This window comes from Phoenix dactylifera, chromosome 16 (assembly GCF_009389715.1).
Source record: "Phoenix dactylifera cultivar Barhee BC4 chromosome 16, palm_55x_up_171113_PBpolish2nd_filt_p, whole genome shotgun sequence".
In the NCBI taxonomy this organism is placed as follows: domain Eukaryota; kingdom Viridiplantae; phylum Streptophyta; class Magnoliopsida; order Arecales; family Arecaceae; genus Phoenix; species Phoenix dactylifera.
Window position 1 is genome coordinate 5,443,087 of NC_052407.1, and position 144,179 is coordinate 5,587,265.

The 144,179-nt window shown below is 41.3% G+C and overlaps 5 protein-coding genes and 1 long non-coding RNA gene across 8 annotated transcripts; 5 read left to right on the plus strand and 1 right to left on the minus strand.

Annotated features, from left to right (window-relative positions):
• Positions 1–6,799: 6,799 nt before the first annotated feature.
• LOC103723080 lies at positions 6,800–9,669 on the minus strand. The gene is made up of 2 exons (XR_005506441.1): positions 8,438–9,669; positions 6,800–7,197 (listed from the first exon to the last, which is right to left on the minus strand). It is a non-coding gene; the product is annotated as an uncharacterized LOC103723080 (long non-coding RNA).
• Positions 9,670–55,182: 45,513 nt separating this feature from the next.
• LOC103723082 (glycosyltransferase BC10-like) lies at positions 55,183–60,507 on the plus strand. Of its 2 annotated transcripts, none has more exons than XM_008813890.3 (3): positions 55,183–55,579; positions 55,650–56,286; positions 59,395–60,507. In XM_008813890.3, the coding sequence occupies exons 2-3, from the start codon at positions 55,774–55,776 to the stop codon at positions 60,034–60,036; spliced, it is 1,155 nt and encodes a 384-aa protein (XP_008812112.2). In that variant the 5' UTR covers positions 55,183–55,579; positions 55,650–55,773; the 3' UTR covers positions 60,037–60,507. The 2 variants fall into 2 exon arrangements, with proteins under 2 accessions (XP_008812112.2, XP_008812113.2); XM_008813891.3 differs by having other exon boundaries at positions 55,671–56,286.
• Positions 60,508–75,060: 14,553 nt separating this feature from the next.
• Positions 75,061–109,561, plus strand: LOC103721263 (phospholipase A-2-activating protein). Of its 2 annotated transcripts, none has more exons than XM_039114325.1 (11): positions 75,061–75,189; positions 75,404–75,738; positions 76,324–76,427; positions 77,922–77,990; positions 81,534–81,594; positions 83,090–83,229; positions 94,072–94,261; positions 94,659–94,720; positions 105,706–105,794; positions 109,022–109,094; positions 109,188–109,561. In XM_039114325.1, exons 1-11 carry the CDS (start codon positions 75,130–75,132, stop codon positions 109,277–109,279), a joined length of 1,275 nt encoding a protein of 424 aa, XP_038970253.1. In that variant the 5' UTR covers positions 75,061–75,129; the 3' UTR covers positions 109,280–109,561. The 2 variants fall into 2 exon arrangements, with proteins under 2 accessions (XP_038970253.1, XP_038970254.1); XM_039114326.1 differs by having other exon boundaries at positions 105,706–105,784; positions 109,188–109,345.
• A 23,959-nt stretch (positions 109,562–133,520) lies between these two features.
• LOC120104131 lies at positions 133,521–134,484 on the plus strand. The gene is made up of 3 exons (XM_039114666.1): positions 133,521–133,743; positions 133,909–134,364; positions 134,450–134,484. Exons 1-3 carry the CDS (start codon positions 133,521–133,523, stop codon positions 134,482–134,484), a joined length of 714 nt encoding a protein of 237 aa, XP_038970594.1.
• On the plus strand, positions 133,737–139,055 carry LOC120104041. Its single transcript, XM_039114327.1, has 3 exons — positions 133,737–134,364; positions 134,488–134,855; positions 138,103–139,055. Exons 2-3 carry the CDS (start codon positions 134,598–134,600, stop codon positions 138,745–138,747), a joined length of 903 nt encoding a protein of 300 aa, XP_038970255.1. The 5' UTR covers positions 133,737–134,364; positions 134,488–134,597; the 3' UTR covers positions 138,748–139,055.
• LOC120104040 lies at positions 138,727–143,318 on the plus strand. Its single transcript, XM_039114324.1, has 6 exons — positions 138,727–139,316; positions 139,410–139,589; positions 139,742–140,081; positions 140,160–140,230; positions 140,320–140,442; positions 142,883–143,318. Exons 1-6 carry the CDS (start codon positions 138,828–138,830, stop codon positions 143,243–143,245), a joined length of 1,566 nt encoding a protein of 521 aa, XP_038970252.1. The 5' UTR covers positions 138,727–138,827; the 3' UTR covers positions 143,246–143,318.
• The last annotated feature ends 861 nt before the right edge of the window (positions 143,319–144,179 follow it).

The window sequence follows — 144,179 nt, forward strand, 5'->3', positions numbered from 1 at the left end:
TTGGCGAAGACAGAGGTCAAGGAGTCGGATCAACCTGAGGTCAAGATGGCCAATATTTTCTTCATCAAACTAAACTTAGGTCTCTTGGTTTGGTGCTTCTCGTTGGAATCTTCTTAAATGTGCTTGTTTGAGTCCATTTCATCAAAGATAGGACCTCAAGACCAGGCAGCTGCAATGGTGGTGGGAGATGCTCCATCGTCTGCAGCATCCTAGATGGATACTGCATATCACATGTGCCTTGTGATCAGAATCGCAATCGTCATCAATGGCAAGGCAAACCATTCTCAATCATAAGACTATAAATATTTGCATCATGCCGTGCCGGATTCGTCTCAAGTCGCTGCCGCATGGCACTGCTCGAGTAGATCCCTCTGATATCCTGTTTTAGAGTCTTTTTGGATTCTCTCTCCCTACCTTCATCGACGCCGGCACCTATGACTAAGGTCCTGTTTGGAGAAGCTTTTAGATGAAAAATGATGTTTAGTAAAAAATTTCAAGAAGCTGTTTTAACTTTTTTAGAAAGCTAAAAACAACTTTCTATGAGAAGCTTCATTTTGGAGATTTCCAAAAAAGCTATTTTGAGCTTTGTCGAAAAGATATTTTTTTTTGACCAAAATACCCATAATAAAATGTAATAATTACATACTTTGTCCCTTTATAAACCTAAAAATATGTTGGAGCCCTAACAAAAAATTCTAGCCGTGGATCAGACTCCCTTCTATGCAAGAAAAAGTATCTTGTTTCCTATTATTATTAATAACTTTATTATTGTATTATACTATAAATATCATATTATACTATATTATTTATAGTACATTAATATGTATATTAAATAATTTAATATTATGTTATATTATGAAAAATAATTTATGCTAATAATTATAATATTTTATACATTTATTATTGTATTATACTATAATATAATATAATATTATATTATTATAATACATTAATATGTTATGTTAAATAATTTAATATTATGTTATATAATGGAAAATTAATGTACTCTAATAATTATAACAATTTGTACCTTTATTATTGTATTATAATATAAATATAATATTATATGACATTATATCATAATACATTGATATGTTATGTTAAATAATTTAATATTATATTAAATTATTATGCTATAGTATACAATATTATATTACTAAATTATAATAATATTATATTACATTACAGTAATATTATACTAATTATATATTTATATATTAATATATGTTATATTTAATTATGCTCTGTTGTATAATACTATGCAATGTCTTTATGGTAATTTTGTCATACAAAAATACTTTCTCAGTTTGTTTACCAAATATATATTAAAGTGTCACAACACTTTAAAAATTTAGCTACCAAACAGCAAACAACTTTTTATAAAAGCTCTGCTTCCAAAAGCTCTACTATCAATATCTCTCCCAAACGGGGCCTAAGCCTCGCCGGTACCCATGATGGAGCCGCCAACTGAAGACCTACCGCCTCTCTGTTTCAAAGGTGACTCGCCAGATCCCATCCCTTCTCCAACCTATTTGGTTCATATCTCATCAAATATAACCTATTTGAACGCTTGTTGCTCTCATTCTATGGCTTTTCATCTTCGGGTTTTGGGCACCTGAGGCTTAGTAGGCTGTTTTCATCTGGATCATTTTTTTGCCAGCCAAATATTTGATAGCATGCGTCAACGGGTTGTCTCAAATCTCAGCAATTGCTGGTTTATTTTCAAAAAAAAAAAAAAGTAAAAAGGAAAAAAAAAATGAATTGCATCACTTGCTTTATTCCTTCTCTCTTTTCTATCTAGAACGTTGATCTGCCAGTGCTGATTGGACCCTACTTCTAGATCGGCAGCCCAAACCCATTAGATCCTCCTTTCGACCTTCTCGGCTCTTAATTTGATCCATCGTGAACCTAGCCGCTTTCCTCGAGCCACCTGAGTTCTAGGGCACTGCCACAACTGACCGCCCGAGTACTAAGGCCCCACCGCTTGTGACCCTTGACTTCATCTCCACCACTGTGTCTCCTTCGATACCACCTTCTCTTCCTCGATTACCTACGTCCATCTCTCTCTTTCACTCTCCTTCCTAATGCCTCTCCACTGCACGATCTTAGATCTTCTCTGAACCCTCATAGTTTGGTATTCGTTTGGATTTGTAGGCATTACTAGATTGGTGGCCGGCTTGGGTAAGAATTTCCCTTACATTTCTCCTGCTAGCTGAAATTATGCATATATATAAGTATATTTATATAATTTTTAAAGTGCATTTGAGTTTCATGCATGATATGATCATTGTTGATGGCGTCATTGTTAAATGGATTGGAAATCTAGCATGAAAAAAGGGTATCAGACCAGCCACATTGGTTCTGGATAGCGAGCCATGGGCCTGGAACGTAGTACAATCACGGGCAGGAGTGTGGCGTGGCTAGTCCAATAACATCCATGGATTGTCATTGAGTCTTACTTGGAATCGTTGATGAAAGGACACTTCATTGAAAATACAACTTAGATAATTACTACTATTAGCAATTTTGGTGCATATTTGGATTATCGGATGACATCTATATTTGATTATTGCTGATTTTATGATACTGACAAGTCTTGACATTATGCTCAATACTTTCCAAGGCTATGTTATTTATTTTACATATATCATTGCATTATACATTTTGGTGCACTTCCACAAGGATTTTACTGAGCTAGCTAGCAAGCTCATATCAATTTCTTGCTTTTCTTTTCAGAGCTGCAAGATGCATAATACTTGGTTGTTGTTGTGTCCGCTAGTAAAAGAAGGAAGAAGATATAAATTAATATGATACAACTGGATAATCATAAGTTGTACTTGGATTAATGTTACTATCGAGTAAGCTTGTTATCTTGAAAATATAATCTTATATTGTGAAATTGTCCCACGGGCCTTGAATATTCTCTTGGCATTGTCTTACGAGTGTGCGGTCATGTCATATGGTAGACGTAAGTGACAGATTCAGGGCCCATAGGAACCTTTTCCCTGGATGAGATGAGCTTGGTACTGGCTTGGCTAATTGGATTGCAAGATCTAGCATCACACAATTCGTGTAATAGTAAATTGAGAAGATCATAGTTTGCCTCTCTTGATTTTGCTCGAGTTCACGCAGCCCGCTTGATTCAAAAAGTTTTAGTTCCATCCCTAATGTTATACTATAAATGCAAAGTGATCCTTTCCCATATGACATCGCTGACTGTCATCAGCAAATGACAAAATTATTCCATCTGCACCTCTCCTTCCATTATCTCTGTCAAGGTTGCCGGCCTGTCACTGTGCCAACATTGCTCGTGATGCTGCTCATGGAAGCTAACATCCTTCTTACCTAGGTCTATATCCTTCTACCCACAAGACTTCCCTTCGTCCCAGTACTCACCCTCTTATGCAACCACAGAGTGACAAAATGTGAAGAAAACCAAGATCGGAGGAAAGATGCTCTGTGCCCCTTATTTTGCATTGTTGTATGCTTTGTCCATGTATACAAGAGTTTGAAATCATCAATGGCTACAATTAAGGACTAAAGAACAAAATGAGCAAAAAAAGAAAGAGCCAACTAAGATAAACAGCTAGCTATATTGCTAGCCTGTCATACGTTAAGACGAAGCTTCTTACGATGCCTAAAGCTACTGAATCTGCCATTAACTATTATATGAGGGGCAAATTGAAGGATAGAATTATATCTAGATTCAAATATGCAAGGCAAACAATAAATAGCATGAAACTAACTGGTGATATTATTACGATTGCAAGAATATAGCAACGCAACTTTGCTAAGGCATGTAGAGTTGAACACACCAAATATGAAGCCCCAAAGCATTAAGACATGGAAACATAACCCCTTGTCCAAATATTCATATTGAGTGAAAACTTGAAGCAAGAAGCAAAAGAAGTAAGGAAAAGTTTCTATTCAGAATTGAAAAACCATCTAAATTTTTATGTTAAAACTAAAAGCATTAAAAGAAAAAGGAAAACATCAACCATGTCCATATAACTCCCAACATCTGAACATCAAAAAGCGTGTAGATATGCTCATAAAGAAAACTAACCTCAAGCTATTGAGAGCTCCTCTGCAGAAGGACAAATATATACATAGAAAAAGCAAACCCAAGTGCAGATGAAGCCTAACAAAGCCGGACGCATCTTTAATTCCAAGCTTGTTACTCTTTACCTGGGAAGAGAGTTGAGAATGATCAGCCACAGAGGAGCTTTTTGTACTATTTGAATGCCTTGTCGCTTTCTCATATACTGTGTGCTAGATAAACCCACATACCTTTTTAATATTTCGAATGTGTTGATTGTAAGCTCGTCGGATGGTGCTTTATGCAATTTCCTTAGGGGAGCCCGGAGATCTGTCTTCTTTTCTTTCTTTTTTTTTTTTGTTTGTTTGTTCTTTGGTCTGGCTTCCCTTGCTCAGGCTCTATTCTATTATGCGTATCATTTCATACTTGAATGGAATGGACGTTACTGCTGCCACCCTCAAGTTAAAGATTAGAAAATTATGCACTTCTCCTGCAAGCTTCTCCACCTTCTTTGAATGGGCAATATGAGCTCCCCATAACTGGGATGTCTGCAGTTTTATATCTGCCTCCAGGGTCCTCCATCATGGGTCCTTGACGGCTGCAGCATCTGGAGGACCCTAGCTTGGGATCCACCCATCCCTCACAAAATCCATGGCATCGCTTGGCTCGGAACACGAGGATATGAGTTGCAGCCCTAGGAAGAAAAAAAAAATCTCGGCTCCGGGTCGAATCCTATAAAAAGAAAAAAAAATCTATTTTTATTTATGGAATTCCGGTCGGTTAACTCCAAAACTACTTCAAATATTTATTAGTATCGACCTAACCCATCCTGTAATCTTATGATTTGCCAGTTCTATTGGTGCAACCTACAATTTTTTCAGCCTAATCACCTAAACAGACCCTTGTTTATCTCATGCGCTTATGCTGGTAATCTTTGGAATCTACTTTGCTCTATTCTTCTGCGCCTTCTCCAGGTGGTAACCTCGCGGGACTTTGTACAAATTGGAAACACAGCAACTTGTCCAAGGAAATACACCCAGCTATCATCATGCTTATTGCTGCCCTGGTATGGTGCTGATGGAAGAAAAAAACTCCCAATGTTCCTCAACAGAAGCTCTTCATCTCCAGAATGACTGGTCTAGCTTTGGAAGGTCTGGATGAAATTAAAAAATTATTTCAGCTGCAGCCAAGGGGTGACCCAAAATCTGAAGCTACCTTGGCTGTTGATCCTCTGCTTCCTCTGTGCACCTAAGGCTGATCTCTCTCGCTTTGATTTTCCTGCCCGTTGAAAGTGATTTATCCGCCTACTGTGATTTCTTGCTACTAAAAAATGGTGAGATCTATCCTATTTTTACAGTGGATGCTTTGAACTACTGTATCTCCTGACTCTCTAGTCTCCACTACTCCTTTACTTCTTGTACATTCACTTATCCTATGCAAACTCTGATGTAAATTTTATTTCAGTCAAAAATTCTGGAAAGAAGATTTTCCTCCTTAGCCTCCATTTCATTAAAAATCAAATAACTTAATACAGATGGATGAAGGATCGCATGACATTTAAAGTTTACTTCAGGATCAAACTAAATTTTTTGAACTTGATGGTTACCTGAAACTCGGGCAAAGTTGAGGAGGCCAATTTATATTTCCCAGTAAATCTTTTCAAGCTTAGTTTTTGTGATCAAGGGTTGGCGCGTAATCAATTATAGTTTTTTCGGAAGAAGTAAGAAAGGAAGATTCTTGGAAACCACCTCTTAAGGTAATCAAAGGATGCAAATAGCAGAGCATCTAAACAAACTGCTCGATCTTAGTTTGAACCTGAGTAGAGAGCTCAATATAATCTACTCAAGCACGGCTTGACTAAGATTCAAGCCAAATTTAGTTGAGTTGAGCCAAGCTTTCTGGCGATATTCGAACAACATTGCTGTTCAAGCTTCGCTCATTCATGCCGAGCTCTGAAATACCTTTGAGCTTAAACGAGCTGCTCGTAAGCAGATCATTTGCAACCCTACTAAAACCTGAAACACCAAATTTAATGAGGAACCACCTCCTATTAGAAGCAGCAAGGCAGGCTATGGCCTGGTATGTTTGGTCTATTTTAGTCAAACAATATTACCAATGATTGATTAGGAAAACGAGACAGCATTCACCGATAAAATAGACTCAAATCAGATCACCCACCACTTGCTCCAGGATAGGCGACTTATAATCCAGTCAGATTGGAAACTTTTTGTTGTCATTTGAGTAACATTGAAAGCTTTCATGAAACAAGAATTCAAAAGAATTTTTCTAAGTCTACAGCCATGAGAAAAACAAGAGAAGTAGGAAAAACCTGAAATGCACCATAGTTCAACATAGTTGGATGAATGCCGAAAGTTTCATTCTTAGGAATAGATCTCCCATTAGGATTTCTTCTCTCTTTATCCAGATACCCTCCTAGGAATATTGAATAGCATTGCTGTTATGCGAATGCACATGATGCTTTCATTTGGTAGTTCAATGGTATTAGAAGAAGAAACATATATAAAACTGCTTAGTTACTCTCTTTTAATTAAATGTACACCTAATTACCAAAAAAATGTGCACCTATATCACCATGTCCTCTACCCTTCAAACGAGATAGAAATATATGGTACATTTAACAAATCGCGAGTGTTCCATTGGTTCTGTAACACACAGGATTCTTCTGCTTCTAGATTTTTAGACCAAGTTAAAAATTTAAGCTGTTCTCCATGACAAAACCACACAAACAAGCTGGGCTTCTTATCAATTCATTACCTTCCACCATATGAGTACTACTGCTTCTCCTTTTTATTTTCCAATTCAAATTCCAATACAGGGCTAATCTTGAATTCATGTCGAATACTACTGCAGAAGAAAACCTAACAGAGTAACTTATCTTCAAGAAGAAGCTATCCAGTAGCAACCTAGTACAGTTCAAAGGAAAATTTTTGAAGAGAAATATATTAATACTTCACCTTGTCATCCAGATTATTCACAAATAACCTACTAAATAACCTACTTCTCCTTGTCATCCAACATTTTGACCCCAACTGAACGGCACAAGAATGACTCGGTGAGTTAGCTTCAAGGGGAGATATGCTTCATGTCACTTCTATAGAGCAGGAGGTGGCATCTAAGGTAGCCATCATACACAATCTCTGCTACATAACAAAGAACAAGCAAGCGTTTAGCTAAGTTATTATATATATATATAATATATATAAACATAAACATAATGGGTCTAAAGAAAGAAAATGCCCCTTCTAGGTTTTATGACATAATTTTAGCTACCCAGCAATCTAAATATATGTCCCCAACATCATCCTGCTACTTCCATTGCCGATTTTTGATGATTTCCTCAAATTTTAAGAGCCATCAAATTAAATTTCAATTAGTCGATGACTCTTGTGGCAAGACTATTTCAGAACCTTCTTAGCCTGCACCATTTTGTTCTTGTACTATTAACCTTCTTATTTGTCTCGTACATTAACTCTTACTTCGTAGATCTCCCCTGTTACATTCAGTAAACTGACTAGGTCTTCGGCGACAGAATGTTGTCACTTTATAGACATCCAACATCTTGTCTAGCTTGTTTCTCCTCTGCTGATTTGGACTTCCGATTAAACTAAATAGGACGTGTTACTAATTTAATCATATTGGCCACTAAATTGGTGCTTCTTTGCAATGATTGGATATTCATATATGTCTGCTTTTCTACCTTTTTGAGATGTTTCTGTCTTGGTTATGCTGAAGATCTGTGGTTTCTTCCCTAGGCCTTTCTCTGAAAGTTCTTGTTCTTTTGTTAAGACCACAATCAGATGTTCAAACCTTATCCCTAATAACCCTTTAGAAATGACATAGCTGATATGCTAGTTGAGATAAAAGTCCAAATAGTTGAAAAATGGCAAAGAACAAGTATTATCACTTGTTTACAAGAACGGGGAAACATATATTCTGCCGTGAACATATAAAGATATATAAGAACAACTCAATTCTACACAACAAGGGAGAAGACAGCTAACGCTTCCTAGTATGAAGAAATAAATAGGAACGAAGTCAATTTTCATTGACTATAAGCATGAACTGGTGTTACTCTGATCAGCTATGTAGTAGAGAATACTTCACAAGTTAAATATGATTAGATGATCCTAAATTATTAAAATTGAATATTCTCTAGAAATAATGTTACACAAGAAACTTTGATATTCATGTAATAGTGCAAAACAATCAGCAAAAAAGTAATTATTTTTAGGCAAAAATTTGCTATGGATTCTCATGTATTTGAAATACATGGAAAAAGATTTACATTATCTGGCAGACTTGTAACTCACAACAACAATCAAGAAGGCTAAATTTTAAAATAACAAAAATGACAACCACCAAACATCAGAATCTCACCTTCTTATTGAGGATAATTTTTGCGCATGGCACAATGCATTAAATCCACAGCTGAGTTTCGCCCAAGAAAATCACCATCTGGATACTTCTTGGCAAAGAAAATCACTAGAAGAGAGATTTCAAGTATCGAAAGTGGTATGCACAAGGCAGCAGGTTTTAGTCTATATCTCATTGCTCGCTGCACAACATCTTCACCCTTGCCAATATCTTAAAGCTTCATTCTCTCTGAATAGTGATGATCTACTCCAAGGGCTCCCCAAATTCTTAGACTCTCTGGTCCTAGTCAAATGGATATGATAATTAGAGCAACAATCTCCAATAGTAATCATCCAATGGTTACTGTATTGTCCTCGTAAGCTGCACTTGGAAATAAATACTTGCTGAAAATTGACACTGCAGATCTTCAGATCGGCCGACCGCTGTTTACCATCGATCACAACGCTCTGAATTATAAGCAGCAGCCTTGCAGCCAAACCCATTTCCACTGCAAGTGGAAGCACATCTTCAGGTGCAAAGTGCAGATCGCCCACAAAATAGACAATGCATGCCGAGTACAAGCCTCCGAAACCCTCACCGTATCCTCACTGCATTGGGTATAGTCTGCTGGCAATCCTTCAGACTTCTTCCTTCTGGATCACTGAAAATCATCTAAAATCTGCAATGCAGCTTCCAGAGACTCTGGATTCAAGATGCGGCAAGAGCTCAACAAGCTGCGAGACGGCCCCGACACTCACAATCAAGATCCAACCTGCCTGAGAGAGCATATCATCCTCAAGAGCCCAAGCCCAGCTGAAATCCCATTCGGTGCCTCTTATCCTTTGCCAGCTCAGCAATCCACCAGAAGGCTGAAGCTTGAACATTCTCCGATCTGAAATCCTTCTCCTCCATCAGCAGCTCGATGAATTTCGTGCAATGATCCTCGTCTCGATCGTTCCCTCATCAGCATGTCACGACGAGCGAGACCTTGCAGGCTGCATCAAATTAGCTTCGAATCCGAACAGAGGTCAAGATTAACAAGGAACCAATTGCTTCAGTGCCAACAGCATGAGAAGTGAATGGGCCCAGAAGAGAAGAGACCAAGCCAACGCCGCCGACTCCCGCCACCGTCTTTCTTGTGGAGGGTGCGGTACCAGTGGTGGAGCTCCTTCAGGGCCTGGACCCTGGCTTGGCCCTTGGCCTTCCGAAGAGTCGATGACTCCGCCGCCCGACCCTGAACGTCTCGGCCCGCTTCTTAGCGCAGTACCGCCTGCGAGAACCATGTGATCAGCTGTAGAAGGTGCGGTTTCGGCGTGACGGCGTCGTCCAGAGCTCTTGCATTGTGGTGGCAGGTGAGGTGGCCCATGGAGAGCCATTTGAGTATTGCCCGCGCTCGTAGGTCTGGCGGTGCACAGAGTCACCGGATCCGTCATCGATCGAGGGAGATGGGCAGATAAAGACGGCCGGATGTCGTCGAGGGGATCGAGCTCGTCATCATCTTCTTCAGCTCCAGCTTCTCCCCGGCGCGCCGGCGAGAGCTCCGCCGCCTGCGTGGCCAAATCCCGTCTTAACGCGGTCTCCACGTGTCAGCACCTGCCCCACCCTCCACGCCCAGGGCGCGGCTGCTGTATTTGCGGCATCCTCCCAATCCACTCGCCAGATCCGATCTTTTGCGAGGAAACGGAATCCAAGAGGACAAAAGGCAGTAGAAGACTGAAACGGCGAAAGGATGAAACAAAAAAAAAATTAATCGGGGAGAGATTTGGAGGTGGAATGGAGCTGGGAGCTCTTTTCCTTTTCTTTAGACTGAGGTGGGATGCACTGATATCCCCAGTGAAAAGGATAGAAGCCATCATCATGGCAAGCATAATGGACTTATGATCCCTTCCAAACGCTCTCTCACTCAATAAAGCTCAGAAAAGGCAAATCATCAAAAGGGAGCCCCAGATCAGAACAGAAAGAGAAAAAAGATGAGCAAAATATGCAACACTAATAACAGAGACGGAAAAAGATCAAAACTTTAGAATTTTTAGGACAAGCAGATAACACAAGAAGAAATCCAGGTCAGGATATATCGAAGGCTAAAGGGGAAAAAATTCCAGACTTTTCGTAAAATTTTTGGAAGAAATAGATAATGAGATCCAGAAGAACTGCAGAAAAGAGATCTAAATCCACCGAAGAAGGGAGTGGAGAAGGCAGAGAAGAGAAGGATCGTTTTTGAGAGTGAGATCAGATCGATGATGGGGTCCTCCACTGCCTCTCTCTTTCTCTCTCCCTCTCTTTCTATCTTTCTCTGAGTGGGAGCGGAAAAGGACGAGAGGGTCTTGGTCTTTTTGACTCGAAGGAGGACGGGGGAAGTGACCGGAAGTAGCCGGTGGAAGGCTGCCTCGACCAGAGGGATCCACGTGCAGCACTGACACGTGTGGGCCAGCAAATTTTTCCGGTCTCCCCCCGGTCACCTTTCTTTTTCCTTTTTTTTTGTTTTTTCTTACTGCGAGCCAGGCATCGACCCTCCTTGAGTGACGTGTGGTCTACGACTACAACCCATATACCGTCCAGAAATTTTGTGCAATGCCAATTGAGTCCACTTCGCAAATCGTTACCAACAAGTCGCGGCAAAATGTATTATTGCACCCGCCACGTTACGCAGGAGTCATCAATTCAAGCGTTTGTTTGGAAACATTTGGATTTTGTTCCTCATGATATCATACATATCGTGCTGTCATGACTCATGACACATGTCCATCAACGCACAGTGTAGGTCTTGTAGCCATGCACTTGGTGTGAGCGAGCAATACTGTTTGAATAGTATATGATTAGGCTAGGTTGGTATCCAAGCATTCAACCTTGCTCCAAGTTGTGCCTGAGATGCAACATTACTTTTACAACAGCAGCTCACACGACAGATGTAGATGCGGAAAATAAAAGACTACATAAAGGCTCCGCTATGAAGCCACGATCCATCCGGACGAAACGTGCAAAGTGGTGAGCCGCATAGAAAGCAATTCAGTCGGCAGCACCGTTTGCCATCTATAGACGTGTATGGTCTGATGGGAGCCACACTCTTTCAGTAAATTACGAATATCGTGGAGCAGCGGCCGGTTCTCGCTTGTGCGTCTCCGACTCCGAATCTACTCGATTATTGTAGTCGAATCTTCTTTAAGGAGAAAACGGTCTGTGCCTAATATCTATCTGGTATAGGAGAGGCCCATCCAAACAGCAGATTCAACGTATCTAAAGAGGCTGTGTCAAACCAATTTATGCGGAACTTGTTGAGTGTACAGCTAATTCCCTGTAGGTGACATCGCAAAAGATGGTATCATTCTGAGAACGAGATTACGAAGCGATGTGTTGTTCATGCTAGGGGGCGTGGTGAGTAGTTTGGGTCTGTATGAATATGAAAATAATTCAGAACAATCTTGCATGAAAACAATCAGAAATTAATGTGAAACTTCCTTTCTGCTCCTCATGGCAGCTGTATGGTGCAAATCCCCGCTAAATTGTGTTTTGATCTATGAGATCTGGAGCACTGAACTATGATCTAACATGCAAATAAATATCTGGTCAACCAAATCGATATATCACATACTATATACTGCAAGAATTACGACATGGATATTTGTTTTTGCAATTTGACAAGGACTAAAAATAAAAAAATAAAAAAAAGAAAGAAAGAAGGGAAAGGAGGGCATGCTGGTATCAGGAAATACTTTTCACACCCATTTCCTCCTGAATGCCACAATCTTTCATGGGACGTAGTCATATTATATTTTACATCCCTTTTTAAGTTTTTTTTTTTTCTCAAACGATTCACACCATTTTAATATAAATACATTCAAAAACATCGAAAAGTAAAATATTCGCAAACATTCTCAATATCAATGCCAAGTCAATTCATAATCCATCACTAAAATGCTTCATTATATAGAGGCCATTCAATTTACAGCCCTATTTACCTTATGGTAGATGCGCTTCGAAACACCTCTTTCTTCTCTCTCCGTGCCTGCAAAGATGGATTTGGTTCTTGTTAACCGGTCTATTTAGTTAATAAATTAAACAATATCATTCTAAGTTCGATATTATAAATTTGAACATCACGTGCCAAGTCATAGCTATTGGCTCGACTTCTGGATGGGCTCGTGAGGCAGCGGACCAACTCGCAGAAAACTCGTGCGACCGGTCAGAGACAGACAGTATCTTGATGCTGCCAACTTGCTTTGGTTGGCTGCTTTGACCGTGATCTCGTGCCTCCCGTATTAAAGAAGAAAAGCAACCATCTTGATTAAATAACCCCAATATTTTACGTTGTTCATGGCTGTTTTGTGGCTCCCACCACCTGAGTTCCATTCCTGGATCCCTCCCTCCATGGATCCGTTTTAAAAACACCCCAAAGTTGGGAGCCTCAGATGCCGTTCCTTGGTTTGAAGTAAATATTTTATTAGTTATATAGTTTGATGATTCATCTCGATTCTGGAGAAAAGACTTGCTCGATTTCTATTCCAACAAAATGAGCTTTTCTTATAACAATGATTTATTTCTCATTTATTGGATCCCTACCTTATAACAAAATTAATTTACAGATTCAGCTCAGTGACGCATGCATGTTGATAGCTTAATACAGTCACAATGATATATAGGAGTGTAAAGATCAGGTATGTTTCAAAAGAAACTTTTTTGAAAGGAAAAAGTAGATCACCTTTGTGAAAATAAGAAAAAAAGTCATGGTAGGAAAGGAGAGAATAGGAATTGAGGAAGTGAAATTTTTAAAGATTGCAGTATCTAACGGGACAATATAAGTGAAGAGTGGTTGATGAAGGTGGAGTCTAAAGGAGTTTGCTTTATAGCATAATCAGATGTGTTTGCAAAAGTCAAAAAAATAAAGCACACTCGCACAATAATTAACAACCTAACAAATCAACTTAGGGCATAGGTTACTCATTCTTGGGTGAATGGATGCTATCTACATTGCTTTCATATTCCATTTCTTTCTCTCTCTCTCTCTCTTTTTTCCTCTCTTTGAGCAAAACGGTGGTTATCTACCACGCTTTTTATCAATTAATGACAAGGAAAAGGCTGGAACAGCCCAAAACAGAGGAAGAGGGAAGTGGAATCATACATGTATGACCACTAGGCCTCTGCCAACTTTCAGCTTTTTCCTTTAATTTCACAGATAACATGTCACATTATATGTAACACATTGCAGTGATACATTAGGGGATCTGAAGTGTTATTCTGCTTCTTGATGACATATGTAGAGCCCCTTTTGTGATTCAGATATTGCTGCTGCTTACATACGAACCATTGAAGATGGTCCTCGCGGCGAAGAGCTTGAACCAAATAATAATCTGCAAGCTTCTGTTATGTGATCCCTAAAATCACTCTAACAAGATCATACTAATAAAGAAAAATAATATAAGTTGATACAGAATCACGCTAATAAAAAAAATATTATGGGCGATGCAGGTTGTTACGTGATCTCTAAAATTATGCTAACAATATCGATGGTACCAAGTCATGTGTTTGACGGGCTGGAGCAAGAGGGTGCCAATGATGCTGATATCGTTGAGCTGAAATGCTTTTGCTTTCTACAAAAGAATAGAGAAAAAGAAAGAAAGAGGATGATCTAGAGTAGATTATGATGTGGTGGTGGTAGTTTAACTATTTACCGATGATCGTTAATGATGTCGTAGAGGAGGTAGATAGAAAGATTAGATTGCAACAAAAATTAAGTCGATTGATCTAATTAAACATTTTTAAACTATATGAGATATATGATCAAGAAGGCAAAGTTGAGAGGGTAGGAGATAATTTTCTCTAGAATTAAAATGATATATAAATTCAAAGGTTGCACAAAGAAAAAAAAATGAAGCAGTGAAGTTTACACTTAAGATATCGATTGTTAAAAAAATAAAAAAGATAGTGGAGGTCCATTCTAGTGTCATATAATTTTTTCAAAAAAAAATAAAAAAAATTTTATGTTCTTTTCCCACCTCAATTTCATTTAGATTTCAACTCGCTCATTTTGCATTAGCATTCATGTATATTGAAGCAAGGAAAATATCTTCTCTCCATGTCTTTGAAGGAACTTCATCATGAGCATTCTCTGCATAAAACGCTTTGAAAATAGAAATAATTATTTAAAACCTATTTGGCACCATCCTCATTTTTTTGTTTTTATTTTTGTATAAATTAGTGAAATTTCATGTGGAGCTTGATGTGGAAGGCTGCATTTTCAAGGAATATGAAAATAATTCTCTTTATATTAAATAATTCCTTCCTCCATTTTTTTAGCTGTCCCAGCTCTTAACACCGAGGGGAATGCACTTAATTGCCGCATATTCTGTCTTTGGTTCCAAAATAAATCCTTGCAATGCTGCAACGGAACTCATACGTTGAACCATGTTACCATCCTCGTTATTTGCACCCTGATGCAGAGAATCTCAGTACTTTAGGAAGAAACTCATTTATTAGTCATAGGAACCACCAAACCATAAAAAAATGTAGACTTCCCAAATAATTTGGGCTCCTCTTGGTAGTTTTGATCAGAGTGGATTTATGCTGAAACCACAACCTACTTCAGACAATCAGAAAGCTCAATTTAGTTGGCACCCATGAGTTATCATTAATCATTGAAATCAATTTGGATCTAACACTCCAAATAAGGGACTCATATGTTGGATAGGTCATTACTGTTCCAACTGGTTCATCAATTTGGTTGGATCCAAAACCACAATTATTGAATATAGCATGGGAGGCCTAGTTTTATTACAAATCTTGCCAGGAAAGCACAAATCTGAAACCACAGGGGGCAGTCCTAGCTCTTGGATCCAAATGAATTTAGATAAGATCAGAACATTGTGGAGGTTGCCAATCCTAATCAATCTGCAAGGCTACTTCAAAATGCTTAACTTCCAATCTGTCAAGTTTTGTATGGTATGATCTTTTGAATTGTTTGTGAGGATTTATTTTAACAATTTTGTCTTAGTTAGACATATATGGGTTTAAAGTTTAGATTTGGGTTAGAGATAATTGCCTCAACATGATCAAATCGAGCTCGTGATGCGTGCTAGCCGCAGTTGCTAGCCTATAATTCTCAGCTCCTTCCCATCAATTCCAATTTTACAAATCTAAATAATTTTTAATTTTAATAATTTAATTTTTATTTTATTTATTTTATTTTTATTAGTAACATGTCTATCCTTTTGTACTTGTCAAATTTATTGTTTTTCTCATTATATTTCTTGTCTTTAATTTTTATTATGTCTTTTTAGTTTTATTAATTTATATTTTTTTTACCATTTGTGTATTTTAAAATTAATTTATTCCATTTTTGTTATATATTCCATTATTTCATTTTATAATTTTATAGAAGATTTAATTTATTAGATTTATTTCATTGCTCATATTTAGGTATTTATTTTTATTTCCATTTTATTATTTATCCTATAAATATATCAATTTAATACTTTAATATTTGAAGCAAAAAATAATTTGATATTTTATTTATTTCTGTCATGTTTAGATGAATTTTAATTTCATTCCACTTGTGCAATTTCTAAAATTTTAATTTTCATCTTTAGTTAGTTTTATTTTATTTTTATCATATTATCCTTTTTCTTGGTTTTTTAATTTATTTTATGTGTTCCGACTCTTTTGTGTTTTCGATTTTACCATATGATATCATAGTTCTAATTTTTTTGATTTTAGTTAATCTATATTTTATATTTTTGTTTTTATTGTTCATCTCAATTTTACAACTAGTTCCTTTTGCTCTCTCTTATGAGAAGGTCCACGTATGGGGTTTGTCATGGGAGAAATTTTTGGCTGGATCCAATCTACTGTTGAATTGGTGGATTAAAATTCAATTGGAGAGCAAGGGGGACAAAATTTTCTTTTTCTCTCTTTCTTTTTTTCTCCGCATTTGTCCATCGCATTCTGATTGAACTAGTCCACCCGCTCAATGGTGGACCTAGTCCAACCAATAATTATTTGTGTCTTGGTGGAATCCCCCACAATGCAGCTGCGTTAATTGGCTAAGAGATAAGGTTAAAACGGTTAAATCTGCGGTCGACCCATGATTGACTCGGATCAACCCGTTAACCCGTGATCCAAATAACAAAACACCTTGGAGCCTCGACTAGGTTTCAAGACATTGGTGTATACAGGCATTTTGATAATTTTAGACATCTTAAGAATTGGAAGTAGCTTTTGGAACTACTGTAAATGCTGAGCAATAATTCAGGCCTAAATTATTAAGATGCAGTCTATTGTAGCTGTCAATCACCCATCTCTTTCTCAGCCGTATTTATGTTTCCTCCTTTGATAGTAACAGGTTCATAAACTATGAGCCGAAATAATTTGATTCTCATTTCAGTGTTCTCTTTAAAGGAAGAGTCAAGCCATCACGGGTCTAGACGGTTGAAAACAATGCCCCACGCCAAAATGAAAACGAGAAAACCCGGAGTTCAAATATCCCGGCGGCCGTTCAAAATTGGCAAGCTCCCTATTGTAACCATAAACAACCGAGATTCCGGAGGGCTGTTATGTTTCTCTCCCACCCTAGCCGCAGTCTAGTGGTCACAATGACCGTTGCAATGACTCACAAATCTAGTCTTATCGTGTTAGAAACCATCACCATCAAACTAAATAGTTACCTGAGAGGTGGAACAATGATATATGAACCATCACTCGCGTAGCAGCTTCCACTGGGCCTCCTTCCATCAGAAAATGTTCGATGCAGGTCGCAAGTTTCTGCATACCCTTCTCAACCCGTGGAAAACCTCACTGGGCCATCCACGTATGAGTACGTCATCCCAGTGTCACCTCAGTACTGATGGAAGGAAAGCATATCTACACAGAACCATCTGAGCGTAAGACATCCGGCTCCCTGATTGAATCGACGTCCGCGCGTTTCGAACCCGAACAACTGAGGTGGAGTCCAAGCCCCCTTATTACCAGGCTACCACCTTGGTGGCAGCTCACGTCTTTGATTCATAGCTCTGCCTGCTCACTAGAAGGACTCGGTCGTCCTTGCCAATTTCTGACATAATTCCTCGGCAATGCCACAATAAGAACCCAGTGCCAGTATTTGTCCTTGATTTTTTCTACTTTATCGATAGGGGTACAAATAGGTTAGATTGACTCATAATCTACTTCCGAACTAAGTTACTTTAAAGGACAGTGGGGCAAGTTGAATTTTAAAATTATACCCATTTTATTTTCGAGGTCAGATGTGGATTTTTTAAATACTGGCCCAATCTTATTAAAATTTAAATTATTTTAATTTTCAATTCTACAAACTGTCCAGATCCGACTCGCGAGTTTTGCACAGCGAAACAGATTAGCTGGAGCTGGGTTCGGCCCATAGCTCTGTGACTGCTAACTCTTTAGAGTCCAACGGGCCTTCTGAAGCTATCTTTTTAGCTTCCAACCACTCCCTCTTGAACCCCCTTCGAATTATTTGGCAACCTCGCACCACCCGAACCCCACGATGGAAAAAATAAAAAGAAAACAGAGGAGAGCACTACCCATGGACTTCTCCTCCGCCTTCCCCTTCTCCTCTCCTCCTCCCTTGGAGAACCCCCCATCCCACTCCAAGCGCCAAATCCCATCCTCCGCCGCACGGCCTTCCTTCCTCCACGAGACCCCCCCGGGCGCCCTCTCCGCGTCCTCCTCTTCTTGCACGATCTACAGCAACCGCTTCATCCCCAGCCGCACCGGATCCAACTTGCTCTCTTCGACCTCTACTCCCCGTCACCGACGCCCAACCCTAGCCCCCTGCCTCCGGCGTTAGCAGCCGTGAGGACGGTTCCGGCGCCTACTCCGCCCTCCTCAGGACTGTGCTTCTCGGGTCGGATCATGGCGTCGCGCCCCCGCCACCCCCGTCCGCTCTTCGCCCTCGGAAGGGCGGAGCGGCTCGTCGTCCTCTTCGCCGTCTTCATCGTCCTCGCTGTTTTCGACTCCTAGCTGGAATATTTTTCGGTTCAAGGCAGAGGTGCCGCGGTACTCGCTTTCGGATGGGTTTGAGGATGCCCTTCCTGGGGTTGTGCCAAGCCCGCCCAAGATGCTAAGGCCCTGAGATCTCTGTACGCTGAGGAAGGCCATCTTGTGGGTTGGCTCTAATTTCGTTTTATTTTTCTCTTATGAGACTACGTCTTTGTTATGTTAATATAAATAAAAACAAGGTCTATACATGTGTATTTTTTTCAAAATGCAATGATTCATCTGCAACCCAATCATATTTTTCTACAAATGCAATGTTGTATCAATGTCCGACCTTCTGAATACATAAAGAGAGTCAGATTGTTGATGAGTATTTCTTCTTCTTTTTTTTTCTATTTTCATGATAGTCTTTTGGTAAACCGGATCCGAACAAACTAATATGACGCATACCCAAACCGAACTTGAATTTTTTGGTTTGGACCGGATTATATATGGATCCGATCTAGTCCGAATGATCTGTTGGGTTAAAAATTATAGCCGTGGATCCGATCCAATTTTCTATTAGATTGGATCTAGGTCCAAAATTAGGATCCGAACAAAAATCGAGTTGGGTCGGATCACTCATGAGCCATTTGCACCCTACTGACCAAGTAATAAATAAAAACCTTCTTACACAAGCAATAGATACAGTTTAAGTAGTTATCTTCAATTTAGATGTGTTATTGATAGGCACTTTCTTAAATATCAAGTTGAAGCATATACAAAATTGGTTCACTTTAATTTCCAATGTCATATACGGATATAAGGATTATTAATCATGCCAATAAATATTTGATATGGATATTATATAAATTATAAACTGAAGCCACATAATGTACCATCAAAATAGGATCGTGCCATCTACAACTAAAACATTGACATAAAGTTTAAAGTGACCATTAAAATAGAGTCCAAAAAGAGACTTCCAACGAATGATAATTGAGGTCACATAAAAAGAAAAAGTTCCAACATATTGGTGTGTTAAGATTGCCCTTTTGGGGATTAGTGACCAAGAGAAGCCATATGCTAGCCAAGAAAGGGGAAGAGGCAATTAATGTTCTGGACTTTAGTTTGTTAATTAGTTCAAAGGTGAGAATCGTTAAACACGAGCAAGAAACACATCATGTCACATCGATGGTAATAGGATACATATTATTTCACACGCATGGTAGATAGAGCCATCTTCTTTTGCTAAGAAAATTAATCTCATAGGATTGAATAAGCTCAAGAACACGTATTTGATCAAAAGCACAGGACAAATGATCAAAAATGCTATCTGGCAGGTGCTACTCTGTAGCAAGTGGTTGGTCAACTCTATGTAATAATCGCGGCAGTGTTGGCACTTGGTGATTTCAACTTTGATTGAATGATCAGTGATAGGTCTCGGAACCGGCCACAACTCATAGGAAGGGCCAGTCAATCAAAGCTTACTACAAAACCTCTAGATCACCAACTAAAGCTCGCTATATGGCAAGCTCATAAGCGCGCGACTGACTTCAAATTTTAAAGACTTTCCACAGTTGGTAACACCTCGGCCAAATTTTTGAGCAGCTTCTGAGATCATGCCAGCCCAATGGACAGGATGCTATCGACGTGCAAAACATCCGCTCCTGAATCTCGAAGCATGCGGACGTCTGCCAATCTCGACCGACCCACGTGCCCAAATTTTTAGGCGACAAGCTCGCACCTCTGCCTATATAATCTACTCATGAGAGACCACCAAATAAGTGCTAGAGAGGTTATGGAAAGCGACTATGACAATCACCCGGCTTCGTAAGTAAACTTCGCTGATCGGCCCCACCGAGGAGACTGCTTCTACAACCCGATCCAGCTAGCTCATCTAAGATAAGGAAGTTGGAGGCAAGTAATGGGTTTTAGAACCGACCACACCTCATATAAAGAGTCTAAATCACCAACTAAAGCATGCCATGTGGCATGCCCAGAAACATGCGGCTGACTTCCAATTTTAAAGACTCCCCACAACTAGCGATATCTCGGCCGAAATCTCAAGTGGCCTCTGAGATCACGCCAGCCAAATGGGCAGGACGCGATCCGTGTACAAAATGTCCACACCTAATTCAATCTTAGAACGTGCAGAGGCTTGCCAATCCTAACCGATCCATGTGCCTAAATTCTGGGGTGATAAGCTTGCGCCTTCGCTCGTACAATCCACTCATAAGGAACCTTCCAAGAAAGTACTTGTGTGTCATGACAGACCACTGAAAATCTTCTCTGTTCCCTGTGCATCATCCTAACTTAAGCATCGGAGGGTTGCCCACTAGATACACTCCAGTAATAGGATTTCTTTGTATTTGTTGTTTCTGGTCGGAGCTTGACCGCAAGCCGAAACCCTACAGCAGCTCTCTATTTCAAATTGCGGCCTTGCATAACCAGAATAGCTCTCGAAGCCTGGGACAAGCCAATTCCCAGTGGCAACAATCGGTATTAATAACCATTTTAGAAATATATAACCGCTTGCCTATTCGACACATGTAACTTCTTTACCCTATAGAATTATAAAAATCAAGACGATGGTCATCAATTCAAAAATCACGGTCAAAGCCAACCATCTAAGAAGTATGCTGTCATAACAATCTTTGACACATTCACCCAAATTTGAGAGGCTAATAAAAAATTGTGGCATTATCCTAAGGGTACATATACTCAAGCGCACATATATATTTGGCTGCACTGTACCAAGGGACTTGTACCAAGTAGTATTAAGTACTCTACGGTATGGTTGGTCAACCACAAGTCCGCTCCAAACTTGCACTTCATAGAGTCACCTAGAATTTCCATATTCATATTTGATCAAAAAGCTACCACAGTGGTTTGATCCATCAAAATAATATATGCATGCTTTTTAGCTTGTGTAGATTTTTAGATAATATAAAATAACACATGGCACGCAACGTTACCTTATTTTTAAAGACATCAAAAATCTAGATGGTTGAAACATATTTCTGCCCACACCCACACCCACACCCACACCCCTCTCCCTATATCCATAACTAATCTCATCTACATATAGTTAAACACCATAACTACTTTTTTGTTTTCTCTTCTCTAAATTAATGAGGGAAATACTAGACATGTATATCACAAGAATTAGAAAAAGTTTATGAATTATTTAAATGATAAAAAGTATAATCAATCTAGTGAATCAACAGCTATACATCTTGATGAGTAAGTCCTGCAAGGCAATTTGTAAATAAAGTATTTAAAAAATTAAGATATAGACAAGTCTTCCATTCTATTCTAAAGTAGTCTACTACTTTGATCTCTCCAGATTCTCGCAAAATAGCATAAAATATGTTCCTCATCATTAATATATTATAAAAAAATCATGTAAATCATTAGTTATTTATAAATAAGAGTGTCCAAGCAACAATGGTGACCACTCCGGCAAATTAGTCATCCTACCACAAGGTCTGCTGCGGAGACCTATTTTGAAAATGACTCATTGAAAATAACAAAGTAAATAAAAAAAAAGTAACGAAGTAAAAAATTGACTCCTAATCCTCTCTTTGACCGACTGCCATTTTATATTGAACAACAATTATTAGGTCTACCCATCTCATTTTTCTTTGGATCCTCATCTTCTGCAACGGAAGAAATCTCTACCGTTAGACTTGTCATAATACAATGCAATAGGATAGTCATTTATTATCTAAGTAAAAGCGAGATGAATAGACCAAACTTCCCGTCTACACTCCATTTTCTCTTCTACATTGGACCCATGGATTATTCTCCCCCACTACACCTCTCAACGTTGAACATGTGGTATCCATTTCGCCACTGAATCAACTTTAAACCATCAACCATGAAACCCTTTAAACCATGACAACCCGTGGGCGATGAATTGCCGTGTTTTCAGAACATCCAATCCCTTAAATCAGGCCATCACCTTCCCTCATCCTTATCCTAATCCCTTAAACCAGCAGTCCAAAGCATCGCATAACAAAAGTAAAAGAAGAAAGAAAGGTCGACGTTAGACTCCATTGTCCCCAAGCCGTCACCTTTTTTCCCACCTTCGCCGTCTCCTTCCTGTAAATATTATTCCGCCAAAGTCGTTTCCTTCCACAATCCCATCCACCGATCCCTTAAATACAGCCCTCTCCTCCCTTCTCTTACCTTCCTTATTTCCTATCTTATTCCATTTATTCAACGATAAGCCTTGGAACTATGAGCAAGAGGAGCGGCGTCGCGAGCCTTTTCGGGCGGGTCCAGTACGGCGCAGCGATCGGCTACCCGACCTTCGCCTCGGTGCCGAGGAGCTACAGCCTCGGCTCGGCGAGGACGAGCGCGAGCGACGAGGATCTGAGGGAGCTCATCCGCGCCGCGTCGCAGGGCCGCGCCGGCTCGCTCAACGCACGAGCCGGCATCTTCGTGCCCAGGAGCCAGAGCGTGGCGATCGGCCGCATCGACGAGGACAAGCCTGCGATTTCGACGACGACGTCCGGGTCGGATCCGATTTGCTGTTCCCCCGGAGCCGGAGCTGCGCTGTTGGGGCCAAGCGGCGGCGCCCACGGTGGTTCGCTTGATCAATTACCGATTCGGATTAACGTGTGCTTTTTTCTTTTTTTTTTGCTTTTTTTTTTTACGTTTTGTGAATAGGAACGTGTCATCATGGAAATTTGGAGCTTTTGCGTCCGCCATTAATGGTCGGTGTGTCTTGGGATGGTATTAGTTGCATCTTTTGGTAGGATTAATTAATGTGGCCGAAAGGCCCAACGGCCTGAACGAATAGATTCCCTACTTCATCTTTTCTAGGCGATGCTGTGCTTCATAAACTTGCATTGCATTCCGATGATGAGACTTTTTCCTAATGGCTCTATCAAAGATAGGACAGCGGACCTGCTTCCTGTGAAAGATATGCGGCGGGTTCAATTTGCGGTACCGTTACGTAGGAAAGGCATATCCTGTTAGGAAAGAAAAATCTTGTACTTAAATCACTATCTTTGATTTTGTTTTTGTGTGGGAGTCGGAGTGAATTGCAATACGGATTAAAAGTTACTACAATTATTTTTTTAAAAAAATATAGGATTTACAATTGATTAAAAGTTGCACGAAATTAGTTTTCCCCGCCATTTCTCAAGTTTTGTTGTTAAGTAGAATTGCTCATTTTTCTGATACTCGCTAACAAGCATAACGAGCAGTCACTTGAATCTCCTATAGAGAGGGTTTGGCATGGTGTGATATACTACGATCAAGATGAAGGATGACGCCGGAGAATCTCATATAGAGAGCGTTTGGCATCGGGTGCCATACTAAGATCGAGGATGAATGAAGGATGAAGGTGGAGATGACAAAATTGTATCATGATAATCTTATATAACAATAATCCCAAATCACTCTCACTCCTAAATCACCATCCAACTTGATGATAAAAAATCCATCCTTGAAGATGAGTATCTAAGATCATCCTAAGGCAGTGATCTTGGATTGAAATTTGGTGATAAAAATATCTCTCTTTTCAAAAAAAAAATAGTATATCAATATACCATTAATTTATTATATCGATATTATATATATATATATATATATATATATATATATATATATTATATATATATATGTATGTATGTATGTATGTATGTATGTATGTATGTATGATATTATTTGTCATTTCTCCATCCTATCCGGGTGCATCGCGAAACTCATTGGTAGAGAGGATTAGTGACATGTCGGATGACGGGGATAGATGTGTGTGTGGATGTGCTACTTGCATTGGATCAGCGGGAAAGATGGCGATCAAATGAATGATAGAGTAGAGTAACTTGATTTTCAAGGACCTTAGCTATCATTGCATCACAATTTGAAGGAGATTAATTTGGATAGGGATTGTGGTCCAGCACCGGGCTACGGTAATAGAAATTCTAAGTTACAGTCACTTCTAAAGCAAAAACTACTAATAGATTAAAGAGATAAGACAAAATGCATCAATTTGGATTGTTAAAGGGGTCACTACAAAGCATAATTTTTATTTATTTATACTAAATAATAATAAGTGCCCATTTGACGGTTGCCATCTATGTCATATTTCACTCTTGGTAGTTCTAATAATTGATACTAATTATACTCCCACTATACATATTTATCGGAGCAACCTAATTTTGTACTGCCTGTCAGATCAACAATCACACTTAGTCGGCCGAAAGCTTTGCCGAAATCCTTGTGTCATGTTCATTCGACCTACTTTATATTAGTACCCATTTGGCCCTTTTCTATAAATATTTGGCCTCTAGTGTAATTAATTGTTAACTTTGATAGGATGCCTATTTAGCCTCTGCTCTTGAGATATTTTTGAAACCTATTATATCTATTCCCAATTCATCATCCGGCCAATTTGGTATGTACCCCTCTCACATCTATTTGAGCATGGAAGTAGTATAAACATGGCTGAGCACGGATGTGTTATAAATAAACTCTTTTGATCGTAGCTAGTTTATATGCGGTGAAAACAAATATATATTATATTACAATATATTGTTTTATTATATTACTATTATTATTTTTATATATATATATATATATATTATATATATTATATTATTATATTTTATTATGAAATTATTTATATGTTACTTCTATTTACCCTATTTTTAATCAAAATAAATATTATTATTAAAATAATTATTTGCTATAAATATAAATGAAAATACTAATTCTATAATAAGAATTAATACATTTTATGGATTAATAATTTATAGGATTATAATAAATTTATAAATAATTAGTACATTAATAAATATATTACTAATTTATAATATATTTTTGTATGATTGATAAATATATCTTTATAGAATTTACTAATGTTAGCAGTTTTAATATTATATAGTCATTAATCATGGATTCTCACTCATGGATGCTCAAAAATTTTTAATTTTTGGAATATAGTGTATCAAATATAATAATTTTAGATTATCTTTCATCAAATTACCTCATGATAACAATCATCAAGTTTCCTAAGATTATTTTAGTGATCTCATTTAGGTCACCAATCGCTGCCATGAGAAGTTGAGGGCTATGAATATGACACCAACCATCATTATGAATGGCCAACAAATTCAACGAGAAACATAGAATCTCTCCCGTCTACATTTAAGTAACTAGCAGCTGCAAAAAGATCTTTCAATCACGAGTACGAGTAACGTTTCAAACATTTCTGCTGCTAAGTCCACAATTCTTTGTTGAAACCCCTCCTCTGCTGACATTTTTATGTATGAACTCCCCGTGGCTCCTTCGATCGAAGTTCCAAATGATTCTCCCAAGCTTTATTCTTTAAACTGTAACAAAGGCGTCAATTATTTTCTTCAAAGTCCAATCCACATGCCTAATACTAATCTTCATCATGGAAACTTCTCCATCGCAAGAGGTCAAAGTCGGTTGCGGAAGAGAGCACAGTAGCATAATGTCAAAGGTTGGTTACCAGAGAGTTAACGTCTGAGTGAGGATTATAGCAATGCTAGGTTGCTGTCTGATTTAAGGCCAATTAATGGCATAACCGACTTTACGAACCCATAAAATAGATCCCTGACTTTGGGTTTAGCTAAGGACATCATACTTTTAGAGGGCTTGTTCAGGGTATTTTAATGTGGGACCTTATCTCATACTACGTACTAGGATGAAATGAAATCAGAGACTTCTCCAAAGTGTTTGGCATGACCCTTACCCTAAAAGAGAAGAAAACAAGTATTTTGCATGTGTGCCTATCGTGGTTTAGGCGCACGCCTAACGACTAGGTGAAGTGCCTGATCAGAGTTCTCACCGTAGTAGCAACCTTAATTGTGCATTTGTCTTGATGTAAATACAAAAAAAAAAATTCAACGGAACAACGTATCTTCCGATGGGAAAATATTGGACACCTCAACCTTAAATAAGACTAATATCGACCTCAGACGATTTTAGCCCTGACCGAAGAGCCAACCGTCCGAGGTGCCGACTGCTCGAGGTGAATGACTTCGGGCCCAACCGAAGATCCGCCACCTGAGGTGAGCGACTTCAGCCCAACTGAGGATCCCATCAGCACGTGTCGACAAAGACTGACAATTCTAACAACCAACAACCCTGGCAGCCCGCAGTCATAGCGACAACACAATTTGCGCCCGACCAGCACTGCACGCTGCCCATGCAAGGCTGACTCTATATCGCAACCGTACCATCGACCATTACCAGGACATCAGTGCACGCCACATCAGCCCAGATAATGACAAATCCAGCTTCCCCATATAAAGAGGCGGCTTTGGGGACCTTAAGAAGGATATGCATTTGACACAAAGCACTACACTTTGCAGAATTTTTTTTTCCCTTCCACATTGTTGCCTCTCTAGTCTGACTTAGGCATCAGAGGTCTCCCGCTGAAAACTCTCCAAAAAGTGGACTTTTTACATACCATCCTCGAAGGAGATTGATGCCTGACACGACACCACGACCGACCACCAGCACTGCTCAGCTTGTCTCCAGCTAATCTTAAGGTTGTCCAACCTGAACACTGATTTCGGTCTGAACTCGGCGACAACAGATTGGCGCTAGAGGAAAGGCCCTAGCCCACATATATCAACATCTAACAAAGGGAGAGACAACCAACATGAGGTCATGAGGAGCCTGCGGTGCATCGCATGCATGCAATGCTGCGCTCCAACCTCCCAAGGCTCATTGCAGAGTCTGGAACTGCCCCGCTGGAATAGCATGTAGCCTGCTCATTCAATAGGTCCAGGTGCTGACTGCGGCGGTCTAGGGCTTGCAGCAGGCAACGGCACAACCGAAGCTGATCCAATTGGAATCTGACCAGCCCAGCAACCACTCTTAATCAATGACATACCACATGCGCCTAGTCAGCCACCACTCTTAACACCAAGACTCATAATGATCTTGCCAAAGCTGGCGTACCCGATAGAACAGTCTCCATCGAGATAGAAAACAATGTACTCCATGCGTCAATTTCAATAGGACTCCGTCCAAAGCCTCTCGCCTATTTGCCTCATAGAGCTCCCTTCCCAGGGGCACACCGACCTTGATAGAAGAATCGAGGAGATTAGCCAACAGATTCAGATCCTCAAAGGATAGGCCTAAGGACGAACAACGACATCGACTTTCTGAGAGCCCCCATTCACCAAGGCAGATTATGAAGGAATCAATCCCGCCTCGATTCAAGATGCCTTAAGTAGAGTTGTACGATGGCACAACCAATCTCCTGAACTACCTGAAGAGCTTCAAGGCTCTCATAATGTTGCACGAAGCCATCGACGTGCAATGCCATGCTTTGCAAGGCCTTCCCCGCAACCCTTCGCAAGGTGGCTTGGTTCTGATTCTTGGTTTTTCAGCCGCGTCCGTTCACTCCTTTGAGCAGCTCGCCCACCTTCTTCACAACACACTCAACAGAAGACGATGTCGTGGCTCTGATGTGCTACTCAACATTAAGCAAAGGGGAAAGAGTCCCTCAGGGACTATATCAGCCGCGCTTCAATGCGAAAAAACGGAGGTCCATGATTTGGATCAGTCGGCACGATGTCAGCGATGAAGAGCAGCCTACGACCATCAGGCTTCCTTCTTCTCTTTGGAGAAGCGCTTTCTCGCCGACTTCGCCGAGATGTTGGTGCAATTGAACAAGTATGCAAATGTGAAAGAGTCCATGGCATCCATTGCGAGTCTGCTAGCAGGAAAACCTCCTCGAGGACGCAAGGAGGGACTCGAGGAGCAAATAGAGCCGAGGAGTGTCTCATCTTGATGCGAGAAAGCTCAAGACGACCCAGGAGCCTTTCTCAGAAGTCCGAGAGGTACACCCTCTCATCGCCCCAAGGACTTAGTCCTCATGGAGATCAAAGGCCGAGGCTACCTACGCCCTCCGCCTCAGATGAAGGTTCTGGAAACCAAGAGAGATCAGAAGAAGTACTATCATTTCCACCAGGACCGCCGCCACGACATCAAAGAATACATCTAGCTCAAGGATGAAATCAAGGCACTCATTTGATATGGATGGCTTGACCAGTATATGCATGCTCGGCAAGACCAAGAAGCGCCAGCTTCAAACTTCGATCTACCACGCCTAGAGCCAATCGACATTCGTTCGACTGCGGGTGTCATCAACACCATCACTGGCGGTTCCGGTGAGGCCCCAAACACCTTGGGCATGCGAGATCTGCTTGTGGAAGACTAAAGTGTCCCGACCAGGAGAGCTTAAGAGGTTGAGCCCGAACTGGGAAGGCCCGAATTGAGTAACTAAAGCAGTGCAACTAGGGACATACAGGCGAAGCACCTCGACGACACCTCCGACCTCATAGATGTGGAACTCTAACAATCTCTGCATCTATTATCTATAAGGCTCGTTATAGTTCGAACTTATGTCTAATAAAAATTCTCTTGTTGTATTTGTCTTTCAGATCGAACGACTATGGCAATCGTTTTCGACTTGGGACACCCTAGGGATGCATGCGCCCCAACAAAGGAGATACCCCAGGGATGCCTGGGCCTCCTTAAGATCAAGCCCCCTCGAATTTCTTTGGGGCTTAGTCTAGAGATGCCTTCAGGACCATAGTCCAAAGATGAGAAGGCCAACCCCCACGCAACAAGCCGACTTGATGAATGTAAGCAACTGACCGCTCTTCAGATCGTCAGGTCAAGAATGGCCCAAGCAAGAGACCGGCCTCTGCACCGAAGGCTTAGTGTGTTAACCAACATCTTCAGATGTAAAACGACCCAAGCAGAAGACCGACCCCTGTGTTGAAGGCTTAGTATGTTAACCAACATCTTCAGGTGTAAAACAACCCAAGCAGAAGACCAACCCCTGTGTCGAAGGCTTGGTGTGTCAACCAACCTCTTTAAATTAAAAACAACCCAAGTAGAAGACCGGCCTCCACACCGAAGGTATCATGTGTCAACCGACCTCTTCAGATCGAAAATGGCTCAAGCAGAAGACATGCCCCAGTGTCGAAGGCCAACCTCTTCAAGTTGAAAGACCCCAGCAGAAGACCGGCCCCTGTGCTGAAGGCTTGGTTTGTTAATTGATCTCTTCAGGTCGAAAATGGCCCAAGCGAAAGACCGACCCCAACGCTGAAGGATCAGCGTGCCAACAGACCTCTTCAGGTCGAAAATAGCTCAAGCAGAAGACTAAGGCCACTGTTTGAACTCGAACTATGAATGATGGAGTACCTTTTTCCTCCTTGCTTCAAAGGCAGAACTGAGACCCCTCCCATCCATAGGAAGCTACTTTGACTATTATTATTAGTAAGATAGGGTGGTTGAGAAGCAGGTCGTTCGTGTGCTTAAGGTAGCAGTTTGATGCATCGAACTAGTGGGCTCAGCATCTGATAAAGCACCGATTCACCTTTTCAAGCTGTGTTTTGATTCGACTGAACACTTATTTTTGAGCAACAAATAAGACACTCCTAGCCAACCTAAGACTCCTCAAGTGGAGCTCACACGGAATTTTCTAAGAGCCGAACTCCGAAAAGATTGATCAAGGACCCCAAGATAGGCTAAAGCTCCATGCCGCCATTTCCTGAATGAAATTAAATGCGGAGGGAAGAGTTCAACGTGACAACCTGAACTTAAATCAAGAAGCTAGCAACGCTAATGAGAACTGAAGTTAGGTACTTCAAAAAATTTTCTTTATTTTCAATATCTTTTGGTACATATGTTAATCTCAGTAGAAGCCAAGCCAAAAAGAACTACAATGAAAGGTTAAAGCTCGGCACGACGACTTGGACTTAGACAAAGAGCAAACAACAATACAATAAAGGCAAAGGCCAAAATCAAGTACTTGAAAAACTCTTTGCTTTCATTAAAAGATTTTAGCTTTTACATGATCTCCACAAAGGTTGGAAAAGATAAAAAGTACAAAGAGCTTGGTCTATTGAGCAAAAAGAAAGAAGAACAAATGAGACACAGGTAGAACTTCATTCTTCGTCTTTGTTTCCTCCACCACCGCCATCGCCCTCACTGTCGATGTCAGTACCTTCGTCCCCTCCACCTCCATTGTTGTCACTGTCATCATCGAGGCCGGAGTTTGAGCCGCTGAGTTTGAGCTCAACATGCCTCGAAGCCCTTTTTGAAAGCATCGATTGCATTCTTCAAGGCCTCCTCTCAAAACTCCTCCAAGGTGCAATACTCCTTGACTGCCTTCACGACCTTTGCCTTAGCACAGATGACTTGCTCCTTGGCCGCAGCAGACCATTGATCGGCCTCAACAGCTTGCTGCTCAACCTCATGAGCCCTTTGCTCAACCTGGGCCAGCTATGCAAAAAGCTCGGTGCCCTCTGATCGGTGGCTTTGAGGGCCTCCCTGGCTGTGGACAGTTGTGCCTCTTTCATTTCTGGCTAGGTCCGTGCGGATGAGGCGCAGGCTCCTCCTCCTCGGTTCGCGGTCACCCCCGGGTCTATTTTCCAGCAACAGTTAGTGCTAGAGGAAGGGCCCCGCCGAAACTTCCCCGCACGAATCCTTCCTGCTGGGGGGTAGTGTTGTGGGGCGGATGAGGGACCCGGAACTTTAGTTCCACATTGGAAGAGTAGAGGAAAAGATTGTGCCTTATAAGGAGGGGCCACCCCTTTCCTTTCAGAGGGCCCTTTTAAAAAGGACAAAGCCGTGAGGAGAATATTGCCCATTAAGAGCTGCACACGACACGTATTGCGTGATACGTACACACTTTCCCAAAGCGGACAATACCTCTGGTCGGGATGCAGTCACTTTCCCGTTCTAATAGATGACGCTAGAAGGAGGGCCCCGCCGAAACTTCCCCACACGAATTCTTCCTGCTGGGGGATAGTGTTGGGGGCGGATGGAGGACCCGGAACTTTAGTCCTACATTGGAAGAATAGCGGAAAGGATTGTGCATTATAAGGAGGGGCCACCCCTTTCCTCCTAAAGGGCCCTATTAAGAGCTGCACACGACACGCGTCGCGCAATACGTACACACTTCCCTAAAGCGGACAATACCTCTGATCGAGACGCAGTCACTTTTTCGCTCTAACACGTGCAAAGAAAAATGAACCCTTTTTTCTCACAAAAAATACAATCTCTGCTCCCCCCCCCCCCCCCCCCCCCTCTCTCTCTCTCTCCATATATGTATATATAGTTCTATTAAAGTTTTGGGGATGAAGTGTTTCTTTCACTCTCTTCTTCTTCTTCTCTATCTTGGGATCTTGATCCTAGTTTCAGGCGAATGTATATGATGTTTCTAGAAATTATATAATCAAATCGCAGGGTTTTGGTCTGGATTATTTGATCTTTTAATGTTTGCTTCTATTTTTCTACAGGGATTTAGCTTGAACTCTTCTTTGATGACTCACAGGAACATAGAATTGCTGTTATGGGATTTCTTGGTTTTTTGAGATCGAAGAATTTACCCCTCTGTGGTTTATAGAACACAATTATAACAGATAATATCTGTTTGCAAGTATTTTTTTGCTTTTTTTTATTTTTTTCTTAGCCGATCTTATAACTAAGGAGTCAACATGAATAATTAAAATTTGACCAGATTTTTTTACGTGTGATTCGTATTTGAATAGACATACATTTTCGTTTTATTGAAAATGTTCGGAAACATCAGGAAAATAACAAATATTTCTTGGTTAATTGTAAAAAAAAAAGGGGATTATATATGGAAGTCTAAGATTCGGTGTGAAGTCCAAGCAAGTACCAGACTCGGGCTTAGAAAGTAGTCCTAAAGGCCGGCTATGCCATGCCAACTCGACTGGTAAGCAGGCCCTTTTTACACCTACCATTAGAGTTGGGCACTGGGCCAGGCCGCCCACGGCCCGGCACGAAGCGGGTCGTGCCTGGAACAGCCCGCTAGCTACAGTACCGGGCCGTGCATGGCACGGCCCATTTAAGGGGGCCGTGCTGGGTCACGGGTTTCTGGCCCGCGGGCCGAGCCCGGCACGGCCCGCTTCGGGCCTGGGCCGGCACGGCCCTCTCTTGGCCCGCGGGCCAAGCACGGCACGGCCCGCGGGCCAGCCCGGCACGGCCCATAAGGGCCTGGGCCGGGCCAGGCACGGCCCGTCTCAATAAAAATTAATGCTTCATAAATTTTTTTAATAAATTAATAAATATTGAAAACTAAGAATTATTAATATAAAGCCACCTTAATGGTGGGGGTTTGGCATAGACCCCTACCAGTTTATTAATTTAAATCAAAATGGTACATTGAAGGAAGGTTTGGACCTTGGTCTGACCTCCAGAATACAATAAGAAAGGGCTGAGGTTTGGACCTTGGTCTGACCTCCAGAATACAATAAAAATGTACAATTATAAAAAATTAAGAAATCTTACTAATCATCAGTGATTCAGGTGAATCAGTATTCACTCTTCAGTAGTGTTTGTATCATCATCATCAGAGGATGTTGTATTATGTCTACCTTTATCTTGAAGTCTTGCCTCAGCATCCAACCAATCTTTGAAGCAGAGAAGCATCTCCACCGTTTCGCCCGTCATCCTACTTCTCTTTTCGTCAAGAACACGCCGACCCTGCACTAAAAGCGGATTCCGATGCTACCGTGGACATCGACACAGCTAAAATATCGCGTGCAATTGCAGACATAACAGGATATTGATTTTTAACACTCTTCCACCAAGTTAATACATCTAGATTCTCTATTTGATTTTCATCATATGCAGACTGAAGATCATTTCGTAAATAAAATTCTAGTTCACTACTTAAAGATGAGGAAGATGAAGATAAACTTGAAGCATGTGTGTGTTTTCTCTGTGCAATGAATGAAAAAATAGATGACGAACGAGAACTACTAGAAGAAGAAATAGAGGTTTGTACGGAAAATCTAGATCCACGAATTTTTTCATCATATATAGCATAAATATCATAAAGAAGTTGTTTTACCTCATTTTTAACAGGTTCAGGATCTTGATTCATATTTTCACAGTATGCATCAAGTAAAATTAGCACGCCATTTAATTTAACTCTAGGATCAAATACAGCAGCTAAGTTATGCATAGGACATATCTTGTCCCAATACTCATTCCATTTAGATTCCTTTAGGGTCAATAATAGGCATTAAAACATCATCATATCTATGTTCTGCAAATTTTTGACTAATTTATATATGCTTGTTGTAAAAATGAACATGAAGTTGGATAATAAATACCAGAAAGAACATTGGTAGCATTATAAAAACTAAGCAAAAAATCTTCCAAAATTTTTCCTTTATTGCAATCAGTTTCAGTCAATGTAAAGCCTAATCCACAATCATTAATATATGCACTTAATAAGTTTTACATGGGTATGCATCATGTATCATGCTATATGTTGAGTTCCAACGAGTAATTACATCAAGTTTAAATTTTTTAAAACGTTTACCATGATTTATACATAGTTCCTTAAATTCTTGAAGTCTTGATCTTGAAGCATGAATAAAAGAAACTGCATTTCTAATTTTTGAAATTACATCTTGAATCATGCCCATGCCAGCTTGAATAGAAAGATTTAAGATATGACATGCACATCTAATATGCAATAAATTTCCATCTAACATGGGATGCAATGAGTCTTTTAATAATGCAACAGCAGAATTATTATTAGATGCATTATCAAAAGTAATAGACATAATTTTATCATTAATATTATATGAACATGCAGTTTGATAAATGACATTTGAAATTTGTTGCCCAAAATGTGAAAAATCAAAAGCACGAAAAGCAAGAATACGTTTATTTAATTGCCAATCATTATCAATATAATAAGCAGTAATGGCAATAAAATAATTACTACCTACAGATGCTGACCAAATATCAGAAGTTAATGAAATTTTTACATTTAAAGTAGAAAGTGTTTCAATTAAACTTTGTCTCATTGCTAAAAAGTTAGTCATAGCTACTCTTCTAAATGTACGCCTACTAGTTCTTTTGTAAACAGGTTGTAGGTTTAATTGAACATATTCTTCAAAATTAAAAGATTCACGTAAACTAAAAGGTAATTCATCCTTAACTATCCATTTTACAAGTGCTTTTCTTTGATTTTATGATTATATGCAAAATTACCTACAAGTAATCCCCCTTGTATATTAAGGGTACTTTGAGTTTAAGCATGAGAATCATGCATCCTATGACTCTCTTGATGTCTTTTTAAATGCCCTGTTCCCCCACTACTACTACAACTATAAAGTTTGGCCACATTTTTTACATTTAGCTTTCCAGACTCCATCAACCATAACTCTATCAAATTCATTCCATACAGCACTAGTCCTCTTACGAGAAGAGGTTTGATCTTCACTCGGTTTACTAGTTCTAGAGGAACTAGGAACATGGGGTTGGGGATTAGTTTCTTCTCCCTTAGAAACAGGAGGAATGCCAAACTGACTTTTCTCAAAAGATGACATATCTAAATTGATGAATTCAAAAAATAAAAACTAACCACAAGGAGAAATTGAGTAGAGGGTCGGAGGGCAGAGGCAGAGCCGAGATTCTGAGCTTTTTCTTGTGCTCTCAACAGGAGTGACCTTCTCTTCTCAACAGGAACCTCCTCTTGTGTAGCACTTGAACACTTGCTAAATGCAAACTAAAAATTAAATTACTAGAAGAGCACTTTTGTAATAACTCCAAAAAAAATTTTTTATATAAAAAGGGATAGAATAGTCCTTTTCAATTAATATAAGGGGTAAAATTGAAAGGAATCAAAAGTTAATGGCATAACGGTAGATATGTTGAAGTGTTAGGGGCAAAATGGGAATTTAATAATATTAAACAAAGGGTGAATAGTATTTTGATGTGATTTAATTAGGGGGTTTGCTGTGGCTTTTGGATGGAAACCGAGAGAGAGTCACAGAGGGAGTCTCAGACGGACAGAGAGGAAGAAAAGAAGAAGAGGAAGGGGATTCGAGGAGGAAAGGGATCCCGGTTGCACTTCCAGCTGAAGGGAAAACGTAGATCTTCTTCCCCTCTACGCAAGGACCTCAATTTCCAAAAAGAAAAAGGTAATATCCATCCCTATCTAGTCTTTTGATGATATTAGGCTATACAAAGGGTGGATGTAGTCTAGAGGGGTCAGATAAGGGTTGTAGAGGCAGTTAAAAGAGGAAGAATCGGATTTTTACAAATTTTTCCGGCACTACGGAAAAACTATGTCGAAGTCCCAACTTCGGCGAATTATTTAGGGGGTCAAACGACCTCCGATAGCAATGCATGTTACCTCTTTGGAATCCCCTATGAGTGTAGAATATTAGGTAAAAATTTCATCAAATTTGGAGTTTGGAAAGTGGATCAAACCCAGGATGAAGTAACCGGCTGTCGGTCCGGGTTACTGTTCATCCGAGTGGGAAAATAGGGGATTTCATGCTATAATAGGGTATTAAGCCTAGATTAGGCTAAGGGAGACCTTGTACTCGTGCAAGGGAGTCCCTAATACACATAAATGATGAGTTAATTAATAGAAAAAGAAAAAGAGAAAGAAAAGAAAAGATTTAGGGAACGGGGGAGTTGAATCAATTAAAGTTTCCTATATTATAATTGGCACGTAGATTATGACCCTTGATACAGGACTAAATATATTATAAATGCATGTCACAGTTGGGCAAGAAGCTAGAGAACAAGAAGAAGAAGTTTCCCACTGCCTACTGTAGATTTTTGGAGGCGTATCAGGGCTGTGCCAGATTGACAGGTGAGTGGGAGTCATGTACTTTGCACCATGAGCTTCCTTAATTCATTTTCATGAATGTCGCCAAGTGTGAATTGATTCCACTTGAGCATATTGATTGATATTGTAGTATATTCCTCTATAATCTTGATTCTCCATGCTTGATTATTCTGTACATGCATTTGAGGAAACATTGAGAGGAATTACGAGGGGTTGATGAGTAATCAAATTAGATCTGAATTGTGAAATGATTCTTTTGTAAATTGATTTCATTTCCTCTATTTCAAAGATTTGTAGAGCCCATTTCAGTGGTATATTGAGTTGCATTGCACACCCTTGACCCCTCACTCCCAAACCTGATGTTAGTTTATGATTGGGTCATGATCGAGTGAGTGGTAGTCTTGATTATACTCCTTTTTAGTAGAGTATTGGGAGGGTGCATTATGGCATTCATGCATGGCTTGACAGTATCTGCAGGACACCTATAGTCGATGGGGTTGAACATCGGCCTTTGTGCACATAGTAGCCCTTCTGGGTGGGCGGAGCCAGTCCCTTCCTAGGGGGGGACACGGCCTAGGCGTAGGATCGGCCGGTCCTACGACTTATATTCTGCTTGCCGCCGGGCATAGTAACACCCCCGCGAGGTGCAGTATGGCTTTCCGCGGATGTAGAATTCCCGCAAGGTGCCGTTTAGTATGTAGATGTGAGATGGATTTCTGTTCTGGATACTGGCCAGCATTTTACATGATTAGTGTGGTGTCTTATCCTGCTATACATGTGACAGTAGGGAGTTGTTGCTGGTTCGCCCTGGGGGCGTAAAACCCACCTCCTGACAGCTGTCTAGCATTTACATTATCGATATGGTGTCTTATCCTGCCATATGCATGGGACAGTAGGGAGTCGTTGCTGGTTCGCCTGGGGCGTAAAAACCCACCTCCCGACAGCTGTCTAGTGAGTGATTTCAGCATTTGACGACCGTGATTTGTATGTTCCAGCATTATGATCTATTGGCATATTCATGAGTAGCATATATATTTACTTGATTATTTCATATATGCTTCAGATGAGTTGATATTGATTGTGATGAATATTGATGACTTACTCCATATTCTCTATGTTGAGTTCATGTTCATCTTGTTATTGATCTTTGAGATTTCATCTCGAGCCATGATTATATTCTGTCTCATGTGCATAGTACTCTCTACTCCACTCACTGAGTATTCATATACTCACCTACCCGCAGTTTGATATTTTGATGGCAGGGCAGGGTATGTATAGAGAGGAGCGGGTTAGAGATTGCCTGCAGCTGTGCCGCTCCATAGTATAGTATAATGTAGATAGAGGTTTATCCCCTTTTGGTGTTATTATAAACCTTCTATTATTATAGTGCATAGTTACAGTCATACAGATCCTGTTGTGGATATGGGTTTGACCATGGATGGATTGGGAAGCAGGGTATATATATATATGTGTGCAGATGAGTTATATGCCTGAGATGGATGTATTGATAATTACGTCCAGGTTCATTATGTGACAGATTATTGTGATTGCTGCTCTGACAGGTAGCGTTGTTGTATGTAATGAGATAATCCTGACAGGTCACCATAGGACAAGGTGATCATTTTGTGCATGCATCATGCCAAAATTTTCAAAAATTTATTGATGATTGATAGGTAGTATGGTTCTACGTGGTGGCTGGTGGCCTTATGCCTACCCGCACCCTAGGACCGTCGCGGCGGCCCGCGGGAACGGGGCGGGGGTCGTGACAACTTTAGAAGAGAGAAATAATAGTAGTAGAGAAGGAGAGAATAGTTTGGTTTGGGTGTGGTGAGAATGAGGGAGGAAAGGGCTATTTATAGAAGCCCAAAAAAAAATTTTCCAAAATACCCCTCCAATTTAGCCGTTTTTGGACTGTTGGGAGGGGCAAATTTGGAAAATTTCCCAAAAATAGCCGTTGGAAACGGGCTATTTTTCTCCCCCCTCTCCAGACGGGCCGTGCCAGGCACGGCCCGTCTCGTGCCGTGCCCGGCTCGGCCCGCCAATAGACAGGCCTGGGTCCGGGCCGGGGCTTCCCGTTCTGTGCTGACCGGGCTGTGCCCGGCACGGCCCGCTTCATAAGCGGGCCGGGCCAGGCACGGCCCGTTGAGACCTCGGGCCCGGTGGGCCTGGGCCGGGCCAGCCCGGGCACGGCCCGATGCCCAAATCTACCTACCATCTCAAAAGATGAACCAGTTTGGGTAATGCAATGGGGTATTATTCAAATATGAGATTATTGGCGCAATGGGGTACTATTCTATATTGGAAAAGATGCTTTATTCAAATATGAGATTATTGGTGCAATGGTATTAAATTTTCATGCTAGTATTTATTGTTTCACTGCGCGTATTTAGAACTATGAGACATTATAATTTGTTGTCAGTCATTGGGAATAAGATTCATTTATTTCAGCTGAATTATTTTAGTTATATTTTTTGAGATATTTAGTTAAGAATGCCTTGCATGGCTCATGGAAAGAATTTCCTACGGGTGTGTGGCGGTTGGCGCGGACAGTAAATGATGGCGTATAGTTGGCTCATTTTGGTAGGGGGAGGAAGAGGAGGAAGAACGAGACGGGGAGGAGGGGGGTGATTAGTATCACCCCCGGGATGGCTGGGCATAGTTCACCTGTTATAGACGTAGGGGATAGTCCTCGCGTTGGTGAAGCACCTTCAAGCTTCAACTCAATTAGAGGTAGGCCATTGGGCCAGGCCGCCCATAGCCCAGCATGAAAGCGGGGTCGTGCCTGGCACGGCCCGCTTGCTACAGTAACGGGCCGTGCTAGGCACGGCTCATAAAAAGGGGCTGGGTTGGGTTAAGGGATTTCTGGCCCGCGGGGCCGAGCTCGGCATGGCCCATAAGGGCCTGGACTGACACGATTCGTCGGCCAAGCACGACCATGGCCCGTGGGTTGTGGCTATGTTTTTCCCCAAAATACCCCTCAAATTAGCCGTTTTATGGCTGTTAGGAGGGGCAAAATGGGTAAAAAGCCACAAATAGCCGTTATGGGCCAAAAAAATAGCCGTTATGGGCCACCCATAACAGCTATTTTTTTTGGACAGACGAGCCGTGCCGGGGCTCGGCATGGCCCGCCATTCCACGGGCCTAGGGTCGTGCCAGGCTTAGCCTTTAGGTTAAACGGGCCGTGCTGTTTGGTCTGTGGCCCGGTGGGCCTGGGCCGGGTCGGGCTCGGCACAGCCTGATACCCATCTCTAAACTCAATACTAATCTGATCATAAATGTAAAAGGGATCCACTCTAATGATTAGATAGTGGTTGTTCAGTGGTTAAGGGGGTACATGGAGCTGTTCGAGCCCATAATTGATAGGCTGGAAATTTAATAATCAATTATCCTCTAGAAATAAATTCTACCAGTGATCCCAACTATCTTATGATGTGGTGACATAAACTTTTTGCATGCACAAAACCAGCTTCCAGTAGAAGTTATGCATGCCCAATCAGCTACTTAAATTTTAGAGCAAACATCTTGTCCAAATATTCTCAATAAAACAAACTTTAAGGAAGCATAATATTAGATATTATTTGTGTCAGCTCATGAGGGATTCTTGGTTATACTAGCTTTGCTCAGATTGGTTAAAGTTATTTGGAGTTTGATTATTAAATTAGTCAGGCTGGGACTACGACCGGGCCTATAGCTTGATGGCTGGAAAGTTGGATCATGTATGCCAGGCTTGGGCCTCAGTATCATAACAATTTTCATTCTAATTTTCCCTTATTATTAAAAATCTTAAACTCTCCTAGAATTTATATTAAAACTTCTCCAATCAAATAGTATACCTACAATTACTGTCCGTATCAAGAAAAGAAAGTTGATAAACAATCATAAGATTGTGCGTTTCCTTATATATCTCTTTTTCTTTGATTGATGTTTCCTCATATATCTCGACTGTAGTATGTTTAAATGCCAATATTTTTAAACTAACACGTAGCTTTGTGTTTATTTAGTATCAAAGAAAAATATTTAGTATGGATTACTGAATATGTACTAAATCCCTCTCTTGCTTGTTTTTATGGAACAAACTGGGCAAGTGTTTTTTTTAAAAAAATAGAGAAAACTAAACACAGGTCAGTATCAACCCACGGAATCGGAAGAGCCCACGAAAACTAGGCCACCTTTTTCGTGGCCAGGTTACCGCGGGCGAGGCGTTGCGGCGGTTATAGACTCAGGTTCTTCTCCGGGACCCGAGATTCCCCAAATTTTCTTTTTCGATCCCGTACACTCCCATCGCTATCATACCGTTGCCCCGATGTTTATCCGGTCATATATATATATATATATTATATATATATATATATATTATATATATATATATTATATATATATATATATATATCGAGTGGACTCCGATTTCCTATCGAAGTCCAAAACGTTTCTACACTCCGTTTTCTTATCGGAGTCCAAAACTCTTATACCATCTGTTCTTCTTATTTCCCCGGAGAGGAGAGAACAGCGGAAAGAAGAAGAAGAAGCAGAAGAACTCTTGGCTCTAATGGGGAAGACCACGAGACTGTTCGGCCGGTGCGTGAGGAGCGTGATGAAGGCGCTGTGCCGGGTGCGGGACTCGTACGTGAGGAGCCTCACGGAGTTGTCCGGGAGCATTGCAACACGCGATGGCCATCGGGTGCGGGAGTTTCACGGTGATGGCTCCGAGCTATGGCTTTCCGATGGAGATGATGAGTTCTAGGGATACGAGAGAGATTTCCCGGCCGTGCGCGGAAGCGCCGGGAAGCCGGAGGGCGCCGTTCAGCCGGGGCTGGTGCTCGAGACTATCGACGAGGACAAGCCGTGTGAGTTTGGGGGGGATGTGCGGGTGGGCTTGGGTTTGTTGCCGGGGAGGCCTGGGAGTTGTGATGCTTGGGGAAAGGGGAGGATGCGGCGGTGCGCCTATGCATTGGATTGAGTGGTTTTGGCTACATATCTTATCATTTTTTAGCTTTTTTTTTTGGTATCAATTTGTGAAAAAAATAGTTTTGCTCTTTATTTTTTGTTTCAATTTTTGATTTTTGGAATCATGAATGAAAAATATTGGGCAAGAAATTCTCATATGGTGCTTCCCCTTAAGGCATTTGGAGATAATTAATGTCTTCCTTGTGAGTACATGACGCTATTTTCTCCTTTTTTCCAAAAAAAATTCACAATATGCAGCTGATATTCTGCAAACCCATCGATCGTACAGATATACATTGCTGGTTCTAAAGATTTTAGAAATAGAATTGGAGAGTATATCTGTAACCTAATCTCCATCTGGTTGTTCTCTAACTACTTTCCAACTATTGTATCAAAAATCCTAAAATTTCTTTATTATCCTATTTGACATTCTTATCCTATTGAGCTCAACCCAAGTTAAATTATGAAAAGCCAGGAATTACGAAATCTTCCACAACTTGCTAAGGAATATTTAGTGACAGTGACAGATCCATCCCTCCACTTGCTTGGAATCTTAGTTATTATTAATTTTGAGGCCTTGTCCTCCTTCTCCTCTAAGTCTCGTTAATTAGGAATCCTTATTGACAGGCTCTATAAAGGTTAATTTTGATCGAGGGTTCTATCAGGCTTGAGGCTTCATCCACCTTGGGAACATTTGTTTATTGGGAAGTATTGGGAAACCCTATCCACAAGCTTTCTGAAGGCTAATTTTTGACGGACCAATGTACCATTGCTCTACTTCTGCTAGTGCGAGTTTCCTAGAGTGAAATAGCCATGGTCATGTTTTGCTGGTGGGAGGGGTCCCTCTTCATAATAGGTCAATTTTGATAGTTTAGCTTACTGCTACTTCTAATGGCATATCCACTAACATGCTACGATTAATGGGAGGTTTGGCAATGCATACCCAGTTTAGAGCATTGAAAAAAGCAATTAATTTGTAGACTTCTTGTTTTGGGCAGGGTTTCTCTTGCTCATGCACAAAAGAAAAGTATATACTTTTTTTTGGTAAAACCTGATTTATTAAATCAATCTAATAAACGTACATCCGCGTGGATCAAAAATAAAATATTCAAAAAATCTAAAGAAATTTACAATAAAGGAGTCTAAAAGGTAATTCTTGCATGATTAGTCACGTATATTGCCATGCAATTAGCTGCACAGGTAGTTTCTTTGTAGAAAGTATTTTTCACAAACACAATTCAAGAACTACGGTGTCTTTTCTTCTCTATTGCCTATGGCCTAAGTATCCTAGAACATAATTGCCATTATGCCGCACTGCAATATCAATGTTAAAGTAGAAACCATGAAACATTTTCCTATAAGGCGCTATTGTTGTAACAACACTTTTCCAAACAAATCAAAAGGATTGATTAACTCAATCTTATTCTGTGGGAGTGCTCGTTGAACTACACAATCTCTCAATTTGAATTGCAGATTATTGTCGGCAACAATGAAGATGAGACTCTTAAATGAATCTGGGATACTAATGACTTTTTCTGTTAAAAGTTGTCATGAGACATTGATTTTTTGGTAGCGCCGAAACTCCTATATATGAAGGTATTTGGAGGGCCCCATTTCCATAGAAAATTGAGTGGTTTAATGTCCTGCTATATATGAATAGCACGTAATTCTAATTGCGGATAATCTAGGGGATTTGGACTCTCTACATCTCATGCTTTAGTTCTATCTGATGTATATGGGTAATGTAGATCACTTGTTTTTCTTTATTTTTGGATAAATAGAAGATCATTAGTTCAAATTGTAGTTTTTTTAATCAGATTTAGAAATATTTGAGTCTACTGCTTAACCTTCCTTTTCTCTCCCTCTTAAACATAATGAATTACTCTTGGAATGGATGGAATCCAATCTAAAAGGAGCTCCATTTCGGGTGAAAACAATTGCTTATGCAGTGAACTGGCAGATTTGGTTACCAAGGAATGACAGGATTTTCCAATCAAAGATTGGAAACAATCTATCAGGACCTACTTTCCAATCAGATATTGGACCAAAATTTGTACCAGGGAAGTGCCAAAAAAATCAGACTTTGTTTTGCCCAGTGAAACTCTGAGATTTTGGTACATAATAAGTTTCTAAAACTTATTTGTCTCTCCTTCCTTCTTTCTTCTACTATTCTTTTCCTTGCTTTTCCTTTTTCTGGAGTTCCTTTTGTTTTCTTCATTTTTTTCCTTCAATTAGATTTTTTTACCAATCTTTTATCCAAAAAATGACTACACATGTGAAAAGCCTATATTGTTTTGTTTTGAACAATTTTCTATGACTATCAATTTAAAAAGAAATAAGAATATATAACATTAGACATATTGGTAACTAAGCACATGCAATGCATGCTTGAGAAAAAATAGATAAATTATATTTATACAATGTAAAGAATATTGTTTGAAAAATAAATGATATTACATAAATTAGTTGGCATGAAGGTAAGAATTAAACAAAAAGTATTACCATATGGGGATTGAATATGTGAATTATCTAATTTTAACAGTTAGAAATAAATGATATTACATACATACGTACATACATACATCTCAAAAGAGAAACCAACTTGGGGCATGTAATGGGGTATTATTCAAATATGAGATTATTGGTGCAATGGGGTACTATTCTATATTGGAAAAGATGCTTTGTGGCATTCATCATGGGTATATGGAGCTGCTCAAGCCCATAATTGATAGGCTGGCAATTTAATAATCAATTATCCTCTAGAAATAAATTCTACCAGTGATCCCAAATGTGGTGACATAAACTTTTTGCATGCACAAAACCAGCTTCCAGTAGAAGTTATGCATGCCCAATCAGCTACTTAAATTGTTAGAGCAAACATCTTGTCCAAATATTCTCAATAAAACAAAACTTTAAGGAAGCATAATATTAGATATTATTTGTGTCAGCTCAAGAGAGATTCTACGTTATACTAGCTTTGCTCAGATTGGTTAAAGTTATTTGGAGTTTGATTGTTAAATTAGTCAGGCTGGGACTACGACCGGGCCTATAGCTTGATGGCTGGAATGTTGGATCATGTATATGCCAGGCTTGGGCCTCAGTATAATAACAATTTTCATTCTAATTTTCCGTTATTATTAAAAATCTTAAACTCTCTTTGAATTTATATTAAAACTTCTCCAACCGAATAGTATAACTACAATTATTGTCCATATCAAGAAAAGAAAGTCGACAAACAATCATAAGATTGTGTGTTTCCTTATATATCTCTTTTTCTTTGATTGATGTTTCCTCATATATCTCGATTGTAGTATTATTTAACTGCCAATATTTTTAAAATAACACGTAGCTTTGTGTTTATTTAGTATCAAAGAAAAATATTTAGTATATATTACTGAATATGTACTAAATCCCTCTCTTGCTTTGTTTTTATGGAACAAACTGGGCAAGTGTTTTTTTTAAAAAAATAGAGAAAACTAAACACAGGTCAGTATCAACCCACGGAATCGGAAGAGCCCACGAAAACTAGGCCACCATTTTCGTGGCCAGGTACCGCGGGCGAGGCGTTGCGGCGGTTATAGACTCAGGTTCTTCTCCGGGACCCGAGATTCCCCAAATTTTCTTTTCGATCCCGTACACTCCCATCGCTATCATACCGTTGCCCCGATGTTTATCCGGTCATATATATATATATATATATATATATATATATCGAGTAGACTCCGATTTCCTATCGAAGTCCAAAACGTTTCTACACTCCGTTTTCTTATCGGAGTCCAAAACTCTTATACCATCTGTTCTTCTTATTTCCCCGGAGAGGAGAGACAGCGGAAAGAAGAAGAAGAAGCAGAAGAACTCTTGGCTCTAATGGGGAAGACCACGAGACTGTTCGGCCGGTGCGTGAGGAGCGTGATGAAGGCGCTGTGCCGGGTGCGGGACTCGTACGTGAGGAGCCTCACGGAGTTGTCCGGGAGCATGCAACACGCGATGGCCATCGGGTGCGGGAGTTTCACGGTGATGGCTCCGAGCTATGGCTTTCCGATGGAGATGATGAGTTCTAGGGATACGAGAGAGATTTCCCGGCCGTGCGCGGAAGCGCCGGGAAGCCGGAGGGCGCCGTTCAGCCAGGGGGTGGTGCTCGAGACTATCGACGAGGACAAGCCATGTGAGTTTGGGGGCGATGTGCGGGTGGGCTTGGGCTTGTTGCCGGGGAGGCCTGGGAGCTGTGATGCTTGGGCAAAGGGAAGGATGCGGCGGTATGCCTGTGCATTGGATTGAGTTTATTTAGCTTTTTTCTTTGGTATCAATTTGTGAAAAAAAATAGTTATGCTCTTTATTTTTTTTCATTTTTTGATTTTTCGAATCATGAATGAAAAATATTGGGCAAGAAAATTCTCATATGGTGCGAGATAATTAATGTCTTCCTTGTGAGAACATGACACTATTTTCTTCTTCTTTTTTTCAAAAGAAAATTCACAATATGCAGTTGATATTCTGCAAACCCATCGATCGTACAGATATACATTGCTGGTTCTAAAGATTTTAGAAATAGAATAGGAGAGTAGCTTGTGGGATTTTGTGTAAAATACCCAAAAGATTAAGTTTAATCCAGGAGCCATAAGCTGGTAACTACCCCGTTTAACCATCCGGTCAACTTTAAAAGGATTACGCTGTAGATGGACGTGACAACCCACCCTTTTTTCAAGCCGTCGGCGTAGGCGTCGTAGCACCGTATGCAGTTGTAGCAGCCAGGGGCACGCGCGTCCCGTGCCTCGCAGAGCGAGCCGGCGCAAGGCATTCCCCAGGACTCCTGCGCTATCTTGGCCGTCGGATGGCGTGTCCCTGATGACTTTGTGCGGTTGGGGTCGCACCACGGCGGACCACAGCAACTTCTCCGCACCAAGGGCACGTCATAATTTTAAAAGAGGAAGAAAAAAGTATGCAATTAAGTACTCATAACGGGATTACATTGGAGGATTGCATTAAATTGCACGCAGAAGAAGCGGAATTTCCATTATATCATAAACATGTAAAAGATGATGAAATTCAAGTTCGCACTTTTCGCTGAAGATATATGAGAGAAGGCATGCATTGATCATAAACAATTAGGCAAAATTTGATCCTTCTTCAGCTTAAAACATCAAGGAAATCCAAGAAATCTTCATTTGTTATTGAAACTTCCACATAAAGAACAAAGGTGACACATAGTGAACTAGTGATGCAAACTGTGAATCAGAACAAATAACAAATCAAGAAACATTTCTGCCCCATATATATTATGAAAAAAATCATTATAAGATTTTCTTCTCTTTTGAACTATTGACACGGAAGATAGTCAAGAGATCTTTAGCTTAACCAAGATATCATCTATCTCCGTGGAATTCTTGGCTTGCTGGTCTTGATTAATCAAGAAACCCACAATCAGGGATTTTAGAAAAAAAGCTGCGAAAAGAAAACAATTTCAAGACCTATAACCTCATTCTATACGTGATATTCTTGCTAGCCGAATTCTTGTATTTGTTGTATTTTACTACTAATCCTTTGGGAAAGAAACCTCAAATTTGTACGAAGAAGAAGAAGAAACCTGAAATGTGAACCCGTCGGGATTATTACCTCCAGGAACGTCAGTAGGGTTTGGTTGGTGGTGTGTCTAAAGAAGCTCAGGTAGTCCGGCCGCTGCCGGAGATTCTAGCACACCCCGCTCCTGAGAAGACACCGATCCGCCGCAGCCTGCACCATGGCATCGCTGATCGTCAGCGGCAGAACCACACCATCGAGCTTCTCAGGCTGCGGGTACACCACGAGAAAGGTAATGGTGGAGGTCAAGATCATCGCAAATGCTTCCTCAATTCGGCGGAGCCGCAAGGACAAGAGCAGACGCCGGCCAGAGAGGCAGGCCACGACAAGGATGGCGAAATGGAGGAGGTGGATGAGGCATTGGGCGGCAACAGCGTCCTCGAGGAAGGTGGAGCAGTGGGGGGAGGAGCTGAGCGGGGGGAGGAGGAAGACGCTCGGTGCAGCGCGGGAGATGGTGAGGGAGACCAGCAGGGCGCCGATGAGGCCGAGCACTTGGAAGGTGGTGGTGAGGAGCTTTTTGAAGGAAAGCATGGCTTCAAGAAGGTGATGGGCTGATGGCTTTGGTTCTTGGTTCTTGATGGTTTCGTTCTTTGGGAGGGTAGGCCTTGTATGTTACATTAGATCGTTGGAGTGGTTAATGCTTTCAGTAATGACAAGAGGTTCAGAGAACGTCCTCTTCCTCTTCAGTCTTGATTTCGTGTATGCACTACAGAAGAAATTAGCTTTTCCGGCACTTTTTAGAGCCTGTGATGCCGCTTATAATCGCCAGTAATTTTAGCATCGATGCTTTGATAAGCATTGCAAAAGCATCAGAGAGGTGGGGGAGAAAAGTTTTTTTGCCGATGCTTTCATAAAACGTCAACAAAAACTTAAGCTATGCCGGCGCTTATAAGCATCGGTCTAGTTTGGAGTCCGCCGATGCTAAATAGCATCTGCGAAAATCGAAGATAGGTCGTAAATGTCGACATAATAATTTTTTTAAAAAAATATATATTTACAAGAGAAAAAGATGCTACACACCTGAATAAATGATGGAAGAGGGCCTAGGGTTTGGGCCCTTCCGGAGGAAATTGATGAACTTTTAGTGGGATACTCAAACACTAGGTACAAAAGGGGTTTTCCGCTCTTGTCCACATGTTCCACACTCAGCAATCTAGAAACCAAAACGTAAAATCCAAAGGAAAGAAACAAATTTGAATTAACAAAAAAAAGAGAAAGGGAGAAGAGAAAGATCTTGAATCAAAATGAGATAAAGAAATTAGGGCGTTCGAACCGGGGAAGCTTGCTCCTAGCCTTCTGTAACATGCTTTCCACCGCTTCTCCTGACCACCCTTCTGTTTCTTCATCCACTGCCAAGCCTCTGTTGCCACTTTGATACCACCCTCTAAAACATCAGCCGCCTGTGCTAGACCCTCAGTCTGCTAGTCTTCGTGATGGGCCCCCTCTTTGTCGCCGTCCCAAAGCCTCTTGCCTTTCACGATGTAAAGGACAGAGGCACCGAGAAGGTAGTGGAGCTAGCGACGATGCTGGAGGGGCAACGGCGGCCATCCTCTATGTGGCGTCAGCAGTGAACTAGGCACCGGAGTGGGTTGTGGGAATAGGAGTCGGACTGTGGTCGGGGGTCAGGTTCTGCAAATCAAGATCCTAGGGCATGCGACGATGGGGGCATTCAAGAGGAAGGTTGAGGGAGAGGAGAAGATGGAGAGGGAGATACAACAGAGGACAAGGGAGGTCGCGATTGTGTTTGAATCCAGTGGGACCGCAAAGAAGCTTGTCTATCGCCGCCATGGCGTCGACCTTCTCCAGCTCCTCTCTTCGCTCTAGAGATCAGAAGGGGTTAGGAATCGGAGGATTTGTGTGGGTGGGTGTGGGAGGAAATGGCCCTCCAACAATGCTTTAGAGAAAGCATCGTGGGGGTGGGGGCAGGTGGTACACTCCGACGACGCTCTAAAGAAAGTGTCGAGAGGGGGAGTTCATTTGGACTCCGATAATGCTTTAGAGAAAGCATCGTGGGGGTAAGGGCGGTGGTTTATTTGGACTCCGACGACACTCTAAAGAAGCGTCGGAAAGGGGGGTTCATTTGAACTCCAACGATGCCTTAGAGAAAGCGTCATGGGGGTGGAGGCGAGGGTTTATTTGGACTCACGCTCTACAGAAAGCATCGGGAGGAGGAGTTCATTTGGACTCCGACGACGCTTTTAAGCGTCGTCTAATCAACCCTCTTTTATTTGGCCTCTGACGACGCTATCTAGCATCATAATAATATCATGGTTGCCCATGCTATTTAAAAGCATCGGTATATTTGGACGCCGCAACTAAAATTACCAACGCTTCTATCTAGCATCGACAGGTGAATATCGAGATAGCCCATTTCTTCTGTAGTGATATTAGACTATTTGGATGTGCTTGTAAGCCTTGTACCATAACGGCATTATTATGGTGTACGATGATCCTCCATTGTTTATCGGTTGGGACCCAGAACTAAGCGAGCTAAGCTTTTGACAAGAGATCTCATATGAATCTCGCATGCTTAATTACGTGATGCATGGAAGATCTGACGCGCATCTCGAGGTGTGATATGCATCCAATATTGCATTGGATAGAAAAATGGCTCAATGAACATTGGACCGCTTACTTTGTGGAGCATCTCTAGCTTCTTTGGTGCATGCACTGCGCATAGAACGTTGCATTTGAGAACTAAAAGATCGAGCAAACATCAGCTCCAAATAATTCTAGCTTCTCTACTGATGAGTGAGAAATGATGATGTTACAAAAACATTAACAGGGACGACATAAGTGAGTTCATGGGCCTGGTCATTGGTTAGACCTACTAAAATGGTTCAGGTCCTTTTAGTATAAATAAAATAAATGAATGAAAAAAAATGGAGCACGTGCTAACCCTGGACTTGTGATGTTTTCCAAGCAGCAGTATTTCCTAAGCAGCCAGACCGGAGATATTCTGCAAAAGATACGCACGTGCTAATAGCTAGCCTACCAAACCCCAAACACTTGGACAATATCCAATGCAAGCATGCATTCGGATGCATTGCCCAGCATGAAACAAGAACATATATATCCAACATGAAAACAGATCCAGTGACCCAAACCTGAACCTACCAAACCCCAAACACATGCATTAGGTTGGGTCCAACCAGGTTGGGTTTGTCCAAGGAGAGCTTAATTATGATGGTTATGTTGGTGGCTTAATTGTAGAATTAAGGATTGAGTTTGGATTGTTGAGTAAAGAGCTACAATTATAGAAAATGAAGTTGAGGTATAGGTTGCACTGAGAGCTGATCACGAACCGGACCTCGAGTCTAAACCCTATTCATTTTTAGTCGGGCTTCGGACTAGGCCTATTTAAAATTTGACCTTTTATATGCCCAAGCCTGGCTCATGATCGGCCTAGTTGCACCGAATGTTACGGTGTGGTGCGCTAATCTATTTATATATTTATAGCAAAAAAAGAAAACAATGTGGTAAATATATTGTTTCTGCTCTTACCACTTAGGTAATTGCTTTTATCGATGAATCAGGTCGGCGATCTATTTAACACAAGCCATTGATCAATACATAATGCATTTGTAGTGAAAAGCAAAATATACAAAGAACACAAATGGTTTCTAATTGTTAGACCTATGCTCGTCCTCTCTTTTTTTGGGTACATACTGGGGTCATCCTTCACTGGCACTGGACTCGTCGAGGTCACCTGCGCCATCCGGGCCGTCAGATGGCATATTCCTGATGAGTTTGTGTGGCAGGGATCGCACCACAGCAACTCCGCTGCACCAAGGGCATATCACAAGACTAGATAGATAAAAGAAAACAAGGATAAGAAAAGGCAGCGCATTTGATCCTTCTGCTCAGCTTTAACGATCAATAAAACCCAAAAAATCTTCCTTAATTTCTGGGTAAAACTTTTACATGTAGCTTGGAAGGAACTAGTGATACAAATTATGAGTTAGAATAAATAGAAAAAAACGTTTCTGCGACGTAATAAGAACATAATCCATATACGAAAATTCTTTTTATTTGAATCATTAACATAGAAAATAGACATGAAATATTTAGCTTAACTATGCTTTGCTGGTCTAGAATCAAGAATCCCACAATCTTGTTTTTTTTAAAAAAAAAAAACTTTGAAAAGAAAAACATTCTCAAGGTCTATAATCTAATGCTAACGATTTTCTAACTTACAAGAATCCATTGCCTCGGGATTCTTTAAATCGGTCTAATTTTAGAAAACTCGACTCGACTCCATGGGTTCTTTAAATCGGGTCTAAGCGGGTCGGGCTGGGCCAAATCACAGGTCAAGCTGACCCATTTGCAGCCTTAGCTAAAACTTTACCCAACCTAACAAGATGATGATTTAAGTTTGGGTGCAGATCTGATTATTATGAACTTAATCAAAAGCATACCTATACCTGATAGTTTATCCAATATGTGACAATAATATATAATTTTACCAACATGTTTCTTGTATTTCTTATAAAACTTGTTAATTATGTGTTACCATTAATTTATTATTGAGAACTTTTGAGACAATAATGAAGAAAATGTGCTTTCCAATAATAATACTAGCTCAAGATGTGGACCCTGTCCAATCATACATAATCCAAATCTGAAATAATCTGAAACAACCTAATCCCCTCATCCCTAGAAGACTCAATTTCTACGTAATCCTAACTTACTTAATTCTCAAATAGATAAAGTTGGGGTCTTATAGACTCGAACCTCCAAGAATCTAGATCCAGAATATGAGGTACTTGGACTTCAACCGAGTAGACAACACCTTGACTCTAAATATAGCTAGCAAGTGTATCTTTAGAAACACAATTTTCACAAGAAGTGTCTACTATCATAGACCAAAAATTGGGCAATGCTTGACAGTCCAATTATAAAGCTTATTCTACATACCTTATATCTTAGGGGTGATCACAAAACCTAACTCGTACTAGCCTACCAAGAATCAACTCAAAATGAACCCAATTACAAATTAGTGGTTTGGGGTTTAGCCCTTCATGGGGTTGCTCAAAGTGATCTGGTTGGGAACCAACCAACTCCCCGGCCCAAGATAATTGATAGTTCTCGAATTCTTTTCATATAGTTTAGTTCATTAAAACATAGGTTATAGAATTTGGCAGATAGAATAGGCTATGAAGTTGTATTTTAATAAATTTTATCCTTAATTAATTTATCTATTATATATTCTACATTCCTGGTTTATTTGAAGTTAAATTTGATGTTATTATTGTATTCTTTGCATATCATGGTTTGCTTTGCTTTTTAGTTACATATGAATGATGCATGAAAACATAGACTTGTCGGTGGCTAGGTCTAGATTTATAAAATAAATGAGTTGGATATAAGTTTACATTTTTTCCAATTGGATTATAAATGAATCAGGTATCGGTTGAGAGTTTTAACTTGAACCTGGCTTGACCAGACCCAATCCATTGTCATCTACTCGGTGTAATTTGGACTTAAAAGCTTAGATTTTATAAGTTGGTTGATTATTAGAGACTTAAAAAAGCAGCTTATTTTGACGAACGTAGTCTCCGAAGTTTCTCTTCTCATCCATCCATTTCTAGGATTCTACTCCACGTCCACTTAAGTAACACATGTTGGGTTTTTTAGCTAGTTCTCAACTTTTTTTGGCCTTCCAAATCCGCCAGCCATGCATCTCTGGCTCTCTGCTTGTTTCAAGTCCTAATGTTGATATTGAAAGTCCTGCGTTATAATGTTCCAAATAGGTTGACTAAAGTGAGAGAGACTTTGCCTCACATGAATTCAGTCAATAGCTACCAGTCAAGTTTACTCGCTCACCCACATATGACAGTCAAGAAGTCTACCAGTCAATAGCGTAAGTGACTCCAATCCAAGATCGTGCAATCACGGGTTCAGATTCTAGACCTTTCACATTTTATCGATGCATAAAGATTGAGATATTTGTAGCATCATTGTAGCAATGTCACGAATTCATCCTTGAAAGAACTACAACAATCGTCCAATTTTGACTCCAATTATTCTATACTTTTACTTACCTTTTTCGTCTGATTATTTGTTGTATACTGCCAATGTCAATGCTGCCAAAGAAATAAAAAAGCTAAATAGGCCTCTTCATTTTTCTTTGAATAATACCCAAATGCTTGCATCAAGCAAAAGCTCTCAAATTGTAACTTTTCCAATTCTGTAAATATATCGCATGGCTAGTTTATCAAATGAACGACGAATTTATAATCGGTTCATCAACTCAGTTGTCCTTCCCTTTACAGAAAGGTGCTTTATGAATAAAAAATCAAAACATTAATAGAACTACCTAATGCAGTGTACAAAGTGATATTCTTAGATAGATCGGGCATTGGTCTAGCTTCCAGTGATAGTATATATACTACCACACTTTCCAATTTTTCAATTTCACAGTGCTTCCACTTTTAATCTTTGCACACTTTCTCTAATTCAAAACCTATTATACCTAGAATTCCTCACCAATTTTTCCACCTAGCAAGTCTAATCTCTGTCTCCATATTTTTAGACTCTTCTCTTGAAATATTTCCGGCTTTATTGGTTAAACAATCAACGATCCATTACTCACATTTTTTTTTTTCAAAAAGTCCGTAGCTAATTGCTTTTGAATCTTGTAGAATTTCAAATTTAATTACATAATCTATATACAAAATATCTGCTTGCAGCATACATAATAACTAATTATATAAAAAATCAAATGGAGGAACATACGTGCTATCCGTCATGTACTTTTCTTGCGCCGCACTCTGAGTTTTCATAAATAAAAGCCGTGTGAAGTAATTGAAATTTTGCTAATTTCAATGCCAAATCCTCTGATTCATGCAAGTAGTGGCTGCCCCCTAAGGGCTCGTTTGGTTCGCGGGAAAAGAAAGAGGAAAAGCGTAGTCAATGAAAAAGTAATGAGATGCCTCTTATTTGGTTGGAGTTTTCAAAGAAGAGAGATGGAAAAGTTGTATTTCCATAGGAATAAGATTCCCACATTTCATGAGAAAGTAACTTTCCCATATTACTCTTCCCATAAGGTGGGAATCACTTTATTTTTATTTTTTTTTCCAAAAAGGCCCTTCAGCATTAAAGAAGCATTAAAGAGGCATTGAAGACCTAATTTTTATTAAGGCATAATAGGAATTATACATAACTTTTCTAGGAAAGTGGATGGCCAACCAAACATAAGCACTTTGAAAATTTGTCACTTTCCCATGGTCAACCAAACATGCCAAAAGTACTTTCCTAGGCATCCTCTTCCTAGGAATTTGTTTTCCAGGAATCATATTTCTAGAAGGAAAAATGCTTCCCACGAACCAAACGAGCCCTTAAGTTCCTCTCGCGTCCTCCTATTGCATTGTTTGGGGGCGTATGGTATGGAGTGATCGTCCCAGGATCAAGGATGATGTAGGAGGAGGTGATGAGATCACCACGTTTGGTTGCACCACGGTGATATTATGTGACAGTGATCCTAAATCGCCTCCACTCCTCAAATCACCGCCCAACCCGGTGATGGAATACCCGTTCTTGAGGTCAGAAATTCAAGATCATCCCATGGCAGTGATTCTGAGTTGAAAGTTAAAGACAAAAATACCCCCCAATTTAGTAGAAAAATTGATATATCAATATACCATCAATATATTATATCAATGTTATATATATATAATATTATGTTGATATTATATATTATATTAATGATATATATTATATTATAATATATTACTAGTCATATTATTATCATATTATTATTGAAGGATATTTTTAAATTATAGTAGAAATATATTATTATATTTTATATTTATATAATGAAAATATCTAATATATTACTCTTATTTACCTTTTTTTAATCAAAATAATTATTAGTATTAAAAAATTATTATAAGTATAAATAAAAATATTAATTCTATAATGAAAAATAACATATTTTTATAAGATTAATAATTTATAGGAGTAATAAATATATTTTTATAAAATATATTAATAATTAATATATTGATAAATATATTAATATTTTATCATAATATATTTTATATGATTAATAAATATATGATAAGGGCTACTAAAAGTAGAATATGTGACAAAATTATGGAGGTATTATAAAAATTAGCATATTAACTTATATTTTTGATTCATTAGAATTAAAAATATATAAAAAATCTATCTAAAATATATTAAGTGTATTTGTGGTATTATGTAGTCTTTGATCTTGGATCCCTGTACCATACCAAATAAGTTACTCATAGATACCCGAAGATTTTTAATCACTGGACTATGGCCTACTATATGCATTGATTTTAGATCATTGGAAATCAAATTATCCCAGCATTCGGATCATCGGAAACCACTTTGTTTGCTTGGAAGACCCTTGACTCCAGGAAGCCACTCCACGGATGAAAAGGAGCACCTCTCTAGCATCACCAACCGTCCAAAATATGGCCGTCCCCATCACGGCTGGAATTCAACCACAACATGGACTCGGATCATCTTCCACTAAGGTGACCAGTTGACTACACTTGCGAAGACTCTGAATGCTCCCACTCCATGTCCTTTTCATGATTCCATTTTCCCTCCACTTCCGTTGAGATTATTAGTTAATTACAGGTTACCCTTCTTTCTCTCTCTCAATTTCGATTCCTTTCAGCAGCGCGAAGACTTCTCTAGCTTTCGTTTGGCCCTTCCTATCACTCTCGCGCTTCCGTGGCTCTCCTTCACTCCACAGCTCCCTCTCCCGGATCCACGGCTGCCTTGGCGGTTTCCGAACTCTTTCGTATTCTTCACGGCGCTGGAAGAGCCCGAAAACGTCGCCTATTTATTCGCCAGTTTCCGAGAGCCATGCGGACATAAATATCATATAGGGAGAGTACTTAACGGCCAAACTCAGTCCTCATCTTGGGTTTCCTTCTCAGGATGATCTCTGCTTCTCGGGAAGCTCTCGGATAGGAATCAGCCGGAATTGGAGCTTCCCGAAGGTAAAGATCGGATCTTTTCGCTGTTTTCGATCTAAAGATGCGATCTTGGAGTTTGTTCTGAGGGAAGTGTAGTAGTTTTTCTGGAATTCGAACTCCCACAAGGTAAAGATCGGATTTTTTTCATTTATTTTGATCCAAAGATGCAATCTTGGAGATGTTCTAAATGAAGTAGTTTTGCTCGAATTTTGTGGAGTTCTTGTTGCGGAATTGGTATTGGATTGAGTGGAATACTTGGGATTGAAGTCGCCAGAAGTGAAAAAAATCTCTTTTTTGGCGGCTCTTCTGATCTGGTTAAGATGCAAGATAGGGTTTTGACATCGGAGGATGGCAAGGATTCTTCGCAGAGGACCCAGTCAAGGGTTTTTCCGTCGAGGATTCTCAAGTTTCTCACGCTGTTCGTGGTTCTGGGTGTCGGATTCTGTGTCCTCGCCACGTATATAACTTGGTATTTTAACCTTCGGGCGATTGGATTCCACGCTCTCCCTGTCATCAAGCCCTGCGTCGTGGAGGAGCAGAGTGAACTTAGACGTTGGATCAAGCCTCCGCCCAGCCTGATGCACAACATGAGCGATGAGGAGCTCTTTTGGCGTGCTTGCTTTGCTCCTCAGGTGCAGAAGTATCCGTTTAAGAGGGTTCCCAAGGTTGCCTTCATGTTCTTGACTAGAGGACCTCTGCCCCTGTCTCCACTTTGGGAGAAGTTCTTTAAAGGGCATGAGGAACTTTACTCCATTTACATCCATTCCCTGCCAGGTTATCAGCCCAACTTCCTGCCATCCTCAGTCTTTTATAAGAGGCAGATCCCTAGTAAGGTGAACTTTTGATTTCTGTTAACTTACCGGCGATTGCTATAGTTCTATTAGTGGTGACCAAGAAAGGCATTTTCTTCCCTTATTGGGATGCCAATTAACTGCTTTTCATGTTGCCCTCTATATTTCTGATATTTTAGTTGATTTAAATTCGATTACATTGTTGATGCCTGGCCATGCAGTTTCCCCGAAGAAGCTAAATTTTAATAATAGTGTTTTCTGATATAAGAAAGTTCTTTTCGAGGATTACGTTTCTGTAATGGTAAGATTGCTCCGTGAAAGCTCGAAATATAGAAATAGCCTCTTCGCACATAGGGATAAGTCTATGTACATTAAACCCTTCTCAGACTCCGGGATGACAAAAGCCTCGTGCACTGCACTGCCTCTTATTTATATTGCATGTATAACTGAAAAATGGGTCAGGATAATGATATCATACTGGTTCTCTTAGGTTTAAATTTAACTTTGATTAAATTCCTGCAATCCCAGTTTATTTAGCAGTACATTATTTCCCTATGTTAACATGCTGTGTTGTGCCATTCCTCTCATTCTGCATCTTGTGTGTCATTAGTATCTCTCCTCAACAGTTCCTTATCTGCAACAATATAGAATTAGCTGTACTATTAGTGAACACTGACAAAATAATAATAGTAGCATAAGTAGTTTGTAGAAGTTGTATAAAATAGACTATGTCTTTTAATGTTTATATTGATTCAGTCTAACCGCGCTAACACTTTCTTATTCCTTGCACCTGTCCCTTTTGTTTGTTAACCATACATATGTTTTTTATAATGCTGGGCCTAGAATTGGTACAAAATAGGATAGGATCTTTGGTTTGTCTGCTAACTGAGCTGTCATAAAGTAATTTGTTAATTAATTTAGAGGGCTTTGTTACTTTTCCCCCCAGTCTTTATGTAAAGGCCTTGTCACTATTGTGGTTAATTGAGAATTGAGAGGGAATCATCTAGAATATGGATGACTAGAAGATTAATTTATTAAGAATTGTCATTCAACTATTCCAAGCATTAATCTAATGTGGAATCTTTTATTACATGTCCAAGAAGTAAACCATGTAATGGAAAGCGAGGAATAATACCACCTTCCCGTAGTCATAGAGAATGATGCCTAGGCTGAACACGTCGAATGGAGATGTCTATGTATTGAATCATAATCTGTTTTCCCAGTGCGATACAGACAATATAAGGTGATCCTTGAGCAGAAGAGTGTGGTACACAGGTGCAAAACTTTGCTTTGCTTTGGGTGAGGTTTAGGCTTGGAGATATCCACGACCTAATCATGTTGGCATAAAATTGATAAAGGTTGCATTTGTAAAGCCATGTACATTGTCATTTGTGAAATTGTAATTGATGAGAGCTTGCAATTGGCTCTAGGAAGCAATTTATAACTTTAAGTTTCCTCTAATTAGAACGTTCCTTTTTATTTGTGCCAATAGGTGTGCCAAATTATGTGACAACCAAATACAAAATTTGCTTCCCAAGAGGTTACCTGATGAAAATGAAATGCGTGGATAGCTTCACGCAAAATGAATATTTAATCTAAAAACAAGGATTCATGTCCCAGTGGTACCAAGGGGACCCGCCTGTACCATATTATTCTAGGAAGTACTGGGATGTGTGTGGGACACTAGTTCTCTCTTGAACTAAGATGTCTCGGCCATCTCGACTGTATTAGATGCGTCCCGACACTGAGGATGCACTGAAATGGTTGGCAAACATTTTTTTCCCTTTCTATTCTTTTCATTTGTTAATGACTTTTTTGGTCCATCCTGATCTTACCATCTCATCCAACTTCCCTATCATTCCAGGTGTAAACTGAGACTGGTCTGGTACCGAGATTTAAAACCCTTGCTAGAACAAAAATTCAGTGCCAAAAACATTCTACCACCAAGGGGAACATTCAGGAGTAATTGCCAAAAAGATACTTAAAGTGATTCTTTATTTAAAATCTCAATCTACTGGACATTGTGTGCCTAGCTAAGTATACTATATTCACATTTTTCTAAACAAATCTAGTTTTGCTGTCTATGGTTGATTAGTTTAAATCAAGGCTTTTTCCTTCCAATTACCTCTTCTAATATAGTTGTGATCTGAGGAAACCTCTTTTGTGATCTAGTGATCTCACATCCTCAATTAAGGTTCAGTCTCGATGTTGAAACCTTACTTGTATGGTATAGATTGGTACAGTCTAGTACCATTAGGCCAATAATTACCAACACAATGCCTCTTGGTGCTAGCATGACAAAAAATGAGATATAGTACCATGTGCCAGTATAGTACATTTCATAGTACATTTCTTGAATTTATGTCCTAAATTCTACCTTGTATGTAACTTTTCCTGATCTCTTTTATCTTTCTTCTAATTTTTTCATTATCTTTTTTTTCTTGATTCTTATACTGAAACTTCAAAAGTTGGAGCAAAACTGCCAAAGCTAATTAAAACTGCCAAAAGCAAAACTACACAGGCCTTGCAAAAACTGAAGCCAAAACTATGTTTTCAAACCTTGGTCATAAAGATTTCATAGCGCTGCTAGTCTGCTACATATTTCTATTTCTTTTAAAAGGATTTAAGATTGCTTGTGCCTTTTTAATTCATGTATGCATAAGAGGCTGCAATGTCATGCAACTTTTTGTTGCCTGCACGAACTATGTTATACAAGGAAGCCAAACTTTTATTGGTGGCTAAAAAGAATCATAAATGATAGCCATGATCATTCCATGTCAATGTGATATCTACATCACTGCAATTTTTTCTTTAACTAAATAGATAGTCCATGTAGATCTTTACATTATGAAAAGCTTTGAACTCATTATGGACAATTGACCAACTTTTTCATCTTGTATCGCTGCAGAACAATATCTGATTATTACTTATTCTGTTCCTTCATGTTTATATTTTAGATTGATTAAATTAGTTAACAGACTTGCTTTAGCCATTGCATGAATGTTGCTTTAACATCCCTTATGTTGCATCTCAAGATGTGATCCTTGTTGAGCAAATGTTGTGAGTGCTTAAATATCTTCTAAGCAGTCACTTAACACAAATTATTCTTTGTGCTTGCTTAGTACCTTGTGTGGACTTTCAATTCAACAGGTAGCTGAGTGGGGGAAGATGAGCATGTGTGATGCAGAGAGGCGGCTCCTTGCAAATGCATTGCTTGATCTATCCAATGAATGGTTTGCCCTGCTATCCGAGTCATGCATTCCTCTATACAACTTCAACATTACCTACCAATACTTGATGAGGTCTAGGTACAGTTTTGTTGGATCATTTGATGATCCTGGTCCTCATGGAAGGGGACGGTACAACCCGAGGATGACACGTGAGGTCAACATTACACAGTGGCGTAAAGGGGCTCAGTGGTTTGCAGTGAATCGAAAACTTGCAATCGATATAGTCAGTGATGCCAAATATTACCCAAAGTTTAGAGATTTCTGCAGGTCATCATGCTATGTGGATGAGCACTACTTTCCCACCATGCTTACAATAGAGTCGCCACATCTTATGGCAAATAGAACTGTCACCTGGGTAGACTGGTCAAGGGGAGGGGCACACCCTGCAACTTTTGGAAGGGCAGATGTTACTGAAGCATTTTTAAAGAAGATTCTTAAGCGCAAGAGTTGTTTTTACAATGATCAGCCGTCGTCAGTTTGTTTCCTCTTCGCTCGCAAGTTTTCTCCAAACACCTTGGAGCCTTTGCTACAATTTGCACCCAGTTTGCTTGGGTTTAAATAATTAGCAGTGAAGTAGTCGAATAGGTTTATGAGGAGGTGTGTGTGTGCGAGTTATTAAAAATTACTAGGTAATTTTACGGCCAAAATATATATTCAAGTAAATTGTTAAATATATAACCAATTTCTTATTTACAGCAAATTATCAGATGCAAGGTTTACCATACAACTCAGATTACAGGTTACAATTGCAAGTTTTCTTGTACAAGGTAATCTGTTCTTTTCATGTTAACTTCATCCTTTTAAGATTCTTTCACAGCTAGCCTTTACAATATCTATTTTCACTCTTATTAGAATTTTAGGTTTTTGTCAAATGTTTCAATTTTGAGGAATATTGTAGCCTGTGATCTTGGAGAACAATTGATGAATTGTATTATAGAGGCCCCCAAAGCTTCCGGCCAGTGGCTGTAAAAAGAGTCCACTATTGTCATTGATCAAACAACACAAGAATAGATTTGTTTCATGTTTTCTCCAAGTTGCTTTTCTTTCTGAATGGTTCTTATTATATTAGTTGATTCCATGACACTTCAGCTGTGGAAGCTAGTGTGCAGGTTACTTCAGATGTCAAATCCTCTCAAAATTGTTTTTTTTTTTTTTGGTAGAAATACAATGGCTACCTATCAATCATTACATTGAAGGAAATGACGCAAAAGGAAAGCCATCTCAAAGCTAAGAGAGACCCAACAAAAGGGAAAACAAGAAAAAGGAAAAACTTCCTTGAACTGCAATTTTGAGTAACAAAGGAAATGATCATTATTATTTGCCCAATTCAGCTCTAGACCTGCGTTATTTTTTGAAGCAAAATTAATGGCTGCTCATCTGACTTTCACCAAATAACAAATTATTTCATCTAGTTGCATGGTTACTGTTCTGATTATATAAAAATTATTATAACATTGTAATGGTTAAAAATATAAAGCCATTATTTAAATGCATGCGTAACATAACAAGGATTCCTACTGAAAAAATACCTGCGCGTAAGCTTACCTCGACAGTCGCATGGATATATGGCTGGCTGCTGGACCGCGGATTCGAATGGATTTTGCCTTTGGCGAACATACTCGAAATATTCTCACTTCCGTATCAACTCGTTCAGAAGCCATCCCATGGCCCGGCTGGGTCCGGGTTGCGAACTTCGCGCGGAGGAACCGGGGATGTTATTTTGTGAGGACAGCCATCTGATCACGAGTCGGAGTATCGAGATCTAAACGCGCCTGATGACGCTTTTCACGGAGAGATCATATCAATGCATGGCGAAACTAAATTCAAATTAAGAAAAAAAAATTAAACAAGATGTATTCTTGGATGACTGTTACTAATTTATCTGTTTTTTGGTCATCTTGCATATCAAGTTGGATTTCTTCTTTTATTCTGCAAGTCAAAAAAAAAAAAATCTTTTTTTCTTCTGATGTTGAGAGTCAAGGCCTAGTTGAATTTCTTCTTTTCTTCTGATGTTGAGAGTCGAGGCCTTAATGCATGACATGGGCTCAGGAGGCGGTGACGCCGCCGAGTCCGACGAAGGGAGGAGTGAAGAGGAGGAGGAGATTCACTGCCTTGATCCTGGGAGGAGGCCGGGATCGCAAAAATGGCCGATAGTGGAGGAGGCGGTGACACTGCTGATGGAGGGAGGAGAGAGGAGGAGGAGAAGAGTGGTGAAAATATTTTTCTTATCGTCATCAACCTGGAGCACATCAAGGCCATCATCATCACCCACAACGTGCTCCTCCTCAACTACCGCGACCCCTCCGTCGCCCCCTTCGTCTAGGAGCTCCAGCACCGCCTCCTCCTCCACCACCGCCACCTCCATTTCGCCGACGACAACTACCAGGTCCTCTCTATTTTACTTGAAAGCTTTAGTGGAGTATATTGCATACTTTTTTTTCAAAAAAAAAAAAAATGTTTGATACTTAAAGTGGTGATGATTCTGGCTGCTTCATTGGAATTTCTAGTGCTTTAAGTTATATATATACTAAGTAACTGTAGATTGTATTTCTTGCTTGTTTTTCTATCTTTTTTCTGATTTCTGATTCTAAATATTTAAGTTTAGGTCGGTAGAAAGAATTTATAGCTCTCCTTCTTCATTCTGAATGCATTTGCTCTTTTTAAAAAATAAAAAACCAATTCCAGGTTTTGCCTGGCTGCTTTTGATGATATGTTCATAGTACTTATGAAGATTTCTTTGTGATGTTTGTATGATGAATATAGCTTGGCTGCGTCAGATGCTTCGTAACTTCAGAAACTGTGTCCTGTGAGAAGAAGCAATCTACTCTTCCAAAAACAGAGAATACTGGATAATTTTGAGTTTATGATTGATATGTTAATCACATTTATCTGCTTTAATGGAATGTGAAGTGGTCTAACTCTCAGAGAACAGAAAAAAGTCCAAATGATGTATGATGAATTATCAGATTGAAGGAATGCATCTATACGAAGGGCTGGAATGAATGGTCAGTGAATCTAATAGATGTGATGTAAGTGTAAATGGAGTCACCAATTTATGCGCTGCAATCTTTGAATGAAGCAGTGTGATTAAATGGACATTGAATTGCTTTTTAAAAGTATTATGTGATCTCATTTGGCAATACGTGAACTCAGAAACAGAGATGAAGTAGAATTCTACAGGATCAAGTGTTCATAGGGGTCTTTGTCAGGTGCCTTGTACTCTAACATGATTTTTTGAGTTCACAATTGTGAATTGCGTGGAAGTTTGTTTTATCATACAGGTAGTATTGCTAGAGCATTTGCATGTAAAGATGCAGAATGACATCTTTAACATTATGTGACTCTCTAAATACAAATAAGTAGTATTTACATCCAATGAATATGCCTTTTTTTTTGGCATTTGGCCTATTTTGTCCAACTTATGCCAATAGACTGGCCTTTCTAAAGAGGTTTTGCTAACTGTACTCAGTATTAAGCTGTCCCATGTAGTAACTTTCATAGCTGGAGACATGGAATTTTTTCTTTACAACCCTATAAGCTTTTTTTTGTACTTCTTTATATATGTTGTTGTCTCTCATGGTCATTATTGTCAAAATCTCCGTACCTTTAAAGGAAGGTGGAATTCGATAATGATCGGATCTGTGATCCACAGGAACTTGAGGCTTATGCAGTTGAACTATCTCAATACAAAAGCAGCAGGTATGAATGCATCTGTCCAAGTATATAATTACTTTTGAACATTATAGTCCCCTAGTATGCATTGAGAATCATCTTATCTCTTATTAAATAATAATTTAACAATAATGACGACAATAATATAATAATAGGACTTAATACATATTTCAGTCATGCTCTAAGTCTGTTAGCTAGATCTTATTTCTGGAATTTTAATGTCAGCCAATTATTTTAGCTCGCTATTTGGAATTTGCGAGAGGTCCTTTGGTTAGTTCAAAATGATGAAGCTTGCTAGCTGTGGTTACATAATATGCTGTAGCTAGATCTCTCTGTCTCCCCATGTTTTCACCTTTTTGTTTATCACCATAGTTTACCGCAGGAAAAAGGTTGGTGGGTTGAAGTTGACAGGTTCACCCATTAATGCTCCTGGGATCGAATAATTTAATCTTCTTGATAGGCATTTTGACAAATAAGATTTGATTTTGCATGATATCCAAAAAAAAAAAAAAAGAATGGTCATTTGCTTAATGCCCCTGAATGTTTTGCTATGTTAGAGGACCATTACCTCTTCATATTCTAGTTAGAATTGGTACGGGATGCTATTTTGGCGAGGGGTCCCTAGATCATTGCTGGACAACTCTTGGTAGTAGAACCTTGGAAGCCAGATTTCATTCTGAAGAAAGGAACCATCAGGATGGCTTTAGTTTGGATGAGATTGCCTATGCTCCTGGGAGAATATTGGGAGAAGGCAGCCCGGCAGCCAGTATTTATTGATGATTTCACCAGTAATCTTCTTCTTCTTCTTCTTCTTTTTCTTTTTTTTCTTTTTTTGGGTCAAAACGGCATTTCATTTCCAATAAATCAAGATTGAGTCTATCCTGCCAAATCAAGAGAAAGTAAGTAATGCAACAAATGAGGAACGTCTGCTAGACTAGTTCAGATGACGTCCCCAGAATGACGAACTACATATGAGGCGATTCAGTCTGCAGCTCTGTTCACCTCACGATACATATGACCAATCTGGATAGCTAACATCTCCTGAATCAGTCTGTGAGTATCCCGAATCAAAGGGTGGCCCCGTCACTATATCTATCCACTCCTCGTATCCAGTCAATCACTGTGGCAGAGTCTCCCTCAATGCACAATTTGTCGACCCCCAACATACATCTCGCATACCGGATGCCCTCCCAGGCAGCTCGTAGCTCTACCCCAACAACCGTCAATTCTGGTGTGCTTCGACCTCCAGCTGCAATCAATCTACTATGCTGGTCCCTAATAACAAAGCCCACTTCTCCAGAAGCTCTACTCATAGCCATACCACCATCAAAATTCATCTTAAGATAACCAGGTTGTGGGGGTACCCAAGAGAGAGAAGATTTCACCAGTAATCTTTGGAGGCTGGGATTTGCCCATGTCTGTGTGAGGGTGCATATGACAAAACCTCTGAAACCAGGGGTCTTTGTTCAAGGATTGGAAGGGTGTGGGAACAAATGGACCAGACTTTTGCGATGGGTGATTGAATTCAACAATTTCCGAATTATTAGTACGTCACCTTTCCCAGATAACCTTTGATCATTGTCCCCTTCTAATCCATATTATAAACCCTGTAGTATTTAAGGCTCCCTTTCAATATGAGAAATCCTGGCTTGATTATGCACTCTTGGAATGTTGTTCCGAATGCTTGGAGAATTTTAGTTGGAGGGAACCCTATATACAAACTACTTGCAAGTTGGAATTAACAAAACACTAATTACTCAGGTGGAATTAAGATGGAGTGGGTAATGTATTTAGAAAGCTGTAAGAGATAGAGGTGTTGCTTGTTGCGTTGCAGCAGAAAGAGTGTGATCAGAAAGGACCATCCGATGTTGATCTACAGTTGTTGAGATCCCATTTAGCAAGTCATGATTCCCTACTTCGTCAGCGGGAGATATTCTGGAGATAGAAATCTAGAATTGCATGGCTGCGAGAAGGGGATGGTAATACTAAGTTTTTCACGGATCTACAATTGTCAAGAGACATTGGAATGGTGCTTAGATACTGAAAGAACAGGAATGGGGAATTGATAGAAGATGGCCAAATGATTAAAGCATAACTACTCAATTTCTTTAAGGCCAGGTGGCAAGTGTGGATGAATTGTTCGTAGATCCTGATATCGCTCCTCCCATGAAGACCCTCTCTGCCTAAATAAATTATTTTTTTGATGAAACAAGCGACTGATGTAGAAATAAAACATTAAAAGAGATATTGTACTCTGTCTTATGATAAAGCACTAGACACTAATGGATTTCCTCCGGTGCTCTTCAAGCAGTACTGGTCAATTATTGGTAAGGATGTTTGTTTAGCAGTGAAGCAGTTTTTTACTGATAATTCTATGCCTCAAAGTTGGAAATCCACTTATAATACTTTGGTCCCAAAAAGATTTGACGCTCTGGAATTGCCCCCATTAACGCCAACTAATCCAGATGCCGCCTATACCTTATCTTATAATTATACCAAAGTAGAGATGGTTTCTTTTAGCATTTAATCTTGCCTCGAACTATGGGTGTTTTTTAGAATTTGAAAGAGGCAATTAAAGAATATCTGGGAGGCCTGGCGCTTGGCCGGCCTAAAATTGGAGATGGTCAAATACCTCAATACGGAAAAAAAGAAAATCAGCACCTGTCCCACATGTGCAAGGAAAAAGGCGGACCCTTGATGGGAGTCGCCTTCTTCTCCAACTTTGAGTAGGAGTTTGTCGATGGAAGGCTCTTGGGGTTGAAGGGCCCTCGGCTCTACCTCTATTTAAGAGGTCTCACATCTCTTTTGATCCTACCAAGAATAATTATTGATTTCTCCAATGATTTCACGGTGAAATCGTTTCCTTGAGCCATCGATCTCCTCATCGATGCATCTTCATCCGTGCCTCATCAGAGCCATGGGATTTCGCCACCATCTTTCCTAACCTCACCCTTTGTCAGACAACCATTGCCAAAAGGGATCTCACCATGAGACTACCGAATTATGAACGGTAAGCCATCTCCTGTTTTAGCCTTATTTTCTCTCTCTCTTTTTTTGCGGCCATCCCTGCTACTGACGCTCATCGCCAAAGTCTTTAGCCTATTCCCTGCATCGGCTTGGGGATGTCGTTGAAGTACCTGCCACCAACAAGCGGGCGGGAACCAGGAATCGATTGAGCAAAAGGGCTCCTTGTTCCGCCTTGTCTTTGGCTATTTCTTGCACCTCTTTCTTCCAGTCACCTTCGCCAGCCATGTTCTGCTACTTCTGTTGGACCTCCGACCAAGACCCATCACCGTCACTGCCCAGTAACCAACCCTCCTCCTCCACCTTTCTTCCCCTATTTTGAGGAGCCATGAGACTCCTTGCTTTGAAAAAAAAAAGAGGAAGAGCCCCACATCTCCTCTCTCTTCCTTTCCTTTCTCTTCCTAGACCTCTTTCTCTCTCTAGATGGTGGCTGACCCCAAAGGGTGCCTCTTTTGCAACTTGTATTGTTTCCAATAAAAAGGTCCTGACCTTTGGTTGCTGGGCAGTGTACCAATCTTCACCTTGGTTTTTATTGGATGCCACTAGATTTAGTCATCTATATTGTCTATTTAGCCATTTGTACCCTAGTCTGATCTTAATCAAATGAAACTATTTTGATCAGACCGACCTGGGGTGTTAGGCAAATAGATATTATGATAGATACCCTCCTCCACCTTTTGTTCATATCTATCCACCATTGTCATAATATCTATCATAATATTTGTTGATTATTGGATTTGATTCTATGTGGGGGTATCCAGACTTAGAATTTTATTTTAAAATTAATCATAGCTAAATATTAGTAAAAATATGATTTTTAAATATTAAGTTCTAAGGAATATTTTCAAAGGAGATTTGTCGGCGGGTTGTACTTGCATGATAAGTAATATAACTATTTTTTTAGATTTATCAGTAAATTATAAAATATTTTTTGAATCAAATATTCATGATTTGTGAACTGCATAGTCTCTTATTATTGAATATACCTTTTTTAAAATATTTTATAACCTATGATCGAATGTATGGATTTCGATATAGATTATGCTCGATTAGTTTTGATGCCTTATAGTTTTATGTATTTTTGTCAATCTGAATATGTGTTTTATGAAAAGAGCTTTGATTTAAGATTGCTTTTGGACTCTCAACATAACTATAGTAAGGACATCGCCAACAGGGGTTTAATGTTGGCATTTGATTAGTTATGAAGGTGGTACACTGTAAGAAGATGCATGGCACCTCACAGGAAGATGCGTGGCATAAAGACCCTGCCAATAGAGATTAAACATGGCACATGATTTTTCATAAAGGACTTTGCCACAAGAAAAATTTGGTTATAGTTAATGGTCGACGAGATGAACTTAATATTTTGAAACAAACTGGATTCATAAATGAAAACTTAAGTTTTGAGAAAGATTGGATTTGGTATATATGGTGTTTTGATAATGCTGCATATTTAGAAGTAGTTTTTTGAACTGATGTAATTCTTGTATTTATTTTTAGTAAAATTATTATTTATATTATTGCTTGATTTATTTAGTTAAGTATTCATTGCTTAGTGGGCTGTCTAACTTATTATTCAATGTTTTTCTGTTTTTAGAGATCCTAAGAATTAAGCTAGCATGGGGTTGTGCTTCGAGAGAAAATGATTAGAAGCAGAATTTTGGTCTTTTATTTTGGATTAGGGTTTTATTAAAGTTTGATGGAAGACTATTGAATATTATTAAACTTTTATGATATATTAAGTTGGATTTTAGTAATTTTAAATTTAGACTTATTTAAATGACTATTTGTTTCGCAGCTTATTTTATAATATCGTGATGAGATGCCTTATATGCTTATGAGAAGAGTTTCCTTTGGTAGCATTTGGTGACCTAAATAGAATCACCAAGATGATTTTATATCACTGGTGATCTTTATCTCAGGATAATATGATCTCTGATGATTTAAGATCATCATATTTGGTATGTTATATTCCAGTAATTAAAGATTCTTGAATATCCGTGAGTAAACTATTTGGTATTCCATGAGAATTCATGATCACTGGCCATATATTGCCAAAACTATCCTTAATATAATCCATAAAAATATATTTATTAATCACATAAATTATTAATCCTATAAAGATATAATAATATTATTGTATATTTAATATTTTATTTATACTTATAATATTTTGTTTTTTAATACTAATATTTATTTGATTAGGAAGATAAGAGAATAGAAGTAATATATTAAATACTTTTATTATATAAATATATTTCTACTATTATTTAAATTTATCATTGAATAATAATATGATAATAATATGATTTTTTTTGGGTACAACACAATAATATGATTAATAATATACTACAATATAATATATATCATAAATATAATATATATATATATAATATCAATACAATCTAATACTTATAATATTAATATAATATATTAATCATATATTAATATATATATATATATATATATATATATATATATATTTTGCTGGACTGAGAGATATTTTTGTACTCAAATTTCATCCAAAATCATTGTCCTGGGGTGATATTTGATATTCAATCTCAATGATAGTATTTTATTACTAAGTTGTGCAGTGATTTGAGAAGTAAAAGTGATTTAGGATTGCTGTCACGTAGGATCACTGTAGTGTAACCAAATATGATGCTCTCATCATCTCCATCCACACCACCTTTGATTTTAAGATAATCACCCCAAACCAAACACCTTCTATGATTTTGTGGCAATTGCTGTATCCTTGGCTCACAATTTTAGATAGGAGGCGCGGTAATATCAATGCATTTACCACAACCTTGGAAGTTTACTGGTTAATGCTCATAGCTCCATTTGAGAGGCTATATTCAGGGACAAGTCATCACAGGTGGTTGACTATTCAACTAAAATTTCTCCAATATAGCCAGATCTTTAATTTTATCTTATGGAAGCAGCAGTTCATGCAAATAGGGAAAGAAAGGGCCATACAAAGGCTTTATAATAATGGATTTAGCTTGGGAGGCTGCTTTACAAGTAAATAATATATCTTCTATGGTTTTAGTCGCTTTTTGTGCGGTATAAACAGAGCCTGTGGAATATTTTAGAGAGGTTTGCTTGTAGGTTAATGCTTGGATGGAGCTCTAAGTACAATCATGCCTAGGTCCCTACTTCAGACAGGGGAAAATAGTTTGCTGTCTAGCAGGCATCAAACTCTATTAAACATATAAAAAAGAATCTTCTTGCTTGTTTTGGTGGTGTAGTAGGTTGTTGGTTGGTACAATTCCTTGCCACTAAGTCAAGGGATAGAGGTTAGATGATAAAAGGTTTGGGTTGCCTTCTTTCATGCGAAAGAATAATTGATCTCTTTGGCAAAAATGACTGTTGGATTATGCCTCACATGGCTCCCAGAGCACTCTGAAATTTTTTATTTATCTATATGCATAGATTTTAAAGTATGATCCAACGGTGGATTCGAGCAAAGAAAGATGAATCCATCTTTCACACCAAAAATACAACCCCTACCCGATGTTGAAAGATATTGATCCTTCATTTCGAGCCCTGTTCCTCAGTATCCCGGTTCCTAAAGTATTAGGCTCGATTTGCCCAAAGATCTGAGTTTCAGCCTGGGTAGAATTAGAAAGGGGTACAGGTATACGATGGGTTGTGGGGTTAGAACCCCTCACCATTATTTACAGGATAAAAAGTGGGCAGTGGAGGGGTGGTTGCTGGTTGGTCACCACAAAAAAGTTGCTGGTTCAAACTGTGCTCAGACAAATAAAAATTATTTTATCAGTTATAAATTTTGACCTTCTTAATTAACTTTTGCAGTCTTCGCATTTTTTTTAGAAACTATTAACTTTATGTTGAAGTATGATATTTTTAAAAACTCATTTTGTATCTGCTAAAAAATGTTGACTCGAGGGGGGGAAAGGAGTAATATTTACAAAAAAATGAAAGAAAGGGAGATTGTAGGGTTTAAAGTAAATGTTGCATCCTAGTATTTCTAAACATGCTACGAGGGTTACAAGTGTTCTTTGCTAATCCATTATTTTTCTTGGATATGAATTATAATTCTATAATTTCAAAATATATTTTTATTTTTTTATTTTTTTGTATACACACACACACACACACACTTCCAAATATTCATTAAAAGATCAGAAAGTGTTTGGATAAGAAAGAATTAGCAAAAAAATAGAAAAAATACGGGCTTTCTAAAACATTTATTAATATATTTACTTAAATAATATAGGAGACTAGAAATGATATATAGGATCATTAAATTGTATGGTATAAACATTTCTTAAATTAGTCATGAATAAATCATAAATTCATGTATAATTAAGAAATAATAAAGTGGTTCTAAAAATTCATTTTTTGAGTATAATTAGCGGATCATTCGATCAAATAAAAAATCAAGAATAATTCGAAAATTTTTCAATAATTCAGAGACTATTATAATTATGATTACAACTAGTGGAAGAAAAAAAGCTGCTCCCAATTGAAAAAATAAAAATATCAAATGTGAACATACATAGATATTGTTAATAAGTGCATATTTCGAGTTTCAAATATGATGTAATCTATATAGAAATACAACCTAGGAAAATTTTATATTTGGCTTTTGAACATAAATCCAATCCAATCATTTACTAGACCTTTCTCTCTTTTAAAGATTTTAATGACATATTGTACCCAATATTTTTTTTTCTTACTTTATTACATATTGAACCCCATGTTATTCATATTTATAAATCAACTCGAAAAATTTTCGTGCTTTATTGCACTCAACATCTTCCATCCTAGCAATTGATTGTACTTAACGTTTAAGATAACTAAAGGTAGAAAATGACTTGTCCATCCTTGTTTAGTCTCATCTAAGGTCCATGAAGTAAACCACTTTAACACCCCTTACCTCCCAAAAAAAAAACAAACAAACTTAAACATATTTCCTCTAAGGTCAACCAAATCAATACCAATTTGTTATGGTCCCACATTGGCTGATTAATGAGGTGCCATGTAGGTTTTGAGCCGGTCTTTCGCCCAATTGTTTTAGCTTTTTCGACCTTTGGTATATCATAGGAGGTATTAGAGTCAAATCTAGTTTGCATCTTAGCCCTTATCCATCATGTGGGATACAAGGGTTTAATAGGACTAGGGCTATGAGTGGATCTTTATTGGGATTCTTTTAGTTCTGTCCAAATGTATCATGAATTCCATTGCAGAGTCTCATCTAGATATGACAGAGAAGAGCAGTAACAAGCCAAATGGCTACAGGTAGAAGCATGTGGGCATGCTATCAGCATCGTATTAGACAAAAAATGATTGAAAGAAGGATAGAGAGTAGAGTGAGTCTGTATGCCTTGACTTTCAAGGACGCTCGCTATCGTCATACCACTATTTGAAAGAGATGGATAAGGGCAATAGTACTGGGATGCAGTAAAGGGACACGAGGTTATGGTAGGGGTGGAGTGTTGAGCTATGGTAGTGAAAGCTAAGTTATAGCTACACCTAGGATAGAAATTACTGTAGACTAAGATAAGATAAGATAAAATGTAGTGGATTGCTTTTTGAAAAATTCTCAATAAAGTATAATCACATTAATTTATACAAGAAGCAAAATAACTAAATACAATTGTTAATCCTTATAGCTGCCCTATGTACTCACAATTCTCAGCGATTTTGATGCTTCGCTCCCATGATTTCATGCATAGTGTCACCAGTTCTTCAGCTTGTGACTCGTACTCATATATAATGTTATGGTATAGCAAGAAGTTTGTCCCTCCCTCGAGTTGCAAGAATCTCACCCCTCTTTAGCTTGCATCTCCATACTTAGTATGATTTATCACAATTGAAGTCAATTATATAGTCTAGTAAGAGTTGCATAACTTTTATTTGCTCTATTTCTTTAAAAATTTGATCCATAGTTGGATTATCGAAATGAGGCATAAATAAACCCCCTCTCAAGCAGGAGTCAGTCACTAACAAGGGCATCGCTAGGATGGGTAAGGGAGATTGTTGTGGTCCTGCATCGGTTCATTAGGGGGCACCACATGGATTTATAAGTCCGAGTTGATCCTCTACCTAATAGTTTAATTTTTTTTGGGCTACGAGTCCATAACAAGTTGCTCTATGGTTGCTCTCACCATCATCATTAGTGTCATCACTGCTAGTTGATAACCCCTCTTTTGTTAAGCACTCTATCGATGATCTTATCATTGCCCATTGGATTCATGCACTCACCTCTCCTATGGTGGTGGACTGTTGCTGGCTCATCTTAGAGGTAAAGGAGGAAGAGGGAGAGGAAGAAGAACTAGAGGGCTAGGAGAGCAGCAGGGATGAGATGATGGCTATGGTATGTGGCATCGTAATTGTGAGACCTTAAAACTGGGCCCGATCCACTTGATCGGCCCAGCCCCAATGAAGGAGCCTCCTGAAAAAGTCGGATTCCCTAGTTTTTCTTGGGATTCTTCCGCCTCTTGTGAGATCATCCGAAGAAGAGCCAGCAGACCCCAAGTCTCTTCCTTCCTTGGGCGGTCTTCTTCTCCGTGCAGCCGCCCGAGAGGGAGAGAGAGAGAGCCGAGAAGCCACAGCACGAATGATCCTTTTCCTCCTCTGTTTGCTGCCGGAAAGAAGCCGCCAGATCTTCGCCGGGGCTGAGGTAAGGTTCCTAGCTTCACCTCTTTGTTATACCAATTGAAAGAAAGAAAGAAATAAAGAAAGAAGAAGAGAGGGAAGAAGGAGAAGGCCGACTGTCGCGGGCTCTTTTTCTTCTCCCGTTCGCATGCCTCCTCTGCGGGAAGAAGGAGAGGGCCGACCGTCGTGGGCGCCGCCGGCCTCGACTTGGCTTCTCCCGAGCTCGCCGACCTCCCTTCGTGGAGAAGAAAGAAAGGGGGGGAGGAGAAGAAGTCAGGAGAAGAGGAGGAGGAGAAAGAAAACGAAGGAAGAAGAAAGAAAAGGGGGGAAAGAGAAGAAGTCGGGAGAAGGTTCTGAAGAAAAGAGAAGAAAAGAAAGAAAAAAAAGAAAGGAAAGGAAAAAAAAGAAAAGAGAAGAAAAAGAAAAGAAAAAGAAAAGAAAAAGAAAGAAAAAAGAAAAAAAATATAATAATAATAAAATAAAGTGAGGAGAGTGGTTTATGGGTATGAATCTGAATCCGAACCCAAATCCGGGGTACTAGACACTTCTGCAGGGTCGGCCCTGGGAGAACGTTAAAATTTAAGTTATATATATTGTGATGAATTTTAAAAAGAAAATATGATTTTTTATATTAGGTTTTGCGAGGAATTTGTGAGATTAATTGAATTTGTTGTGGATCGCGTTCGATGTAAGTAATGAACTGCCTTCTCTACACTCTTCATTTATATAATATTATTTTTGCATCGAATAAATTGTTAATGAATTTATATGTGATTTATGAATTTTATGAGATGATGATTTGAATGAAAAATAGATATGTGAATTGGAATAATGTTTTTCGGATATATTTACTGTTCTTGAATCGCATATGCATATTTAGATCGGATTATGATATATTTATTATGTTACAAAAGAATTTTGATGTGCATCAGATTTGGAACTCTCAGCCTGACTATGTTTTGGACCCTGCCAATTGGGGGTTATGCATTGGCAATTTTGGCCCCATCACAGAGTATAAGTGTGGTATTCTGGCCCACTCCGCAGGGTATAAGTGCGGTATTCTGACTCATTCCGCAGGGTATAAGTGCGGTTCTGTTTCTGGCCTACCTACAGGGTATAAGTGTGGTCGTAGTTAAAGACCGTTGAGTTGAATGTGATTTGTTTTGAATCAGATTTATGATTATGTATATGGATATTTGAAAGATACGGATTTCAATGAATTTGTGTTTGAAAATGAATTAATTATGTTATTATGTTGACTCATCATAATTTATATTTATATTTTATGTTATTATATGAATTGCCTAGGATATGTATTACTTACTGGGCTGTGTAGCTCATTATACAATTTCTTGTTGTTTTACAGATTGCGAGAACTAACCTATCGGCGTTGTAAAATGGGAGAGTAACTAGAAGAACTGTGGCACAATTTATCTTAGATAAAGGTTTATTTAAATTGATATTTTATCTTAAACTATTGTTAGACATTGTGAGGTTTTGCTATTTAAAGAACCAAGTTTTACATGCTAGTAGTTTATTGTTTCGCTGCGTATTTAGAACTGTGAGATATTATAATTTGTGTCAACATTGGAATAAGACTGGATTTATTTCAGCTGAATTATTTTAGTTATATTTTTGAGATATTTGGTTAAGATGCCTTGCATGCTCGTGGGGAGAATTTTCTATGGGTGTGGGTGTGCGGCGGTTGGCGCGGACCTTCGGCTCGTGATCTCGGGCTGGGGGCTGTCAATGGCGACATATAGTTGGCTCATTTTGGGAGGGAGAGGAAAAGATGGAAGAACGAGACGGGGAGGAGTGGGGTGATAGTATCACCCCCGAGATGGCTGGGCATAGTTCACCTGTTATAGAGGTAGAGGGATGGTCCTCGCGTTGGTAAAGCACCTTTAAGGCTTCAACTCAATACTAATTTGATCTTAAAATGTAAAAGGGATTCGCTCTAATGATTAGATAGTGGTTGTTCAGTGGTTTGTTAATAAAATCTTATCCCTTGGTGCTAAATGCGACAGTGTGAAATCATTTAGATCGCTACATTTATGATTTTTAATGTGTAACAAATTAAAGAGTTTTTTTGCCCAAAAAAATCAAATTTCTCGGCTGGATTCCAATGGAATATTTACGGTTCGTTTTAGAACCGCGCGACCGGGCGGGGCACCGGATTCAATTTGAAAAGCCCACACACTAATTGTCCGGTGCGTCGGACGCACACAGAAACCTCGCCCCCTATAAAACACCGCCCAACTCCCCTCTGGCCCGCTGCTTTTCTGACTTCTCTCTTTCTCCGAGGTTTCCTTGAACCCTCCGGCTTTCCCTAATGGCGCACGAGACCGCCGGGTACCGCCTCAGCTGCGAGCTCCGAGCCCACGAAGACGACGTAAGCGATCTTCCTCTCTCTCTCTCTCTCTCTCTCTCTCTTTCTCACTCTCTCCGAATCTTTGTTGTCGTCATCCGCTTCGATCTTCTTGTTCAAAGATTTTCTTGAAATCATCTCCTTGATCGCCCTAATTCTGTCCAATATAGTACTTTATGGGGTTCTCAGCCTCGAAACTCCAAGATTTTTGGTTTGATTGCTCCGAATTCTTGATCAGGTTCGGGGTATCTGTATCTGTGGCGATTCCGGATTTGCGACGTCCTCCAGGGACAAGACAGTGAGGTTCTGGGCCCCGAATCCGGACAAGAAGCACCAGTACGTTCTGTCGAAGACTCTTGCCGGGCACTCCAGCTTTGTGGGGCCGCTGGCCTGGATTCCTCCTGGGGATCGTTTCCCTGAGGGTGGGATTGTGTCTGGAGGGATGGATACCCTCATCTTGATGTGGGATTTGGGCAAGGGAGAGGTCGTGGAGACGATGAAGGGGCATCAGTTTCAGGTCACTGGTCTTGCGGTCGACGACAATGGTGATGTTATCTCGTCATCCATTGACTGGTAACAAATTTCTGCTGATTCTTTAAGATTTTATTACTTGTGAGATCAGATTCTTTGGATCTATCTGCAGCAGATCATTGTAGTTCCCTATCTTTTTGTTCATATTCTTATCTTTGGCTCGGCTTCTTATGTTTTGTTTATCTGTGTTCATCGATGTCTTTTCTCTATGCTTGATATGGTCACTGAGTTTTTGAAATAAGTAAGGCATTCAGGGTTATAAATGCATGGTACTGGATAGATGAATTCTTATAGATCCATCCCCTGAAGGAACCGGACATGATAATTTTTCATCGTCCGGCTCGAGCAAGAACCAAAGGAATGACAGAACTAGATATATATAAAATCTATATTTCATACATATCTCCACAGATATAATGACTCTATGTAAGAAAAGATTTACCAAATTCTATTTTACGGAGTTGCAATATAAATTTACATGATTTTAGATAAAATTCGTGGTGAAACCAGTCCAAAATATTGATTATTTTGGTAGATTTCAGTAGATTACTTAATCTTTTTTCTACTTTTCGGTCTTTTAAAAATTTTTGCTGCTGTACTATGATATACTAAGCTCTTGTTTTGTAGTACAATTCGACGGTGGAGGAAAGGTCATGCTATTGAATTTTGGGAGGCTCATAAAGTTGCTGTTCAGGCAGTTATAAAGCTACCCAGTGGCGAGCTCGTTACTGGTATCCTTTTCGTGTTTCTGTTTAAGTGATATGGGAAATTTGGAAGAAATTATTCTTTAAATTATATTATATAGAGGTGGTTATATTGCATAGTTTATTGGCCTAGAATTGTCTAGCCTTTTAACTCATGAAGTTAAGTTAGATAATTGACCCTTTTGCATTTCAAAATTTTCTTTTCTATTTTGTGCAGAAGGTCTCCACTTGTTTTTACTGCTGCTTAAGTTTTACATTTATATGTTGATATCTTTGCAATTTTTAGTACAGTGCATGCTTTCCCTGTTAGTTTGTTCTGCAATTTTCTCAATCCATCCTACTTAGAAACTATGGCTTTGAACATTCTTTCTTTAGCATGCATCTCATCCTGTTCATACTTTACTTCATAAGCTTACATGATGGATTAAAAGCTCATAACTCCTGCAACCCACAAATCGAAAGTTAAACTTACTTTTGACATTAGGCATCAGATGATGCAAAATTACAACCTTAAGCGGTACAATTTTGCAGGGAATGATTAGATCTGCTGGGATGTCATGGTGATGAAATGTTCTTGATGATGATTCAACTTTGAAAATTTTAGTTTAATTTGGAAGAATTGTCATGAGAAAGAGCCTCTTAAAGAAGATTCCTTGACAAAACATTCTGCGTGTAATGCATGAAGGCTTGTCATGCCATAGATTGCTTAAAACACCTTCAGTCAAATCATCATTGAGCTTCATAATTTTCACATGAAGTTTAATGATGGGGTTTCTAACTCATGCATTTCTAGAATGGAGAACTATAGTTAAAATGGAGATTACTACCATTAACAACAATTAAATTCTGCGGAATGGGAGCTTTACTAGTTATTTAGATAAGGATAGAATAATGCACAAAAGTTCTGGATGATCCCAAATAAGGATCCTATGATTGTTTGAGAGCAATTACTGCAAAGACTTTTGATACTTGTGTGGAGAAAACAAGTCTGCCACTGGTGCACAACTTTAATAAAACGAAATAAATAAAGTCGAGAGCCTCGTGAAATTGCTTGGAAGAAAGAGAAAGTCTCATAGGTGAGGGAGGTGGTGGTTAGCATGGATTGGTCCATAGGACGAGCTTGAGTATCTTAGTCACATGCGAGTGTCTTTAATAGTATTATGTTGCAATTTTCTCACCACTTTTATCTCTGTAAAGTAAAGGAATGCATGTATCAGCATTTATGGTAGTATGTGCTGTTACATCGTATCCAACCGCTCTCTACTAATGCAAATTTTTGCCACAAACGATAACCAACAGTAAGTGTAGATGTAAAAAATTTGGAAAAGAAAGGGTAAACAAGTTAAGCGCACATACTACATCTAGGATACGCCTCGACTTTAAACATGGAGTTCCCAAAATTGAAATCTTGAGTACTTAACATTGTCTGTGCATGTATATGTATGTGTAATTATTGGTGTTTTTATATATTTTCTTCTCAAAGAGGAGTAAAATATGACTACTTTCTTTTATGTTATCTAGGTTCGAGTGATTCAACTCTTAAGCTATGGAGAGGAAGGACCTGTTTGCACACCTTTATGGGGCACACAGGTTGGTTGGTTTTATGTTCTCTAATGGCAAAATCATCAGGATATCAAATCTTTTTTTAGTTTTCCTATAGATTATCACTAACCTTATCACATTGTTATGATCTTTGTGAACTCCTGTATATTCTGCTCTCCATTTTTTTAAAAATATTTTATGTTTTCAACTAAATGTTTTTAAAATGATTTATGCTTACTTGGTGCATTATTTTGTTTCCCTAATCCAAACCAACAATATTGCCATGCTTTTGTATAGTTTGGAAAAAAATATAGAGGTAAAAATATGTTATAACCATGGTCTTAGTCACCATTCTGAGAAGTGCAACTATCAAGTGTTATAGAATCTATAGATGGAAACTAATGGTTTTTGTCTTGTTGAATTTATTATGCTTGCCATCATTATAGTGTATTTGGTAATATTGATTTGTATATTTTGTAAATACCTGATTTTTCCTACTTTCCAGTTGTTGGTCGATTTTTTTTGACTTGTTTCAGTTTATGCCTGGATATACATTAGGGTAACAAAAGCTTTTGATAAGTAATAGTTTTTTGTAAGGCATGTTGCACTTTTGCTGGTTACCTGATGGCTTGGTGTTGTAAACCTTTGTACCACAATGGTGTTAAAATCTCACAATTCACGATCTGGATCTTACAATCCAGGTTGAAAAGGCCTTAAATGATTCAGATCCTATCCTTGGAGCAAGATCGGTGTAAGATCACGAGATTTGTATCCATATGATGGACTATACAATTTTTCAATCATAGGATCCAACTTGATTATGCAAATACATATTAAATCATGGGTCTGTCCATTTTCTACAATTCATGTGACTTTGTGGCTTTTAGATTACTAATCAACAACGAGTCTCGTCTCCTAAAATTAGCAAGTCCGTTATTAAGCATCATAGAGTTAAAAGCAAAATGCATTTTTTTTTGTATTTTTATAGCCATATGTTCAAGTCTTGCCCCCCCCCCCCCCCACCCAAAAAAAAAAAGAAAAAAAGAAAAAAAAATGTTCCACCGAAAATGATAAGATAGATAATATATAAATTTCTTGAATGGTGACATAGTATTTGTTTCATTAGACATGCTATATGGGCCTATATTGGCAACAACTAGACTTTTTCTATGCATTGTTGTCTATTCACCATTCATCTACTTTGTACTTGACTCATATCACAATTTTCACATTTCTTTAATATTTACAAAGTTTTGAAAGAACTCAGAAAAATTCTTAGAATTATAATCCAATCTACAATCTGATCTGATCTATAGCCCCCTCTACAATTTACAACTTGATCGCGATCTTAACAACAATGTTGTTCCATGTGACCATGCGCTCAACCATGTGCTTCGGCCTAGCGCTTACAGCAACTTCTGTGATTGTGGAGTCAAGAGTTGTGGGGAGACATGCATCTAGATGTTCATGATCCAATCTTTTCTTGCCTCAATGTTCCATAGTTAGTTTTAGAAAATCTGAAGGATTTTATGGGATATGGCAAACTATCATGCGTTGTGCTTATGCTGGTGAACTGCTAGCACTATATGTTTTGCATGCCATATTGTGTTGACTATTGACACATGGCACATGGCACTGCAAAGGGACATGCTGATTTGTAGAAAGAATCATAGCTTTATTCAGTTTATGTAAAATAGACCAATTTTGATTTCTTCATAAAAGTACATAGGTGCAGTTCTAGACAAACAAATGATGTTCTTAACTGATATATAGAAATCTAGGTAATAAATCCTACATATATATTATAGTTGTTGTGTAGCATGTGGCTTGTTGCTCACTTTCGAGTAATTTGTTATTATAAATTAACATCTTATAACTATTTATACAGATTAATGGCATAGGAAATAGGTATATATATTTACGCACTAAAATGTTGAAGGCATTTACACATTCCTGGAATGATAGGAAACTCATGCTTCATGCTGGTAGAACTACAGGAGGTTTTTTGTAAAAAGAGAAGCTTGCTTTCTGACATTTGTTCCGAAGTAGAATAACAATTATTGGTTATACCATTTCCAATTTGTTGATCAGTCTCTAAAATCTACAAAAAAAGATCCAGGTCAGAACAAGGCTGTTTAGTATGTTCTGTTTTGAATGTAACATGGGAGAACAAGGTATATGCATCTTTAAAATTTGCGAAGAAAAAGAGATCCAGGTTAGAATAAGGTTGTTTATTAAATTCCGGTACAAATGTAACTTGGGAAAATAAGGTATATGTCTATGTCACTGTGTATTGGTACTTTTGCACATTATCTTGATCTGCATCCGTATAAAGAGATATATAGCAAGGTGATCTGGCATGGGCAATATAGAGATATACTATGTATAGTGCTGACTGACAGGTATATGGATATGGTATGGTATGAATGAGCACTTCAATCGTTATTTCATGCTTTTTGGCAAATTTGCCTTGGACTAGGGTACAAGCCCTTGTTGCCATTATATATACCGATTTTCTATGTTAAGTTACTCTGTCTTTTTATTATCTTAATTATGTCAATGGTGAGATTCTAACTTTTTCCCATCCGACCTTTAGCTAAGGATGTTTTCTACCTCGTGGATCATTCCTACCAGTGAAGTGATGTGTAGTATTGTTAGATTAGTACATATCTGTTCCATATCAAATGAGACAATCCGATTACCTCATGGTTCTTTGTGTTTTGTTCAAGGAATGCGGAATCGTTCCGAACCAGACGGTTCCGCCCGTTCCGAACCAGACGGTTCCGACCGTTCCGAACCAGACGGTTCCGCCCGTTCCGAACCATACCGGTGGCCTACCGGTACGGTTCCGACTTTGAAACCGGTTCGTAACCGGAGTTGGAGAAGACAAAGAGAAAGAGAGAGCGAGCAGGGGAGGGAGGGAGAAGGAACGCCGCGGGGGCTAGCGGAGGCCGAGCGGGCGCCCGCCGACCCCCCCCAGCCTTCGCCGGCCCCCTGCGGCCCTCCGCAGGCATGTGCGGCGCTCCTCACTCCCTCCGCCGCTCGCTTTCTCTTTCTTTTCGTCTTCTCCGGCTCTGACTGGTTTTCTCTCTGTACGGGCCCGGTACTGAACCGGACTGGGTGCCGACTAGTACAACACCCGGTACCGCTTCGGCAATCCTTGGTTTTGTTTGATGTGCTTTCTTTTTTTCCTTTTTTCTAAGGGGCAAAAGTTGATTCCTAAGGTTTGAATTTTGAAATTATGGTGTTTGCACTCTTCTTTTATTCTTTTTTTCTTAAAATTTTTAATGCACATGTTTGTTGTAAAATTATATAAATATTTTTTCAGCTTGCACAACTATATTATCATAGTCTTGCAAATTTTGGAAGTGCATTGAGTCCTTGGTTAATTGGATGTTACTTCTTTAACATAAATAGTCTTGGGAGATATATTAACATTGGGATTGGTGACAACTCTATGCTATTGTGGCGTATTTCATTTGGCTGGTGATTCGACCTTTTCATAAATTTATTTTGAAAAGAATTCTTGTACTTGGATCTGCAACTAAGGATTATATAATTATATACTAATTTCGTGTGAGGTCTTTCTAGATACTGTTCGAGGCCTAGCAGTGCTGCCTGGGCTTGGGATCCTTTCTGCATCACATGACTGGTATGGTGTGCTTCTGCAAATTCGAGTTTATGTGCAAGTGGATTTTTTATTTATCACTTATTGCCATTATTGTCTTGCCTCTGTGTGTACTTTATCAGGATGCAACTTTGTAAATTGTATATCTAATTCCCATTGCATATGATTAAGTTTTGTGATTTTTGAATTTTCAATGAGGCAGGAAATTTTTTCATCCTTGACGCTTATAACTTAGTAAAATAAACTCATCATGAACTTTTGTAGTCTATAAACTATGTTGAGTATTTTTCTTGTAATTTTACCTTGAAATCCCTAACCCCCTCCCCTCAATCTCCATTAGTGACTGTCCATTAGTGCAAGTGGCTTGGAATGGTCTAAGATACCTTAACCTAGATACTATCTAGACCAATTCGGAGTGATCATTGAGATTTCTCAACCCATATGCTACCTATTTACTTGATGGGTTATGTTGCGTTTGATTGGGTTTGATACTAATATTGCTAGATTTCATTCTCAATCAGGTTGGTGTTGAGGTAATCATGGTTGTATTTATGTCCAACCATGTTGTTTTACTTCAAGTACAACTTAGGTCTGTATTTGTTTAGTCAAGATCCATCAAACCCATTTACACTACTAAAAAGTTGTTTCATTAAGCAGTAGTTGCTCGTGTAATCAGTGATAGGTCATGCACAATTATGGGTTTGACAACTATGAGGGATTGAATGAGATCATATCATATTGAATATGAAAATTATGAAAGTTATAGATTCAAAGGAGCGAAGGCTTATGTTGGATGAGAATGTGCAATGCTTCTTGAACTATGGCTTAAAGTAATATATTACTAAACATTGGTATTTGTGCCAACTAACAAGAATATCAAACTAACAGTAAATATTAATTTACACACTCTTCCTGCTGAATGTGTGCCAGTTCTCATTTTAGGCTTCTTACTTGCTATAGTGCTGCTAGTTGCCACAAACATGACGACTGAGCTGAGCTCAGAAACTGACGGCAAAAATCTATCATTTTCATTCAGAACTGTCGAATGGCTGTATGATCTCTTAAGCTAATTAGGGTCGGTGTTCCTAATTGGTGCAGCTTCTGAAATTATGATGATGAAAGTGCTAAGGCAATATTGTTATGTCTTGGATTTAGCTGATGGATATCATGGGATAAAATATCTGGATTCTGGATGACAAATTAGCTGATGGATATTTGGGATCTTGATTCATTGACAATGTTGATACTTGATACCATGGCCTTGTATGTTAGTGAAATCGCAGCCTTGATGCAATCACTTCCAGGGGCTAGATGAAGCTCATGTGCCTCAGTATGGTCATGAGGATTGGACCTAACTAAAGTCCATACTAGCTGCATATGATGTTATATATATCTACATAAATAATGTGTGTGTACACGTATGTATAAAGTCAAATCATTCTTTTGTCTCTCTATGCTTTGTGTCAAAGGATGCTTTCCATTTGTAGTTCCTTATTGTAATTTATCTGTTGAATGGCAGCTCCATTAAATTATGGGCGTTAACTGGTCAAGTCTTGATGGAGATGACAGGCCATTCCTCTCTTGTTTATTCTGTGGATGCACATTCCTCTGGACTGGTTGCTAGTGGGAGTGAAGACTGTTTCCTTAAGTTATGGAAAGGTGGTTTTCTCAGGAATTTATATATTAAAAGCTTTCGCCGTTATAAAGTAAATTAACTAGGTACTTTATTTGCTGAAGTAAAGTTTTAACACTTTTGAAGACTTTCCACACATGTTGCTGGAAACTATTATATCAGTTGCGCATTTATATAGGTCATTTTATGCATGGTTTTGAGCTTATAATTATAGTGATGTTATGCACTTTTTTATTAATGATTTCACTTGGTCCACATTCTTCGGCTTTTGTGTTTGCTATCTTGTTTTTCTTAATATCTGATTGATAGGAGAATGTTTTAACTAAGAGGTTATGGATCCACCAAGGTATGCTGAACCGGCTCGTACTGGCCAGTTCAGCACGTACCGTACTGGTACCGGGGCCAACCAGTATGGTTTGGTTGTGGAAAACGATTTCTGCTGCGTACTGGTTCCAGTTTGCACCGGTACCACCTGGTACTGGCGCGAGGAAGAAGAAAGAAGAAGAAGAACAGGAAAAAAGAGGAAGAAAGAGGAAGAAAGAAGAGGAAGAAGAGAAAGAGGAGAAGAAGATGAAGAGGAGAAAGAGGAGACTTACCGGTACTGGGCCTCGTCGGGGCTTGCTCGCGGGAGAAGAGCGGAGGAGAGAGGAGAAGAAACGAGAAGGCTCGGAAAGAAGGAAGGAAATTCTGCGCGGGAAACGCGTCCCATATGGGGAACGCGTCCACAAGGGTCTGGTCTTGGCTTGTGCGCACGCCTGTTTGCCTTTGCTCCTTTTGGCCGGCTAAGGCTTGGCCGATCTCTAGGCTCATCAGCTGCCCGATTTGGTCTCCGAATGTTGCCTGGACCTCGCCTGGCTTGGTGCTATGGCGGTGCTGTTTGCGGGGGGTTTTCATCATTCTCCCTTTCTTCAAGAACATTCTTGTCAAGGATGAAATTCAGGTATATCCGGACTACCTTGTCGTAGTCCTCTCAAGTAGCATCCTCTCTTGACAATCCACCCCATTGAATAAGGACTTGCCATACCTTCTTCTGAGCTCGTCCTCTTCGCCGTATTCGGTACTCGAGGGCCTCGATTGGTTGAAGAAGCAATCGGCTCTCCTCGTCAAAGTACGGTAGTTTCTACTCAATCAAAGTCGGGTTACCTACTTTTTCTTTCAGCCATGATACATGAAAGACTGGATGAAGTAGTGATGAGGCTGGCAGCTCCAATCGGTAGGCAACTTCTCCAATGTGATCCACAATCTTGAACAACCCATAAAATCTTTGAGATAGCTTTTGGTTGAACTTGTTCTTGATTGATTTTTTGCTTAAAAGGCTTTAGCTTCAGGAAGACATACCGGCCTGGTTCGAAGGCATCTCTTTGACCCTGCTCGTAGTATCTTTTCATTATCTCCTGCGCCTTCCAAAACTCCCTTTTAACATTTGCAAGGATTTCGTCTCTTGCCATCAGTTCCTTCTTAACCTCGTCGCTTTTGTCCGTGCCTCTCTCATAAGAAGTTAACAATGGAGGAGGCCTCTCATACACTAACTCAAAAGGACTCATTTTAATAGAAGAGTGATAGGAAGTGTTGTACTAGAATTCAGCCCATGTAAGGTAATCTTTCCATCGTGTCTGTTGCTTATGACAGAAGCAGCGCAGATACTGCTCTAGAGTCCTGTTGATGACCTCGGTCTGACCATTTGTCTGTGGGTGGTATGAGGAACTGTATTTCAGCTTGCTTCCTTGTAGCGTGAACTGTTCCTTCCAAAAGGTACTCATGAAGTTCTTGTCCCGGTTCGTGATGATGCTCCTCGACACTCCATGTAGCCGCACCACCATATCCACAAATGCTTTGGCTACTAATTTGGCTATGTAAGGATGTTTGAGGGGATTAAAATGTGCATACTTGCTCAGGCGATCCACCACTACCAGGATCACTTCGTAGCCCTTCGGTCATATTTGATCCTTTGGCATGTGTCACATTCGGCCACCAAAGTTTTGACTTGTTGCTTTAGTCCCTCCCAAAAAAAATGCTTCACACGCAAATAGGTGCGAAGCCAGCCGAATGACCCCCTTCCTTACTGTTATGGAAGTGGTCTAAGATGCTCTTTCTCAGATCGGGGACGTCAGGAACATAAATGTTATCTTTGTAATAGATCAGTCCGTCCCTTAGCTTGAAGTTATCCACATCACTCGTAGATGCTTCAATTTTCTCCTGGATCTTCTGGCCTCGAGCATCTAACTTAGTGGCTTTGTGGATCTGATCCCAAATCCGCAAATCTCCTCTGCTGATAGCATCACAAGCATGGTATGCCGAACCGGCCCGTATCGGCCGGTACGGGACGGTATGAACCGGTCCGGTCAGCTACCGGTACGGTGGAGCCGTGAAAACCAGTATATAGGTCGGTTCTGTGCCGGAGACAAAGAAGACGAAGAGAAAAAGAGAGTGTAGGGAAGAGAGGGAGGGAGACCACTTGTGGTCGTCGGAGAGCCGCAAAGGGGCGGTGGAGGCCAGAGGGGCGGCGGAGCCCGGTGGGGGAACCCGCGGGGGCGCGGCGGAGGCCCCCTGCCGGGCTTCGCCACCCCCTCGGCCTCCGCCGCCCCTCCGTGGCTATTCGATGGCGGCCATAAGTGGTCTCCCTCCCTCTTTTTCCTGCGCTCTTTCTCGTTCGTTCTCTTCTTCTCCAGCCTCGGCGGGAAAGAGCTTCCCGGTTTGTGCCGCCCGGTTTCGGTAAAACCGGAATAGTACCGGTCCGGTAGGCAACCAGTACGCCTACCGGACCCGGTACGGCGGATCTTGATCATAAGTCTGCTGTCCATCTTCTTCTACGACCCATAGAACTGGGTTGCTTTCTTTTCGAGACCGCATCTACAACCTTGTTCTCTTTGCCCGGTTGGCATACTATATCGTACTCAAATCCAAGCAGTTTGACAAAGAACTTCTGCTGCTCCGGTGTTATGATCTTTTGGTATAGGAGATACCACAACGCCTGGTGGTTTGTGATGATGGTAAAGCGCTTGCCCAAGAGGTAGGGTTTCCATGCCTTCACTGCATGAACTACCACCAGTAGCTCTTTTGCATAGGTGCTCCAGGCCCTCTTTTTTGGCCCCAAACCTTGGAGATGTAGGCCAACGATCTCTTCTCCTGCATAAGAACGACGCCAATATCTTCGCTGCTTGCGTCGGTATATACTTCAAAAGTTTTGCTGAAGTCTGTCTGATAGGGCTATCACCGGGCTCTGCATCATGGCCTTCTTAAGGTTGTCGAAGGCCTCCATTGCTGCATCGGACCACTGGAACTCGCTCTTCTTTAACATGTTAGTCAACGGCTTTGCGATCGGCCCATAGTATTGCATGAACCGCCGGTAGTATCCAGTCAGCCCCAGGAATCCCCTTAAGGCTGAGATGTCCTTCGGTAGAGGCTAGTCGGTCATGGCTTCGATCTTCCTTTCATCAACTTGCACACTGTCTTTGGAGACAATGTGCCTAAGGTACTCCAATTCTTCTTGGACGAAGGCACACTTGGAAGGCTTGATATGGAAGTGATGCTCTTCCAAGATTTGTAGGACTCGATTCAGGTGCTGCAAGTGCTCGTCCATGGTTTTAGAATAGACCAAAATATTAACAAAGAAAACTATCGCGAACCTTTGTAGATATAGTTGGAACACTTCATTCATAGCTGCTTGGAAAGTTTAAGGTGCATTGCACAAGCCGAATGACATGACTAGGTATTCGTAGTGCCCCGAGCGAGTATGGAAGGCCGTCTTGTGGATGTCTTCTTTCCGCATCCGTATTTGATGGTAACCGGCCCTCAGATCCAACCGTGTGAAGTACTTTGCTCCATGCAACTTATCGAGCATTTCATCCACGGTCAGGATAGGGAATTGATCCTTGATAGTGGCCTCGTTTAAGGCCCGGTAGTCGGTGCAGAAGCGCCACATTCCATCTTTCTTACTCACCAAAAGGACTTGTGAAGAAAAGGGACTTGAACTTTGGCGGATTAGCCCTTGCTTCAACATGGTGTCCACCTGCCTTTCTGTTTTATTCTTTTGGCAGTGTGCGTACCAATATGGTGGAATGTTGATGAGCTTGGATTCATCCTTCAATTTGATGGGGTGGTCGAATTTTTTCGCCGTGGTAGTAGGGATGTGGGCTCCTCCAGGACGCCCCGATGTGCCTCCAGTAGGTGCCGAACTTGCAAAGGTATTGCCTCCAACTCCATGCCCAGCTTCAGCCGATAATTGGGTTCCTCTTAATCGTGGCTGGTCAGCAATACGGCAAAGTAGTTGACTCCGCCTTGGCACCATCGCTCCAGCACATTGGCCTTGCATGGCCGCACCTTTTTGCTGTAAGTTGCTGTCCACCGCTTCTTTTGTCCCTCGATCTTGAACTCCATGGTCATGGAGCTGTAGTCGATGACTACTTTGCCCAAACTCCGTAGCCATGTATTGCCAAGGACTATATCTAGCCCGACAAGTTGAAGCACATGCAGGTTTGCTTTGATTTGGACCCCTTGTACATTTAGCCGGACTTCCTTGACAATCTCCTCACATGTAAGCTTTTCGCCGCTTGCCACCTTTACATCAAATGGCTATATGGCTTCTCCTTTCAAGCCTACTCTTCTGAGTATCCCAGAATTTATAAAGTTATAAGAAGACCTATTGTCGACTAACAATGATACCTCGTGCTTGTCGATCCATGCCATGAGCCTCATGGTTGAAGGTTGCTGCACTCTTGACAATGTGTGTAGGGATAACTCGGCTTCATCTCCCTCTTTGGTCTCCTCGGATATTTCTGTAGGTTCTGGGCTATTGCTACTATCATTTGTATCTGCAGCATCTTTGTCTTCCTTCTCACTGCCAACGTCTAGCAGGTACGCTTGGCCAGACTTGCAGTAATGCTCACGGCTTCATTTGTCGCCGCACTTGAAACAGAGGCCGCGTGATGGGGGCTCACGATCCCTAGCCCCGCAACAAGCCCTTTTGCCTTGCTCCTTGGCGTGCGCCCTTGAAGAAGCTGTTGATTATGGACCAATTGTAGGTAACGCCGGTGGAATAACTCAATGCAAAGATTAACAATGAAACTAAACTGAATTTTATTCCACTCCAATTGAAGAACAAACAATGACAATCAAAAGCAAACAAAAGTAATTTAGCAAAGGATCGAAAGCATCCCTTCCTAGCCCAATCTAGTGGAGATTGATGTATCAATCACTAGCCCAAGCCCTAGAACACAAAATCTAAGGACCGAAATCGGCATAATGCCGCCCAAGCGTTTCGACCGATTCTCTCACAAAGAGAACTAAACTCAACTCAACTTTGGGATGCCTCACAATGGCTCTTTACAGCCCCTTTCATGGACTCAAAATCCTAGGACTTCTAGTTACAATTAAAGACCAAGATAAACTTTAATTCCTAAACAAAAGGCTAAGATAAATATGAAGAACAACCTCTCCACGGATCCTTGCTAATGTGGCTGCGTTCAAGGCTTCTCCTCCCTTGATTTGCTTGAGATCAACGACTCGGAGGAGTCCTAGAAGACCTCCAAGTACTCCTTCCGCGTTTGCATGAGACGTGCGTCCCGGATACATGGGATGCGTGTCCCGGTTGACTGGGTCGCACGACCTGGCTGGGGGAGTCCCAGTCCGAGTAGGACTGGGCTGGGTGTGGGCGCCCGCCAGCTGCCCGCGTGCAAGGGCGCGCCACGGGCGCGCAGGCCCGCATGCTGGTTCGCACGACCCTTTGCGCACGAGGCCAAGGTTGGTCGTGCGCGTTGGCGTGGTGCGGGCTTGCTGGCCTCCCACCTGCGGCCCGCGCGTGCGTGAGCGTGCTGTTGGGCGGGCGCAGCACCAGCGCGCCCACCATGGCCCCGTGTGCGCCGGTCCTGCACGTGCAGCTGTCCGTGCGGCCTGCTCCATTCGGCCGAGCGCCCGTTGGGTTGACAGGGCGAGGTCTGGCATGTGGGCTGATCCCACGCGATGCTGATGTCGTCGCTGAACCCCTTGGCTGACTAAGGGTTGGCCGGCCACAAAGCACATCAATTGGCCTCTTTGGCCCCTGGTTGACGCATGGTCCTCTCTCGGCTTGGCGCCCTGGCGGCGCCGCTTGCAGGGGTCCTTAACACCGCGCTTGATGTGGTCTTGAAGCTCCTCTTGGGCGAGCTTCTTGACTGTCTGCTGCTTGCTGCTGGATGTAGCGGCCTTTTCCTTTGAAATTTGCCTTGAATGGTGGGGACTTGGTGAACTTGCTGTCTGCCCCATCATTGGCCATTCGCTGCTCCGGTTTATAGCTTCGATCAAGGATCTCCGCCATGCGCATTGCCTCCTGCAGCCTAGCCGGCTGCTTGAGCTTTATCTCCTTGGGCAGCTATAGTTTGAGACCGTCAATGAAGGTCCCAAGCAAGGCTTCCTCAAACCATCCGCGGACCATTGTTTGGAGCTGCTGGAACTCATCGATGCATCCTTGGACCTTGCCCTCTTGTTTGAGTTTGGCAAGTTGGCCGTGATGATTGACAATGGGGAAAGGTCCCTATTGTGTCATGAATTCATCTACAAAGGCTATCCAACCCATTCTCCTTCCTTCTCATACAAAGGCCCAGATCCACCTCCACCATCGGTTTGCCCTACCTTCTGGGTGGAAACTTGCAAGGGTCACCTGATCAGTTCTTGGCACTTTATACACATCAAAGTACTAATCCGCCTTTTCTAACCACCCATACGGGTCTCCCCTGCTGAACTTTGGAAAATCAATTTTGGGTTTTCTATACCCTCGCTCTGTAAGCCGAGGACCCCCCTCACTAAGGTCTTCATTCCGTACTCCTTTCCTTTTCTCGATGTGCTCTCTCCGGCCATGAGGCCTTTGAGCATGAGAGGGCTCCTCTTCGGCCATGATTTCCTCCCCATAATACACTTCTTGCCTCACACCCTCTCGATTTTCTTCGATCCATCTCTCCAACGCTACTCCGGGTCCTTCTACTCTTCTTCCCAGTCTCCTGTTTTCTCTCATGCCATAGTCCCATTGGTCGTTTGCCGACCCACTGCCTCCTTCACCCTCCCCCTCTTCTCTTGCCTGGCCTTGCCTTGAGATATGCGACCTAGGCCTCTCCCTCTGATTTTTTTTCTCTCCCTCTCTCTTCTATTCTCCTCTCCAACCTCTCTAAGTTGGCATTAGTCTCCCTTCTCATCTGCACTCCTTTTCTCATCTCGGCCAAGGTATTGGATAGGGTTTCCAATGCCCTGCCAAGCTGCACCGAGTTGCCTTCCAAGGCCTCGATCCGCTGCTGGTGGGTGTTTGAGTTCCCTCCGGATTCCATCTTCACAAGGCTGAAATTTAAAGATGCTGTTTTGATAAAAGGAAGTTCAAGTATGGCGTTACCTCTCGAAGATCTCAATAAAAGCACCAATAATAATGGGGGCTTATGGTCCCTAAGCCCCATACCATTGCCTTCCGTTGCTTCTTGGCTTCATGCCGGGTTGCAATGCTGCATGTGGACCGATTGGAAGGTAGTGCCAAGGTTTTGATCATAGGAATTGGAAGTGGCCGCAAATTCTTATGCCTAGATTAGTTGGATGATACACTCGGATGAAAAATGAAAGCAAAGTAGCTTTTGTTTCAAACTCAAATGAGGATGAACAAGTACAAATGCAGACAAATAAATCTAGTGGTGCATAACAAGGCAACTGCACTAGCCCAATCAATTAAGGATTCGGAGGGAACCCCTAATAGCCCAATCTAGCAGAGGAGGAAAATCTCCTTGCTAGCCCAATCTAGTGAGAACTTAATGTGGTTCTCCCTAGCCTAAGCGCTAAGGCCGATCCTCACAGGGACTTTCCACAGATTTCTTGACCCTTCGGAACACCCAACACTGCAGCCTCTCAAGGCTATTTATAGGCTGTAAGGCTGGATGCAGTTGCTGGGCGCCCATGTTTGAATTTTGAATGCAGGCTGCTAGGCGCTCTTGGCTGCAGTTTTCTGCGGTTGGATTGGTTTGGCTCCGGTTGGTTGGTTCGTGCGCGTTGATGGTGGGCCAAGTCCAGCGTGCACGGACCCTTGTTGTTTCGGCTTGCGCGAATGTTGGGTGTACTCTGCGTGCGCAAGTCTTTTGCTGGCCGGCCTGGCTCATGCGGCTGCCGGGTCCTGCGCACGGTCGGGCTACGGGCATGTTCTGGTCTAAAGAAAATCTGTGCGCATGGGCAAGATTGCGAAGCGCACACGCGGCCTGACGCTTGGCCGCTCGCGTGGGTATGCGGTCGAACGTGCGTGTAAATCTTGCGCGCTCCTGCTGCTGTGCGCGGCCTGCCCGCTGCTGCCACGCGGAGATGCTTGCCACACTTGGCCAAGGCAGGCCAGGCCTGTAAGCGTGGGTACGCTGGCAGCTATAAATTGAAGGATGAGGCAGCTATAAATTAAATGAATGGAGAATAAAAGGCTACACATGCAAGAACTGTAGTTCTTCGCTAATATAGGCCAATATATAGTCTGTCTAATGAAACAAATGTTTTGTTTGGTTATTTATGAAATTTATATATTATCTATCTGTTTAATTATCTTTTTTGGTACGATGTTTTAGGAACATAACATGGAAAATCCTTTAACATATGGTTGTAAAGAGAATATCTACAACTTGTTCTTAATGCTATGAGTAGACTTGCAAATTTTACTTCCCAACACTTGTTGATGATAAGTAATCTAAAAGCCATGGTCACATAAATTATAGAAAATGGGCCTACCCATTATTTAATATGTAATTATCATGATCAATCTGGATTTATGATTCAAAGGAATATTCATTCCATTATATGGACCTAAATCTTGTGATACTATGCTGATCGTAATCCAACGATGGAATCTAGATTGTTTAGGGCCATTTTGATCCGGATCATAAGATCCTGATTGTGAATAGTAAGATTTTGACGTACTATATCATTCTACGATAAAACTGGTGCAGGGTCAATTTGGTATTTAAAACCTTGTGCTCTATGGATGGCTACACATTGACATATAATATTCTTTGTAGAGATGAAAATTTTACTTTTTTTTTCCTTTTGTTTTTTTAGTCAAAGGTTTTTTTTTAGAATTTATATTTGAGCAAACATGTCAAAAGACAACCTAGATTGATTTGTCTCTTTACCATTTCATGTTATATACCTTTGTCTTTCACCATTTAATTTATCTTGTCATTCAAGAATTGAATTTTCTCCCTTGTCTGAAGTGGCATGTAGCTTATTTCATATCAATTGTTTACTATTCTATTTGAGAACTAATTCTGTAGTACCCCATATTGTTGTTTTAGTAGATCTGGTTGAGGGGGAAAGTGGTGCTTTGAAGATATAAGAATTGTTGAATGCTTAATTTTGTGCAATACATGGTTAAACATAATACTAATGTTAAATTGACTATTGAGAAGTGCGTAGAGACTTGGACTTAGGTTTGTCCTTAGTTCACTGTGACAAAAGTAATGTACAACTTGCCACAATCAATTCTAATAATTGTTGTTTTTGTTCTTATTAAAATCTTAGAATTTACACTTAAAACCCTTGATAAATTTTTTTAGGTAGGAAATAATGCACTTTTTGGATAAATGTCCTATATGGAGGAGATCCTTACAACTCACATCTTACAAATTATATTACTTAAGAGGATTTTGATAATTTCAATATGTATTTAAACTTTTAAAGTTTGGCTTGATTAAATTCAAGCCTCTTAAATTTCATCATGTACACCTTTTTTAACAAGCTGATAAATGCTAATAATACATGTTTGTAACAACATTACTCTATGTATGCTTCATAACAGAATAGTTAATGATAAAACTTATAGTTCTTTCCTCTTTGTGCCTTTCCAGTTGTTTAACTGAGAATAAACCCTCCATGGTTGACCTTCACATCATAGGTTGTTATTTGTTCTTCCATAATCTCGTGGGTCTTAAATTGCAAACATCAGAATATTTTTGAAATGATTAAATTTTTCCAAGACATCTAAGACACATGTCCATATATACATATATATAGGGTTGGACTACACTCTTGAGAGGAGAGGGTATCTACTCCACTCAAGTCCAAAATTAATAATTAAGTACTCAAATTGAAGATCCATGCTTGTGATAAAATACATGATAAAATATTTGTTGATCATAACATACATATATTAAAGCATTTATAGATTGAAAATCTTTTTAATACTTAGATCATGGCAGAACATGGTATCATTTAAACCTTTTATTTTTGTGTCTACTTGATGCATTGGTTAGAGACCACCAAAGCCCTTGACTTTTGCTTTTTATGGATTTTTAGTGGTGTAAATCATGATCAACGGTGTGGATCTTTGATTTGTGTGCTAGATTATTGACTTTGGACTTGAGAAAAGTATATACCCCATCCTCTCGATGGGAGCAAAGTCCATCTCCACGCACACACTTACATATGTATGTATATGCGTGTGCATATATGGTGTGATCAAATTATTTCAAGTATTAAATAGTTAAAAGTTGAGGTTGCCCTGATCTATATGCTGCCATAGCTACACCATTGGGATGATTCTTGATTTTTCCTCCATCATACACCATAATTCTCGATTCTTGATCTTTCCTGATCTATCTGCTGGCATAGACACCTTAATTTCTTTACTTTTTGAAATTCTTGCTTTTATTCACTTTCATCCATGCCCAATTAAGAGCTACCATGAATATGACTTTTTTTAAGGTGAACAGGTATTTTATAAGTGAGATCCATTTCTGAAATTGAGAGTTTGTAATGTGATGAGGATTACCAAAGCTCATATGTAGGGGACCATGTATGCTGCATGGTTCATATCCTTAGGAATGCTGTCAAGTTAGTTATCAGAGATCTTGTAGGGAACCTTATAATTTGAAAACTTTTATGCAAAGCAGATGGAGTATGTATCCAAAGCATTGAACACCCTGGGTGTGTATGGGATGCCAAGTTCTTGGAAAATGGAGATATTATTACAGCATGCTCCGATGGAACTGTGCGGATATGGACGTTAGATAATGATCGGATCTGTGATCCACAGGAACTTGAGGCTTATGGAGTTGAACTATCTCTATACAAAAGCAGCAGGTATGAACTTAAATGTCAAAGCATATAATTACTTTTGCACATTCTATTCCCCCAGTATGCATTGTGAATCATCTTATCTCTTATTAAATAATATTTAACAATAATAATGACAATAATATGATAATTGGATTTAATACATATTTCAGTCATGCTCTAAGTCTATTAGCTAAATCTTATTTCTGAAATTTTAATAAGTCAGTCAATTATTTTAGTTTTCCATTTGTAATTTGTGTGAGGTCCTTTGGTGGGTTCAAAAAGATGAAGCTTACTAGCTATAGTTACATAATAACCAGCAATAATTTGAAATGTGCTATAAATTGTATCTCTCTCTCTGTGTGTGTGTGTGTGTGTGTGTTCGTGTTTTTGCCCTTTTGTTAATGACCATAATTTACTGCAGGAAAAAGGTTGGTGGGCTGAAGTTGACAGATCTTCCTGGATTGGAGGCTTTGCAAGTTCCAGGTTTTATGCCACTTACATCCAATAAATTTTATTTTATTAATTTATCTCATATTTGGTATATTTGATATTTGATGTTATGGATGTTGCCTAACCATGTAGCAGGGCATGCGGCATCCTTTTTCTTTCTTCTACTCTCTCTCTCTCTCTCTCTCTCTCTCTCTCTCGCACACATCTATTCCTCTTATTGTTCATGTTTTAGTTAACCTTTAGTTGCATTATGACAACTCAAATTTCTTCTTGTGTTTTTAACAAATTTATTTTTTACTGTATAAAAACTATATTACTTTATTATATCTTAGAGTAATATCTTATATTATAGCCGTTTTTTGGCAAATAATCCAGTAGCTTTCTTCTACTCTTGTTTCAGTGGTTTTAGTTAACCAAGGGTCCGGCATGTTCACTTCAGATTTCAGAAAGGTTTATATTTTGTTGATTAGTAACTAGCTTTAGAATTATATTGTGATAGTGATACTGTAAGGAGAGGGTATCATACAAGTGTTAGATTGAATGGAGGTGTCAAATTTCACAAGCTTGTTTGGTGTGAAGAACCGACCTCTTAGGTATAGGCTTGGGTTTGATGCTGTGGCTAGGTGTGAAAATAGGAAGTGCGTTGAGTTTGAGCTTGCCTGGGGTTGAAAGTCCGTAAAATGTTAATAGGGCCTGAATTTAAGCCTAGGTAGGTGTACCTGGGAACCCAATATAGAACCGAGTCTGTGTCTAGAAAGTTCAACTTATCTGTAGGGTAGGTAGGCTCAGATCCGAGTCCCTAGCCAAAACCACATGTTGGTCTGGCCCAACTAGACTCATTCGATGATGCTTCTAGGGTCAAATAATTTAACCTGTGTTATAGACATTTTGACATATAATATGTGATTTTGCATGATATCTGAAAAAAGAGTGGTTGTCTGCCAAATGTTCCCGAATTTTTTCCATGGCATAGGACCATTATGTCTTCAGATTCTAGTTGGTATTAGAACCGGATGCTATTCTAATGAGGGGTCCCTGGATCATTGCTGGACAATTCTTGGTAGAACCTTGGAAGTCGGATTTCATTCCGAAGAAAGGAGCCGTCAAGATGGATTTAGTTTGGATGAGATTGCCTATGCTCTCGATAGAATATTAGAAGGCAGCCGGGCAACCAATATTCGTTGATGATTTCACCAGTAATCTTCGGAGGCTAGGATTTGCCTGTCTGTGTGAGGGTGGGTAAACAAAACCTTTGAAACCAAGGTCTTTGTTCAAGGATTGGAATTTATATTTTGGTAGCAATTTGTTTATCAAAATTTGCATGTTGTTTACCTTCGCTATGGTTGCATAGAGCACTCGGCGGAGTGCCAGAGCTTGAAGGCCGGATCATTGAACACAAAGATGCTGAAATTGGTGGGATGGAGAATCATGGTGTAGTTTTTTGAAATTCTGAACAAGGGAAGTCTTTGGAGGGAAAGGAGGTTTTGTGGGAGGGTGGAGTCTTTCCTTTAATTTTGGGGAATCAATACCCGGCCACAGATCTTTTTAGCCTGTGGATAGTGGCATCAAGGAAGTGGAACCCTAGCAATGGGAACCAGGGGAGCAGGAGGAGAATGACGATTGAGTCAACTCGCCATCCAGAGCCGAGTAATGGGTTGAATTGGTCAAAATCACCTGAATCTGAAGACTAGATTCAATGGATGGGAGCAAGTTGCCAAAGCTAATAGGCATCGTTCGCTGGATGGGCTAGCTTGTTAGGGCACCAGGTGGTGGGCCATCCATGTGTTCAGGGGAGAGGCATGACAAGCAGCAGAAAAGGTGAGCGAAATTCAAATTGGTTTAACCTGTTGGCGGAAATGGGCTAACCTGAGGAGATCTACGCACTGGCTATTGGGGTTCTCAATAGGGATTTAGCTGGCCTGTGATCTTGATCAAGCCCGAGCCTTCAAAAAGGGGTCCGGTCACTTGTATCAAATGGGCTCAGGTCGATCAGCATTCTATCTGATGGGCTGTGACTTGGACTTAATCTGTTGAACGACCGTTCGCTTATTTGCTCCAATCTAAAGGAAAACAATGCGACCCTAGAAGAAGTTTCTGCACATACAGACAAGCATGTTCATTTTCTCTTCCTTAGGGCTGGCAAGTGTGAAGTGGAGGTTGGCGGGTTCCTGTCGTTCTGAGGTGTTCGTAACTGGCGGAGGAAAGGAGGTCTAGAGGATTAATCCACCTTTTGAGCCATTGACTAACTTGGAGAATCAAAGCTTGGTCGAATAAGGGAGGATTGGCATGGACGTTTAGTAACATGGTGAAAATTCAATGGAGGAATTGGAGAAGGGAGTCAGAACTTGGATAGTGCTGGCGCATTAGATTCTCGGGAGAAAGTGCGAAGCCCCCTTCTTACTCCATCCCATGATCAAGTGGTTCGTTATAACATCAATATGAGGGCTGTGCATTGGAAGAGGGTATACAAAGTTGGAAGAGAGCACAGAAGTAAGAGTGCAATTGGGTGCAGAGCCAGTTGATGGACAAGATAACATAACTCCCCCTTGCCCCGACTGATCATTAATGAATATTCTTCTTTGAAATTGTTTGGGGGCGGGCAAGCCCTCTTTCATCATGACAGCCAAATGCCTAATATAAGTTCACAATCCACAAATATGTGTTTGAGATGCATCTTGCTGGTCAGAGCATTACTCAAGTTCATCGACGTCTACCCCAAAATTGGAGTGTGTATGTGTTTGAGATGCATCTTGCTGGTCAGAGCATTACTCAAGTTCATCGACATCTACCCCAAAATTGGAGTGTGTGTGGTAGAGTCATAGGGGCTATAGAGTGGGATCATGGCCGTTTGGAGACTGGTTGTTGCTTCAGTGGAAGATTGCTCTCAACAGATTGTTGTTGTTATATCTGAACCAAATCAAAATTCTTGGGTCCTTGCATCTGTCTATGCTAATACTGAATATCAATTGAGGAGACTATTATGGAGAGATATCATGGCAATTGTTCAGGAGGGTATCCCTATGTTGGTTGCTAATTATTTCAATTGCATAGATGCACTAGAGGAGAAGAGAGGAGGTAGACTTTATTCGGATTCCATCGTGTGTCCAGGGAGTTCAAGGAGTTCATTGCAAGCAATGGGATTCATAACTTTGGATTCAATGGGGTCCGCTTCACATGGTGCAATACTTGGGATGGCAATGCTAGGGTGTGGGAATGGATGGATCAAACTTTTGTGACAGGCAATTATATTCAACAATTTCCGGATTATTAGCGTCACCATTCCCGGATAGCCTCTGATCACGGTCCCTTTCTAATCCATACCAAAAACCCTATAATATTTATGGCTCCTTTTTGATTTGAGAAATTTTGGCTGGATTATGCACACTCCTGGAATGTGGTTCGGGATGCTCAGAGAATTTCAGTTAGAGAGAACCGTATGTATAGAATTACTTACAAGTTGGAATTAACAAAACATTGATTACTGATTGGGTAATATATTTAGAAAGCTGGAAGAGACGGGGCATTGTGACATTGCAAAAGAAAGGGTGTGATCAGGGATGACCATCCAATGTTGATCTAAAATTCTTGAGATCCCATTAAGAAAGTCTCCCCTACTTCATCAGCATGAGGTATTCTAGAGGCAGGATCTTGAGTTGCATGATTGCGATATGGGGATGATAATACTATTTTTTTTTAATAGATCTACAATTGTCAGGGGACATCAGAATGGTATTTGGATACTAAAGAATAGGAATGGAGACTTGATAGAGGATGGCCAAATGATTAAAGCAGAACTGCTCAATTTCTTGAAGGCCAAGTGGCAAGTGGAGGTGGAATTGTTCGCAGATCCTGATATCCCTCCTATGAAGACCCCCTCGGCCTAACAAAATTGTTTTTTGATAAAACAAGTGACCGATGTAGAAATAAAACTATGAAAGAGGTAAGGTCTTGATGGATTTTCTTTAGTGTTCCTCAAGAAGTATTGGTCAATTATTTGTAAGGATGTTTCTTTACTAGTGAAGCAATTTTTTCTGGATAATTCTATGCCCCAAAGTTGGAGAGCTATTTCTATTACTTTGATCCCAAAAAGTATTGATGCTTTAGAACTATCCCATTACGGCTCGATCAGCATATGCACTATGTTAGTATGTTGTATAAAATTATAGCAATTTTTTTGAATAGTAGAATGCAACCTATCTTGGGAGATCTTGTTAATCGAGAACAGGGGGCTTTCGTGAGGGTCTAAATATTTCTGATAATATTTTGATTTATCAGGAGCTTATGCATGATCTAATGAGAGTTTCAAAAATCAGGAGCAAGATTTGCCGTCGGTATTGTACCATACTAGTATCGAACCGGTATGCAGTCTCATACCGTACGGACATTCGATACGTCTCACTGTCATGTAAGGTACCGCGTACCGGCACTTTAATAGGATGGTATCGGTACGGGGTTTGGTACCAAGATGGTGAATCTTGACTAGGAGTCTTATGGCCATGAAGATGGATATGGAGCGTGCCTATGATTATGTTCGATGGGAGTTCCTATGGTATACTTTGATGCAGATGGGGTTTTAAAGTGGGTGGATCAAGTTGTTTAGAGGTTGTGGGGAAAGGCCATCCTTTGCTTGACTAATATGGCACTCACACAGTGTTCTTCTAATCTAATATTTGTTTACGCCATGGTTGTCCATTGTCTCCATATTTGTTTATTCTCTATGCAGATGCCTTGACTAGAATGCTGAATCTAAAGATTAGCTAGCAGGGTCTGTGTGTATATTTGGCTGCTCCATCCGCATGCCCAATTTCACTCTTGTTGTTCATAGATGATTGTTTTTTGATTGCTAGAGCATCTATTGACTACTGCTTGATGTTGGGGTAGCGTATTGATGTTCAAAAATTCACTATACAATTTTGCTAAGATTGACATGCATTAAGCATTGGATCAAAACATACCTTGGTGTCGAAGAATGTGAGGGTGCCAGTTGTACTAGGAGCTCCCTTTTTGAGCAGATGACCTCGAATTCCTGAATGCAATCCATTGATTCAGAGGGTCAAGGATTGCTTGGAAGGATGGCAATGGGACAGGAAAAATAATGTGGGATAGGAGACTCATTGATTAGTGCTTTGCAGGGGAGTTTAGCTTTCAAGTGTTGTCTATTGCGATTCCATTAGGAGACAATTGATAAACTTGGGTGGGAGAGCTCCAATTGGCGGGGAGCTAGAGTTAGTTATATTCCCTACTCTGAATTCATCAGAGCAACAAAGAGATGTAGGGTGGGTATGGAAGGTTGGAGTTCATTCGAGAGTGGTGCACTTCCTTTGGAAGTTGGTTTGGGACCGTTGACCTGGTAGAAGGCTTCTTCACTATAGAGGTATTCCTATGTCCCCTTTATGTGACCAATGCATAGAGATAGAAGAATCAATGGACCACGTCATATTTGAATGCCCTAGAGCAGTTCAAATTTTGGGACAGGCTTTTAGTCTTCTGTGCCTATCCATCCGTCCTTGGTATATAGAGGTATTTTTTTGGTCTGTTAAGCGGGGTTTCCTCGAAGGGTTGATGATTTGAGCTCAGTCTCCTTGTGCTACATTGCCTATCATATATGGCTGGCTAGGAACAAGACTCTTTGAAAATGCCAAGGAAAGCCCTCTAGCTATTGTATTGAGAGCCTCACACCATGCGTCTGACTTCATACATGCTAGATTACTGGAGGGGATGATAGGTGGTAGGGAAATCTAGGGTTCTGTACATGTAGGTTCTACGTCTCATGTGATTTATTTCACTTGGGAAGCCCCACCCCCTAACTTTCTCAAAATCAACTTCGATGGTAGGAATAGGGGTCAAGGTAGTAGAGTAGGCTTTGTTATCCAAGGCTCTAGATCTATATTCATTGCAGCAGGTGGTTATTCTCTCTTTGAAATGATAGTTCCATTGGCAAAGATGAGGGCTGTATGGGAAGGATTGGTATATGTCATTACTGTCTTACATGCAGATTCCATTATTTTAGAAGGGGATTCTAGAGTAGTTATAACTCGAATCACCTCAGAAGTTCAGGATCAGAGGTCCACTTATCCAGGGTATGTTGAATCGGTACCGGAAGCCCCACCTCCTAACTTTCTCAAAATCAACTTCGATGGTAGGAATAGGGGTCAAGGTAGTAGAGTAGGCTTTGTTATACAAGGCTCTAGATCTATATTCATTGCAGCAGGTGGTTATTCTCTCTTTGAAATGATAGTTCCATTGGCAAAGATGAGGGCTGTATGGGAAGGATTGGTATATGTCATTACTGTCTTACATGCAGATCCCATTATTTTAGAAGGGGATTCTAGAGTAGTTATAACTCGGATCACCTCGGAAGTTCAGAATCAGAGGTCCACTCATCCAAGGTATGTTGAACCGATACCGAAAACCGTACCGGTCGGTGACCGGACCGGTTCAGCTTGTTCGGTACCGTTTCGGTACCGAGCCCGTACCGGGAGAGCCCAGCCGGAGCCGGAGTTGAAGAGAAACAATAAGCGAGTTGGGGAGGGAGGGAGAAGGAGAGGTCGCGGACTCCTGCGGCGAGCCGCACGCCCCCGCAGCCCTCCGCAGGCGTTCGCAGTGGCTGCGACTCTCTCTCGCCCCCGCTCGCTCGCTGGTCCTCCCTTTCTTTCCCATCTCCGGTGTATACCGGTTTCCATGGCGGAACCGTACCGGTAGGCCACCGGACCAGTCCGGTACGGGCTGAACCGGCCCGTTCCTTGCACTCATCCATTGATGAAGGATATTTGGAGACTCAAGTCGAGCATAGCTTCATGTTGGTCAGGTATGTCTTCAGGGAGGTTAATAGGGCTGCAAATAGGATGGCTTCTCTATAGTGGACCATACTGGCTTGGAGCTGTGAGAAATTGATTTTGCTCTATCGAAAAATTTTCTTGACATTCTTGTGACTGATGCACGTGGATGAATTGATTCAAGGGTTTTGTGAAGCAGCCGATCCAATAAAGAAAAGAAAAGAAATTATGCCAATAATTATATGTTCGGGAATTTCTGTTCTAGTAATTCTTTTTGTTGAAGGTACATAAAAGTTTTTTGCAGCCAAAAACTCTTCTAAAAAATTTGGAGATTCAAATTTTGGAATTTTAATGATAGTGGAAAATAAAAAAAATAAGTTAAAGGCAATCCTCCAACAACAATGTAAAGCTTTTACATCCTAGATATCAAAATATCACTCTTCACTATCTTCCCGCCTCCTTTTAGGCTTTAGTTATTCTTAAGTAGACTGTGGGGGGTTATTAAGCTTGTTGTTCTATGAATGCAGCATTCTAAGGTGTCTGGTGCCATGTTGTGCTCGTCTATTACCTAGGCCATGAGATGTACATCTTCACTTAAAAAGGTGAAAATGTGGGATCACTTAAAGGAATAGGGAGAGAGAAGTGGCCCAATGAGAGGGACTTGAAAGTTATTGGGGCTTTGAGAAAGAGTGCCATTCTTGAGGAAACTAATGTGTTTATGTAGAGTCTGTTTTGGAGCTTAGGAACTAAGGGGTGCTTTTGGGGAGAAGAATAAAGTTATTGCCTTATTGGAGTTCTATAGGGCTACTTATTGTGCTCAATTTCAAAATCCTAGAGATTGAATTTTGAAGCTTGCATCTTCAAGGTTTATTTGAACATGGTTGAAGCAAGCAGTTTTTATTATTGGAGTTTGTAGAGGTGATTTTTGTGGTATCTCGAGTGTTGGGCAAGTGCCTGGGTACTATTTCATCATTATCTAGGGCAACAACAGAGCTAATTCTGAAGAAAGAAACATTATGAAAAAGGCTCGTTTCAGTTGTTTCACTGGCATGCTCCACTCCACTTTTGCACTTGAGCATGGTCCTCTGATGGTTGCTTGCTTATTTTACTGCCTCATTGAAATTGTGGTCTAACACTACTTAAAAATTTAGCATGAATTTTAAAACAAAGGCCAGTGCAACTTTTGATCTTGGGAAATGATCAATTAGACACCTTAAATTAAATAAGGAAACTTAGAACTTTTGAAACTAATTTAACATTATATTAACATATTTAAACATCTAAGAAGACTGGATAGGGAACTTCCTTTTGGCCCACTTTGTTTTTTGGACATAAGAGTGTAATTGAGCCGATTTTGATCGAGCTTGGATCTGATAAAGTTTGTTTTGAAATTGATTTTGAGCTTGAACTCTGAGATCAGCTTGGTTTATTAACCATTATTTCATGCCCAATTCAACCTTAATTTCGAACGGCGAGAAACAGGAGCCTAATCGGTCATTTTGATAACCCTAAATTGGGCTAAAAGCTTGTATAAATCTTGGTTCAAGCTTAAATTATATTTGAGCCAGATTTCAAGTTTGGTTCAAGCTGGAATTATCATTTACTTATTTCAAAGAAAAACAAAATACACTCATTAAATCCTTAATTCAATGGTCTGTTTATATATATATATATATTTATATATATAATGAACATATTGAAACCTTATTAAGCTGAGCCTAATTGACCAGGGTGGATTTTTTGGTCGGGTTGAAATTAATTTCGAGCTTTTGTTGCTTGGTCGAGCTTGGTTCTTTTTGCTTCTAATCAAGGTTGATTCAAGCGTTTCTTAAATTTTAAGCTTGAGATGAGCTCGAGCTGCTCAGTTTAGGAAGCATGATACTCCAAAACACGACGTATGGTTGTATTCGATATGTATTAAATACAAGCACATGTCCAATACAGATTGCATACTTGTCCAATACAGGAAAGAAGTATCCTGATTTTAATTATTAAAACAGGATCTCAATATTCGCAGGATATGTCCTGATATTTTCTGGACTCCTAGATATGTCCGAATACTTACAGGATGCTTTTGGGATGCTCATTGATATGGTAGTGGTTTACTGGGCTTGGGTCAAGTAGGTTTTGACCTGGGTTTGTCTCCATGCCCAATAACTTAGAGTTATTAGCTACCATATTTTTTCTTTCCAGTGCGTAATTGACGTTGATTTTTCTTTCTTTTCCTCTCTTTTTCCCTCTTCATTTTTTTTGGTTTTCCCCTTAATTCAACTCCTCCATGACTGGAGACCCTTTTCTTTACTTCTAATTTTGATACTTCTCATCCATGTGTATGACATGATGGTAGGGTACCTGGCAAAGTTGGAGGGTTGTACCCTAATCTATTTTTTTTGGTAGTTAGCACAATATTTTTTTCCCCATGATTTTATTACAATGCGGCATTTGGTTTATGTTGCTGCATTTATTTTTCAATAGTAGATTTTTATTATGTTTCTTATATTGCTACCTTATTACATTTATATTTTCAGGATAAGACTGTTTGCTGCATTTATGTCTATTAACTTTATAATTTTACTAGGCTTATTTTTATTATATTGTTTAATATTTGTCGAATTTTTGTTTTGTGAATTGTCTTAAGATTTGTGATGTTAATGCTATTATATGGTGTTCTTTGATAAACAAATCATGCTTTTTGGATATATGTAAGGGATGAAAAATTCTTATTGCCTTATGCTAGCCATATCATCTCCTATTTTTTGAAAGATTTATCAAGTCATGTCGTACCCATATCCTGTATCCATACCTGTGCGTCCTAGTGCCTGGTTCATTTGATAGCCCTATTTCAACATCTCAATGCTATCTTCTTTAGGATCATGGTTACCATAAACTCTGATATCAGGTGGTTCTGTCTGTTCATATTTATGGTCATGTTAATTTGGCGGAGATGTGCTTGTCAGGTGGTTCAATACCATGTGATATGGTCAAATACAAAGCAACCTAGCTTTTTTGTATATCAAATTCAAAACTTAAAAACAGGTTTTTGACGTGGTGTCTATTATAGGTTGTGAAATAAACATGTGTTGACCCTTTAAACCTTGCTAATATTTAAGGTTGATAGTGATCTTTGAGAATAATTGATGGACCATTGTAAAATCTTCCTCGGTCAAGCTTGGGCAGAATAGCAGAGCAAGTACAAGTATTAGTTGCATAGCAAAAATATGTTCCTCGTCATTTTTATGTTTACTCATGGTATTTGTGACCTATTGGGAGAATCGATGCGTTTGGTCTTGTCGGTCATTTAAGATAGGATGAAAAATGTATGCATCTGAAGGGAACATGCCTACCCCATCCATCGCCCTCGGGAAACCACATGTTCATATTGGCGGAAACCGACTATTTCTTCAAGTGGGCGGGCGGAGGCCGTACCTCTAAATTTCATGATGGGTGGTGGTTAGCAGATTTCATCCACACCAATATCATATACAGGTTTGGGATCCCCACATTTTGTTCTCCATTCAAGAACTAAACCATGGACAAATTTGGCGAGAAGTATCAAATCAGAACTTGGGATGGTGGTAACCCTATAGGAAGGCCAGTTTTTTATGATGTGTTGAATACGGCTTCTTATAACTTGTAGGAACTAGAATTCCCAGATGAGCCATGTTCTTCCGTGAGGCTGCAACTGCAGCGTCAATAGCTCTTTGCAGGCCTTCTGGTGACATAAACAGTCCTCTTTGTGATGGGCCAGCAGCTGAAGCTCCTCTTTCTTGTTGCTCAGGTATAGCCATAGATGAAGATGCTCTATTGGGTATGCTCAAATAAATGAAGTGAAATAGTGGGTGAAAATGTGGATTATGCCAAAAAGGATTTGTTTTAGCACTTGGGATTGTGAATGACATCATGAGTCTCTGTTGCTAGGTGTCTTGCATAATATGTTCATTGTCGTGTTTGCAGAATGTTAACATCCGCAAATATGAAATTCAGACTCGCGTGACAAGCCAAGGCCGTGAAAGAATCACTAAGGAAATACTGCATCTAGAGGCTCATTTACTCTGAAATTTAGGCAGAAGTCATGCATTTGTCGAATGCCAAAACATTTCCTTTCCGTCTTGATTTAAACAATGTTCCTTAGTGATTTTGCATGTGATATCTCTTGTGACTCTTGTCTCATTTTCTGTTAGTTAGATTTCTTCTTTCTTGTATACCCTGAGTTTCCTCTTTTTCATGTTTTTGGTTGAACAGGCACTACTGACGGGCAAACAAAAGTCATTAGAGAAGGTGATAATGGCGTGGCTTATTCATGGAATTCAAGGGAGCATAGGTGGGACAAAGTATGTCTTAGTGAATATTCTAGCTTTTTTCCCTAAAAGAATTACATTGCACCTATTAGTAATTGTTTTTTTTTTTTGCTTTCCTATTGTTCTTTAATGTGGGATGATATTGATATTCTTTAGTTCTTTGTTTCCTTTCCAATTAGTTTATAGTTATACTCTACAATCTTTATAGTTTTCCAATACAAAGTCTATCACACCTACATGGATTTTCATAGTTTTAATCTATGTCTATATGTGTATGTGTTTTTTTTTTTTTGGGGACATGCTCCTTTGAACAGCTAGATATACTTTTAGATCTACATTTTGTTCTGAGGTTATCATGGACGAGATTCAACTATTGGTTTTGTGGTAGAGGTGATGAAAGTTACACAATAATGACATCACTAGTATCCTTCTTAGATATAAATATAAACAGAACAACATTTTATTAGTTGCCTTTCGTGATGCATAATTGACTATGAAACAAGTTAAATCTTCTTAAATAAGTGAAACTAAAGATTTCTAAGCGTTAAGGGATTATTAAGAATCTGAAGTTAGACATAATTGTAGTTAATACTGTGAAAGGGAGAAGAGTTCATAGTGAAATCATGATGATCTATGTTATTGCGAAGGATTTAACTACTGGCCCGTGTCTGGCTAGTATATGGCTCTTGGCACTATGTTGGTAATCAGAAAGGTGAGCCACTTGGTATCAAGTGGTGCTAACTTATACCGTGCTGTGCCTATTTGGTACAGGTCATCATGATTCAGTATCACTTGATATTGAGGCCAAAAAGTTGTGCACCTTTTTTTGTTTTCCATAACTTGAAGCTTAGGCTGCATTTGGCGTAATTGTTAGTTTTCTATTTCTAAAACGTAAAATCTAAAATTCTATTTTTGCTTTCTTCCAAATTTTTAAAATCATATTTGATGAGTTAATTATTTTTTAAGACATAAACATGAATTCTGGAAGTGATGTTGGTGTTGACGATGGTGTCGACAACAATGCCAATGGTGATTGTGGCAATGGTGATCTTGGGGGCGGCGACAGTGGTGGTGGGGGTAAAATAGATGTGTTTCTTTTCAAACAAAGTGAAAGCCACTTTTAGTACCTTTGACCTTTTTTCAGAAACCAAGCTAGAGTTCTTTTTTTCTAAAACCAAAAATGGAAATTGCTCTACCAAAGAAGATTTTTGCATCAGCTTTTTTATTTTAGTTTTAGAAACTGAAAACCAAAAATAGCAGTGATAATAAACATAGCCTTAGTTGCTATAATCAAGAGCAAGTATAGGTGCTTGAAGTGGATATACTAAGAACATTAAATTAAGGAAACACTGAAGAAGCAGCTTGGGGTTCAAGTCAAGGAATGCGGAACCGTCCTGAACCAGACGGTTCCGCTCGTTGCGAACCATACTGGTGGCCTACCAAACCGGTTCGGGACTGGAGCCGGAGAAGACGAAGAGAAAGAGAGTGCGAGTGGGGGAGGGAGGAGCACCACAGGGGCCGGCGGAGGCCGCGGAAAAAATTTTAGAAATTTTTAAGTGAAGTCGGCAAATCGCTTGCCAACTTTACTTAAAAATTCCCTAATTGCCGACTTCACTTAAAAATTTTCAATTTTTTTCTACGGTTGTTTTCTCTATTTTGATCAAAACAGAGGACGCGGCTCGAAACGGAGGACGTAGCTGCGGCCTCGGCATCCGCCGCCTCCCCCGCGGCCTTTGTCGGCTCCCCGGGCGCTCCTGTTCCCTCCCTCCCCCGCTTGCTTTCTCTTTCTCTTCGTTTTCTCTAGCTTCGGCTGGTGTTTTCTCGGTACGGGCCCGGTTTCGAACCGTTCCAAATCAAACCAGGTGCCGACCGGTATGGCGCCCGGTACTGGTTCAGAAATTTTTGGTTTAAGTTTTTAGGGCATTACTTGCGATAGAAGCTTCCTATTAAATATTGAAGAGTTGGAGGTAGCTATATTTTAGTAGTATACAAAACAAACTTAATTTACATGAATACGTTTGAAGTAATTATCATTTATGTAAGATATTACATATAAGTATTGTTTCCTATTTAAGTAAAAATAATCTAAATTCAGATTCCATCCAAATAAGGGTCAAATGTAGAAATATTTAAACAATGACCCATTGCTTTATATAACATTGACGGTAAAGATTAAAATAGTGATCATTATTTGATTTTTATTTTGTTATAGTGACCATTATATGTTCATACTGGTTCACTAAATAAAATAACACCTTTTGAGATTCAAATTTTTAATTTAGCTGAAGATTTTTTTGTTCGTTCAGTAGTTGAAATGCATCATGTTTATCATGGTATGCCGAACCGGTCCGTACTGGTTGCCGACTAGTAGGGTTCGGTACCGGTTTGAACCGGATAGAATCGTTCGGTTCCAGCCGGTTCCGGTTGGTTATCCAATCAGCTAGGGGCCGAAATAGTTTTTCATTGGAGAGCCCATCCGGTCGGAGACCGGGTCGGCTCGGTTTGGGCCGTACCGGGGGCTGGAACCGTTTTCCATTGGAGAATCGATCGGGTTGGAAACCGGATCGGCTCGGTTCGGGCTGAACCCGGCTGGTACGGATCGGTTCGACAATCCTCGGTTGTAGATCCCAATAAAAGTAACCATCAATTTCTTACCATTATGTTATTCTAATTGATCGTCAATTAGTTATTTTTGCCAACTTGTATCTTACATTTCCAAGCTGAAAGATGAAAATAGAGAGAATGCTCTTTTTTTGATTGATACTCTATCCATGATTCTGTTTGGAACGACGTACTTATGTGTGAAAGTTTAGGCAATGCAATACACTGTTAAACTTGTTAGGTTCATATTATTTATGTTGTGGGCACCTGAGATGTGGAAGTATTTGGTGACAGTAGGAGATAGGAACCTTAAGTTTGCCTATGCTAATTATGCTAGTTGGAAAATGCACTAGAGACGGGCACTAATTGGAAATTGAAATTGGTGACGGTGTACACTTGTTGAAATTCTTTCTGATACTTATGTGCAAAATCTACTACAATCAAGAGATGGCATTGATTTCCCTTGTTATATTCTTAACCTATATTGTTTTGTCTTGAAAAACTATGATTGTAAATTTACTTTTTATTTTTTGATTTAATTGTATATATTCAGTTATCCAAGTTGTGCCACGTCTCCTTGTGACAATGTATAATTTATTGATATAACCTCCAGAGTTTCTGATTTTTTCTTAAATTGTTGGTTTTTACCTAACTATTAGATTGGTGAAGTTGTTGATGGACCAGGAGATAGCACAACTAATCAGTTTCTAGATGGTGTTCGTTACGATTACGGTATGCTCCAATGCATTGTCTTTTTTTAAGTATAGTAGTCCTTTTTTTTATACTATCTTATGGTTCTTTGAGTGCTTTGAATTTGTTCTGTAGTGTTTAATGTTGACATAGGAGATGGTGAGCCTCTTCGTAAGTTGCCATATAATCTGGGAGGTAATCAATTTTACCATTTTTGCTTTTTTTAATCTTACATTGTTATGGGGCCGTCATACTTCAACATTTAGCAGTGTTTCATGATGATTCAACTTCAGATATTATGCTTAGCCTTATATAGTGTCAATCTAACTGCTTTTGTTAGTATCTACATGCAAAATTGATGTTCTATTGAATTTGATGCTTCCTATATTTTCCTAGGTAATTAGTCTGGGATGTGATCCTTTTTTGGAAGTTGAAGTACATAATTGGTTGGATATAAATTAGTATTTTTACCTGGAAATGATGTCTATTAGAGTTATTCATGTAATATTTGAAGGGTTTTAGCATGTTATAATGCGCAGCGGAAGCTAGGGATTTTAAAAATTTCTTAATAAAGTCCCTATGCATGAAACCCTTTTAAGCCTAGATCACCTTAATGATTACAATCAAATGATATAAAATAAATGCAGAATTAGTAGAATACCTCAAACGCTAATCCAAAGTGTACAATCTCCACGAGGCGTCCAAGTGTCCGCCCTCCAATGGTGATCCACACGAAAACTTGATCAAGACTTTAGCTCCAAAGATTTTTGATCCTTAATGCAGAATTCTTCTAAAGAACTCTAATGGCTTGCTTTCCTTGCTTTCTATTTTTCTTTAGCCTTCTAAAATCATTTCTAATCCTTTTGTCCTAAAGAAGACCACCTTGTCTTGGCTTAGGACACACTAGAAGCAATGCTAGAAAGAAAGAAACTAATGTAAGAAAGAAAGAAGAGAGGAGTGGGGTGGAATTGGAATGATGAAACCCATGGAGTGCTAACCTATTTATAATAGGTGTAGGGATGCATCTCCAAGGGATGCATCCCATCCACACATCCTCTCATGAAAGGGCATCATCTAAAGGGCCATATCAAATAAGAGGAGGTGCAGATCAAGTGAGGAGGTGTATCAAATGATATGTCCTTTCATGTGGTGCCATATTTTGACCAAGTCAACATCACATGCTAATCACATGTCCATCACGCCTCACCTCTTGATCTTTCATGATGATGATCCAAGGGCTCCAATGCAAGGCGCCATTCACTTGACCCATTATGTCTTCATCCAATGGTGGGGTTAAGATCCAATGGTCAATTATGGTAGCCATCCTCTAACCCAATCCAATTGGGTTAAACCAACTCTCCATTATGTCTTCATCCAATGGTAGATCAAGATCTAACGGTCTAGATTGAATGATTTATTAAATCTAATCCAATTAGACTCAAACCAAGCCAATTAGGTGCCAACTCTTGGCTAACCCATATTAGAATATGATCTAATCAAATTAGATCAATTAAGAATCAGATTTGAATCTAATTCGAATTAGGAGCTAAGGTTTGCAACACCTGCTAGGATGTTTATCTTGCAAATATGATCTAATCCAATTAGACCCTTGATAAGTTTTCTTTTGTGTGACCCATTGGGTTCCATACTTAGCCAGCAATAGGTGTGAGTGCGAGTTGACCCAACTTAATTAGAACTCTTCTAATCGATTTAAGTCCAAACTGCGCGAATCCGAACTTAACAATTAGAATCCTTTCTAATTGGTGATCGAATTAAACTCTTTAATTTGATCAAACCTATAAAACAAGATTGACGTCTAGCAACGTGTCATGTCTACCCGAAAAATATGGAATTTAGTGGAAATACCAAAAATACCCTTCAGTGGCAAGTTACCATGTAATTCAATCCTTTAATCAAACTGCATCCCAAATATGTATATGAGTATGAATATATGTCAAACTCAATTTTATATTCATATTTTTCTCAATCTTTTAATGATAATTCAAATAATGAAACATTAAAAACTCTTTCTAATTTTCATCCTGCTTTGATCAAAGGCTTCCTGAATTATCATATGATTAGAATAAATAGGATGCTATCTTCTCTTACTAGAAGTGATTAATTCCTTGTTGACCTACTCATAATCTTCGTACACAATTCACCATATCCAGAAGACCTCGTACATAACTTATTTAAACCAAAATATGGGTTCATGTGCACAAGATACCAGGGTGATCTCAGGTCATAGGATCAGTTGCACAACTTCCACTAAGAGAATCATCTTTTGACATGTAAGTAAGACTTCATAAGATTTCTCTTTGTAGGTCAATTCAGTGAACTCATTCCTCTAATGAGCACCCACATCTTTGTATTAGTGTCTCCACACAAATGATTGTGAGATCAATCATCCTCTGCATCGAGCATACATAAGACATGCCAGTCTTTCCGGTAATCATTGATCCCCGACTCAATGTACCAATGACTGGAAATATTTAAGATTAGGATTTTAGGATTTTAAGTCTCACTAGTATGATCTCATCATAGTCTTAAATCCATTGCCCTAATCTAAGGAGTTTATCATAAATATAATCAACAGCATATGATAAAACATAACGCCTTTATCATATTTAAATGTCATGTACATGATTTGGACAAATCAAAAGAAAAAAACTTTCGCAATACATATTGCGATTGGCTTGTAGGGCATCTACTCTTTCAATCTCCCACTTGCACTAAAGCCAATCGCTCTTATATTTTATCCCCATACAATCGAGGTGGCGATCGAACTGCTGTTGTGGTAGAGCTTTAGTGAACGGGTCTGCTAAGTTGGTCTTTGTGTCTACTCGTTCAATGACTATGTCTTGTCTCTCGGCGATCTCTCGAATGAGGTGGAAGCGTCTTTGAATGTGCTTGTATTTGTGATGAGATCTTGGTTCCTTTGCTTGAGCAACAGCTCCAGTGTTGTCACAATAAACTGAAACTGGTCCAGCAATCTCAGAAACTACTCCCAACTCAGCGATGAACTTCATCCAGACAGCTTCCTTAGCGGCTTCACTTACAGCGATGTATTCTGCCTCAGTAGTTGAGTCAGCTACAGTTTGCTGCTTGGAACTCTTCCAGCTCACTGCACCACCATTTAGGGTAAAGACATACCCTGAAGTGGACTTGCTATCATCTGGATCTGATTGAAAACTAGAATCAGAAAATCCTGCTAGTTTCAACTCAGATCCTCTATAAACTAGAAGAATATCTTTAGTCCTTCTTAAGTACTTCAGAATATTTTTCACAGCTATCCAATGATTTTCTCCTGGATCAGCCTGGAATCTGCTTGTTATGCCTAGGGCATAAGCAACATCAGGCCTAGTACATAGCATAGCATACATAATTGATCCTACTGCCGAAGCATAGGGAATAGAATTCATTCTATTCCTCTCTTCAGATGTCTTAGGAGACATATTCTTAAAGAGACGTATGCCATGACTCATAGGTAAGTAACCTCTTTTACTTCCTTCCATGCTGAATCTTTTCAGCACACGATCTATGTACTTAGACTGGGACAAGCCTAGCATCCTTTTAGATCTATCTCTATAGATCTTTATACCAAGTATATAGGATGCTTCTTCCAAGTCTTTCATGGAAAAGCTTTTTGATAGCCAAGTCTTGACCGATTGTAACATTGGAATATCATTTCCAATGATTAGTATGTCATCTACATACAATATTAAGAAGACAACGGCACTCCCACTAGCCTTCTTGTACACACATGGTTCATCCACATTTTTGATAAAACCAAACTCTTTGACTGTTGTATCAAAACGGATGTTCCAACTCCTCGATGCTTGCTTTAATCCATAAATGGATCTCTTAAGCTTGCATACTTGATTTGCTCTCCCACTTGAGACAAATCCTTCTTGCTGTGTCATGTAAACCTCTTCCTCAAGATAACCATTAAGGAAGGCGGTTTTGACATCCATCTGCCAAATTTCATAATCATAGTATGCAGCTATTGCAAGCAAAATCCGAATAGATTTAAGCATAGCAACTGGTGAAAAAGTTTCATCATAGTCAATTCCTTGCTTTTGCCTGAAACCTTTTTCCACCAATCTAGCCTTGTAGGTTTCTACTTGGCCATCTGCTCCAATCTTCTTCTTATAGACCCATTTGCAACCTATAGGGTTTACACCTTCTGGTGCATTAACCAAAGTCCATACTTGGTTGGTATACATAGAGTCTATTTCGGATTTCATAGCTTCTAACCATTTGTTAGAGTCATTACTCATGATAGCTTCCGAATAGGTCAGAGGATTATCATTTTCAACGATGTGGGCTTCATCATTCTCAATGATAAATCCATACCTCTTAGGTGCATTTCGCACTCTATCTGACCTTTGGAGAGGAGATGTGTGTTGTGGTTGTACTTCATCAATGGGTACATCTGGTTGAGGAATATCTTGTGTTTCCATTTGTAGGTCTTGAACTTCTTTAAGTTCAATTCTCCTATCCTTGCCTTTTTCTAAGATAAACTTTTGCTCTAAGAAAGTGGCATGTCTACCTACAAAGACCTTTTGTTCGGTAGGATGATAGAAGATGTATCCTATACTATCTTTAGGATAACCTACAAAAATACATTTATCTGATCTAGCACTTAGCTTATGTCCAAAATTTCTTTTGACATGAGCTTTACAGCCCCATATCTTAAGATACTTAAGATTAGGCTTCTTTCCTCTCCATATCTCATATGGAGTACTAGATACAGATTTTGATGGTACCCTATTTAATATAAGTGCAGCAGTTTCTAGGGCAAAACTCTAGAAGAAAATAGGAAGATCTGTAAAGCACATCATGGACCGTACCATATCTAATAGAGTACGATTCCTCCGTTCAGCTACACCATTTAATTGTGGCGTATACGGAGGTGTCCATTCAGAGAGAATGCCCTTTTCTTTAAGATGATTTAAAAACTCACTAGAAAGGTATTCACCTCCTCGATCAGATCGAAGGATTTTAATACATTTTCCAGTTTGTTTTTCAACCATACTTTGATACTCTTTAAATTTATCAAAGGCTTCGGATTTATGTTTCATAAGATACACAAATCCGAACCTTGATAAATCATCAGTGAATGTGATGAAGTAAGAGTATCCACCTCTAGCTGGAGTTGTTAAAGGGCCACATACATCTGTATGTATAAGTCCTAATAACTCACTTGCCCTTTCTCCATGTCCAGTGAATGGAGACTTGGTCATTTTTCCCATAAGACAAGATTCACAAGTTCCTAATGATTCATAATCATAAGGATCAAAGAACTCTTCTTTGTATAACTTGTTGATTCTTGATTCACTTATGTGACCAAGTCGGCAATGCCAAAGGAGGGTATTATTCACTTCCTCTCTCTTTCTTTTATTGCTTTTATTAATATGAAAGACATTGTCATTAAGTAATAAAACTAGAAGACCATTTTCCATAATGCTATTGCAAAGATGCTTATTAGAAAAATAAATAGAGCAACCATTGCCCTTTCCATTAATTTCAAAACCTTTCTTTAACAACAATGGAATGGAAATTACATTTCTAATAATTTTGGGCATATAATAACAATCTTCTAATTGTAGGAGCTTTCCCGAAGGCACTTCCAAGTTGTAGGTTCCAACAGCTTCAGCCTGGATGGACTCTCCTCCAGCGCCATACAGCTCAAAGTCACTTTTCTTCAAAATTTTAATTTTCTGTAGTCTATGCAAAGATTTGCAAATGTGAAAACTACAGTCGGTATCCAATACCCATGAATTTGAATTTGAAGAACTTAATGACAAGTTGGCATGTAACATAAACATACCTTTTGATGCAACTCTTGCATCGGTCTTCATACTTGCAAGAAAACTCTTGCAATTCCTTTTCCAGTGGCCAGCTTTGCCGCAATGAAAACAGGTACTTGATCCGAAGTTTTTCTTTCCTTTTTTCTTTTTGATGCTACTCTTGGGGTTCAATCGTTTCTTAGAACCCTTATTTCCCGATTTCCTCATAGAGGTGCTATTTATAAGAAGGAGTGGACCTTTATCCTTCTTAATATGCCCTTTAGCTGTTTTGAGCATATTTAACAGCTCGGGCAGGGAGGTGTTGAGCTTGTTCATGTGAAAGTTCACAACAAACTGAGAGAATGAATCAGGCAGTGATTGCAGGATCAAATCCTAACTGAGCTCACTATCCATGGCAAAACCTAATTGACTTAATCTGGTGATCAAGTCTATAACCATAAGAACATGGTTTTGCACTGGAGTTCCTTCATTCATTCTAGCACGGAACAACTGCTTAGATATCTCATACCTAGCAGTCCTGCTTTGTTCTCCATACAACTCTTTTAAATTGAGAAGTATGGATTGAGTGTCCATGTTCTCATGTTGTCTCTGTAGCTCATTACTCATGGAGGCAAGAATGATACATTTGACAGTTAAACTGTCATTCTTCCACATCTTATGTGTGGCTACCTCCCCTTCTGTAGCATCATCCCCTAGATCTCCAAGATCAGGGGTTTCAAGTATATAGAAAATTTTCTCCTGAGTGAGTACTATCTTTAAATTTCTCAACCAGTCCACATAATTTGGTCCGGTCAACTTGTTGGCATCTAAGATGCCTCTTAGTGAAAGTGAAGAAGCCATTTAATAATTCTACATATGCAAGAACAAAACTAATATAAACAGACCAATCATGATGACATGTTTGCAACTAGATAAGGACTTTAATCTAATTTGTCTCCTACTATTTTTATCAAATATCATAGCCCTCTCCTATGATAAACGTGAAAATATAATTTTTCTTAGTAGGGTTGAGATCCTAATTCATCATAAAAAGCCTTGTGTTTACACAACAAACTCTTATGAGTTCAAAGGTAGGAAACTCTTTCCAATTGCATCTCATGCAATTCTCAACTTTATCTTGTCTTTCTTAAAATACTTATTGCCTTGTGTTAGCACAACAAACAATAATATTAACCCTTCATTTCCATATAGTCATATTCGAATAATATTGCCCTTGTGGTTGCACAACAAGGCAATATATTAAAATATGCCATAAGCATCTTAATGCACCAAGACAGTATAACATCAGTCCACATTGCAAGTCTTGTGTTAGCACAACAAACTAGCATGGATCTTGACATAATAATATCGAGGCATGAAGGAAGGCTATCAATAGTGTTATATTAATATTAAGCTTATCCATAATAGGCAATCAAACAATTGGCCAGGTAAGCAGGTGGGAGGCTCCCCTTACTCAGAGAGTAAGGTCCTAATTAGAGAACCACCTTTAGTGCTTTCCTTAGACACCAATTAGATCAATTGTTCTAATATGGGTTAGCCCAAAGTTTTTCAACACTATGACTTAATATAATTTTTATTGAGGGCTTACTAGTCTCTAGCACATTCTTTAATTGTAACATATATTTAACATGTCTCAAATAAACTATTATGTATCATGGCTATCTCATAGCATGTATAAATCATAAGCAATTAATTAACATGCTTCAACATATTTTCATATGGAAAATTTCATATCATGATATTTTATTACATAATACATTTCAGCATTTCTCTAAGCATATGACATTACTATCTCATAGTAAATTAATAATCATACATCATACATAATTATTTGATTGAACCAATTAAGGATGGCTCTGATACCACTGAAGGGTTTTAGCATGTTATAATGCGCAGCGGAAGCTAGGGATTTTAAAAATTTCTTAATAAAGTTCCTATGCATGAAACCCTTTTAAGCCTAGATCACCTTAATGATTACAATCAAATGATATAAAATAAATGCAGAATTAGTAGAATACCTCAAACGCTAATCCAAAGTGTACAATCTCCACGAGGCATCCAAGTGTCCGCCCTCTAATGGTGATCCACACGAAAACTTGATCAAGACTTTAGCTCCAAAGATTTTTGATCCTTAATGCAGAATTCTTCTAAAGAACTCTAATGGCTTGCTTTCCTTCCTTTCTATTTTTCTTTAGCCTTCTAAAATCACTTCTAATCCTTTTGTCCTAAAGAAGACCACCTTGTCTTGGCTTAGGACACACTAGAAGCAATGCTAGAAAGAAAGAAACTAATGTAAGAAAGAAAGAAGAGAGGAGTGGGGTGGAATTGGAATGATGAAACCCATGGAGTGCTAACCTATTTATAATAGGTGTAGGGATGCATCTCCAAGGGATGCATCCCATCCACACATCCTCTCATGAAAGGGCATCATCTAAAGGGCCATATCAAATAAGAGGAGGTGCAGATCAAGTGAGGAGGTGTATCAAATGATATGTCCTTTCATGTGGTGCCATATTTTGACCAAGTCAACATCACATGCTAATCACATGTCCATCACGCCTCACCTCTTGATCTTTCATGATGATGATCCAAGGGCTCCAATGCAAGGCGCCATTCACTTGACCCATTATGTCTTCATCCAATGGTGGGATTAAGATCCAATGGTCAATTATGGTAGCAATCCTCTAACCCAATCCAATTGGGTTAAACCAACTCTCCATTATGTCTTCATCCAATGGTAGATCAAGATCTAACGGTCTAGATTGAATGATTTATTAAATCTAATCCAATTAGACTCAAACCAAGCCAATTAGGTGCCAACTCTTGGCTAACCCATATTAGAATATGATCTAATCAAATTAGATCAATTAAGAATCAGATTCGAATCCAATTCGAATTAGGAGCTAAGGTTTGCAACACCTGCTAGGATGTTTATCTTGCAAACATGATCTAATCCAATTAGACCCTTGATAAGTTTTCTTTTGTGTGACCCATTGGGTTCCATACTTAGCCAGCAATAGGTGTGAGTGCGAGTTGACCCAACTTGATTAGAACTCTTCTAATCGATTTAAGTCCAAACTGCGCGAACCCGAACTTAACAATTAGAATCCTTTCTAATTGGTGATCGAATTAAACTCTTGAATTTGATCAAACCTATAAAACAAGATTGACGTCTAGCAACGTGTCATGTCTGCCCGGAAAATATGGAATTTGGTGGAAATACCAAAAATATCCTTCAGTGGCAAGTTACCATGCAATTCAATCCTTTAATCAAACTGCATCCCAAATATGTATATGACTATGAATATATGTCAAACTCAATTTCATATTCATATTTTTCTCAATCTTTTAATGATAATTCAAATAATGAAACATTAGAAACTCTTTCTAATTTTCATTCTGCTTTGATCAAAGGCTTCCTGAATTATTATATGATTAGAATAAATAGGATGCTATCTTCTCTTACTAGAAGTGATTAATTCCTTGTTGACCTACTCATAATCTTCGTACACAATTCACTATATCCAGAAGACCTCGTACATAACTTATTGTCATGAATGAGTGTAAACCAAAATATGGGTTCATGTGCACAAGATACCATGGTGATCTCAGGTCATAGGATCAGTTGCACAACTTCCACTAAGAGAATCATCTTTTGACATGTAAGTAAGACTTCATAAGATTTCTCTTTGTAGGTCAATTCAGTGAACTCATTCCTCTAATGAGCACCCACATCTTTGTATTAGTGTCTCCACACAAATGATTGTGAGATCAATCATCCTCTGCATCGAGCATACATAAGACATGCCAGTCTTTCCGGTAATCATTGATCCCCGACTCAATGTACCAATGACTGGGAATATTTAAGATTAGGATTTTAGGATTTTAAGTCTCACTAGTATGATCTCATCATAGTCTTAAAACCATTGCCCTAATCTAAGGAGTTTATCATAAATATAATCAACAGCATATGATAAAACATAACGCCTTTGTTGCTGGGGGTCCAAACCGAGAACGATTGGCACAGCGGTGTGAACGGGGTTCCCTTTGAATTGCTTTGGTTGCGCTCCGCCCTCCGCCGTGAAACCTGCAAGCAAGCCTCGCACCACCACCAGGGTAGTGGGGGCCCTCCGACGATCAAGTCAGGGGAGATCGAAGGAGAAGGAGAAGGAGAGGTAGCAGGTAAGATGATACTCTGGAAAATCTTTCTTACCCTCCCCCTTCCCCCCCAGCCCCATATATATCAGGCTGGGGGGTTTTTCTGGGGATTGGTCATCGTGTGGCACGATAGGGTTGCCACTGACGTGGCCGTTACAGGGCGTCGTGGGGCAGCGCTGGGTACGGCCATGGCAGGGCGTAGTGGAGCTCCGCTTTGTACGGCTGTTACAGGGGATCGTGGGGCAGCGCCGGATTCGGCCGTTGCAGGGAGTAGTGGAGCAGGGGGCCGCGGCGTGCCTCAGGGGAACAGTCTGTTGTTGTCAAGAGATTGCCGACCCGAGGTCGGATTGCTGGATCAAGGGGCAACCGACTCGGGGTCGGACTGCGGAGCCGAAGATATCCGACCCGAGGTCGGATTGCTGGATCAAGGGGCAGCCGACCCGGGGTCGGGCTGCGGAGCCGAAGATATCCGATCCGAGGTCGGATTGCTAGATCAAGGGGCAGCCGACTCGGGGTCGGGCTGCGGAGCCGAAGATATCCGACCCGAGGTCGGATTGCTGGATCAAGGGGCAGCCGTAGTCTTCCTGGGCGCGCGTGCCGGTCACGTGGGGCATGGTGGCTAAGTTCCCCCGTAACAGTAGCCCCCCACTTCCGAGCCTGGAACCAGGAGGGGAACGGGTGAAGGGAGTGACGCTTCGAGATTGCCGCCATCCCTCGGAATGGCGCGCGCGCTCCGAGCTCCCCGCCTTCTTTATGGCGTATGGCGGTTGTCGCTGATCTGGCAGTCTGCGGATTTCGGCGGACATCCTTCATTAATGGCGTCGATTCGCCTTTGGGGCGCGAACGATCCTTCGGCAGCCAGGCGTCCTCTGGCGTCACCGAGGCGTCACCCGCCTTTCCGCCTATTTAACCGGGGGCCCTCCCCGTCCGCCTTTCTCTCCACAGGCATCCTCGAGTTTCTCCCTTGTGCTGCTGCCGTTGCTGTCGGACTGTTCGTTCGCTCCTCTTTTGACGCTCTCGGAGCCGTTCTTCCTTCCCTTCCGGTGAGTTGCCCCATTCTTCAATTTAGGGCTCTCCGTACTTTCTCCTTTCGTATTAGTGTACCCCAGTCGTTCCGGTCCCTTCTCCCCTCTTGACCCCGTCCTGACCGTAGATTCTCTGGCCGTTAGGGATGGACGAAGTAAGAGCGGACCGCATTCAGTCGGAGCTGGTCCCCGAAGACCTAGATAGGTTCGTGGCCCGGTACCACCTTCCCGAAGTCTGCAACGTTACGCTCCCGGGGCCTGAGGAGAGGATGTCCCATCCTCCTCCAGGGAAGGTCGCCATCAATGAGGACATCCTTCGGGCTGGGTTCCGCTTTCCCCCCTCGGACTTAGTCGTGCAGGTGCTTCGAGGTTTAAGAGTGGCGCCGACGCAACTGGTGCCGAACTCATGGCGTACCCTGACGGCCTTCCAGGTTCTCTGCCGCATGCACGAGGTTCCCGCCACCCTGAATGTCTTTTGGGAATGCTACGGCCTGAACGGCCACCCCCGGGACAGAGGGTGGTGGTGCTTTGCGGCGCGGCGAGGGTGCGGCCTCGTCAAGGAGGCTCCTTCCTCCATTCATGGCTGGAAGGAGCGTTTCTTTTTCATCGACGTAGATCCCTCTTGGGGAATCGGGACAACCTGGGAGACGCCGATGAAGTCCCCGATCGGCCTATCGAGGTTGTCAAGGGAGGAGTCCGATGGCGTCGCCGTTTTGAGGGGGTTGGTTGCCGAGGGCCGGCTCCCCCCGGTGGCTCGCCTTATTTCCGAGGATGCCTTGGTGAACGTCGGTCTGAGCTCGGTCCCCGCCGACCGTGAGCCCGCCATCACTCCTTTTTTAGCTCTTTTCTCCTCTTTCGTTTTTTCTTTCCATCAGTTTCTCAGTTTCTAACCATCTCGTTTTTTTTGCAGAAATCGACGACGTCATGCAGTCGGACAGGGCAATGGCTGTTAGTAGGGCGTCCCTACTGGAAGCGGTCCGGAGGAAGAAACGGACTCCTCCGAGCGGGGTCCCACCGGCGAAGAAGCCCCGCCAGCAGGCGACTCCGACGCCGACAGACGGGTCCGGGCCCACCGATCAGGGGGACGCCGCGGGCTCGGACCGACAGTTGACGCCGTATCAGCCCTCCGGTGATGAGACTACCGCTTTTCCGGAGGTGTCATCCGGGTGCGCCCGTGGTCGGTCCCCAGCCCGGCCTTCGACTCGGTCGGCCTCGGATGATACGAGAAGGAGGGGCGCGCCGAGGCCCCGGCCGAGCGGGACCCTGTCGATTTCTGGCGCGGCCCCCGCCCCGAGCACGGTCGGCATGACTCTCCCTCAAGCAATGGGTAAGGGTAAGGCCGCAGAACCACCGTCCGGCTCCGGGGCGAAGTCGGGGTCGGCCTTCACTTTCGCCGGCGCCCGAAACCTCATCGAGACGGTGCTGCTGGAGGGTGACCGTAGGCAGGTCCGGCAGATGAGGATCCCTGAAGTCGGAGCTGCCAGCTGCGTCTGTCTCATGTCGGTGAGTGTTCTTTTGGTCGCTTTCGTCATTTATAGGCTCTATTGATCCCCGTCTGACGCTCTCATTTTTCCTGTCTCTTAGCTCGCCCAGTACATGATCCGTCTGGAGGAGAGCCACGAGGAACAGGCGAGGCTCCTGGCGAAGGCCGAGAGCCGACTGAAAGCTGTAGAGGAGGGAGGCCAGGCTGCGGCGGGGAGAACGACCAGGGACCTCGAGACGAGGCTCCAGGTGGCCGAAGAGCGGGCACTCGGCTTCGCCGCCCTCGAGAGGCAACTGTTGGAGGCTCAGGAGCAACTCAAGGTTGCCTCGGGTCTCGAAAGCGAGGTCAGGAAGGCGGAGGAGCGAGCCGAAAAGCAGTCCCGGAAGGCTGCCGACTTCCGGAAAAGGTGGGAGAAGGCCCAGCAGTCGGCCGACAACGCCCGCAACCGAACCCGATCTCTTGAAGCCAAGATGGCCGAATTGGAGTCGGCCTTGGAGGGGACTCGTGCGAGCAACCAGGAGCTTCATTCGCGCCTGGAGGAGGCTGAGGCTGCTCGCGTCGCTGCCGAGGCGAAGCACACGGAGGCTCGGGCCGATCTGCTGAGGGTCTCCTCCGAGGCGGACGACCGGATTGTGGCGAAGGTCATGGAAGCGAAAGCTCAGATTACGGAGCGAGCGGAGGCGGCGCTGGCCGAGAAGAGCGCAGAAATCGGGCGTCAGGCGGTACAGGCCTATCGTCAGTCCGCCGAGTTCATCCGTGACATGTCGGATGCGGGGTCCGACTCCTTTGCCTTAGGCTTCGATGAAGGCCTGGCAAGGGTGTCCACTAAATACCCCGGAATTGACCTGAGTGGGGTCTCCCTCCTCGACTCCCCTCCGATGCCATTGCCTGCCGGTTCTCCAACCGTCTCCCTACCCTTTGCGGACGTGCTCGCCGTTCCCGATCCAGGGGTTCCTCCAAGCTGACCCTCTGTACTTTTTCTTTGTTCTTTTCTTTGTATGTTGGCGTTTTGCCATGTTGTATGGGTCTCAGCCCTGATGCAACGAAAGTTAATGCAAACAAAGTGTTTCCCCATTTCACTTTCGTCCTTCCTCTTTTTAACTCTTGGTAGCGTCTCGCCGACTCCTGACTCTTGAAGTTCCTCCGGCACTAGGCCAGGCATCCGAGGGTTAGGCCTCAGGAAATTCTTCCGGCGCTAGGCCAGGCATCCGAGGGTTAAGCCTCAGGAAATTCTTCCGGCGCTAGGCCAGGCATCCGAGGGTCAGGCCTCAGGAAATTCTTCCGGCGCTAGGCCAGGCATCCGAGGGTTAGGCCTCAGGAAAGTCTTCCGGCGCTAGGCCAGGCATCCGAGGGTTAGGCCTCAGAAAATTCCGCTCATTGGTCGGCCAAGGCTGGCGCAAGCCGAGGCGACCGGTCGGGGCTTCAGGCTAGTCTGCTCCCGGGATGATCATCGGGTTAGCCTGGCATCCGAGGGCCGAGCCTCGGGGAATTCCGCTCGTTGGTCGGCCAAGGCTGGCGCAAGTCGAGGCGACCGGTCGGGGCTTCAGGCTAGTCTGCTCCCGGGATGATCATCGGGTTAGCCTGGCATCCGAGGGCCGAGCCTCGGGGAATTCCGCTCGTTGGTCGGCCAAGGCTGGCGCAAGCCGAGGCGACCGGTCGGGGCTTCAGGCTAGTCTGCTCCCGGGATGATCATCGGGTTAGCCTGGCATCCGAGGGCCGAGCCTCGGGGAATTCCGCTCGTTGGTCGGCCAAGGCTGGCGCAAGCCGAGGCGACCGGTCGGGGCTTCAGGCTAGTCTGCTCCCGGGATGATCATCGGGTTAGCCTGGCATCCGAGGGCCGAGCCTCGGGGAATTCCGCTCATTGGTCGGCCAAGGCTGGCGCAAGCCGAGGCGACCGGTCGGGGCTTCAGGCTAGTCTGTTCCCGGGATGATCATCGGGTTAGCCTGGCATCCGAGGGCCGAGCCTCGGAGAATTCCGCTCGTTGGTCGGCCAAGGCTGGCGCAAGCCGAGGCGACCGGTCGGGGCTTCAGGCTAGTCTGCTCCCGGGATGATCATCGGGTTAGCCTGGCATCCGAGGGCCGAGCCTCGGGGAATTCCGCTCGTTGGTCGGCCAAGGCTGGCGCAAGCCGAGGCGACCGGTCGGGGCTTCAGGCTAGTCTGTTCCCGGGATGATCATCGGGTTAGCCTGGCATCCGAGGGCCGAGCCTCGGGGAATTCCACTCGTTGGTCGCGCGCCTATCACTTGCCGCTCGACGGGGTTTCTCCGTGGCCAGCTGCGATCGTATTTCTCCTCTCGAAGCGTCGCCTGGGGAACACCAGAAGGCTATTAAATGCTAATTGAGGCGTTACCTGGAAAATCGGATCGGCCAGTTGCTGCTTGCGAGGAGTGCCAGTTAAGCGGCCGCGATACGCGCGTTCTTCGAGGCGGATGCGGCCTGGGCGCGTGCGGAGATACGTGGGCCGTGGGATACACGCCGCCCGGAGTGTCCTGCATGAAGAATGCAATTAAGGAGAACGACGCTTAGGAGGTCGTGGGAGGATACGCCTCGAGAGCCGGAACGGCTCCGGATTCGATGCGCCCGCATTTATTGGAGCCACCCGCATCGGAACGACCGGGGGGCCACAGTTTGGCTATAAATATAAGTGCAGGTGCGGTGGAGCCTGCCAAGCCGGAGCTGTTCAGGTTGCCATGGATCGTGGACCTCCTCTCCGGTGCGTGGCTGGGAAACCCCTGCCGGAGGAACGGGAGGCGCGCCCCTCGCGACTTCCGCCAACTAGCCGTTTCATCTGGGATCAATAAGGAGATTCTCCCCGGCGGAACTCCGCTCTAGGCGTTTCATCCGGGATCACATCCCCCCTCTTTTCAGTCCCACCTCCCGATTGAGCTCTGCGCTAGACGCTTCATCCGGGATCGCGCCTCCTCGCGCTATTCTCCCTTGTATTCCTTTCCTCCCCTTCTCCTGGGGAGGACCGGAATATCCCTTGGAGGTGGCGTTCCTCTAGAAGCAGTGCGAACTTCTTCGTCCGCGCCGGCTCTTCGTCTTTTGCGTGAGGCGTCGATGGCGCCTCCGGGGGGAAGCACCCACGCCCGGTGGGATTGCAGCTGCTTCGGATGGAGGGTTCGGGATCCCAGATCTTCAGCTTAACGGAGTCCCCACCTCTTCCTTACTTTCTTTACTCCCCGATTCCCCTCTGGGAATTCTTTGTAATCACACGAACACGCCATTGTAACCAGGAATTATTGAGATGAAAAGGACTATACATTTTTTGAACTGTCTTTCTGGCTTTGTCTTTCTACTGGTAATACACCAGTAGGTTAGCGGAATTCCAGCTCCTTGGAATTTCTCGACCATCTAGGGCCTCCAACTGGTAGGAGCCAGGTCGGTTTACCCAGCGAACCCTATACGGGCCTTCCCAATTTGGCGCCAGCTTCCCACCTTCCGCGGGTTGAGATGCTTTGGCTCGCCTTAGCACCAAATCTCCGATTCTGAAAAGTTTTGGTCGGACCTTGGAGTTATAATATCGGGCCACCCTCCGCTGATACATCGCCATCCGAACCTGCGCCATTTCCCTCGCTTCTTCCAAGAGGTCCAAGTTTCCTCGGAGTTGCTCCGAATTGGCCTCGGGTCGGTGCGTAGCCACCCGGGGCGAGGGGAGTCCGAGCTCCACGGGGACAACCGCTTCCGTGCCATAGGTTAGGCTGAAAGGCGTCTCCCCGGTAGGGGTCCGATGCGTGGTCCGATACGCCCAAAGGACGTTCTCGAGTTCTTCGACCCAAGCTTGCCCCGTCCGACCGATTCGCGCCTTAATTCCTTGGAGGATTGTCCGGTTTGTCACCTCGGCCTCACCGTTGGTTTGGGGATGCAACACAGATGTGAACCGATGCTCGATCCCGAATTCCTCGCAGAAGTCACGGAAATGCTTGTTGTCGAACTGTCGACCATTATCCGAGATGAGGACCCGGGGTACCCCAAATCGGACAATGATGTTTTTCTTCACGAACTTCCGGACTTGCGCCTCCGTGATAGTGGCCAGCGGCTCTGCCTCCACCCACTTGGTTAAGTAGTCGATTGCAACAATCAAGAATTTCCGCTGGGCGGAAGCGACGGGGAATGGTCCGAGGATATCCATTCCCCACTGTGCGAAGGGCCAGGGTGCGGTGATTGGTGCCAAGGGGACAGAAGGGACTCTCTGGACGTTGGCGTGGCGCTGGCAGGCGTCGCATTTCCGTACGTGATCCTTTGAGTCCTCCAACAAGGTAGGCCAATAATAGCCTTGCCTCATGATCTTGTGCGCCAAGGACCTAGCCCCCGAGTGCGATCCGCAGACGCCCTCATGGACTTCGCCGAGGACGTAGGCCGCCTCCGAGGGGCGGAGGCACCTTAAGAGGGGGGCGGTAAACGAGGTCCGATACAGCCTCCCTTCATAGAGTACGTAGTGGGCGGACTTCCTGACAAGTCGCCGAGCTTGATCTTCGTCTTCAGGGAGGATCCCTTCGGCGAGGTAGGCGACGAGCGGGTCCATCCAAGACGGCTCCGGATCAATCGCCATCACCGCTCCAGCCTCGCCGATGCTCGGGGCATCCAGGGTCTCCAGGTAGATTGCCCTCGACAAGTTGTGCGCCTCTGCGCCCACCAAGCGGGACAACCTGTCGGCCCTGGCATTTTCGCTTCTGGGGACCTGCTGGATGTCGACACTGCCGAGGTCGGGAATGAGTGCTTGCACCTTCCGGACGTAGTTCTGCATGGTCGGGCTCCGGGCCTCGAACTCCCCACGGACCTGCCCGACCACCAGCTGGGAGTCGGTGAAGACCTTCAAACGCCGGATGCCGAGCTCCCCGGTGAGTTTGAGTCCCGCGACTAGGGCCTCGTATTCCGCCTCGTTGTTGGTAACTGGAAATCCAAACCTCAAGGCATACTCGGCTATCACTCCATCAGGACTGGTAAGGACCAGCCTGGCCCCTCCACCCTCGGGGTTCGACGACCCATCGATGTGAAGCGTCCAGGTCGGGAGGTCGAGGCTGGGCGTTTCCGGCGGTCTAGGTTCCGCCTCCTGCACCGTGCACTCAGCGAGGAAGTCCGCGAGCACCTAGGCCTTGATGGCGGGTCGAGGCTGGTAGCGGATGTCGAACTCACCGAGTTCTACTGCCCACTTCACCAGCCGTCCCGCATTCTCGGGGTTGCTGAGGATCTGTCATAACGGTTGATCAGTTAAGAGGGTGACAGAATGGGCCTGGAAATAGGGGCGGAGCCTCCTGGTCGCGGTCAGCAGCGCAAAGGCGATCTTTTCAGCCTTCGTATACCGCGTCTCGGCGTCCCGTAGGACCCGGCTGATGTAGTACACAGGCTTCTGGAGCTTTGCCTCTTCCCGAACCAGCACCGCACTGACCGCGGTTGGGGAGACCGCCAGATAGAGGTAGAGCATCTCCCCTTCTTGCGGCTTGGACAGTAGGGGAGGAGACGCCAGGTATTCCTTGAGCTGGTCGAATGCTGCTTGACATTCGGCCGTCCAGAGGAAGTCTTTTGGGCGTTTTAACACCTTGAAGAATGGTTGGCAGCGTTCGGCCGATTTTGCCACAAATCGTCCGAGCGCGGCGACCCTTCCAGCGAGCTCCTGAACTTCCTTTACTTTGGTCGGAGGGGACATACCTTGGATGGCCTTGATTTTGTCCGGGTTGGCTTCGATACCCCGCTGGTTGACAATGAAACCAAGGAACCTCCCGGCCGAAGCGCCAAAGGCGCACTTCGCTGGGTTCAGCTTCATGCGAAACTTCCGTAAGGTGGTGAAAGTCTCCTCCAGATCCACGATGTGCTGGTCTGCCTGGCGGCTTTTCACCAGCATATCGTCCACGTGCACCTCCATGTTCCGGCCGATTTGCTCTTTGAAGATTTTGTTGACGAGGCGCTGGTAAGTGGCGCCAGCGTTCTTCAGACCGAAGGGGATTACCTTGTAGCAGTACAGCCCCCGGTCCGTTATAAAGGCAGTTTTCTCCTCGTCCTGTGGGGCCATCATTATCTGGTTGTAACCGGAGAAGGCGTACATAAAAGACAGCAGCTGATATCCGGAAGTCGCGTCGACCAGTTGGTCTATCCGCGGAAGCGGGAAGCTATCCTTAGGGCACGCCTTGTTCAGGTCGGTATAGTCGACGCACATCCTCCACTTCCCGCTCGCCTTCCGGACAAGTACAACATTTGCCAGCCACTCGGGGTAACTCACCTCCCTTATGAATCCTGCCTCCAAGAGTTTGTCTGCCTCCTGGTCGACCACCCGGATCCGATCCGGGGCACAGTGTCTCTTCTTCTGCTTCACTGGCCGGTGGGTCGGGTCGACGTTAAGGGCGTGAGAAATGACCTCCGGGTCGATCCCAGGTACATCGGCCGCCGACCAGGCAAATACATCGGCATTGGCTCGGAGGAATTCCACCAACCGGGCCCGAGCTCCCGGGTCGAGATTGGCGCCGACCCGGACCACCCGGTCCCGGCGGCCTTCCTCGAGGGGAACTTCGACCACACCCTCGGCCGGCTCCCCCTGCCGCAAGGCCACCTCGTCTCTGGCATCAAGGGACTCGACGCTTAGGGCTTCTGCGGGCTTCTTTCCTTTGAGGGTCGCTAGGAAACATTGCCGTGCGGTCGGTTGGTCGCCTCGGACCTCCCCGATCCCGACCGCCGTGGGGAACCGCATGAGCAAGTGGTACGTAGAGACCACCGCGCGAAGGGCGTTCAGTCCGGGTCGTCCGAGGATAGCGTTGTAGGCCGAGGGAACACGGACGACCAAGAACCCGAGTCGCACCGTGGCTTCTGCGGGTGCGACGCCCGCAGTCACAGGCAGCTCAACGACACCTTCCGCCGGGACAGCGTCACCGGTGAATCCTATGAGGGGGGTGGATATTTTGTGCAACAATTGTCTGGACAAGCCCATCTTTTGGAAGGCCTCGTAAAATAAGATATCAGCTGAGCTTCCACTATCCACAAGAACACGCCTTACATCATAGTTTGCCATAGTGAGGGAGATCACCATGGCGTCATCGTGGGGGGTCTGAACTCCCTTTATATCCTCATCACAAAAGGTGATTACATTGCCGACCCTCTGTCTCTTTGCGACGGCCGCCCCTGACGCTTCCGTCGGGCCCCCTGCGTTCCTCACGGGCCGGGGGCAGCCCCCAGTGATAGTGTGGATCACGCCCGCAACGGGTCGATTCTGCTCCCGAGGCTCCGGAGGGGCCGGGTCGGCCGGACGCGGGTCTGCGGGGGGACGTCGGTTGCTCACATATCGACCGAGACGCCCCCGGCGGATGAGAGCCTCGATCTCGTCCCGAAGCTGGAAGCAGTCCTCCGTGTCGTGGCCGTGGTCTCGGTGGTACTCACAGTACGCCCGGGAGGGCCTCTTCCCAGGGATCCTCCGCATCTGTCTCGGGGCCGGGAGGTCCTCCCGCCCCTTGATCTCCATAAGGATCTGGGCCCGGGGAGTCAGGAGAGGGGTGTACCGGTGAAAACATCGGGGCGGAGAACGAGGGCGTGGGGCGCCGTGGTTCTTCGCCGGCGACGGGCTTCTGCGCCGACGCTGAGGCGTCGGGCTCCTCCTCTGGCGTGCCTCTTTCCGCCTTTTCTTCCCAAGCTTTTGAGGGATCTCGGCGGCCTCCTTGCTCCGGTGGGCGGCCGCCTCCTCGGCGTCCGCATACTGGTTCGCCCGGGACAACAGCTCTGGGAAGCTCCGCGGCAGGCGTTTGTCCAGGGAGAAGGTGAGTCTGCCCTTCCGGAAGCCACGCTTCAGGGCTGAAAGAGCTACCTCCTGACTCAGGTTCCGGACCTCCAGCGTAGCCCTGTTGAAGCGGGTAAGATAATCCTGCAGGCTTTCTCCCTCGTTTTGCCGGACATCAAAGAGGGAGTCGGAGACCAGTCGCCGCCGGCTACTGACGGCGAAATGAGTGATGAAGAGGCGAGTGAACTGGTCGAAGGACCGGATTGAGTCAGCCTCCAGCCCGGCGAACCATGCCCTCGCCGGGCCACGGAGGGTTGCCGGGAAAGCCTTGCAGAGAAGGGGATCTGATGCTCCGTGGAGGAGCATAAGGCTCCTGAAACTCTCGACGTGATCCCGCGGGTCCGCCGCCCCGTCATAGGGCTCGATCGCCGGCATTTTGAACCCCGGCGGATTCGGGGTCCGCAGGATCCTCGAGGCGAGCGCCGGCTGGGAGGAGATCTCTAAGTCGGCGAAGGGATCTTTGGAATGGCCCTTCAGGACCTGGAGTTGTCGGTGGAGATCGTCCACCCGCCGGTCCAGGGAGCGCGACCGGTGGGTGGGAGACAAGGAGCGGCGAGAGGGGGCCGACTGGAGCGCGGGTTCCTCGAGGACTGGGGGGTCTGGGAACGCGCCCGGGCCCGCCTCTCGTACCCTGCGCAGCTCCGGTGGGATGGTCCCGGCAGAATGGAGCGTGCTCGAGAATCCTCCTCGCGCCGGCGCTCCTTCCCATGAGAGAGGAAGGAGCGCGGGTTGAGGAGGACAGGCGAACGCTCAGGCAGCAGCGGCTCCTGAGCCCGCTGCGGCGCCCGGGACATCGCACCCTGCAGATTCTGCACCGCCTCCGCGAGGGTGCGAACCTGCTGGGCTAGCTGGTCGAACTGGGCGGCTTCGACCGTCTGAATGGGCGGTGGGGCGGTGGAGTGTTGCTGAGAGTGTGTTGGAGATGCAGCGGCCTCCCGGCCAGAGGCGCGAGAGGCCCCGCGACCGGAAGCATTGGAAGCTCCACGACCACCTCGCCGTGCCATTACGATCGCTCTGAGATCCGGGCCCTCCTTCTAGCGCCAACTGTTGCTGGGGGTCCAAACCGAGAACGATTGGCACAGCGGTGTGAACGGGGTTCCCTTTGAATTGCTTTGGTTGCGCTCCGCCCTCCGCCGTGAAACCTGCAAGCAAGCCTCGCACCACCACCAGGGTAGTGGGGGCCCTCCGACGATCAAGTCAGGGGAGATCGAAGGAGAAGGAGAGGTAGCAGGTAAGATCTGGAAAATCTTTCTTACCCTCCCCCTTCCCCCCCAGCCCCATATATATCAGGCTGGGGGGTTTTTCTGGGGATTGGTCATCGTGTGGCACGATGGGGTTGCCACTGACGTGGCCGTTACAGGGCGTCGTGGGGCAGCGCTGGGTACGGCCATGGCAGGGCGTAGTGGAGCTCCGCTTTGTACGGCTGTTACAGGGGATCGTGGGGCAGCGCCGGATTCGGCCGTTGCAGGGAGTAGTGGAGCAGGGGGCCGCAGCGTGCCTCAGGGGAACAGTCTGTTGTTGTCAAGAGATTGCCGACCCGAGGTCGGATTGCTGGATCAAGGGGCAACCGACTCGGGGTCGGACTGCGGAGCCGAAGATATCCGACCCGAGGTCGGATCGCTGGATCAAGGGGCAGCCGACTCGGGGTCGGGCTGTGGAGCCGAAGATATCCGACCCGAGGTCGGATTGCTAGATCAAGGGGCAGCCGACTCGGGGTCGGGCTGCGGAGCCGAAGATATCCGACCCGAGGTCGGATTGCTGGATCAAGGGGCAGCCGTAGTCTTCCTGGGCGCGCGTGCCGGTCAACGTGGGGCATGGTGGCTAAGTTCCCCCGTAACACAAACTAATTAGACCTTTCTTTTCTAATCCCACTATGGAAATATATCTTTTTTAGAATTCTGCCGTCTTTCATTCTAAGTAATCCTCTTGAAATATCAAATAATAAAAGAAGAAGTATATAACTTACTTTTACTTTCTATTTCACAAATAGAAGCTAGAGATAAAATTAGGATACTAGAAGAGGAGGATCACTATATATAATACAAAATTTCTCCTCCAATTCTCTCTAGTTGAGCTTCTCAATCTATCATTATACCTCAAGACATAGAAACACTTATAATTCCCATTCCACCTAAAATTATAGGAATTTGTTGATAGTTGGAATAAATTCGTAAATTGGGTCGATCAATAAGCTTTATATTTAATCAGAAGTTTCATTTATCCAAAACTCTTCTAATCAAAACTAAGCTTTTATGATCAAAAGATTCATTAATTAAAAAAAATATTTTTTATATAAAAATTTTAATCCTTGCGTACTTGCACGTGCATTGCACTTGCAAAATGCTAATATTATACTAAAGAAATGACTGGAATTGCGCATATGAAGAGGAACTCTAAAAGAAGCGGAGCCCCTACAAGTTTTGTTTTGTTTTTTTTTACTAGGGCCTATGGTTGCTGGAACTATTTTCTTCCTAGGACTTGCACTCTAAATATATGAGAAAAAAAAAATCAATTGAGCATCTCCATTGCATACTTCAGTTTTCAGACTTTTATCATGAGCTTGAATTTTCTTTGGATCTTGAATCCTAACCTTTCAAGAGGATAGGGTAATCTAGGTTTTACTATTATGAACATGTGAGATTGTATTTCACTCTCAGTACTCAAGAGGATATCAGTAGGACCATTTTAAACTTTAACTAGGATGTAAAATGTGAGAGAATCACTTGGAGGAATCAAATTATAGCACAAGTTCTAATTTTCTTTCCATTTAGAAATTCTTTCTTTAGACATCTCAAATGACTTATGTTACTTTTTCCAATTTTCCCACCCCCTTTGATGCCACAGTGATAGCGATGAGAGCCCCATAATGATAGTGATGAGAGCTATAACTAATGCCTTATACTTGATGTGGGCCAGATACTCGGAAAGATCTTTGATAGCTAGGAAAATTCAAGATCCCATACTTGCAGACCTTGCGATTTATATGGTTTACTTCTCTTAAAAACCTCTATTCTTCAGCTTTTTCAAAATCAACTTCAATGGCAATTTGAACAACAGAAGTTATTCCAGTAGAGAAAGCTTTGTTATGTAAGATTTTGTATCGTCATCGGTGGCGGCCGGTGGAGCGTCACTGTTTGATATAACAATTTCTTTTGTTCAATTGGGGCTGCGTGGAAAGGACTCATTTATGCTATCTTTGGTTTACGGGTGGACATGTTGACTCTAGAAGGGGACTCTAAGATAGTAATATCGCAGATAAATGTAGAAATGGAGTATTGTAATATCTATCTTCTTTACTGATTGACGTTCACAAACTCATAGCTAGATACACTTCTTGTTGGGCAACCTATATCTACTGAGACACCAATAATGCGGCCAATTAGGTAGCATCCTTGATAGCAAAGTATAGTAGCTTGGTGCTATGGGAGTTCTCGGCAAAGCTTACTCAAGGGCTCCGTAAAGTAGTTGGTTCATAAAATAAAGATGCCAAGTAATTTGGATTGGTGGGGCTTAGCTTGGAAAAAGAATGGTCTAGGTTTAGCTCAAAACTAGATGGACCCAGCTCTATATTTTATTTTCTTTTACTTTTTCTTTAAATATTTTTTAGTATAGGTATATTTCCGAATTTTTAAACATATTATAAAATATAATAAGTAAGGTATTGTTATTTATATTTTTAATAAAATTTTAAAATTATATTTTCACGTGCATACCACGGACCAATGACCAGCGGGTTACAAATATTTTCCTGGGCGAAACCGCGTTCTACTAAAGCGGCCACCATACCGGACGCCAACACCGTCGTTAAACCGGAACCGAATGTCCCTCCGAGTCCGCTCCTCCGTGTGGGGGAAGCCATCTTACGCGTGGATAGACATGAACCGGCCGCGCTATTCTTCCCCTGTTTCCAAACCGTTGAGAAAAAAAAAAGAAGGGAAGAGCGAGCCGGAAACGAGAGGGAGAGAGAGAGAAAGAGAGAGAGAGCGCCCCAGAGAACAAAGAACGCGCACCCTCGCCCCGCCTTCCCCTGTTCTCCAAAATCCCAAGCCATTTTCATCAGATCCCTCGCCCAATAAGCAGAAACCTCCGCCAAAAAAACCCCTTTTTTCTCCAATTAGGGTATTCCCTACAAAAGCAAACCCTCTCAATTTAGGGCTAGATCCAGAGACCAAGATCCTCTTATAAAGGGAAATTAGGGATTTTCTCAGAAGCCAAGAATCTTTGACCGGCATGAAGGGGCGCTCGCACCGCCTGCCGCCGTCGGAGCCGCCGGACGACTGGGGCGACGGCTCCTGGACGGTGGATTGCTCCTGCGGCGTGACCTTCGACGACGGGGAGGAGATGGTCAGTTGCGACGAGTGCGGAGTCTGGGTCCACACCCGCTGCTCCCGCTTCACCAAGGGCGAGGCTTCGCCTGCCACAACTGCAAGGCCGCCGCCGCAGCGGCCAACAGGCGCCCCCGCCGTCGCCTTCCTTCCCTTCTGACGATACCGAGGAGACCGAGGTCGCCCAGTTCCTCATCGAGCTCCCCACCAAGACCGATCCCTTCCTGCCGCCTCACCGCCCCCCCTTCCGCCTCTGGACCGACGTTCCCATCGAGGACCGGGTCCATGTCCAGGGGTCCCTGGCGGCGACCCGGGTCTCTTCCAGGGCCTCTCGTCGGTCTTCACCTCCGAGCTGTGGCGGTGCACCGGGTACGTTCCCAAGAAGTTTAATTTCCGGTACAGGGAGTTTCCTTGCTGGGACGAGGAGGACGGCGAGAACCAGGCCAGCAGGGGGGCGGACGTGCTGTTCTCCCTGTCGAAGGAGAAGGAGGCTGTCCCTTGTGTACCCGTGAGGACTTTTGAGAGGAAAGTGTCTCCGGACAGGGTCAGGAAGGCAGAGGGAGAGAAAGCTTCAAGCGGTGGCGGCTGCTCGTTGAGTTCTGGGAAGAAGGAGAGGAGCAAGCTTCGCACTTTCGGGGCTTCTTCGGGTAAGAAGAGGAAGGAAGAGGCAGGGGAGGGGAAGGACCGGAGCGCAAAGAAGAAATCTAGGATTGATGTCGACAAAGCTTTGGGTGATAGTAAGAAGAGAGGTCAGTATTGCATAAATTGTTTGTAAATTTTGAGAAAATGTTAAACTGTTCTTGATTTTTTTTATTTGTTTATTGATTATTCAAGAATTTGGTTTTGTTGTTTTTTGGGGTTTAATGTAACAGGTTCTGTTCCGATCATTGATGTGAACAAAACTGAACTCCGGGAGGATGGTGATTTCCAGGTTGCAGACTCTGGTATTCCAGATAGGAAGAGCGGAGATAGGAAGGAAGAGATGCCGATGGAGCCCAGCTCTACTGATCACCCGGAAGGTACAGATAATGGCGTTGATCACAAACACCTAATTGATGTAAAGGCTTCTGTGGAGGCATTTTCTGGACAGGGGATGAAACAAAAGAGTTCAATGGAAATACCCATGAAGATCGAGAAAGCTATTCAGCCAGATCCCGTAAGAACTGAAATTCCTCAAAAAACTGATGTTGGATCTGACGGGAAAGGAAGTGTTCTACCTGAGGAATCTGTGAAGGAAGAGGTATGTTTTCACTTGATTGTTTTTACTGTATACATCTGCATGGAGAAATTGTTTTATTCGGAAACTATTACTTACACAGCATTACATGAGGTGAATTCTGAAAGGACTACCTCTATATCAGTCCTATAATCTTCAAAGATGATGGAAGCTGTAAACAGAATGAAACTACGATACCCACTTAAACAGAAAGTAGAGCCCTCTTAGTAGGTCCATGCAACTCGATCTAATGATAAAGTGTTACCGGATTCTTTTCTTTTCCTTGTGTGTCAAACAAAAGGAGAGTGATAGAAAAATGTGCCATTTGATTATTTAACAATCTTAAAAGAGGAGCGGGATACTCATAGCTAGCACAAACAAAAATAGGAATATGATCTGGTGTGATGCATATATAGTGGTCTAGCAGAGTTCTTGGTAAAAGACAATATGGTAAGATGGTGATCTTATTTCTGAATGTGAAGACCTAGATTGGTGTAAATCTATAATTTTGAGTGGTAAAAGTTGAGATAATTTTATAATTTAGACTAAAAGAAAGTTGTGGTGGCTTCAGCAATGATGGAAAGAGATACTACAAGGCATATCAATTCAAATACATGCATAATACATAGACATATACATGCAGATATACTTATGTATGTATATGTAGATAATGACGAAGCAAGCTTCCTTGGATTAGATAACAAATGTATATCTAACACCCCCCTCTCGGCGCGCCCAAAAAAGAAAGTATATTGTTTCCTAAATACTGATATATACTACAGAATTTGAATAAAGGTATGCTTCTGAAAAGTAAGAATAAGATGATGCAAAAGTGGGTAGAATACCATGAAATCTAAATTATAGGTTATGCTGTGAAGCTATTTTGGTTGTACTACAGAATTTGAATATAGTACAAAAATGTAAGAATAAGAGGAAGAAAAAGTGGGTAGCATAACATGAAATCCAAATTATAGGTTATGCCCATGAATCTTTTTTGGATGATAAAATATTATTTGGTAAAAGTATTAGGGATGTCTAAAACTACTTTGGCTTCATAATAGAATGATGAAGTAATCGGGCAATTTCTTGCCTAGCAATTGATTGGAAATTTTAATCTGATTTGAGAAAGGTTAATGATGATACAAAGAGAGCATTTATGATGGGTCATGAGTTAGGCAGCTTGGATGGCATATTGACTATCAGCTTGAAAGCAATGTTAAGTATGCAAACCATTACTGGAGAGAGGAGGTAGTTCCTAGCAGTCATATGTGCTCACCATATGTCACTTAGCCTAAAGTTCAGCAAATGCTTTTTGGTTATTATTTTAATCACCATCATTCTTATATCTATGCGTGACAGACCTCAGCAAAGATCATTTTGAGATGTGTACCCTATGTAGTTCTTGTGGGTACCCAAAGTTTGGCTAATTATTTGTCATATTCATTGATTGAATTGTTTTGACATATTCTTATAATATTGAACTAACTATATATGAATTATTTAACAATTTAAGATTGTTTCAGTGTATTTATTGATTATTCAAGAATTATAATGAGATATCCATTTGTTAATTCAAGGATTTGCAATTGCACTGATTGTTGTGGGTGACTAATATAGGTAAAACTTGAAGTTGTCCATACTAACCTTTTTTAGAAATCTCACTTTGATTGCATCCTTGCTTTCAATAATTTTTCAGTTATTTTATATATAATTTTCATTTTCAACCTCAAGATCATGACAATAAAGTTTTTTGGTAGCAAAACTTGACTATGAATCTGTTCACTTCCAGATGCCTTATTCTTAAATCAAACAGCGTATGTTGCTGCCACATCCTATTAAAGCATCATTTTATTATCAAACTTTATATATTCTATTTTTCTGTTAAAATTTAATCATTCTTTGAAAAAAGGCACCTTGATGTGTTCCATACAATTTTAACTCCTTAGGTTTACTAATTGCTATACATGAACAATTCATTAGTTAAGAATGCTTGAATTACATACTAAAACATAGCCACAATACATTTTATGTTATAAAAGATATTTTTGGAATTGGGGAATATTGTACTCTGACTCCATCTATCATATTTTCTGCGAAAAATGCCCTTCAGATTTTCGTATAAGAAATAACTGATCACACCAAAATAAACCCAGCCATTTTAAAAAAAAAGAAAATAATTAAAATGCTCATCTCTTGTTGATCTCTCCTCAAATTTTTGTCCATGACAACTCTCCACCCACCTTTTCTCTCTCACCTCTTCTTATTTGGGTGGAAAAAGGTAAGGTAATCCTGATTCAAGATCCAATGGATTTTACTATCTATTTTTTAAGGAAACAAATTTCTGGTGCCCTTTCTTCACTTTGATTCGAAGTTAGATTGATTCCACATCCTACTTTTAAAGGAGACCAAAAAGGAAAATATAAGAGAGATCCCACTATTCTCTTATGCAAATTCCGTACAACGCAAAATTTCTGGCACCCCCTATTCTTCTTTGATCCATCTAGCTTTTAAAAAATAGAAAAAAATCCAATTGGATTCCAATTCTTGTTCTTTAGGCAGACAATTAAGAACCAAAATGTAAGAGGGGCTTTCTTTTACAAATTTTACCTGACCCAAAATTTCTCTAGCTCATTCTTCCTTCTTATCTGAACCTAGTTTGATTCTAATTGTAGCAAAAATTCAAATCTATCTAAGTAACAAATGCCTTGCTTTTCTAGAGAATAGATGTGGGTTATATTAACTAAATTAAAGAGAGGTACTTGAGTTTGTGTTGAATGTTGTAAGAAAAGAAGAGGAAGAACTAAATTAGCATAAATGGATGTGAAGAAGGATGTGGAGAAACTTGGAATAACATTTCAGGTGGCTTAAGATAGGAATACTTGGCAAATGAGGATCCAATCCAAAATATTTGGGAAAAGGCTGGATGATTATGAATATGATCATGATTATGAGTATGTTGTGCCTCATAGACCATCATGTAAATTTTGAACATGAGGAATTTGAGCTATCAAAGGTGATTAGGCCAGAACCAAATCACATTTCTTCTTTCAGTTGATAGGTTTTTCTTTATAATTCTTGATTAATCTGAGAAATATTTCTTTTCTAAGTTGAGGAATTATTTGATCAACGCAACTATACTTGATTATGCTTTTTAAAAGGTCCCAAAACTGATTTAGGTGAAGTTAATGGACAATCCTTTCTTCTTGTATTTCTGTTGCAGAAAACTATGTCTTGTGAATAACAATTTTTTCTCCTTCATACATTTGACTAGGTTGTTGGCAAAGCTGGACATGTTTTGAAACAACCGAAGGATGAAAGCCATTTCGAAGGGGGTGTAAATGGAAGTGCATGCAGTATAATGTTGGAATTGGAGAATTCAAAGCCTGCTACTGGTGATCTCACGAATAGTCATCATGCTGTGCTTGAAACTCCGAATCTTTCTGAGTCAAGTAGTTTGATTTTACCTAGCTCAAAACTGGATAAAACTGAAGTGAAGATTGAAATGGGTGATCACCAATCTGCAGGAAACTCAAAATCACCATTTTATCCTGTTACTGATGGGAAGTTGCATAGCATGGATCACTTGCCCTATAATCTTCAAAAGCCACCTGGTCAATCATCTGAGAGTCTTCGGGACATTTTAAGTGTTACTGCTTCGCCATTTGATGAACCGAAAGCACATGATGTTAAAAAAGAACCAGAACTAAGTCATCAAGGTTGTGACAATATGACAGAAGCAACATTTGCTAGTTTTAATGACCATAATCAATGCGGGTTGGAAGTAGAGTCAGCAACATCTCCACCAGAACAGGTTTCCTCAGAACTGAGGCATTGTTTAGTAAATGTTGATGGAACCATGAAATCTGATTCTCAAAATCAGAGCCATTCAGTGTTGGTGGACGGAAGTTGGTGTTAGGTGCTGGAAAAGCCTCTTCAACTTCATCTGTACCTGTCATATCAAGATCTGTTTCCGGTATTTACAAGTCACAGAGCATCATGACATCTTCAACATCTAGAAAGGCTGTTCATTTAATTAAACATCGAGTAAAGGTGAGTGCGTGTACAGTCAGCAAGAAAGACAATGCAGCAACCGCTGTATCTTCTGAAGAAAGCACGCAAGAGGTTTCAAGACAACCAGCAAAAGGCCATCCAAAAGGATCAATATCTTCTGGATCTAAATCATCTCAAACAAGCAGAACTTTTGTTTCTGCTTCTAAGCATACTTTATCAGATTCAAAAGAACAACTACTTTGTCCATCATCAAAAGCAGAAGAGACAACAGTTGTGTTAGGCTCTGGTGAAACAAATGAATCATCACAGACTCAAACTGCCTCTGTTCAAATCAAGATGTCTTCAAACTCAAGCCAGAAAAATGAAAAGACCCATCAACCAATTCCCCTACCCTCATCAAAAGTGTTCAATAGTTCAATGCCTATGCATCCGCCAGCACCTGTTAATGCTACCACAACATTAAGTGATGAAGAGGTGAGAGTGAAACTGCATTTGCTATGTAACATATTTGATAAAGGAGAAAAATGAATTGTCAGGTTTCTCATATTCGCTACCTCTGTTTGACAGCTTGCACTACTTCTGCATCAAGAGCTAAACAGCTCTCCTAGGGTTCCTAGGGTACCACGTGTGCGGCAGGCAGCTGGCATGCAGTTGGCTCCAACTACGAGTGTGCTTTCAAAACGCTCTTCTGGGTCTAGTGGAAAGGATCAACGTTCTTCTCGGTCTGGTGGAAAGGATCATGTTTCGGTAAGACTAGTTTCCCATAAACTGTCCATCTAGAAGTATCGCCTGCAGTAACGTCAGTTTCCTTTGCTCTGTGCTACAGTATCGTTATTTAGATGATCTTTTTTATTGTATTTATGTGGGTTAATTGATCTGGGCTTTAGTGCATTTTGTAGGGTTCTAAAAGGAAGGATAAAGAAGATGCATCCAGAGAGAGTTCCCGTAATTCTCGTGAGATAAATGATGAAACCAGAAGGATCTGCAAGGTACAGTCTTCACCTGAGTGGAAACATCAAGAATCTTCCTTCATGTCCGATGGTTCTGCCAAGAAGGATACACAGAATAGATCTTCTGATACTGTGACATCAGTGAAGAAAAATATTCCTCTTGCCTCCACTGTAGGTACAAACAGTGGTCCTCCTTCATCTGAGGCCACTGGATCAACTTCATCAATACGTAACTCACCTAAGGATGTTCCGAGTGATGATGGTACTCTTGCTTCACGCACTTTGCCAGGTACGTCCAGTTTTGCTTAAAGTGCAACAGATCAAATCATTGGCTCTATCACAAATATTTCCTATACTTGATTTTCAGGGTTAATTGACGAGATAATGAGTAAGAACAGGCACATTACATATGAGGAGCTATGTGACGCCGTTCACCCTGTATGACTTTACCATCCTATCAGATGCTGCTAACCTTACGTGTTTGCTATAGTTCTGATCTTGTCTGTTGCTTTGTGTGTTATTTGCAGTACTGGAATGATCTGAGAAAGCCAAATGGGGAACGTTATGCTTATCCTAGTCATTTACATGCTGTTCATGATTGTCTGAGAAACAGGAGTGAATGGGCTCATCTCATTGATCTAGCCCCGAAGGTATGCAACCAATATCAGTTCCATCTGTATTGATCTATACTATTTCATTCTTCTTTATTTTTCTTTGGCAATACCCTTATTTTAGGCAACCAGCCTTACTAATGGATTAGTTTATAGCTTTGACGCCTGATTATTAGATGCAGTCGTTATTCTATTATGTTTTTCTATTTCAACTAGTAATACTACAGGATAAGGGTACCCATATGCCAGGTAATTGTGAGAATAATTGGATTCCATTGCAAGTGTTTTGCTGTTGCTTCCTCCTTCGATGACCGCCCATTCAGGCGGGATTAAAGTTGGTAGGTTGATGCAATGATATTTATTCCTCATTGCTGGAGACCTTGAAATAAATGACAAATGACAGTGAATGCTTCTGTGAATAGAAGTATATTAATGACTTGTTTGTATGCCCAAGTACTCTAGCGTCTATCCATGACTTCTTCCTTGCAGGTGGGGCTGCTAAGTAGTGAAAGGGAATGAATATACGAATAGGAGGACTCAGCATAGGCTGTTTTCCTCAGCCATGAATGTCTTCAGGATACTGGAATGCATCTAACAAATTTTTTTCTTTCTTTTTTTCTTTTTGTGAGAATGGGAAGGGCCTCTACCACCACCCCATCCCACTCTAAGGAGTGGAGAAAAAAGAAGACAAAAAAACCCTCCCCCCACCCCAAATCCCCTTAGCTGGCTGAAGCCCGATCTCCAGGCAGACTGAGCCTAGCATTCATGATACCAGGGAATTGACTTAACAGGCACTGAAACAGGGAGGACACCCTGGTTAATCGAACCCCTGCCTGTTGCCTAAAGTGGCAAGGGATTGTACCATCCGAGCTAAAGTTTGGTGGTTTAACAATGCTTCTAGTCTTTCTAGTGGGTCCTATAGATTCCTGCATTGCCTCCATCATTTTTATCCTTTTGGCTTGGCTCTTCACACCTTCCAACATGCATTTATCATATAGATAAATGGGTTGGCTGTCCAGACAGGCTGTATATAGAATTAGCGAATGTGCATTTTTTTTTACCAAGCCAGAATTTTGCTGTCCAGTTTACAAGTGGTCCTTGACTGGAATATAATACACCTAGCAATTAGTTGAAAGCCATGCAAATCTGAAAGTTGGGTCATAACACATCATAAAGTGCTACAGCCAAGAAGTTTATGTTATTCATTTTTAGGTTTTTTGTATGTATACCCTCCTAAATATATGAAATTGCATGAATATCCTTGTAAATTTATTATTTGCACTTATATCTTTTTTTTTTTTGGCATATGTATCCGTACCATCTAACGTCGTTAAAAAATAAATAGTTAAAACTAAAATGACTGAAATACCCTTATGGGTAGATATGCAAAATAAAGTTATAAGGGTATACAAAAATAGTAACTTTATGAAGGTATACATTCAAAAAATTCATTAAAAAAAAGATCCGAACTTGGTTGAAACTTGCTAAGTCTTTTACAATTTAGTTGGATTGACAAGTCAAAAAAAAATTAAGCCACATTGTCAAAGTTCTTTTTTAAGATCATGATTCAGTCAAATTGGAATATTAGGTAATCATTTTGGTAATGCTATTCTCCATTTGATTTTGATATAATTATCAATATTGAATCTATGATTTCTATATATTCTTCATTATTTTTTAAAAGATTGAAGTATATCAAATTTAAATTAATTATAGATGCTTAGATTAGTAAAATACTTTTTAGTGGTTTGTAAATATTGAGTTATTGTTTGTTTTTGAGGTGAGAATTTTATAAAAACAGCATGATTGATTCTATAAGAGTTGATATTAATATGAGATCATGTGATATAATATGATAATATTAGTTTTTTTTTTGCCATCTTTTTCTATTAAGAACAACTATATTATCTTTACTAATTTTTGATCATTTTTTATTGGATGTTTCTAAGTGTATACCCTCCTAAATATGCGTAATTGTATGAATATCCTTGCAAAATTACTATTTACATGTGTATTCTTATAAAGTTTTTTTTTTGCATGTCTATTTGTAAAGGTATTTCAGTCATTTTAAATTTAAATCGTTTTTTTCAACAATGTTGGATGGTATGGGTACATATATACAAAAAAAGAAAAAGAAGGGCATACAAGCAAAATAAGTATTTTATGAGGATATACATATAAGTAGCAATTTTATGAAGGTATTCATACAATCTTGTATATTTTGAAGGGCATACATGCAAAAAAAAAAAAATTCTTTTTTGGTATGGTTCTGTTGTCCATCTTAGATGACTGATCGGCTGTTACTGGTTCCTGAAACATGGTCTTCGGCTGCTGTACATGGATATTGTCATTGCATCACATTCTTTTTATCAAACTTTATGATCAGAGCTGCATTATCAAAGCCTGTTATGAATCACTTGGTTAAATTTTTCTGCACTTGGCTGCGTAAAAGATATGAATAGAATAGTATCTGTTTCAGACCAATTCCAGCAAGAAGAGGCGAAAGCTTGATTCTGACATGCCAACCACAGAATCAGAAAATGAAAAGGCCAAGAACAAGGCATCCGGGAAGGTAGAAGATAGGGGTGCGGAGTCACATCATGAAGATTTCCCAAAGGGCAAGCGAAAGGCCCGAAAGCGGAGATGGCTTGAACTGCGAGGCAGGGGTGTGAAGGAGGCCCGGAAGAGACGCAATCAGGATGCTCTGCCGATGATGATCCTGATACCTTCTCTCATTCTAGCAACGAGGGTAAAAAAACTATTTAGCGAGGATGAAAGCCCGGCAGTTGGGTCACATGCTGTTGGAGCCGATCTCTCCAGTTCTAGCTCCGATGATACTTAGTGAAGCAATGCTGATGTTGTTTTTTTTTAGAAACACATCATCAAGAACATGGATACTTAGTTGATGTTGGTTTGCAGACTCGTTGCACTTGCCCACCCACCCCAAAATTTACCCTGGATCTGTCTCAGGAGATGCCGATACCACAGGTGTGAGAAAGTAATTTGACAGCACCTCCCTCTGACAAGGAAAATATCACCCAATTTTTGGACATTAAATGTTGTATCGTGGGCTTGGGACGTCCGTCTGCGAGTGTAACATTAGTGTATATGTAAAATTGCATCTTAAACCTAGTTGCTGCCAGCTTTCGCAGCAGTGTAGTGAACAGAAGAGCTTGAGTTCTCTCAATAATAGCAGCAATCCTTCTTTATGACAATGGTTGGTACTCTTCTTTTTCCTGTACCTTGTCTTCCAATTTTAAACAGCAGGGAAACAGCAAAGAACTTATGCAAGAGCAAGGTGCATTATCAGCAAAAATGGCTCTCTCTGGCCAAGGAGCATGGTCCTATCACTGATGATAATAATGTCTTTAAATCCAACAAGAAGATTGATGCGGTCTTGAAACAGGGTTATAGAAGTTGAAGGGGATAAACTCGCCCGTCTGATAGTGTATGGTAAAATGAGATGATCGCTTTCAATCTCTACAGTAAGGTTCCTGAGTCATTAGGATTCTTCTTGTAACATCCAACTTTGGGGCATCTTATTCATGATTACTTGTATGATGATCTGGATATTTAGCAGCTTATATCTATGTAATCTATTTAATATTGGACGCTGAAAGATTTGTCTAGCCGTGTCGTCCTTGTCAGGAAGAAAAGGTGGCAAGAAGAGTGTATGAGCCCGTGCTCGTACCCAAAGAACCGTGGAAGGCTTCTCTGTGGATTTAGTTAGTCTTTGACTACCAACGCTATGATTATTATATAATAATAATAATGTT

What these genes read in the sequence shown, in the direction of transcription:
- LOC103723082 (XM_008813890.3), top strand. Translation starts at nt 55,774, where the DNA reads ATGCAAGATAGGGTTTTGACATCGGAGGATGGCAAGGATTCTTCGCAG. An exon ending in AGAGGCAGATCCCTAGTAAG is followed by an intron (nt 56,287 to 59,394) that starts GTGAACTTTTGA and finishes TCAATTCAACAG; the next exon opens with GTAGCTGAGTGGGGGAAGAT.
- LOC103721263 (XM_039114325.1), top strand. Translation starts at nt 75,130, where the DNA reads ATGGCGCACGAGACCGCCGGGTACCGCCTCAGCTGCGAGCTCCGAGCC. An exon ending in TCCGAGCCCACGAAGACGAC is followed by an intron (nt 75,190 to 75,403) that starts GTAAGCGATCTT and finishes ATTCTTGATCAG; the next exon opens with GTTCGGGGTATCTGTATCTG. An exon ending in TGGTGTTCGTTACGATTACG is followed by an intron (nt 109,095 to 109,187) that starts GTATGCTCCAAT and finishes TTTGTTCTGTAG; the next exon opens with TGTTTAATGTTGACATAGGA.
- LOC120104131 (XM_039114666.1), top strand. Translation starts at nt 133,521, where the DNA reads ATGAAGGGGCGCTCGCACCGCCTGCCGCCGTCGGAGCCGCCGGACGAC. An exon ending in GCCGCCGCAGCGGCCAACAG is followed by an intron (nt 133,744 to 133,908) that starts GCGCCCCCGCCG and finishes GTCCATGTCCAG; the next exon opens with GGGTCCCTGGCGGCGACCCG. An exon ending in GGGTGATAGTAAGAAGAGAG is followed by an intron (nt 134,365 to 134,449) that starts GTCAGTATTGCA and finishes TGATTATTCAAG; the next exon opens with AATTTGGTTTTGTTGTTTTT.
- LOC120104041 (XM_039114327.1), top strand. Translation starts at nt 134,598, where the DNA reads ATGCCGATGGAGCCCAGCTCTACTGATCACCCGGAAGGTACAGATAAT. An exon ending in AGGAATCTGTGAAGGAAGAG is followed by an intron (nt 134,856 to 138,102) that starts GTATGTTTTCAC and finishes ACATTTGACTAG; the next exon opens with GTTGTTGGCAAAGCTGGACA.
- LOC120104040 (XM_039114324.1), top strand. Translation starts at nt 138,828, where the DNA reads ATGACATCTTCAACATCTAGAAAGGCTGTTCATTTAATTAAACATCGA. An exon ending in GTGGAAAGGATCATGTTTCG is followed by an intron (nt 139,590 to 139,741) that starts GTAAGACTAGTT and finishes TGCATTTTGTAG; the next exon opens with GGTTCTAAAAGGAAGGATAA. An exon ending in TATGTGACGCCGTTCACCCT is followed by an intron (nt 140,231 to 140,319) that starts GTATGACTTTAC and finishes TGTTATTTGCAG; the next exon opens with TACTGGAATGATCTGAGAAA.